Source organism: Lepisosteus platostomus, chromosome 11 (assembly GCF_059453375.1).
Source record: "Lepisosteus platostomus isolate fLepPlt1 chromosome 11, fLepPlt1.hap1, whole genome shotgun sequence".
Taxonomy (NCBI): Eukaryota; Metazoa; Chordata; class Actinopteri; order Semionotiformes; family Lepisosteidae; genus Lepisosteus; species Lepisosteus platostomus.
In genome coordinates, this window is record NC_142621.1 from 37,699,595 (window position 1) to 37,843,182 (window position 143,588).

General features: G+C 37.9%; 9 protein-coding genes across 16 annotated transcripts in view; 4 read left to right on the forward strand and 5 right to left on the reverse strand.

Moving 5' to 3' along the window:
• Positions 1-7,382: 7,382 nt before the first annotated feature.
• LOC148652605 (zinc finger transcription factor family protein 17-like) lies at positions 7,383-12,543 on the reverse strand. The gene is made up of 4 exons (XM_088599538.1): positions 12,413-12,543; positions 11,877-11,959; positions 10,545-10,693; positions 7,383-8,735 (listed from the first exon to the last, which is right to left on the reverse strand). Exons 1-4 carry the CDS (start codon positions 12,444-12,446, stop codon positions 8,129-8,131), a joined length of 873 nt encoding a protein of 290 aa, XP_088455664.1. The 5' UTR covers positions 12,447-12,543; the 3' UTR covers positions 7,383-8,128.
• A 75-nt stretch (positions 12,544-12,618) lies between these two features.
• On the forward strand, positions 12,619-18,464 carry wbp2 (WW domain binding protein 2). The gene is made up of 8 exons (XM_088599539.1): positions 12,619-12,803; positions 13,702-13,810; positions 14,582-14,717; positions 15,297-15,389; positions 15,736-15,870; positions 15,999-16,118; positions 16,446-16,519; positions 17,356-18,464. The coding sequence occupies exons 1-8, from the start codon at positions 12,745-12,747 to the stop codon at positions 17,401-17,403; spliced, it is 774 nt and encodes a 257-aa protein (XP_088455665.1). The 5' UTR covers positions 12,619-12,744; the 3' UTR covers positions 17,404-18,464.
• A 1,395-nt stretch (positions 18,465-19,859) lies between these two features.
• trim65 (tripartite motif containing 65) lies at positions 19,860-27,892 on the reverse strand. 2 transcript variants are annotated; one of them, XM_088599534.1, is made up of 7 exons: positions 27,784-27,892; positions 26,397-26,801; positions 25,627-25,722; positions 24,467-24,697; positions 23,588-23,756; positions 22,659-22,748; positions 19,860-21,609 (listed from the first exon to the last, which is right to left on the reverse strand). In XM_088599534.1, the coding sequence occupies exons 1-7, from the start codon at positions 27,802-27,804 to the stop codon at positions 21,083-21,085; spliced, it is 1,539 nt and encodes a 512-aa protein (XP_088455660.1). In that variant the 5' UTR covers positions 27,805-27,892; the 3' UTR covers positions 19,860-21,082. The 2 variants fall into 2 exon arrangements, with proteins under 2 accessions (XP_088455660.1, XP_088455661.1); XM_088599535.1 differs by lacking the exon at positions 27,784-27,892 and adding an exon at positions 27,394-27,549.
• mrpl38 (mitochondrial ribosomal protein L38) lies at positions 27,782-33,624 on the forward strand. Of its 2 annotated transcripts, none has more exons than XM_088599536.1 (9): positions 27,782-27,913; positions 28,828-29,007; positions 29,333-29,464; positions 29,970-30,178; positions 30,356-30,428; positions 30,751-30,796; positions 31,671-31,829; positions 32,652-32,788; positions 33,309-33,624. In XM_088599536.1, exons 1-9 carry the CDS (start codon positions 27,835-27,837, stop codon positions 33,443-33,445), a joined length of 1,152 nt encoding a protein of 383 aa, XP_088455662.1. In that variant the 5' UTR covers positions 27,782-27,834; the 3' UTR covers positions 33,446-33,624. The 2 variants fall into 2 exon arrangements, with proteins under 2 accessions (XP_088455662.1, XP_088455663.1); XM_088599537.1 differs by having other exon boundaries at positions 27,898-28,031.
• Positions 33,625-36,359: 2,735 nt separating this feature from the next.
• On the forward strand, positions 36,360-50,673 carry LOC148652609 (myosin heavy chain, fast skeletal muscle-like). The gene is made up of 41 exons (XM_088599566.1): positions 36,360-36,460; positions 36,814-36,858; positions 37,592-37,807; positions 37,917-38,060; positions 38,146-38,302; positions 39,022-39,049; positions 39,388-39,499; positions 39,638-39,730; positions 39,859-39,922; positions 40,022-40,120; positions 40,206-40,309; positions 40,407-40,545; positions 40,742-40,860; positions 40,937-41,086; positions 41,216-41,386; positions 41,484-41,790; positions 42,028-42,095; positions 42,219-42,306; positions 42,414-42,531; positions 42,622-42,745; positions 43,004-43,140; positions 43,361-43,616; positions 43,916-44,158; positions 44,253-44,429; positions 44,513-44,658; positions 44,744-44,834; positions 44,916-45,305; positions 45,395-45,521; positions 45,604-45,722; positions 45,809-46,005; positions 46,086-46,269; positions 46,691-46,856; positions 47,081-47,205; positions 47,309-47,617; positions 47,712-47,915; positions 48,010-48,135; positions 48,610-48,780; positions 48,868-48,972; positions 49,059-49,154; positions 49,466-49,597; positions 50,548-50,673. Exons 3-41 carry the CDS (start codon positions 37,604-37,606, stop codon positions 50,566-50,568), a joined length of 5,811 nt encoding a protein of 1,936 aa, XP_088455692.1. The 5' UTR covers positions 36,360-36,460; positions 36,814-36,858; positions 37,592-37,603; the 3' UTR covers positions 50,569-50,673.
• A 4,856-nt stretch (positions 50,674-55,529) lies between these two features.
• fdxr (ferredoxin reductase) lies at positions 55,530-84,983 on the reverse strand. Of its 3 annotated transcripts, none has more exons than XM_088599540.1 (12): positions 84,218-84,982; positions 82,561-82,658; positions 79,269-79,364; positions 73,607-73,729; positions 71,800-71,913; positions 71,346-71,447; positions 67,389-67,496; positions 66,456-66,540; positions 62,216-62,415; positions 60,257-60,428; positions 57,339-57,512; positions 55,530-56,267 (listed from the first exon to the last, which is right to left on the reverse strand). In XM_088599540.1, exons 1-12 carry the CDS (start codon positions 84,288-84,290, stop codon positions 56,137-56,139), a joined length of 1,476 nt encoding a protein of 491 aa, XP_088455666.1. In that variant the 5' UTR covers positions 84,291-84,982; the 3' UTR covers positions 55,530-56,136. The 3 variants fall into 3 exon arrangements, with proteins under 3 accessions (XP_088455666.1, XP_088455669.1, XP_088455668.1); XM_088599543.1 differs by lacking the exon at positions 84,218-84,982 and adding an exon at positions 83,773-83,995; XM_088599542.1 differs by lacking the exon at positions 79,269-79,364 and having other exon boundaries at positions 84,218-84,983.
• An 892-nt stretch (positions 84,984-85,875) lies between these two features.
• On the reverse strand, positions 85,876-97,228 carry LOC148652611 (uncharacterized). The gene is made up of 4 exons (XM_088599544.1): positions 96,978-97,228; positions 93,386-93,733; positions 88,968-89,095; positions 85,876-87,527 (listed from the first exon to the last, which is right to left on the reverse strand). The coding sequence occupies exons 1-4, from the start codon at positions 97,042-97,044 to the stop codon at positions 87,396-87,398; spliced, it is 675 nt and encodes a 224-aa protein (XP_088455670.1). The 5' UTR covers positions 97,045-97,228; the 3' UTR covers positions 85,876-87,395.
• Positions 97,229-100,316: 3,088 nt separating this feature from the next.
• Positions 100,317-109,693, reverse strand: LOC148652612 (CD276 antigen homolog). Of its 4 annotated transcripts, none has more exons than XM_088599546.1 (6): positions 109,333-109,693; positions 105,410-105,510; positions 103,805-104,131; positions 102,987-103,271; positions 101,842-102,030; positions 100,317-101,555 (listed from the first exon to the last, which is right to left on the reverse strand). In XM_088599546.1, the coding sequence occupies exons 2-6, from the start codon at positions 105,498-105,500 to the stop codon at positions 101,533-101,535; spliced, it is 915 nt and encodes a 304-aa protein (XP_088455672.1). In that variant the 5' UTR covers positions 105,501-105,510; positions 109,333-109,693; the 3' UTR covers positions 100,317-101,532. The 4 variants fall into 4 exon arrangements, with proteins under 4 accessions (XP_088455672.1, XP_088455674.1, XP_088455673.1 ...); XM_088599548.1 differs by having other exon boundaries at positions 101,866-102,030; positions 109,333-109,692; XM_088599547.1 differs by having other exon boundaries at positions 100,317-101,558; positions 101,866-102,030; positions 109,333-109,692.
• A 25,777-nt stretch (positions 109,694-135,470) lies between these two features.
• LOC148652613 (ficolin-1-like) overlaps positions 135,471-143,588 on the forward strand; it is an 8,249-nt gene continuing 131 nt past the window's right edge. The window contains exons 1-8 of the mRNA XM_088599549.1: positions 135,471-135,722; positions 137,924-138,064; positions 138,516-138,560; positions 138,905-138,940; positions 139,192-139,319; positions 140,674-140,803; positions 141,422-141,556; positions 142,867-143,588. The exon at positions 142,867-143,588 is cut by the window's right edge and continues 131 nt beyond it. Of these exons, the coding sequence (XP_088455675.1) occupies positions 135,647-135,722; positions 137,924-138,064; positions 138,516-138,560; positions 138,905-138,940; positions 139,192-139,319; positions 140,674-140,803; positions 141,422-141,556; positions 142,867-143,117 (942 nt within the window). The 5' untranslated portion in view covers positions 135,471-135,646 and the 3' untranslated portion in view covers positions 143,118-143,588. The remainder of the gene's footprint in view (positions 135,723-137,923; positions 138,065-138,515; positions 138,561-138,904; positions 138,941-139,191; positions 139,320-140,673; positions 140,804-141,421; positions 141,557-142,866) is intronic.

A 143,588-nucleotide genomic window follows, 5' to 3' on the forward strand; every position in this document is an offset into this window, starting at 1 on the left:
GGGTGTCATTGGTTTATATCTGCCAATGAAGCAAATGAGATCTAAATGTGTGCTGGGAAAAATTATTTAAAAGTTACCCTATTGGTCATAGGAAAGATGTCTGCATGCCTTAGACACCTTTGTGGAAAAGTGATGGAACATATTGTGATAATACACAGTGCACTTCAACAAACACAAAAAAGGCAACCATTTATAGTGCTGGTTAGGTCCAGTGGACATTGTAGGTTCAAATCTGGGCTTCTGTTGATTTGAATCAGTCAGCTGTAACAGGGACATTTGGAATAGTGCCAATATCTTAACTAGACAGGCCAGGTGTCACTGTTGCTGGCTAGGCTTGGAGTTGGCTGGCATATCACCTTGATGGTCACCATGGTGACTTGGAAAGTGTGCAGAGGGTTGCAAAGAGGTTGCAGATCTGTGTGTGCTATTCATTACATCATTATGTCTACCTTCCACATGTCAGGTTTGTTCAAGGACAAAGCAGAATCTTTTTGACAGATTGCACCCTGCACTTTCAAACTGGGTATAACACTTAACACACACAGCTTATGTTTCTCATTTTTTTATTAGCTGGCACCTTTATCTATGGTCTATATAGTCCATCCAACCATTCATTTTCTTACCAGGTGGATGCTGCACATTGGTGGTGGTGGAGGGGAGTCCCCATTACCTGTAAAGCACTTTGAGTGGAGTGTCCAGAAAAGCGCTATATAAGTATAAGCAATTATTATTATTATTATTATTATAACCACTTTATAGGTTGCTGGGGAGCCAGGGCCTATCCCAGAAATAATGGGTTCAAGGCAGGATATAACCTGAATAGGATGCCAATCCATCGCAGGGCACACACGGACAGAGGCACAAACACAGTCATAATTGGCCAACACCAGGGCCAATTTTCCCAGAAGCCAAATATCCTACCAATTTACTGCCAATTAACTACCAAAAAACCCATGCAAACACAAGGAGAAAATTCAAACTCCATGCAGATAGCACTGTTGGTGCAGAATTGAACCCAGGGCCCTAGCTCTGCAAAGCAGCAATACTAACCACTGCTATTATCCCTGACAATCCCTGCCCATTACACACCATTGCTTGGGTAACCCTGATCTGCAATCTCTGGACCACTTGGGATCAACCTGTGCTTGAGATTTTGATACTCTCAATATATACATATTCACTTTGGTTCCCTCTTGTATAATGTTTTTTGCAACACCACATTTTAGTCTATCTGCAAAACACAAAGCACAAGAAGGAAGAGAGTGTGCTGTGATATAATCAGGACTTTTGAAGCATCATTTATATATTTCTGTGGGATGCATTTATCTTACATCTGCCCATTTGTGTTGCTCATGAGTAATTCTGGGAACTCCGAAACTCTTGTGTGAGGCTCATATAGCAGTGGAAAAAGTGAGTGCAAAAAAACTGTTCTTCTGTGGTATAAGAGAGGCAAACAACAAAAACCGTTCCTAGTACACACTATTGCAAGATCCACTTTATGTGTATCACATCTTATTTGACTCAAAAAATAAAGATTAATCCAAGAATCAATACAAGTTCATGACAGAGCTACCGACGCTGAAGCACAGTCTAAGATCTCTGGCAAGATGTCTCTTTAATATGAAAGGAATGGTCACAAAAAGCAAAATCCACTTGAGCAGTGTGTTTTTATAGAACATTGCTTGAATCTGATCAAGCTACTTTCCACTTATCCATCAGTTATTGTTCTCTGCCTTCCAAGGTTTCATGAGATCAGCACAAATAAATGCAGGGGAAGGCGGACCTGTACACAGTCTCCTTCAGAAACAGGTCAGAGGCAACCACCATATTTTACAGTATGAGCGGCACCACACCTGCAGTGAAGTTAGGGTTAAGTAGAAGAGTTTTTTTTGTTGTTTTCCTGAAAGCGTCAAAGGGCACAACAACAAATGATTTTCCAGGTACAACAAAAAAAGGAAAGAGACACACTTCAACTGATGTCCTGAAAGGATTCTGGGTTTTAATTACACAAGGAAAACAAACAGGCATGCTAAATCTGTCTGTGTGGTGCATGTGACATACCCTGCTATTTGTCCTATGCAGGACCAACACCTGTAACACAAAAGTTTTGCCATCTAAAGATTATTTCTGCCAAATAAGATAGCCCTTTATCATAAGAAATTTAGACGACGTACGCACTTTTAAAGTCTGAAAACAGGAAACCAGTAAAGCTCTTCCAACACCCAAGTGATGTGAATAAATGATATAGTGCGGGGTAATACTAACTGTAGTACTGACTAAAGAAATTTAGGTAGCTCACTGAATTGAGACAGTATGGAGCAAGATAAAGCTTGGACAAGACCCTCACTAGAACAAACAGATTGAAAGTGGATGGAAAAAAGTATACACTAAAATTTCGGCTAAAGTCAGATTATCTCTGTTCATCTGGTTAATGCTTTATCTATGAAAATTTACAGTTAAGATGCGATTGATTTATATCAGTATCTGAAACAATACACAGTCACACAGTACAATACATAGCAGAATGACCACACTCGGGATACAAAATCAACCAAATGCAAATTACACACTAATTTATACTACATTGTCAAATCGGTGCAGGCACAGAAACAGAATGTGAAGATTGCAGTGCTACATGCACTGTGGGTACTTTACTGTACTATACTTTACTGTGGGTCCCCATACACTGGGTGAGAAGACTTTTGCATTTACACAGCTAAACTGCAGAATGCTGTACTATGGCTGCACAAAACTCTCAGTCTCTTGTCCTTTTTGAAAAGCTTTTTAAAACCATATCTTCTGAGTAGCTGCCCTTACCAGGGCAAAGTACAATATATGCAAACTTTACATTATGTGCAAGTACATAGGAAAACAAACATGCAAACACAATAAAATAAAATGATGATAAAGCTACCGTAGCTTACAGCTGGAGGGCAATGCAGATGTTGTCCAAAACAAAATGTATTCATATTAACCAGATATAGAGAGATCATACATGGTGCAGAAAATACGGTATATATAAAGTGATTAAGCGCAATTAGCAAATAACACTTAGTAGGTATAATAGATATGCTTTTATGAAGATATCTGAGTAGGGAGCTGTATCAGTGTCCAGGCAGCAAAATAGCAGGAAAAAGGGATTAATTCCACATTCAAAAACGGGAAGAAAAATGCTGTTGAACCTTCGTCAGGTGTCAGCCATTGTGTTTTATCTTCCTTCCCACTCGTGGTTACTCACAGAATTATCACTGAAATGACCAAATCTGTTTGTAGCAGGCACACTAACATTTCTTACACAGGCTACTTCATGATACGGATGACTATTTGCCATCTACAGAGTTGATGAACAGGGAATCTGCTGTGAAAGTTACAGGCTAGGAGTGTGTGTGGCCACCGTGGGAAGCAATATTAGGGATGTATCTTTAACACCAGGTTGCACTTGAGTGTATCAGTCATGAATGATCAATTAATCAATAAGATGACAAAAATAATTAAATCAATATCCAAAATTCATATACTCTATTGATCTGAAACCATTCATGCATAAATAGAATTATGTTTCTTTTGATTCTCAGCACAGTATATCTGATTTTCATGAGAGAGTGGGATCATAAGGGAAGTGGTATTTCCCAAAATAGCATTCTTTCTCAGACACAACAGTTCAGTGCTCAATTGTGTGTGATCTGCTACCAACCTCCTCTGACGAGTGGGTCTTCTCTGTCCTGGTGCTTAAGAGCTGTCTGTCTGCTGGATTCAGTTCCAACTGGGCTTTTAATTACCGAGGCTTGTTGAATTGCTCACTGAACTACTTTCCTAACTGCTGACTTGTTTACATTATAATGGCCTAAAAAAGAAACTTTTAATTAACAAATCAACCTTCGCATTACCTGCACTGTACTAAGTTGGTATATATCTCACCTGAGGACGGTCCTACCAAGTGTTATGGAAAGTTATAGTTTCTGCATCATAGAGCTTGCCAAGAGATCCCATAGGACTCTGTGCTGGGCCCACTCCTCTCCTCTCTGGATACCTGCTCATTTTGCATCATCATACCCTCACATAGCTTCTCATATCTTTGCTCAGTTATTTCTGTACCAAACTTGATCAGTCTTTCCCACCCTCTGGCACACAGGTCTTCTCCTAGATCACAGTACATCTAGTAGACAATTCTTCCTGGATGACTAGTTAAATCTGTCCAAGACTGATCTAATTCAAATTTAAGCTATGCCTTCACTTAATTGTGAGCTGTCTATAATATACCCTAAGCACAGCTCACCTGAATTCAAGACTGCTAAGAAACCTGGTGCTGATGTAGTTCACACACTACATCTCATTCGTGATTCAGTGCTGCAGATTCCTCCTGTACAACATCCGGAGGATCAGTGCATAGCTAATTACTTACTCAACGCATCTCGTCCAGGTATGTTTCATACCAGGGCAAGACTGCAGCAGGCCATTCCCGCTCATACAGAATGCTGCAGCCTACCTAATGTTTAAGTCATACCTTTCTGACAACAGTTTGTTAGCCTTGATGATTTTAAATCAGTTAAATTGTATTGTATATCTTCAAGACATTTGCTTAGTGTTGAATGAGCAGCTTGAGGTTTTGGTGATGTATGCAGGTAGATCTGAGTATTATCATCATAACAGCAGAAGTCAACACCATATTTTCCGATAACCTAGCCTAAATGCAGCATGCAAATATTTAACATGTAAGGGTTTAAGATTGAGCCCTAAGGAATTCCAGACAGCATTTAGCAAGTGCAACATCCTAACACTCCATTAATGCAGTGGTTAGTGTTCTTTTGTTTTTGATTGATTGATACTTTACGCTAATGTTGCATATACCCTTTGCATCTTGACCAGATGCAATTGTATGTCTCTTTTAAATTAAAGCATTCCCGATTGAACGTGACCAACTCCGCAAATTCCAGACGCCTGGCCATTGACTACAATATTACCACAGGAAAGCAATTTTAAAACCTGACTTCTGGTGTAGGGTTAATGTTCATTTCAAACCTCATGAATGGAGTTCCAAAGGAGGTTAGTTGAGAAATGACTCCAATCAGAGAAAAGACTGGATCATAGTGGACTGTGACCAAAAAATCCTGTTGATCTTAAGGGCAAGAGAAATGTGCTGTTATTGCTGTGCAATGATGTTCCATGCAAATGTTTGCACTAAGTAGCACATGCAAGATTATAATCTATCGAACCAGTCTCATTATCGCCCACTATGCCTGTGTGGTTGTGTAACCTCTATTCATTAGACATGTATGGGTGAAACACCAGCTTGCAAAACTCCTGGTTTTTGCCTACTTTGATATTGCACCTTCTTCTTGTGCAGCACATTCCCACTAAAAGAGAACAAAATATCAAGCTGCTTCTGGTTTTGTACCTCATGTACACAGCATGGTGTGGTTGAAGCTTCTCAGTAAACAGAGTACTCTAGATGCTGGCTGATGAGGCAATGCCCACTGTGTGATAGAGCTGACAGATGACTGGGAAAACACAGCTTTTGATTAAAGTAATCATCCTTTTCCCCCCCACTGTCACATGAAATTCTACCATCAGAAGGAAAAAAAAAAAGACGTCCTGGTTCTCCTGCTTAAAGCAGTTTAACTTTGACCTTGGGATTCACTGTTGAGTGCACTAACCTTTCAAATGAAATGTAAAGACTTCAAGATGTAAAAGAGAAGTTTCCAAGCCACTCAAACAACAGGGGCCTTTATCCAGAGTGCAGTGTGAGTGTGATAAGGGGTGTAAGGGTAGTGTGACCTCGTGCCCTTACCCTGCTTTTTGGACTGAGGAAATGCAGTGGAAACAGAGGAGCAAAGCTGAACCACGAGTGCTATAGAGGAAGATATTTCCTGTGCCAATAAGCCAAGCTGAATATCAACTTGCAACTGTCTGTTGTTAACAGTTTAATGCCCTGTCCTGGCTGGAGGTTTCCAGTGATGCACACATATCTAGCTTCTCATACGGTCAATTCCTGCATCTTCCCTTGCAATTCAGTTAAAGGACGTGAGGTTAAGGAGAAAAAAATATTAAATATCACAGCCTACCCATTTGTTTTAAAAACAAAAAGTTGGCAAAAAGTTCACAGGTTCTAAAGCGACTCTGCAAGCACTTGCGCTTTAACTTGCACTGTAGAACTGATCAGCTCATGTCACAGATCTTGATCTACAGCCCCAACTCGCCCATATTTCAGATAGCATGCTTTGGAGAGAGATATGTGAGTAAAAAAATAAAATCCACATTCTGGCTTAGACACTTCATGCTTTTGAATCCTTCCATCAGGTCTCCAGCAAACTGGCACTAATATGGTGCCAAGGAGGACCTGGCCTTATCTACAGTAAATGTTGAAGAAATTTGAAAGTAGGTCCCCCCACATGGTGTTGGAAATGAACTTGCAAAATGTAATAAATGTAAACTCTAATAAGTGCAGCTCCCCCCCAAAATATTTTATGGTCTCACTCATCACCAAAATATCATGCTGGTCCTGCTACAGTGCCCTAACTAATGCCTGTAAGATCTGTGATAAGAGCAGCTGACATTCTCTCGAAGCAATTTTTAATCTTCTCACAACATGAAGACCAGATGTGAACACAGCCCACTGCTCTGTCCTCCTTCCTCAGCTCAGTGCTTCTGTATCCTGTCAGTTGTATGTTTCAACACCTCCCAGGGCACTTCTGCTTTTAGGGTCAGCTGAGAGCAGGAGGCAGGGCCCAGTCACAAGTTTGTAGTTGAAAGAGCAGACAGTCAAGCGCAGTCACTGCTCCAGAGCAGGCTGCCCGCACAATTCCAGCAGCACTCCAGGTGAATCTAGACTACGGATCTGAACAAGCTCCTTTCTTGGATGAGCCACTTGGTTATTCCATCTATCCATCTTTTAAAAGTTTCTTCCAAGTCACGGTCATAGGGGAGCCAGAACCTATAACAACAAGTAATAGGCAAAAGGCGGGATACACTCTGGAAGGGACGCCAGTCCATCGTTGGGAACACACACGGACACGCACACACTCAGACCTATGGCCAAGTTTCCTAGGAGCCACTTATTAATCCAGTATTTTTTTTGAGCACCGGAAGGAAACCCACATGAACACCGGGAGAATAAACAAACTCCACACAGACAGCAGATAGCACCCCAGGTCTGGAATTGAACCCTGGGTCCCAATACTGCGAGACAGCAATGCGATTCTGTTAGCTGCTCAGTTATCCCAATACTGCTCAATTTAAAGTGTGAATAACTTCAAGACATGTTATTCTAACCTGGCCTGAGAAAATGCATACAGAAGCACAACCCTTTTAAGCCACAATTAAATTCCATTTCTGAAAACCCAGGCATACTGAAAAAAACATTGTTAATGAATATCCAACACAAATTTACAACAAATTTAAGTTTAATCTGTAGTATTTTCTGCACCTATTTCTAAACGAAAATGTACAAAATGTACATTGGTGTCCTCTTGTGGTCAAACATTAATTTGGGTCTTTGCTTCTGTGATACTGTATCAATGTTCTCATGGCTGTCACTTCTTCTAATGATGCAGAGCTTCAGATGGTCACTTGGGCAAAGTGAATGAAAAAAGATTTCCTGTGCCTAATAATTTTAACGTCTTTAACAATGACCATTTTTATAGCTTTTTTAATTCTCAATGCCTATGTACTTTAAATGTAAAGCTTTAAACCAGTTTTAAACAGCACAGTTGGGACCAAGAGTTTCACAATACACCAATCTATACACCCCCAGGATTTCCTTCTCCTGGCAACTACCACAGAAGAATGTGTCTTTATAAACAGTGCTGTTATGTTTCCAAAACACCTTTTCAAATAAGTCCATTCTATAACACTTGCTTCAGAATAATACATTAAACTTTAAGAGTTCTGTAAATGCAAGAAACCATTTTGTATTAACGCAACCTCTGCAAGTGCAGTTGTTTTCCAGGTCCTTATGCCAATACTTGAGCTTTCCACCCACTTCACCAGAGCTTTTGCCCTTGTGTTCAGTGTTACACCCACAGGCTAATATCTCCTAAAAGATTTGCTTTGGATTTAGTCTCTACAGCCCAGGAGGACTGAAGTACTGCTGTGAATTCCAGCTTAGTGCGCCTAAAACAGGTTTTGCTCCTCAGGTTGCTTCTTTGTTGGAATCTGCTTTGAGGAGGCCATCGTGACCATTTGTCTTATTCAATAAAGCCTCTCCCATGGCTATAGCACTGGTCAAGTGATCACAGAGCGCATTAAGCGCCTCAGTGGATATGTCTTCCTTTGTCATGTCCACAATGATCTGAACTTGCTGCAGGATTTTTTCACGGATTCTCTCTCTTTCGTGAGCGCTGTGAGTGGCGTCTATCTTGCTAGGTTTGATTAAATGCGACGTGTGTCCCAAACAGCACTCAACACTCACTGTTCCATCAGCCCTCTTTACAGACACTTTCATGTAGGCGCTACACCGGCCGCCAATTTTGCAAGATCCCCGTAATTTCCTTAGCTGTTCACCTTCTCCTTTTGCTTTGTAGTGGCCTGATCGATTGCAGTGAAACCACTGGATCTTCGCTTCCTGTGTGTGTTTCAAGCCCTTCACGGACTTCACAAATGAGGCACTGTCATTGGCTTCCACATTGGCCTTCCACTGAAGAAAATCCTCATAGTCAGGAAAGCTCTTGATTTCAACTTTAAGTGCCTTTTGGTGAGTCTCATTCAGGTGGCGAATCAGCTCCTGTTGCCCGCTGCACCTAAGACAGTGGAGTAAACTGATGTGAGACCAAGGTTACAAGTCTATCATAGGAAACATTGTGGCTGTACAATGTAGATTTTGCATGAATCATAAACGGACAGACAGAAGTCATGTCACTGACGTCACTACCAAAGCTATGGGGGAGATGACAGTATTTTCATAAGCACAAAAGCTATATCTGCTGATCTTCAGTAATCTATAAGGTATAATAGTACATGTAAAGGGACCAAGATGACTTGCTGCACACAGTTTACCACTCTATGCATATAGCTAGAAGGTGCATGAATCTCTTGTGTAAGTTATCTTATCTAATGGAGACAATATTATCCTCCAATAAAAGAAGCAGTGTGGGGCAGTGGTTAGGATGCTGGACTTAAACTAAAAGGTTTTGGGTTTGAACTTCAAGAGGGGACAGCAATTCTTAATGAAGGTAACTTCATTCAGATTGCTTCAATAAGTATTAAATACCCAAATAATAAATACCCAGCTGTATAAATGTTAAGCAGCTTTAGATAAAATCCAAATAATTTTAATAACAGAGGACCAGAGAAGCTTATGTTTCTGCAGCATTGTGGCAGCTCCTTCTGTTTATGTGAAAATACTATTGTTTTGACTCCAAATTTACAAGAAACAGGGACTAAAGATGTGAAGACATGTAATCTTAAATATGGTGAAAAATTAAAACCTGGATTTTGATATTATTGAAAATAAAAAAACACAAACACAAAACATGTACTGTAAATGAAATTACATTCTCTTCCTAAATCACTTCTTGAAATACATAATATTCCAGCAGTTTTCCATGAGCATGCCCTCACCCTTTTCAATTTCTTTAATTCCACATATACTTTAATAGACACTACAATCAGACAATTGCTACTGGGTTGATTCGAATATAATTATTTTTTTACACGTGTAAAGTTTTTCTTCCCAAAGGATCCGAAAGTGGTTTTGAGGGAGGGGACTCGAATTATCCAAACCTGAACTGTAGCACCCACCTGGGTCATACCAATACAAGGCAGTTCATATGGGGAAATGAGAAACTGCTCATTTAATTGACATGAGAAGAGCCAGAATGTACAAACCCCAGAACCACATTAACACCACCTGCTCTGAAAGACCATGGAACATGAAATGGCCAAGAAATAAAGATTTCGGTTTAACGTCTCATCAAACAGACATCACCTCCTACAGCAATGCTTTGGAAATTCCAATTCAGAGAGAAGAACACCACCTAATGGTTAACAACACCAACTGCAACAGCAACCTGCTGTTCTCTGGGGGTTTTCTATCCCAGTTCTGACAAGCCCAAGTGAGGTGGGAGAGATTATGCATGGATTTCCATGCCATGTGTGGCCAAGCAATCAAAGTCACTTCAATTTTGCTATCAAGTAAAAATCATTGCTTTTTTTAATTAAATATGAGATTTAATTAAAGAATTGCTTCCTCACCCATGAAATACGGTTTTACATTTTCTCCTGTGTACTGCTCATTAATTAATACCAAGTCTTGAAGCTGTTCTCTGCCTTCCCGAAATGACCACGTCTATTAAGACCATTCTGCAAGCCAGTCTGTACTGCTGCAGCTGAAACGTGTTTCTAAATTACTCATAAAAATAAATTCGGATTGAAACAAAACACACAATACACAAATTTCCAAATTCAGCAGTAACAATATTTCAAGTTTCTTGCAAAAGCTCATCATGTAACTCAAAGCACTGGATGGCCCTTGAGCAGTTATTTGTCTTTCAAGTGTTTTTTGTTTCCCCCCACAAACCTCTCACATTTTTGAGTCTTAGAAACTCCACCTGTAATTGCTGCACTCTAGACATGCGATAGCACTCTTCTTCTCCCCATGAGCCCTGTCAGGGTGCTTCCGAAGCTTGTGTTTATAGAGGCAGTTGCGTGAACTCAGACAGACATGGCAGTAAGGACACAGGTATTCTTTCTTCACTCCCTGAAATGAAATCACAGTACAATGTTACATGCGCATGCGTTGTGTGGCCAATTCCTTCCACGCCACAGCCAGTCTTGGACGATACAGGGCATGCAAGGGCCTCTGCACCCTGGACCTTATCCTTCAGGTACCACCTGTCATCTGAGATATTGTGAGGCAAGTTTATTGCACATTAGATACATACAACCTGCCATGGAATATGGGTGCATTCCTAATGCTTCAAAAGTGAAGAATACATAATGCCACATGGGGAAAGTTCCAAATAAGCTGATAATGGGTGCATTTAATGTTACAGGGAGATAAGAACTTGCCAAACACCTGAAAAACCTCTTAAATACTCTACAGTGGTTTACCCACTTTGGCAGAATCCTATATGATTGGTTACAGTTTTAAAATCTTGCTGCCCACTACAGAAAATCTGAATGACTTTCTTGGATTACAGCAATTCACATTTTGTTCAAAGGCATCACCGTCTAATGGGAATTCTCAATGTGCTAAGAATGAATTGAGATGTGCATACTTTTAAAAATTAATGTACTATTGCCAATCATCTAATTTCTAACTGGTTTTCCACTGCAGGGTTGCCAGAGCCTGAGCAGGGCACAGCCTGGAGGGGACACTGGTTCATCACAGGGCACATAGAGACAAAAATGCACACAATCACACCAGGGCCAATGGTTCCAGAACCAATTAATCTACCAATATGTTTTCGGACTGTGGAACCAAACCAGATCAACAGGAGAAATCCCATGCGAACATACAAACTCAACGCAGACAGCAACCCAGGTCCAGAACTGAACCCAGGGGCCCAATGCTGCAAGGCAGTAATGCTAACCAATGCAGCATCGTTCTGCCATATTGGCAATTATGTGCATTTTTTTGTATTAACAGTCATTTAAGATGGTTCAAAGTAGCTCCATGACTGCTAAGAAATTTATGCTCCAATGTCAATAAAAGCTGGAGATCAACATTTCATTAGGATTTGACATTTTTTGTTGAAGTGAATGACAACATACAGATATCAGATGATCAAGACTGGAGCTGTGCTCATTAAATGTGTATAAATGAAATAACCCCCATACTAAGTCACTGGTGAGAAGTAATTTTAAAAACTGGATTAGAGCAGTCCACAATATCCTAAATTGAATGAGGTGATTAATGGAAAGAGATGATAGAGGCTTACCTGTGCTTTCTGAAAGGAAGCAGGCTTGGAAATCTCTGAGCCCGTGGATGCAACCAGAACAGCAGACCCAGAGGTCCTCGAGTCTGAGGATGAAGAGGAATTAAAGGAGCTACACATGAAGACACCACATAAACCACACCACACATGAAGGCGTCAATATATCGGCTAGAGTAAAAAATAGCGAATACATCCTCAGAGATTTTCTTCAGTGATTAAACGTTTTGTACTAATCTACAATTCATTCCGCTTGCCTCGACTTTAAGTCGTATTGTAGCAAAATTTCTAGCTTCTAGTGTGCTTTTATTATTTTCAACTACGAATCTCCCTCTTTCTTGGAGCTGTCAGACATTTAGAGACAATTTCAACCCTTGTTGAAGGAAAGCAGTGGTAATACAGTAAATGCATTGACTGACGTAATACAAACATACAATTCTAATATTTCTATTCTAAGAGGGCAGCTTTACTATGCAAGGACCCTCCAGGACTGCAAAACTTTGTTTTCTTTAATCCAGAAGTCCATGAATTATGCAACGCACCTTCCTGCAATCCACCCAAAACAAATTGCAACATGTTGTAACCACAGTGTACCACTCTCTAACCCTTTGAAACGAAGCGGTTTATCATTTGCGGAACGTAAACCAGCCCGAGTGATGACGTCAACAGTTAAAACCACGGATGCCAATCGGTACTGGGGTAATGCGCAAGTCAGTTGCGCCAGCGCAGCAGCAACCGGAAGTATTGTTGTTGCGTCAAATTCGTCAGTGCTGCAGTAGTCCAGAGAGCGATCGAAAGTGGGACAGACACCTGAAAAGCCTAGAGAGGAGTTACACAAAATAGTGATCGCCGATATTAATGACAAGGCAGCGCCATGGCGCTAAACAAGAACAATTCAGACTCTGGGGGGGTGATCATCAACAACAGCGAGAGGTAACGGTGGAATGGATTTAATAGTTTAAAATAGATCCGTGAAGTGATGGTTTCAAACTACAGACCTGTTATTTGTTTTTACCTATCCTGTGTTGTCGCTAGCATTTTTTTGCAGCTTGTTTTTTAATAAAAGTCTTCCTAGCATATTAAGGAATTGTCCGTAACACAATGACAGTGTAGGTAAGTGCGGTTTAACATTGACTGGTTTAGCTGTAAATTCAGTTTCTTCCTCTGCCGGCGCCAGAATGTTTATCACTGCTGTTAATTATCTTACTAGGTTCAGTTGTCCAAAACACAGGGGCCTTCCGTCGTGTGCCAGATGGGGAATCTTTCATTTTAAAGACCGAGTTTCGGGTTTTGCTGGAATGTTCTCTTACGGTTCAGCTTGGGTTAAACCCATTGTATTAATCTCCTTAGATCCTACGGAGACCGCTGGCAGGTAGACGGTTTCTCACGGTCGAACTTTGTTCGTCAGAATGGTGGCATACATTTTCGGTCATTTGACAGGCATTCGCCACCAGGTTTTGTCATGAATACGCTTAAGGAGGATGACGTGATGTATATAACACGCCAGAAACAATACTTCCAAATGAGAAGAACTAGTTTGCTAGCTTCTCCGTGTTATCCCACCAAAAAAGCGCTCTATCCGTTAACCAGTTGACCATATCTTTATGAACCGTATAATATTACCATCGCGTTGCGCATTTAGATGTTCCGTAACAAACAATGTGTGTAGCAGACATTTTAAAGAATGGACAGTTTAACAATATGGTTTTACTGAGGTGTTCGCAGTACATACCTACTGTTATTGCTGTCAGGAAAAAAAACTGCTATGCAGGCAAAATACTGCCTTCATAATTTTGAATCTGCTCTTCTGCTGTTTTCCCTTGGTTCACAGTGTCCTGATGACCTATGACCATGTGGAGCTGTCCTTCACTGACGCAGAAACATTGCCAGAGCCTTTTAGGAAGAGCAAAAAGGGAAGCATCTATCTGACCCCATACCGGGTGAGAGAGAGACTGTTAATCTCAGTAATCAATAATCACCATGGTGTTATAGCATTACAACTAATCACTCTTATAAGCATCCATTGAAGTGATGCAGAACTTTTTACAGGAGCTGTGAATACTGTTTTAGGGACACATACTGCGTCTTCACGATTACTTTCCCCTTGCAAATTTTCATAGTGGTTGCCTAAAATAGTTCCTTTCTCCTAACACTGCCTTCGGCCAGTGAGGGAGTGAAAAATCAAGAGTGGCAGTCCATTGGCGTGACTATAGAATCTGTAGCCTCATTGGTAAATCAGTAGCTGAGTGAAGCAGTGCCCTTCTTCGACCATTGCTAACTCTGCACACCGACAGGAAAACCAAAAGCTTCAAGGCATAGTGTGACGAAGGGGCTTGGGAAAGTGTATTATTGTTCATAAAACAACTGCACGACTTTCTTACATTCCTTTTAGAATCCGACTTTTGTTCCCCCCCCCCCCCCACAGAATCATTATTCTGCATAATCTTACAGAAGCAGTTAGATAGTGGTAGATCACAGGACTCCCTGAGTCATTGTTTCAAGGAAAGCCAAGAGCGTGTAAGGCAACTTAATCCCCTTACTTGGGAAACCCCAGTCACAGTCAGCTAGTGACATGAGCTTGAACTTGTCTCATCCTGATCATAGCGCCCAACCTGTGCTCTTGGTTGAGCAACACCTACAACCTCTGGGATGGAGTGGCCTCATTAAAAATGCAAGAATACAGACTAATACTGAATGCTGGTGTGTCATAGGTGATCTTCCTGACCAAAGGCAGGGATCCCATGCAGTCCTTCATGATGCCGTTTTATCTGATGAAGGGCTGTGAGGTGAAACAGCCAGTCCTGGGGGCCAACTACATCAAGGGCATTGTGAGCTCTGAGTCCGAAGGTAAGATGCTTGGGGAGGGCTCAGTCTGTAGGCTGTCTTGGCGTTTGGCTGGACAGGAGAACCTCTAAAGTGTGAGCTACATCAGCAAGGCGCATTTCTTTGACATGCATGTCTGCCGTTGCATGCTGGTCCCTTTCTGCACTGGACTAGCAGGTTTCAGAGCCAGATTCATGATTGAAGTTAAAACAATTAGGAACACATTTCAGCTGTAACCTCCATTGGTCTTTTGATGCCACCATATTATAAAAAATATGATCCCGCACTCACTTTCATACCCAAGAAAATGCTGAACACAAAGACACAAAGTATGTTTCAAACTTCTCGATACAAAGGGTCTTCTCATGACAACATCATCACGGGTATACATGTGCGTGACCAACAAATAGTTTTCAACAAGATAGCTAATTGATTCACTTCAGAAATATTTTTAAATGGTTGCTAACAATTCTAATGGAATAAAACATGGCCTGATCTATAACAAATTACTGTCCAGTGCTGTACACAGAGCTAAAATGGGGATCAGCAATTTGCAATGCAAAAGAGAATATGATCTCTGAATAGACTGTATCTCTCCTGCAGGAGGCTGGGAGGGTTCTTGCAACTTCAGACTGACCTTCAGTTCAGGGGGGGCCATTGAGTTTGGGCAGTACATGCTACAGGTGGCATCACAAGGTAGGAGATTTTTCCTTTACCTTTGGAACTCTGTCTGTGTCTGAGGTGCTGTTTCACCCCTGTTTGAGTCAGTCCAGTCTGTCTCTTTGTCACTTTTATTGAGCTTGCTAGGGGCTGTTGTGTTGATGATGCTATTTCCCCCTCCCCCAGGTGAACCTGTGGGGTGTGACCGTGAAGTACTCTTACGCCATATGCTGTCTCATCTTGGATTGAGCTATTATGTATCAATGATGCTGTCTTGCCTCTGGCTGAGCCTTTCCAGTATGTCTGCGAAGCTATCTCACCCTTGATTAAGCCTTGTGGGTTGTCGGTGTTGACACTGCTGTCTCTCCACTGTTCTTCTCAGCTTCTAGAGGTCAGCCTGTGAGTGGTGCCTTTGGGTGCCCATACATGCCCAATGGAGCCTACTCCTATCCCCCACCCCCCGCCAATGGAATGTATGCTGGACCCCCACCAGGTTACGTCTATCCCCCTCCTCCAGGTCAGTGCCCACACCCCTGTCTCTGTGGTCAGGTTGCATGTTTTTTAAATTTAGATTTCTCACGCAGACATTTTGATGTCTTTGTTTTGATGTTTGCAGTCAGAGTTTTTGTCTCTTTTCTTCCTCAGCTGGATTTTACCCTGGGCCCCCAACTTTTGACAGTGCTGCTAGTTACATGCCTCCTCCCCCCTATTCTGGACCAATGGAACAGCCCCCTCAAGACCCAGGCCTGCCCAACACTCCAGCAGGTAGTGGGAGAGAACACTCTTTTCAGTAGTAAGGGACAAGAGCATGAGCGAGTTTACTGGTCCATATTGAGCTGCACTCTTCAGGTGCAAAGGCCAGTACTGCAGCATGTTGACCTTGCCCGTGCCGTGTGTTTCCAGAATTAAGAAGCTGTCTTTTCTAAATGTTGGCATCTGCCAGCTTATTTTAAGAACCTGTTTAGTTAAGTACCTGCATAGTGTTTCCTGCTTAGCTTTTGAGACCACTTTATGATGCTCAGAGTATTGGCACTTGCCAATTTGCTTCACATTGCCTGAAATTAATACCCAGTTTCCGTTTCACTAACACAGCACAAGCAAAAGCTGCAGAGGCAGCAGCCAGCACCAGCTACTCATCTCCTGGCCCTCCTGTCTACATGCCCGAGGTGAGCACCAGGTTTCACCTGCAGACCATTTCTGATCTGAGACACTAACTCAGGAATGGGAATCCTAAAATAGCTGAGCTGCATACCTGACTACCAAACTACTGTAGATCCTACTGTGTGACAACAGTGTGTTGAAAGCATTGCAGCAAGTGCATATTTTTATCAAGTCTTATTTGAAAAAACATACTTGTTTAAAAATTTAATTAGAAAGAATGCATAACTTCATTCAGCATTCTCAAGTTGATTTGTGACTCGCAAAATACGGTGCGAGCACGATACTTCACACAATCTAGAATATGGTGACTTGGCTATAGGGAGCTGCAGTGTACGTTATGGGCATCAATGATTTACTTAAGACCTTCTCTGTTATTTTCTACTGTTATGACTTCTACTTTTATTAATACGGCTTAGTCTGCGTGATAAAAAGCCAAGCTTTCTGTTTAAAAAAACTTTCATATCAAAGTCATATCAAAATCTTTTTAAAACCTAATCACAACTCATGAGCAGTCAGCGTGTTGTAGCAGCGTATCAAATGTACCAGTCAAATCTAATTAACTTATTATTGTCAGATGTTTAACATTAACATCACTTGGTCTTCTCTACATATCCAAAAGGCTACTTTTTGTTCTACAGAGGATGGGCCTGCCAGGAGTGACTGTTTAGCCCCATTGCTCAAAACATTAAAGTTTAAAATGTAGTAGAAGAATGGTTCAAAGCAGTGTATATCATCCTCACAGCAGCTCCATAAATGTCTGATAATCTCAAGGCACCTGGATCCACTGGTGCTGAATAGTGAATGATATGACAGTGACTTATTAGATGTTTTGTGTTTGCAGGACAAACCTCCTCCCTACTCCCCACCAGAGGACAAGAAATCCAAGTAAAAGAAGCAGATGGTGGGACTCAGTGATCACTCTTCCCATTCTCCCCTATCCTGTCTGGATGACAGGCACCCCAAACCCTCCCCTGCAAACCCTGGACCCATGATAGAACTGGAGCATGTGCTTGTAGTATTAATGCTGCACGAACAAACTCTTTTACTACATTTAGGACTTTGTCCATTACACTCCCATTTATACATCACCTGATAATCCTGCTGTCTCCACCCCAGAGATGAATAATTTTAATCCACATTTGATTGGCAATCACACTGCTCTTTGGACCTTCATATAGTGTGACTTCAAGCAGTGAATTTAATAAACTACAGCTTTCCAGGGTTTCAGTGGGATGACCTGTCTCCGTATGATGAACTGCACATTAAAAGGCATATAACTGTTATAATCAGAAAATACTAAATACAAGTTAATAACTAAAAACCATAGGAAGACGTGGAAGAAGTCGGGCAGTTGCATGAATGGATACAATTACCTGCTTTTTATACTCCTGTCATTCCTTAAAAATTAAAGACGGTGAGAGGACCGATTTGAACATGGGTACAATTGTAAGCATTCTCTCATGTTTTAATGAAGAAACTTAAATCCGTTAAAAAATGTTGAAAGGCACAGTTAGATTACGGTGAAGGGTCTTGGCTTGGGTTCTAGAACTCTCATCTTTTTTCGAAGCAAAAAAGAGTATCTTAGTAATATATACATTAACTTTGTAATATCCTAAACAGCTCATTCCTAGTAATCAACCATTCTGTTCTTGCAGTATTAACAGATGGTACGATGAAGGCACTTTCCAGTGCAGCACCTTACTTTTCATTCATTACCTGTGGCTTCTCCTGTGGCACAAAGCAGATTGCTGTTTTTCTTTGCAAAGCTTGCACTTCTAAATGGCTATGCATTATGTGCCCCCTCCTCCCTGTGTGTATAAAGGTGAAAGTTTATTTAAAAATCTTACTAATTTATTCATTAATTTATTAAGTTGAAAAGGCATGGTTACTTATGTGTAACTCTTCTAAACTGTGAATTAACTCAGTTTTAATAAATTGAATTTGTGTGAACAGACTCTTTTGCAGTTTTCTTTAATAGTGGGAGTAATACATTCAGGGCTGAGCTTGGGTAGGTATCAATTATGTTCAGTAACTTTGATTAATTAGATTTTGGGAAGACACTTAACTGGCCAAAATATTTGGAACCCTTACTCTACAACTACCTTGAAGCACCCATTTTACATACAGTATGTCTCTGAGAGATTTCCAGCCAAATTTGATCCTATTCCTGTACATGAATGGTTTCAGTTGAGGTTCTGATAAGAATGAGAGCAGCAAGTTTCACTGGTTTTTGACCTGGGAAGAAGATACAAATCTGTTCACATAATGCATGGGATCCCTAAATATTTGGTTCATTTAGCTCTGACAGATACAGTTCATTCAACTCATTCAAGCCTCCACCCAGAATGCAGGATGAATCCTCAGAAATGAAGGTTGCTGGTTTAAATCTATCTGGCTATACCTTGAAGCTGTTACCAAAAGTCCAAGAATGTATAGAAGGAAGACAGATTGCTCATGAGATCCCAAATTCAGATACAGCAGCTGTCCCCGTCATTGGACTTGAACCCTCAGGCACTGTGCCTTTATGGCACAGACAGTCTCTGCAAGACCGTCTCTAGGACTGTACTTAAAGAATGAGACAGGTTTGAGTGTTCTCTCTAGGAACGGTCTCCTACTAGTTTCCATTTCTTTTCGTAATGCAATTTTATTTTAGAATCTTCAGTAATTTACATTCTTTACAATACATAAAAAATGAACCAAGCATTTGAGTATGTTCATAGAATACACACAATCCTATAATTTCTAAACCAAGAATGTAAGCCAGTAAACTTTCAAGACACCTTCAATATAATACTATAAAGCATTCAAATATGTGCAAATGTGCAAACTGTGCAAATACTGTGTAAACAAACAGCTGTAATTTAGAAGTAGCATTAAAATGTTTTAGTTCTGTAAATGTAATATGCCACAAGAAAGCATGTATAATCTGTAATAGCGGACATTCAACAATTTGAATGAATGCATTTTTTCTGAACCACTATAAAAAGAGTGAGAAATACCCTGTTTTTACTGGAGCAAGGAAGTGCTGGAAATAGTTAATAGTACTAAAGAACTCAGAAAATCATGAAATAAGATTCTTAATTTTACTTGCTTGAGAATTGCTTGATATTTTTCACTATACTTAAAGAACATATGACATTAATTCTATCAGTCCCATTCTGATTCATGACATGAATATGTTTCAAGCTTTTCTATCAGTTCTTCAGAGTTTGTAAACAGCTTGCCAATGTGGCCCAGACTGTAAGGACACACTGGAAGCAGATAGTTGCTTTACCAAGAGAATTTATACTTGTTCGAAGGTAGCTATAGTTTTAAAGAAGGAGGATTCACTAGACACTTTCTAGGTAGGTTATTGTATTTATGTAAAGGTTTATTCCATGCTGAAAAGAGAAGAAAAGAAATACAATATCCTGTTTTATAGCTCTGTACACAACTCTCCATCTGTCAGCTCAATCTCCATTCTCCTTATTATATGAGTGACCACAATATATACTGTATGTAGCAACACCAAATGTGATTCCATTATCCACTTTGTGGATCCCAACACACCCCCTCCCATTTTAGCATACTGGTAACATTGATTAGCAGTATGGGAAGCAACAGATGACAGGATTTAATCTGAGACGTATAGCCAAGCAATTGCTTCTTCATCGTCAGCTAAAATACATCACTATAAATTTATAAAAATAAAAATACTGATATATTCTACTTATATCATTACAAAACATCTCAAGGTGCTTTCCAGGTAGGAGAGTGCTCACTTGTTTTGCCACTGAAATGCATCCCCCTCTCGGGTGGCAGGACACTCGCTAAAAGTGGGAACAGAGAAATTACACTTGCCTGAGGTATGCAATGGGGTTTACCTAGGATGCCTGGGTTGGCACGCATTCTTGAACACTCACAAGCACAAGCTCGTCTCCATACAAGGATTTTCATTTAATATTTCACTCAAAATGGCACAGTATCCCTGCCACTACCTGAAATACACTCACTCAGGTAATGGTCCACTGATGCAACAAAAAATTCACATTTGTAGATGTCATATTCAAACAGCTGTTTTACCTTCTGAGCTTAGACAATTTCAAGTGTGATGGTTGTATATGTGCTGGCTGAAATATAGTAACTTTTACTACAGGAAATTTGTACGTCCCAAATTTAAGTCCAGCATCAAGGTAGGCACATATGTCAGCTATTTAATTCTGACCTTCATTTTTCTTACAATTAGCAAAGAGAAATAACCCTTCTATTTTTGATTAAATAGTGCACATTTTAAACAGGATTTAAAAAGATGAACAGCAAAAGAACAGAATGCATAAAAACAAGAAATTACATCAAGACACAAGCCATATTAAACCGAGCACGGCTAACAGAAATATTCCAAATGCGACACAACAACAAGCACCCAGCTTGTTTTAATCTTGTGTAAAAACAGTGGTACATCCAGTGGCCTGATGCAGAAGGTCATATACAGAACAGTCATTGGAAGTTGATTGGAAGTAGTGAGAGTTACATTAACACTGCAAGCCTTGATACAAGAAAATGGCCAATGACAAGAGCTGTTCCTGCAGTCAAGGCATGCACAGTGTGACACTCACACCTTCGCCAATCCAGAAGGCTGGGTACAGCTCCTGGGAGAAGGCATTGTAGAAGGTATGCAGGATGGTCTGCCCATCCCCATAGTAGGTGAGTGTACCAGCATGGCAGTTCAGCAGGAGACCGATCCTCCTATAATGGGGCCTGATCTGGACTGGCTCCTTCCTGCCTGCATGCCAGGCACAAAGTTCTTTCTCAGACAGATGAAGGCTCCAGGAAAACTCATTCAATCCCAGGATCAAGTCCTTGCCTTTCCCCTTCCTGGGTATCGAATCATAAGCCACCCCTATGTAGGCCCAGGGTTTGGTTATCTCTACCTCCCAGTAGTGCTGCCCCCCCGACAACCCCTCAGTGCACAACACCTGCCAGACGTTCTCAAAACGGGCTTTATTGGGGGGGTAGTTCTGTGGGTCTGAAGTCTTGTGCTTTGCCTGGCGGTTGTCCTTAGACAGCCAGATGTTGGCATTGGCTGTGTCAGGGTTGAACGAGAGCTTCCTGTAATCTGTTGTGGGAGGAAGATACAGAGAAGATTACTGCATGGAAATCCCTCAGAAAGCATGAGTGTAGAGAATGCAGTGTGCCTGTCACAGTACCTGTTCTGCTTCTCTGTGCTCTATATTATAGTCTGACATAAATTCCACATACAATTTCAATCCAAGCTCCAACTAAGGAAGACACCTCAGTTTTTCACTCATTGATTGAATCATTGATTCAAGCAAGATATAAAACATGTTATTTCCTACTTGTTACAGTGTCAATGATTGAACTGATACACCAAATACATCTATGATTTCTTTTCAAAAAGCCAACATAGCCTATTTGCTATAATACTGACACCGCACACCACCAACAACAGAACTTTTCTCCACTTGTACATGTTCCGTGATAAAAGGAATACATGGCTGTATATAAGAATCAGATATGGCAACATCAACAGTGAAGTAGAAATTCCTTGTACAGTTGGCTCCTGTGAAATCCTAACGGAGAGAATGGAACAGGAAAAGTATTGTACAGAAGTCAGCATCGGAGAGAGACAAATTTAACAGTATTTCAGGATATAAAAAAACAACTGCTGGATTCTGCTGGAGTTAGACAAGTTCTGTCAATCAGTACCACTATTTGTCAAGAACACAAACAAAATATAAAAAAATAAATGGTCAATATATAATATATTACTTTTCTGAAATTATACTTTCTGTTCTGCACAAAGAGAAAATTAAGCAATGAATCTTGTCACTGTCACGTACTACTAGCCCGTTTCTGATTCAGTGTTTTAAAGCACCAGGTCAGTTTCAGACTGAAGTCCAGTTGAAAACAGCATGAGGAAATCCAACAGGAGAAGCATTAGGAGATAAACCTGTTTAGACACAAACCTCATTTGGTTGTACATTAAAATAATACAGTGATAAGTGCTTTTTTATTCACCGCAGAAAGCAATATGAAAGTTGTTTCAAGCAAATTTATTTTGCCACGTCAGAATTAGTGCCATGTGGCAGTTTGACCAACAGTGCAAGATAAGATACTGACTATAATTTTCTGAAAACCACCCACTTGCACGGAAGCCTTCTCTAACAGGTGAACAGCTTGAGTCAATGGGATCTGGAATACTAGCCACCACAATCTGCTTATCTTCTGGAGAACCTGATGGTATGGAGACAAAAGAGAAAAAGATGGATTGATATTTGGGTTTAAAAGTCCTACTGTTGTGAAGTTTGAGTACAAATAGATATTTGTCATATGGGACCAATTTATGAGAAAAGAAGCACTAAGCTAAGCACTAAGTACAAGCAACACATAACTGCACAATAACTGCACTCCCGCCCAAATAGGGAAATGTGCCTGTGGCATTTTGTGAGGGACAACGGCATTGCTGTTACTGATTCCACACCTACTGACAATGTACAGAAAAACCTAGTCCATAATACCAAGTAATAGTAGCCTGTTGCGTGATCGATAAATTTAGGTTAACTGCAAATCAAAACTTTTCAAATCATAATGGGACTATGCTACCCATGGGTAGCAACCTGATCCCTGGTTTAGTAGTTTCTTTGCTCCACTAAACAGCTGACTGCCTCCTTTTAAATAACAGAATACACATACAATACATGTTATACGCATTGAACAATTATTCTTAATATATCATCTTGCAGCTTTGCCTGAACTCTTTATCATGTGTTTATATTAATTTTGCATCCTCTTGAAACTTCACTCCCCCATAATGCCATTCCAGAATGCTCATTATTTAAAAAATCTATTAACAATTACAGTATATATGCTAAGATTTTATCTTTAAAAATTAAAACATGAAAGTGAATACAGGTAGAGAAGATATAATATCATAAATGAAACTATAAAAAGAAAAACATGAAAAAATAAAACTTTCAACAGAAATGGTTTAATACACATGATTAACACCCATCCACTAACAGCTGCCCATTCTCACAATAAGAAGACCCAGGCAGTTCTGCTGGTGCTCTTACCTTGGCTCTCCTGGCCACTGGCCACACTTATTGCTTTCTCCAGATCCTCCAGCAGAAGCTTGGAGATCTTGGACAAGATGCCAGTCACCCCGGTTAATATGTCTTGAAGATCTGAGGAAACATTCAGGGGCACATTCCTAATGCCTGGCAGTGCAACAAACTGAGCCTCCTGTGGATGATTGAGAAAACAGAGATGGGTCATATTGCATACTTTGGGTGTTAACTTACAGAGGAGGCCTGTCTTAATGTACAAAATATCAGTGGTTGTTGGGCTGAAAACCTAATAGGCCAATAATGAAATGGTCAATAATGAATGGTCAATGAAAGACATCTATTTTACCAATTCTTAAATAATTAGAATATTTTACATACTGTAACTTACTTTCCTTAAACATCAAGACCCTAAGGAACAGGGAAATATTTCAATTTATAAAGCACCTTTAAATGAGGAATCCCAAAGCAAAGTCCATGTCTGATCTCAGGACCAGATAAAAAAACAACAACAACAACAACAACATTATTCTCACTATAGGGTATTACTGAATGTTAATCAACCTGACTTGCCACTTCAACCATGACCCAACATGAGCAAGCATGCTTCCCTCTGATGTCCACTGATGAGGCTCTTGCTCATCACATGCCATTAACTCCACCGCACCACATGGAAGTGTCGGTGCTGACAGGAGAAGGGATGTTGCTGCAAGCTTGAAGGTGCATCATAATTCTCTGGGACACAGCATTACCTGGTATCAACAGGATACCAAGGAGTAAGAATGGAGGCCATGCAATGCAGTGCCACTGGTCACTTCAAATGTATGGACTGCAGGCAGAAGCCACAACATTATGGTCTTGTAAAAAAAGGATCTGCAGCCTCTTTACCCGGAGAAAGTGAATATCTGGTAGAGTATGAATGGTTTCAATCTGTTTCTGGTTTTCCCTCAGCTTCTCAGCTCGTTCTTCCAGAGTGGTGAGTCTCCCCTCAGCCTCAGTCAGAACCACCTCCATCTCCTGCTGCATGAACTGCTGCACTGCCTCCTGCTTCTCCGTCATGCTCTTCAACAGCTGGCAGAACTTCACATTCACCCACTCGGATGTCTGCTGCAAGAAAACCTGGATCAGAAAAGAAGAAGAATTAGAAGGTGCCCCAGACCAGAATTAAATCCAGAAACCAAAAGCTGCATGTTAGCAGCATTAATTGTCATGCCACCATGCCGGCCTCCTATACATAGTCCATATCTTCTGTCAAGAGACTTATCATAGTGGGCATCGTAGTGTGTTAAATGCACACATCCAGCACAACTGTGACTTTTTTGATATTGTAAGTCACATGTACTGGGACACAGGGCCAAAACAGAATTCTACACCGTTTCTGCTATAAATTTTAAAGCAATTAAACAAATCAAGAATTATGCTGTAGTATTATACTTCTGAAAGCTCAGTGCTAATGAAGATCTTTGTTACTGCTATAGCAGATCCTAGGTCATGAGATGTTGTGCAGAGGGCACTGTGTGCTTTTCTGGGTATGGTGGCAGTGGTTGCAGTGGTGTTGCAGGGTTCAATTCCAGATCAAGGGCTATCTGTCTTAGAATTTGTATTTTGTGTGGGTTTCCTCCCACAGTCCAAACTATACTGGTAGGTTTATTGACTTTTGGGGACTATTGGCTTCGGTGTGAGTGTGGCTCTGTGAGCCCGCTGTTTGGTGGGACAAGCTGCGGTTTCCCCCGAGACATGTAATTGGAGGAAGTGGTTAGAAAATGAATGGATGAATGAGAATTTCACTGGATGTTAAAACAATTAGAAATATTATTTTTATTCTATTGATAGTGTTCTTTAACCTTGGTGATGTCAATGGTTGCACTTCCCTTTTGTCCTGAACCTGGACTGGCCATTGCTGTTGACCACAAGAAGTGTCTTCACAACAAGTAAGGTTCACCTGATACATGGTGCTACAAAGGACAAGCACTGTGATTTTAAATTAGGACCAGCCTAAAAAAAAGGGTTAATTACAAACTGATTGCTGATTACAACAGCAAGCATACCTTGGTCTTGGCAATGTTGTCCTTTAGTTCTTCAATGCTCTTTGTCGTGCCCTCAATGTATCTGACCAACTCTTGATTCTTTTTGCTGAGTGTTACCTGTCAAAGCAAACTGCAGTGTTAAAGTCTCATTTCTCAGCTGTCTCCTTTGCATTCCATATGGTGTCACACTCAAATGTGGTTTCAGCATAGATTCACCTAAGAACCTTATGACACTACCAGAGGCTAAGAAAGAGAGGTTAAGAAAAAAAGGAAGGGGGTCTGGCAGCTGGTTCAATCAGTAAAGGTGCTCACTCCAGGTGCAGGTTGAAGAGGGCAAGCCTAGGTTAACCTACAGCACCAATGGGACTGAAATTCTATGTGTTCACCATTAGCAGAATATAACCGGGGCAGAGCTCTGGGGTTGATTACCCAGGGCTCTTTGGCTCTCAGCAAAACAGAGACTCCTGTACCTGTAGACTTGTAGTGAAATCAGTGAATAATACCCTAAGCACAAGGAAGCTTTCAGCACACCCTATGGCTCTGAGCAGTGTGCAGGTTGGTGGAATATGTCAGCCATTCTTCAATCTCCATGTGCAATACAGGGGTATCAAGTTCACTGCTTGAGTGATTCTTGAGCTTGAATTGACAGCATCTCCACAGTATTGGATAAGGGTATTGTACCTCTATCATTTTTACTGCCAGATAGTGTGGAGACACAGCTCCCTGGGCCACAGGTATTTCCTTTTCTGTGCACTGGTACAAAGCGGTGAGAGGGATGTGGTTTTGCTAACCTCTTGCTTTTTCCTCTCATCCTGTATGAGCACGATGTCATGGGGCTTGCACTCTTGAATGGCACATTGGCAACATATGCACATGCGGTCAGTTCTGCAGTAGAGCTCAAGGGATTTATTGTGCTGCCTGCAGGTCCCCACCTCCCTCTTGCTGCATACATTGCCCAGAGCACTTTCAGCACATTCATGATTCTCCAGCAGATCGGACAAGTTCACATTTTTGTTGAGGGGGGGCTTTTCATTGAAGCTCATCCGACAAGACGGACAGCATATTCCATTCCCCCTCTCCCAATGCTTGCTGATGCAGTTGTAACAGAAGTTGTGCCCGCAAGGGATGGTGACAGGGACTTTGAAGGGCTCGAGACAGATGGCACAAGACAGATTCCCATGGTCCATTTCTGTCACCTAAAGATATAAAAATGAATTGATATCGCCACAGTAAAAAACAATCTTGTTTTTGAAATTACTTTAACTCACAAAAAATACAGTAGTAAGCAGACTGCAGTGAGTGTAGCTTTTCCTCCCACTACACTGAAGACACGCACAGCTATCACAAAATTAGCACCACTTCATATTTAAATTGTTGATTCCATGTGGATTAAGGTGCCAACATTACTCACATAGAAAGCCTGAAATTTAGAATAGCCCTGCTGGACAACAGACAAGCAAAGGGGTGCCCAGGTTTAGAAAGATTTTATTACAACCTTTATAACATATAACATTAGCAAAGTATCGATGGGTTTAATTAGAGCATAATACCCCCAGCGTGAAAGAAAGCAGTATCAAAAGGGTGGTATGCCAGGCAAAGGCAGATCCTGTTATCGAGAGTAGGGAAACCCTGTTCCTTTTTTCAGTTTCGGGCGAAAAACCAAACCCAAAGTTTTCGAAAACCATTTACAAATTCAACCACTAAACAATTAAATACGAATAATGCACATTTTTTGAATGAGCAATAATAAAACGTTATGGAAGGTAAACGTCAGATTTAGAGACTTACCTCTGGATTTCAACAAACCAAGTACTTTATGCCAATACTGTATCTTTTTTTAAAAATGTCAACACCACTTCTCTTCCGCAATGTTTTCCGGAAACACGTTCTTCTTTACATACACAATATGGTAACTGTGTAAAATGCTTGTGACCTCACGCATACTGCAAAAACGCAGCCCAATCTGTGTGCGGATAGTGCACGGTTTTGGAAAGTGAGGCATATATTCTTTTTTTTAACGATATCACAATATTTCTTAAACAAATATAATCCTAAGAAATTAACGACCCTCTGGCACGTTTAAATAAAAAAAAAACTGCTTTTACGGACTTTGATTAATTGGTATGCTTTTGAAAATGTTTTGAAAAGCTGCTTGCTGTTAGACTGCTGCAATCTTACCGGCAGGCGCAGAAATCCCATAAGTCTCCACTGCCTTATGCTAAGGGCAACATGGCGGCGCGCATGGTGTGTGGAGTTGTGCTGCGGACAGGGACGGATTTGGGCGTCTTCCGAAGATTAGGAACGTCAGGTAAATCGTGGTTTAAGCTCTGAAACAGCACCTTAGACAGCTTTCGAGTCGTCCGACTTCAAGGGTTGTGAACTGCATATATCGATGGCTTCCAGCGCGGTTACGGTATCACTCTAATGTAAGTTTTTGCTGTCACTGAATTCGTCATAATGGCATCTTTAGTTGTAGTACAGCAAGAATTAGAGCTGCCCTACATTCAAATTGGTCTTTTAAATTTTCCCGAGAAATGAGAATGGAGGCAATATAGTGTATGTAAATACAGAGGTGTGTGTTGTGCATTGAGGTTTGTCTAAGTATGTAGGTCTGTCTACTCTATTTTATGCTTCGTCCTAAAATATTTTTAATAGAAACTCACATCCATATAGCATATGTAAAACAAGGAAAGCAAGTTCAAAAAGGTAAATGCATTAAAGTAATAAAAAGACTAAACCCAGCACTAACTAGAGGTGCAAAGCAAAAACGAAATAGTATGACCAGTGTACAGAAATTCTGGATATAAAAATGGCTCATGTATAAAGTAGGTTTCTTTTGTTGGAAGGGCTTGTTTTATAGTCACTTGTTGTATTTGCGTTTTACCCACATATTTAATTTAATATATTAATGCAAAGGCCATCATTTAAACAGTTATGTCTTTCTTATTTCTGGTGGCTCCATGGTAATATGGACATCTAGACTTTTTTGTCTTTATTACAGAATCTGTAGTGTAGACCAGAGTTGATTTGTCTCACCTGGAGAGAATGTACAGTAGATAGTTTTGTTTACTCACTTCTTTTTCTCTGAGAATGCTCACAAAAGAAATGAGATGAAGTGTTCTTGGAGAGCCAGGTGCCAGAAGACACTTCTGTGTGGATGAAGCTGAATCACTCCTGCATGGTGTGCATCGTCTAACTTGGATATTTTGCCTGAAAATTCAGCTGCTGCGTGCCGGCGAGCAGCTCCACTGGGACCCATGCCCAACGAAGACATTGATGCCCGAAACCTGGAGTCTCTGGAGAAGTACCGCAGTTACACACGTTACCTGAAGGTGGCGGAAGTGGAGAGCAGGAAACCCCACTGGTGGAAAACCTACAGACAGTATGTCGTGCAGGAGGAGGGTGAGGAGGCTTCTCAATGGGAAGGAGGGCAAAGGTGTCTGGCAAGGTGTCCGAGTAGGGTTTTGTAAAAAAAAAAAAGTCGAGTCGGAGCGTACCCCAATTTCTGTAGTGTAGAACAGCCAGAGAGTACTGGAGTACATCCCTGGATGGGATGGGTGTGTTTCCCATTTCTATACCTCACGGGAGTCTGTACTTTTAAGACTAGCTGAAGGTCTGAGTACATGTCATGGGAATGCATCAAGCTGTATTAGTTTGTGTTCTTTAGGATGTGCATATTTCATTTTTAAGAGATGTGAATAAGCATGCTGTTGTTTTCCTCCTGAAGGTGCTGAGAAGATTGACATTGGCCTGCCTCGTCTGCAACTGTCTCGAAGCCAAGAGGTGAAGGAGAGGAGGAAATTGTGCAGAGAGAACCGCAGAAGCAGCGAACTAGAGAGGGTGACACGCCTGCAGACCTGTATGTAGTGAGTGTGTTGTGTTGGTTTAGTGGGCACATTTGTGGGATTAGTGAATGTTTTATTACAAAATCATATGATACTCAGGATTCTAAAGTCTTTCCTTTGTAATTCTTGTTACTAACATAGTTCCATGCACACAACTGTAATATATTCTGTAATATATATATATATTCTTGCACCCAAATATATTCTTGTGATGAACCTTTATGCATGAAAGAGGGGGAGTGGGAAAAATCACAGCATGTACAAGATGTTGTAATGCTCAGCAGCCTTGGAAAGTGTAGTGATGTGATGTGTCCAGACCAGTCCTCTACTGTGTAGTCAGGATGGGGGCTACTTCAGACACTTGTTAAATACTGGTGTAACCTAAGTGCATAAAAGGGTTGCCTCTAGAGTTATACCAATGATTCAGTTAGGAAAATACAGGGAGAGTGCTACCAAAGGTTTATATGTAAGGTATCTCTCATGAGGCCTATATGCATGTCTGTTGGTCTTGTCTTCCAGTGCGAATACCTCTGGATGAGGTGAAGGCAGAGTGGGAGAGGACAAACGGTCCCTATGATGTTCAGAGAGTATCTGAGTACTATGGCATATATCGGGATCTCTTCCCTCATGCCACCTTTGTGCCAAGGGTGGTGTTGCGTGTCGTATATGGCAAAGAGGGGGAGCACAGTTCACCAGTGCATTGTGGGAATGTGCTAACTCCCAGCGAGGTATGTTCTTTTTTCATTATATGTAAACCTGGGCTTTTGTACAAAATCTCAAAATATCTGTCCACTCTGCTTTCTCTTTGTACTGAGAAAGACAGGGCTTGTGGACGCTTTCAGTTTTTTTCCTGGTTTGTGCCAACAACATATTAACCTGTCTTTGACCCCCTTGTTTGCTTTCAGGCAGCCAGTGCTCCTCACGTGACATTTGGAGCAGAGGATGGCTCCCTGTGGACGCTGCTTCTTACCAGCCCGGGTGAGTTTCAGGGGAACCTCAGTGATGAGGTGTGTAAGTAATTGACTCTTACTCAGAGCTTCACCCAAAACATTATTTGATGAGGCCGGTTTAATGTGAGGAGTTAAAATATCAATTATGTATTTAAGAGTTTACATCAGCATCTGCTAATTTAATGTTAGTTTAGTTTATTAATGAACCTGTATTGCTCTGAGGATCTTTTGTGAATCTTTTGTGTGTTCTTTTATTGCAAAACAGTGTATTTAATACATTCTTGTATCTGTAGACTTAATAAAATCTCTGTTTGTGTACAGATATAAATTTATTCTCATACTTTTCACAGATGAACACCTTAGAGACAATGAGTCCGAATATGTTCACTGGCTCGTGTGAGTACTTTTTTTCTTTGACTGCCACAAGGTGGCAGAGTTTGGTGCCGTTCAGTTCAGTTTATTGTCATTGCTCAGTTTATTGTCATTATTTCATTGCTCAAGTGCAATGAAATGCTTATTTACATGTATGCTCCAATACAGAGAAATTAAGGAAACACCAAAAACATAAACGGAACGAGTTAAATAACATACAAAAAAAACATCACTGTGAGCCAGTGGTAGGGGTAGAGTTCAGTAATCTGACGGGAGGAAACTCTCTCTGAATCTGGAACACTTTGTCGTAAAATATTCACTGCTTGCCTTGGTCTTGTCCTTACACTTTTTGATTTCCATAAATCATATCAAGAGAATTCCAAATGGTTTCTGTTAAAATGTCTCTTTAAACCTGTTAACTGTCCAATATGTTTCAGTGCTTAGTAATATAAATCCAGTTTTTACCGGCTAAAAATTAACTAGACTGCTGAAAGTCAATTACATATCATAATTAGTATTCTGATCGCTTCCAGTTTGTCTTAATATAACAAAACAAAAAATGTGGACTTGTTTCTCCATTTGACTAGATAGATAATTGGATGTTATATTTGTTTTGGTATTAAATGGTTTTGAAAGGCTGGCGTGAACTATTGGTAATTCCAAATTGGGTGGGTATGTACTAAACAATCTCAATTCCAAATAAAAAAAAAATCCAGTATATAATACTGTGAATTTTAACTCTATATCTCTGAGCTTAACCCTGAATTGTCAGCTTTAATTAAGCCAAAAAATGGAGCCTTGGTAACTGCAAGAGTCTCTAGACAGACTATGTAGTCAACATGTATCTTTTTTTTCTCCCCCATTTTGCCATTGAAAATATTTGTTTCCTGTATTCCAGAGGTAATATTCCTGGGAATATGGTCCATTCTGGAGAGGAAGTTTGTCATTATTTCCCACCTTTCCCAGCCAAAGGCACAGGATTCCACAGGTTTGTCTTCATTCTGTTCAAGCAGGAAGGGCCTATCAATTTCAAGGAAGATTACAGACAGTCTCCCTGGTGAGTAGGAGGAAAATGTTTGTGCACACTGCCTGCTGACAGATGAGTGCTGAGTAACCATTCCATTGTGATTTGGGTAACCAAGGACACTTGCTGGGATAATAATAATTGCTTACACTTATATAGTGCTTTTCTGGACACACCACTCAAAGCACTTTACAGGTAATGGGGACTCCTCTCCACCACCACCAATGTGCAACCCCACCTGGATGATGCGACAGCAACCATAGTGCAACGGAACGCTCATCAGCTATCAGTGGGGAGGAGAACAGAGTAATGAACCCAATTCATAGATGAGGATTATTAGGAGGTCATGATTGGTAATGGCCAATGGGAAATTTGGCCAGGACGCCGGGGTTAGACCCCTACTCTTTTCGAGAAACGCCCTGGGATTTTTAATGACCACAAGGGCATTAGGACCCACATAGACCACAGGGTGAGCGCCCTCTGCTGGCCCCACTAACACCTCTTCCAGCAGCAACCTTAGTTTTTCCCAGGAGGTCTCCCATCTAGGTACTGACCAGGCTCACACCTGCTTAGCTTCAGTGGGTTTCCAGTTGTGAGTTGCAGGGTGATATAGCTTCTGGCCAAATAAAAAAGACAAGGACTAGAATTTATTTTTGTTAGAATTGTGGAGGTGGGATTTCTTGGTATCTTGGGCAACTACAGTAGTTAGGACTTAAAAGTTAAGTTTTTTAAGAAGGATGTTATTCTATTAAATTAAGGAGCCCATCCAATGTGCTGTGCCAGTCCTGGCTGCTGTACTTGTAAAATTGAGGAATTAACAGGGCGCTTGATAACCAAGTCCTATTTTTTCTCTAGTCACAGTTTAACAATGAGGACGTTCAGAACTTTGGATTTCTACAGAAAGCATCAGGATGCAATGACTCCAGCTGGGCTGGCCTTCTTCCAGTGCCAGTGGGATGACTCCGTCACACACACTTTCCACGAGATGCTCAGTGAGTTTGGCATCTCTGATTTCCATTGAGCAGATGAGCCTGATTGATACTCCCATTCCTAAGCCATAATAAGGTTAAATGTCAAACATTTTGGCTGTGGCATGTACGCACAGTAAAGCAAGCAATTTCAGGACCTTCTAACAATTACCTGCACCCAAAACCATCCTTAATCATACCAGAGTTCTGTTGAAAATGCTAGAATGAAAATGTTTAAATGGCATTGGGTGTCATTGCTGCCTTCTAAATAATTTTCAGGGCAGGCTATACTAAAATTGCCAAAGGCTCCCCATAACAATTTGTGTTACCCTTCCAAAACTGCCTTTAAGCACCAAATTCTGGTTTTGTGACTCTTCTTTCATTTCATTCCGGTACCAGAGTCCTGCCATAATGGTTCGGTATGGATTGTAGTCGGTCTTGGGTTCTGTAAAAATACATTATTATACCTTATTTTGCATTAACAGTTACAGAGTGTAACTATGCATTGTATCTAATTTTACATATCTGTGCCTTTTCTCCTCAGGTATGAAGGAACCTGTGTTTGAGTATGACAGACCACCTGTGTATCATCCTCCACAGAAAAAGTACCCTCATGGTCAACCCCTCAGATACCTGGACAGATACAGAGACAGCCAGGAACCCAGCTATGGCATCTACTGATCTGATTTGAACGGCTTCTGCTGCATGTAATGAACTGGGTGACCTCTGCCAAGCCTACCAAAAGCCTGGCAAGGCTGTGAAGACATTAACCAAGAGTTCCTGAGGCTGGAGACAGATTTTCTACTGAGACTCCTTTTTTGTTTGTTGTTTATTGTTAAGATAAAATAGTCCCAAACACAGTCCTGGATTAATCTTTCATTAATCATGGTACCATCATGTTCATATGGTAAAATCAGTGGATGTTAATGAAAAAGGACAGCAGATTTAATCAGCTGCCACATTAATACTGTTTTTTGTGTGAAAAGGCTTGGTATTATGTATTTGAACTTACTACCAAGTACAAACTAAGGTGAACCATGAAAACAAAACTTTTATCTTCTGGTGCAAGAGTTCTTTCCATGCTTAAATGGTGCATCTTGTTATCCTTAATATTCAGGCTGGTACTGCTATATTTGTTATAGGGGGAAGGAGAATTCAAGTCAAGCAAACTGAGTTGGTCAGGGAAAATGAGGTCTGGGAATAGTTCGGTAGTGATTCAGGTACAGACATACAGCTGAATGGTGTTTGAGACATGGGAATATGTATTCTATTAACGTGCCGTTTTCCAAGATTCTCATATCTGATGTTATGAATAACAGAAATCATTATCATTGTAATTATTAATAATTTTCACCTTTCAATAATACCACACTTGTAAAACTTTTTTTAGATTAATGATCCCGGGGCCAAGAGATAATTGAAATGAATATTGTACGCAATGACCTTCAAAAGTATCAGTAGAAACTGTGTGCAAGAGAAGGTATCTTTCCCACCCCTTTTGTAAACCTAATGCTTAAGGGTATGTTCACAGCTGCAGTGTGTTTTATTAGTTTGGAATGCTATTATGACCTTAAGGTTAGTAAACCTTTTCACATTTGGTTTTTGCCATTCAATTACTTCACAACACTGCTGCTTTTTTTCCCCCCCACAGCAACCCAGCATCTCTAGGAAAAGGACAGATATTTATAAAATCATTCAAACATGATCTCTGATGTACCCCAACAGCAGATTTGGAATTGTTTTTCATAATTACTTCTCAAGATTTGTCCAAGACTAAGGAAACAAATAACATTCAATACTATCAGTTGTGTTTACAATCTTTTCTTGTGATTGTAAGAGCATGCTTTCTAGAAAACATGGAAGCTAAGAAGGCTAGAAGTCTGTTTCTTTCCTTGACCTTCAGGAGGCAAGAACAGTTTCTTTCCAAAAATTTTCATTGCAAGAGTCATTTGACATCGTATACCAGTGACATTTACAGGCTCCCCCACAACCAACTGAAGGTCTTCTTGAGTGTCAGGAAACATCTGCCATATGAAAGAAGAGAGATCAGGATCTGCTGGGATAAAATTAACTGGTTGGACCGAATGATACCATTTTCAATGTGCTAAGCGTTCCTTTTTTATTCATGTTGTAAGGCCAGAACTTTAACTCCTTATTATTTTATCCCATTTACATTGTTTTAATCGGAACACAATTTTATACGCATTTTGCAGAACCTTTGACAGATGGCTGCCAGTATCGTTTTGTATTTTTGACATTATTAATAAGGGTGTCAAAATCAGTGATGTAATCCTTTTCTGGATTTAACATTTAAATTTAAAAATACAGTGAATTTATCTTTATGCTTAATGCCATGGAATGGAAAATAAAGTCCAATCCTTTAATATTTATGGAAATACATTAGTGCAAGCAGCTGTTAATAGTGTTTAAGAACGTGTTCTTGTACAGCACTTGGCAAAAAGCAATAGTACGCTGTAGCCCATTACTTTAGCATACTAAAGTAAAATAATGCATCACTGTATTATAGAAATATGTCAATATACAAACAATATAACTAGTATGTAATATAGCACATCACTATCACATTACTGTGGTGTACTATAATATATCATCACTGCAATGCATTAATGAAGTGTAGTACAGTAAAATAACATCACTGTCTACACGATTAGTGTACTACAGCAATATTGTACATCACTGAATTGCTACAATGTATTATAGTAACAGCACACCACACATAATACATTATTATAGTATACTGTACTCCAATCATATACAGTAACACATCACTGCAGCACATTACTATAGTGTTCTATAATGTACTACATCACTGCACCACATTATTATACTTTTCTATAATATAACATCACTGCATCACATTTTTACAGTGCACTATAATATGGCACATTACTGCATTGCATTATTATAGTGTACTGTAGCACATCACTGTAACATTATTATAGTGTAATTTAGCACATGAAAGCATCAAATTACTGTAGTAATATAAAATACCACTGCTTCACAGTATTTGTACTATAGTAAGCATTTTAGGAAACCTACTTTTCATGCAGTAGATCAAACTATAGTTTTGTGATAGTTGTAAACCACCACAAAGAAGTACAATATAGGAAAACATGGAATAAAAGTCTTTAATGTTCATTTAAAAATAAACAGTAAGAAATGGACACTCATTTTAACCTTTTTCAAGTTACTCAAGCCATATAAAGAGATCTTCATGTGATTTGAAAAGATGAACCTTTTTATACCAGATACAGTATATAGTGTAAAATGCAAAGGAATAATTACAAAAACGAGGATGTAGATGAGTAAACAGCAAGCAGTCCAGCTCTCATCTGTTTCAGAGAATACTGACAGCAGTTTATGGACATTAATTATGGATTTGGCGTTATTGCTACTGGTCTCATTTCTATAAACATACATGCAATCATTACAAACTATTTTTAAACTCCTGTGGCACAACATCAATACCAACTGTAACCACCCAGATTACAACATCATAAAATCAAGCTTAACTTATTTTAGGGAGACAAAATGGAGATTGACCTCATTAGTGAGACATCAGAACAAAATCTCATGACCAAATAGAGTAGACAAGTATTTGCTGGGCTGGCAAAAACCTTTTAATAAAAGCAGCACTGGAGAGTTTATTCCACCAGTGATCGACAGCTTCAAGTGGTAGGTTGTTTAAGTTTAAATACTGATCACATTCAAGGTACTGAAGATAGGTCCCTGCAGGACTAATTTCACTATGATTAAGAATCTTAATCAGACAAGTTTACAAAAACACATTCATCACATTCTATTTGGATAAAAACAGAATAATTCCATTAAAATCTTTTAGATATTGTTGGGCAGAATTTTTTTTTTAAAAGTCTGTTCTAAAAAATAAGTTCTAAAATTTTAAAAACATTCAGAATGCACAGAAGTCTGTATTTTATGTCCTTTGTATACATTTTAAACCTAGACTAAAGTTTCCCCAAACTAGCACATTAAAATGAAAAACAATGTTTTGTCTTCTCTTTTTCTAGTGTCAAGAGTTGCTTTACCATCTGATTCCTGCACTTGGAGACAAGGTAAGGATTCTTCATGACAAAATAGATCTATAGAAGCACACTTGCGCCTTACAGTGAGAAACAAAATGAATTCACCTTTTGAAGTCAATGCAGAGTGACTAATGGGTTATAAAGCATTTTCTTTGTTATCTATAGGGATAGTGAATATGGAAAATGGAATTCTAAAACACAAAATTTAGTTCTAACAAAATAATACAAAAACATTTATTTTCGGACCCAGCTCACTTCTACAGCCTAATCCTCTTTCCAAACACTCTCAGCTGCAGACAGTAGGTGAATTAAATGCCTTGAGAGCAGCAAGACTAGTGGAAAAATGGATAGCTTTCTATGATTAATTCTCAAAAAGCCTGAATGAGATTTTAGAGCAGCCCTTTATACAGTATGTTGTGATGCTGCTGATCATGGTTGAAGAAAATGTTGGAAATCATTCTCAGTTGCTGTGTGCACATTAATGAGGGAGACAGCTAACGTTAGTCTATGTATGACATGGTTCCCCATACTCTCTAATGATATTCAGAAATTATTATAATTGGGCTACAGCTTACTGGGACAATGTCTGCTGGTGAATGTCCTCCGATTTCAAGGGTTATAAAAAACGATAGAGTGCAAGATAAACCATCCTGCCTGGCATAATTTTAAACAGGTTCCAGCATCCATAAATATGTTTCCCTTAAATGTTTTCAGTCACACTGTAACTTGAGGAGACTTTTTATGTTGTATTGTTTTTCTCCAGCAAACCGCCATCATGAGTACCGATGCGGAAATGGCGGTGTTTGGCCCAGCCGCCATATTCCTCCGGAAGCCAGAGAGGGAGAGAATTGAGGCACAAAACAGACCCTTTGATGCCAAAACTGCCGTGTTCGTGTCTGAACCAAAGGAGCTGTTCGTCAAAGGCGTCCTCCAGAGTAAGGAAGGGGGCAAAGCCACTGTCAAAACTGAGGGTGGGCAGGTAAGTAACACCTCTGAAGTGCTATTTCACAAATAATAAGACAAATAAAACACATATCTGACTACAGCCATGAACATGAGCCTATTTATCTCTGAAATTTTGCTTACAGACTCTAACAGTAAAGGAGGATGAAGTCTTCCCAATGAACCCTCCCAAATTCGATAAAATTGAGGACATGGCAATGATGACCCATCTCAATGAACCCTCTGTGCTGTATAACCTCAAAGAGCGTTATGCAGCCTGGATGATTTATGTAAGTGTTTGAATAGGTCTCAAAGTAATTTCCATTCATTAATAATGAATAACTTGTGGTTTAATGTTGACTCCCACTATTTCAGACCTACTCTGGGCTGTTCTGTGCGACTGTGAACCCCTACAAGTGGCTCCCAGTGTACAACCCTGAGGTGGTGGCAGCCTACAGAGGCAAAAAGCGTGTAGAGGCTCCGCCACACATCTTCTCTGTCTCTGATAACTCCTATCAGAACATGCTCACAGGTATGAATCCTGTCTCATCATGATATTGTACTAGTTTTTCAATAAGGACCCTCAAAGAAAAATTGCAGAAATTAAACACTATACATTGTGTCAAATATTAAAAAAATATTTACTTTAACCACATTTTGCCTCATCTGATATAATGGGATTATATTGCAAAACATTACTATTTGTGTAGGGTTTCCAAGATTTATACAGATACCTGGAGTATTTTGGTATCCTTTCAGTGCATCACAAAGTTCTAGGATGACAACTGGTTTATTGCATTACTGCAACAAAGTTAGCTCACTGGGATTTGGGATAGAGAAACCAAATGACATTACGACATTATTGTTATTACTTGTATGCAATTACTTCATAACTGCAATTACAATTACAAATGCAATTACTTTGTAAAATTACTTGTATGCAAGACAGCGTTGATTGGATGTACAGTGATAACATTACTGCTGTAACACTTACTTTTCGACTGCACCTATTGAACTAGAAAAGAAAACCCTCATCTATTAAGATACGGAAATGTAGTTAAAGGAAGGCTCCAGTGTAAATATGAGAATATATTCTAGACAAGTTAAAAGTCTTGTATAATCTGGAACAACCCTATCTTTAATGAAGTTTCCAAAAATGAAAGAAATGCTATTTTGTTTATTTATATCAGGTGCAACACAACTTGTTAACATCTGCATTCATGTTTAATCTTTATTTCATTCTGTTTGCAGATCGTGAGAACCAGTCTATCTTAATCACGTACGTACTATTGATTTTAAATAAAGCAAACCAATGCATCTAAATGTCTATTCACATGATAAGTCTTTAGGTTTTAATAAGATAAAATCAAACCGAATATTGCACATACTGTATGGGGGGGGGAGACAAAATTTGAAAATTTATTAGCCTTGTTACTAGAATTTCTGGTGTAGGCTCAAACATGTTCATTTAAATCACAGTAAAATTTCCAAATTTAATTTAGCCAAATTCAAATTACCTTAAATCACAGCCTTTCAGAAATCCAGCAACAGAGTGTAAAAATTTTAACAAAATTCACTGGTCTGCTTAGATCTTATTTTCCTTTTCTTACCCCTCAGTGGAGAATCTGGTGCTGGAAAGACTGTCAACACGAAACGTGTCATCCAGTATTTTGCGACAATCGCAGCTGCTGGTGACAGGAAAAAAGAGCAAACTCCAGGCAAAATTCAGGTAGGAAGTGTTCACAATATTCCTCGATGGGCTCATAGGTATTTGGATAGGTTACTTCTTACCTCAACCTGTTAATATTTGTCAGCTCAGTTCCATTCAGCCTTCTGTTCTTAACACCCTTTTAACTCTCCTCTGTAGGGAACCTTGGAGGATCAAATCATTTCAGCCAACCCTCTGCTGGAGGCTTTTGGAAATGCCAAGACAGTGAGGAATGACAACTCCTCTCGCTTTGTGAGTTAGTCTTCTATTAGTCTCACACGGTGCTGGTATACAGTATACAGTATGTTGTCTATGCTGGAAATGTTTTAGTTGTCTAATTTGAATTATTCTGTTTTAATTAAATTTGTTGTGTATTCAAGGGGAAGTTCATCAGAATTCATTTTGGAACCACAGGAAAACTGGCTTCAGCAGATATTGAAACATGTAAGTTTGCGTCAATATGCCTATGTAAGTTTCTCAATATTTAAATTCAGCTGATAGTATAGACGGTCTGATTGATTACTTTTTAACCAATTTCAACAGATTTACTGGAAAAATCCAGAGTAACATTCCAGCTGTCAGCTGAAAGAAGCTACCACATCTTTTATCAAATTATGACCAACCACAAACCAGAACTCATAGGTAGGAAAATAAGATTTATTAATTTGTAGAATTCTATTTTGATTGCAAATTTAATACATTAATGCAACAATCATATTTCTTACAGAGGCATTGCTTATCACCACCAACCCCTATGACTTTCCTATGGTGAGCCACGGGGAAATTACTGTCGCCAGCATTAATGATGTTGAGGAGCTGATAGCCACGGATGTGAGCTGAATTGATTTCATTCATTTATAAAAACACTCAGATGTTATTTTAATGCAACAGTATTGGTATAATTTATTCAAGTGTTTCTGTGATTCAGAGTGCCATTGATATCCTGGGGTTCACTTCAGAGGAGAAGATGAGCATCTACAAGCTGACAGGAGCTGTGATGCACCATGGCAACATGAAGTTCAAGCAGAAGCAACGAGAGGAGCAGGCCGAGCCTGATGGCACTGAGGGTGAATAAGAAAGATGATTTAGCAAACATTTTGAAAAAAAATTAAAATGGTATGATGAGTGTTTTGTTTTCATGGACCAAAAATGTAAGTTTTGTTAAACCAGCAAATAACCCTAGTATTACATATAAAGAAAACTTTTGGTGCATGATTGAAAAGACTGATGTAATTATAAGCTTATTTTTGTTTTCTGCATTAGTGGCTGACAAAATTGCTTATCTCATCGGCCTGAACTCATCAGACCTGCTCAAAGCCCTGTGCTACCCCAGAGTGAAAGTGGGGAATGAGTTTGTGACCAAGGGACAGACTGTTCAACAGGTATAATTTTAACTTCAGTGCATGCCATCATATTCAATAGTTGTAATTTAATTCTTATAATGTAATCATTTATTAGGTCAACAATTCAGTTGGTGCCCTGGGTAAGTCTATCTATGAGAAGATGTTCTTGTGGATGGTTGTCCGCATTAACCAGATGTTGGACACCAAGCAGTCAAGACAGTTCTTCGTTGGTGTCCTGGATATTGCAGGGTTTGAGATATTTGAAGTGAGTAGAAAGGCTTTTTTATGTCTTACAAAATGTTTCTCTTTTCCTATATCTTACTTCACATTGCTTGCTTCAATGATAATTTATTTCCTTTTGCTAGTTCACTCATCATCTTTTGTTCTTTTACAGTTCAACAGCTTTGAACAGCTGTGCATCAACTTCACCAATGAGAAGCTGCAACAGTTCTTCAATCACCACATGTTTGTACTGGAACAAGAAGAGTACAAGAAAGAAGGAATTGAGTGGGAGTTCATTGACTTTGGCATGGACTTGGCTGCCTGCATTGAGCTCATTGAGAAGGTAATCAGTTACATTTAAATATGTATATATGTTTAAAACAGTTGTACATACATGTCTTTTCCATCACCTGTTCATTTTCACATTAATTATCCAACAGCCAATGGGAATCTTCTCCATTCTTGAAGAAGAGTGTATGTTCCCCAAGGCCACAGACACAACCTTCAAGAATAAGCTACATGATCAACATCTAGGCAAATCCACCTGCTTCCAAAAACCCAGGCCTTCCAAAGGGAAGACTGAAGCCCACTTCTCCCTGGTGCACTACGCAGGCACAGTGGACTACAACATCAGTGGCTGGCTGGACAAGAACAAGGATCCTCTGAATGAATCTGTTGTGCAGCTGTACCAGAAGTCAAGTCTTAAACTTCTTGCTCATCTGTATGCCTCTTACACATCTGGAGATGGTATGTCTTCCACTAATTTAACATAAAAAATAACTTAGTATTGTATTTGTCTGATGTTTTCACATTAACTTCTGAGATAGAGAAAACATGTTTCTGTGAACAAATTGAATTTAGTAAATTAAATTTAATAGCGTAGATTGCATATTCGGATTTTACTGTACATGATGTTACACGTCACAGATTAATTCATGCAGTTTACACAGATCCTTACTGAGATTTCTGTTCTTTGATTTGAAGACTCTGGTGGTGGAAAGAGGGGAAAGAAAAAGGGTGCTTCTTTCCAGACTGTCTCTGCACTCTTTAGGGTAGGTACATTGGCTTCTAAGACCTACTGTAATTACATAATTCTTTGACAGCCAGAATCTACTTATTAGTCTGTTCTGCGCTTTAAAATAAAGATTGTAAAAATAAAATATCTCATGCCACAGGAGAACTTAAACAAGCTGATGTCCACCTTGAGGAGCACCCATCCTCACTTTGTGCGCTGCCTTATTCCCAATGAAACAAAGACTCCAGGTATTAAGCTCAGAATGTTAGGAACTTTTGCAATTTATAAGTGTTTGTACTTTCTGTTTTAAAAAGGTGTAGCATGTGTTTCTAAAAACAACAAATTCTTTCTTTAGGTCTTATGGAGAACTTCCTGGTTATCCACCAGCTGAGGTGTAATGGTGTACTGGAAGGTATCAGAATTTGCAGGAAGGGATTCCCAAGTAGAATCCTGTATGGAGACTTCAAGCAAAGGTAAAAACTTTACTTCTTAGAATGATAAGCATTTTTTACAGCTGTATAATATTCTGAAACTGTTTAATTTGGTCACTACGTCTCCCGCAGATACAAACTATTAAATGCCAGTGCAATCCCAGAAGGTCAGTTCATTGACAGCAAGAAAGCTTCAGAGAAGCTCTTGGGATCAATTGATGTCGATCACACTCAGTATAAATTTGGACACACCAAGGTTGGTACTTGAAAGCAGACTATTGAAAAACTGTTGAAATTCACAAATGAAAGAATAAATAATATGATTTTTTGGGGAATTTGGTTAACTATTATTTGCCTAAGAAAGTTCTAACTGTACTCCTATTAATTAGTCAAAAAAGAAGACCATAAATTAAGTTGAAATTAGTTCACAAGTGGCAGCCGTGGTGCACTTTACTGCAGTATTGCACAAGGTCTTCATTGAACCATCGTCATTATTTCTTTACTTATTTAACAGGTGTTCTTCAAAGCTGGTCTGCTGGGTACTCTAGAGGAGATGAGAGATGAGATGCTAGCCAAGCTTATCACTTCTATTCAGGCTGTCAGCCGTGGCTATGTAATGAGAGTGGAGTTTCAAAAAATGATGGAAAGGAGGTAATATAGAAATTGATGGAAACATTTAAATTAACAGTTTACCACTGCAGAACAATTTTGAAAAAGAAAAGGGACACTGTAGAAAAAATTATACAGTGTGATTGATTCACAAGTTCAAATGTAGGAAACATAACATGTTATTTTAATCTGGCATTGACGAACCATACTTTATATACTGTATTATGATATCAGTTACCTATCATCACTACCCCTCATGCAGGGAGTCCATTTTCACCATCCAGTACAACATCCGCTCATTCATGAATGTGAAACACTGGCCATGGATGAAGCTGTACTTCAAGATCAAGCCTCTTCTGAAGAGTGCAGAGAATGAGAAGGAGATGGCCAACATGAAGGAAGAGTTTACCAAGTGCAAGGAAGACCTGGCCAAATCAGAAGCCAGAAGAAAGGAGCTTGAGGAGAAGATGGTTACACTTTTACAAGAAAAGAATGACCTGCAGTTACAAATGCAGTCTGTTAGTACAATTTTATTATTGTGGTATCCTTAATTCTTTGCAAGAGATACATTGGGGTTAAAAAGCAATCTGATTAGACTGAGTTTTACAGATGTCAATGTTTTATCAGCGTACTTGTTATGGTACTCTCTGAAAACATATTTGAAAGTAATATACATCACGATAAATAATATTTTTATTCTGTTCATTCTTACATAATTTGAAAGCTTTAAGAAAATCATTTTGCTTTTAGTCTTATTTCATTGTCTTATCTATCCCTGTCCACTGTAAATGCCTAACGGTCACTAATGTATAAACAGGAAATGGAGAGTCTCTCAGATGCTGAAGAAAGGTGCGAGCAGCTGATCAAAAACAAGATCCAGCTTGAGGCCAAAGTGAAGGAGATAACAGAGAGACTGGAGGATGAAGAGGAAAGTAATGCTGAGCTGACAGCCAAGAAGAGAAAACTGGAGGATGAGTGCTCTGAGCTGAAGAAAGACATTGATGACTTAGAGCTCACCTTGGCCAAAGTCGAGAAGGAGAAACATGCCACAGAGAACAAGGTTTACTTTTAAAATGTCTAAACCACGATATAGTTTTAAAATATCTCAGTGTCACTTCAGCATAAAGAAATGCTAAACCCTTTAACTCCTCTAGGTTAAAAACCTGATTGAAGAGATGGCCGCACAGGATGAGGCCATTGCCAAGCTAACTAAGGAGAAGAAAGGCCTCCAAGAGGCTCATCAACAGACACTTGATGATCTGCAGGCAGAGGAGGACAAAGTCAACACTCTGACTAAAGCCAAGGCAAAGCTTGAACAACAAGTTGATGATGTATGTGGCAGATCCAAACTACACATACTATCTGTATTTTCAAACAGCTTGAACTAAAGTTAATAATGTGTCAATTGTTCTAGCTTGAAGGTTCACTGGAGCAAGAAAAGAAACTCCGAATGGACCTGGAGAGAGCCAAGAGGAAGCTGGAAGGTGATCTGAAACTTGCTCAGGAATCCATAATGGATTTGGAAAATGACAGACAGCAGTCTGAGGAGAAGATAAAGAAGTAAAAAGCATTTACCTGAAAGATAAATTTTCTTTGTCTTATATAACTAAATTTGAAAATGTAAACATTTCTTTAATGTTTGCAGGAAGGACTTCGAATTAAGCCAGCTCCTCAGCAAGATTGAAGATGAACAAGTATTGGGTACCCAGCTGCAGAAGAAAATTAAGGAACTTCAGGTAATGTTTCAATATAAAATTTATACTCTGATAAATTACTTGGATTCTGTGATTTAATCTTTATTTAATTTTTTATTTCAGGCTCGTATTGAAGAACTGGAGGAAGAGATTGAGGCTGAACGTGCTGCTCGGGCCAAGGTTGAAAAGCAAAGGTCTGATCTCTCCAGGGAACTTGAAGAGATCAGTGAAAGACTTGAAGAAGCTGGAGGTGTAACTTCTGTTCAAATTGAGATGAACAAAAAACGTGAAGCTGAGTTCCTGAAGCTCCGCCGTGACCTTGAAGAGGCCACTCTGCAGCATGATGCCACAGCAGCAGCTCTCCGCAAGAAGCAGGCTGACAGTGTGGCAGAATTAGGGGAGCAGATTGACAACCTGCAGAGAGTCAAACAGAAGCTGGAGAAGGAGAAGAGCGAGTACAAAATGGAAATTGATGACCTCTCCAGCAACATGGAAGCAGTTGCCAAATCCAAGGTACAGTACACACATGGTGTGTCTTTTCTTCTTTAAGGACTTAATCTGTATTTTCCTGAAAAAGCTTGACATTTCCTCCTTAATGACAGGCCAATTTGGAGAAGATGTGCCGCACCCTGGAGGACCAACTCAGCGAGATGAAGACTAAATATGAGGAGAATATACGGCAGATGAATGACACTAATGCTAAAAATGCAAGACTTCAGATAGAAAATGGTGTGTACTAAATTTATTTTAAGTTATAAATATTTTGTAAAATGAAGGACTGATCATCCATTTGGTGTTATTATTTCTTAAGGTGAATATTCCCGTCAGTTGGAAGAGAAAGAAGTTCTGGTTTCCCAGCTCACAAGAGGCAAACAGGCCTTCATTCAGCAAACTGAGGAGATGAAGAGGCAGCTGGAGGAAGAAGTAAAAGTAAGTTTTTTGTTGGTATAAAGGAGACTTATATAAATAAAAGAACAAATATGAATCTGATTTATTAAATACTATTACACCTCAAGGCCAAGAACGCCCTGGCTCATGGTCTTCAGTCTGCCCGCCATGACTGCGACCTGCTCCGGGAGCAATATGAGGAGGAGCAGGAGGCCAAGGCTGAGCTGCAGCGCTCATTGTCCAAGGCCAACAGTGAAGTGGCTCAGTGGAGGACAAAATACGAGACTGACGCCATCCAGCGCACTGAGGAGCTTGAAGAGGCCAAGTAAGATAGATTTGCTGTGTTTATACTGATTACTATTATCAAAATATAATTCCTTCCCTGATCATGATCACTTTCCACAGGAAAAAGCTTGCCCAGCGCCTCCAAGATGCTGAGGAACAAATTGAGGCAGTGAACTCCAAGTGTGCCTCACTGGAAAAAACCAAGCAGAGACTTCAGGGTGAAGTGGAAGACTTTATGATCGATGTGGAGAGAGCAAATGCTCTAGCAGCTGCCCTTGATAAGAAACAGAGAAACTTTGACAAGGTATTGTTCCAAGTTTTTGCTGTGTTGTACATATACTAAAATTGTAAAGGAACACCTTTTAGCAATGTTTTAAAGAAAGCACAACTTGGTTTTATACATATACAGTAGCTTACAATTGTAATCTGTCCCTACCAAAATAATAGAAAGTGGTATATTTCGTTTACATGACCCATTCTGTGGAAAATAGTGGAAATAGTCATGCCTATAATATGTACCATGATGCATTAAATAACTACTTTCTTGGGACATTAGAGTAGCAGCAGACCAGGTCTTTTGTGTTATGTTTTTTCTCTTTTTGTCTTGCAGCGTCTAGTCTTTCTCCATTATGCTTAAGCATGTGAAAACATTTTTCAGTTAGACTTCCAAAACAATTTAGTTGTTAAGGAAGGATTACATGCACAATTCTTTGTACACACTTCAGGTTTTGGCGGAATGGAAGCAGAAGTTTGAGGAAAGCCAGGCTGAGCTGGAAGCTGCTCAGAAAGAGACTCGCTCTCTCAGCACTGAGCTCTTCAAAATGAAGAATTCCTATGAAGAGGCTCTGGACCATCTTGAGACCCTGAAACGGGAGAACAAGAACTTGCAGCGTATGTTTTGGAAGATAAAGTAGTCAGAATAACATGATTAATATGGCTGTTTAATCATTTTTCTTCACATCTGACTGCTTTTATGGAACTTAATCAGATACTAAATTTTAATTCCTTTAGGTGTGCTATTAAGATGCTTTAAGCTCCACATTGTTTAAGTAATCAGGGTAAGGTGCTTAATCTAAAATAAAAACTGCATTTTATCACTGGCTTTATTATTCCAGAGGAGATCTCAGACCTGACAGAACAGATTGGTGCAACTGGAAAGATAATTCATGAGCTGGAGAAGGCAAAGAAACAGGCAGAGACTGAGAAGATGGAAATCCAGGCTGCTCTGGAGGAAGCTGAGGTATATTTAATTACATGTAGAAAACTGGAATATTTAAAATGTAAAAAGCTGTTATATTTAATCTGTGTATAACTATAATGAATTAATGCATATTGGCAAACAGGCAGCATTAGAACATGAGGAGTCCAAGATTCTTCGTATCCAGCTTGAATTAACCCAGGTGAAATCTGAAGTGGACAGAAAGATTGCAGAAAAGGATGAAGAAATAGATCAGATGAAAAGAAACCACCAGAGGATTGTGGACACCATGCAGTCTGCCCTTGATGCAGAAATAAGGAGCAGAAATGATGCCCTAAGAATTAAGAAGAAGATGGAAGGAGATCTCAATGAGATGGAAATTCAGCTGAGCCATTCCAACCGCCAGGCTGCTGAAGCCCAGAAACAACTGAGGAATGTCCAAGGACAACTCAAGGTACTGAAGAAACTATCAATGTACTCTGAGCCATAAAGATTCACATCCTTTTATTTATCCTCTGATGGTTCTGGTGGCTTTCTGCATTTACCAGGATGCCCAGCTGCACCTGGATGATGCCCTTAGAGGACAGGAGGACCTGAAGGAACAGGTTGCCATGGTGGAGCGCAGGAACAACCTGATGCAGGCTGAGATTGAGGAACTGAGGGTTTCCCTGGAACAGACTGAGAGAGGCCGCAAAGTGGCTGAGCAGGAACTGCTTGATGTCAACGAGCGTGTCCAGCTGCTGCACTCCCAGGTTGGTAACTGACTTTTCCTATTCTTTTTTACAATTGATTTTATTTTTAATTTAAATATATTGCTTAACAGCTAAAATCCTTGAATTCTTCCAGAACACTAGCCTGATCAACAACAAGAAGAAGCTTGAGAGTGACATTGTTCAGCTTCAAGGGGAAGTTGATGATGCCATTCAGGAAGCAAGAAATGCAGAAGAGAAGGCCAAGAAAGCGATCACTGATGTGGGTCACATTATGTGCATTACAATTTTAACTACTTACTGAAACATGCATATAACCTGATATAAAGCCAGACCGCATTCCCACAGCAACAAATATCTATCCATCCATTTTCTAGCCATTTTATCCAAGAAGATTTTATCCTGGATGGGACACCAGCCCATTGTAGGACATACATAGACACAAACACAGACACAAATGTACACACTAACACCCTGGCCAATTTTCCCAAAATCCAGTTAACTTACCAGCATGTATTTGGAGTGTGAGAAAACCAGAACACTCAGAGGAAACCCACATGAACATGAGGAAAACATACAAACTCCATGCAGGTAGCACCCTGGGAATTGAACCCAGGGCCCCAGCTCTACAAGGCAGCAATACTAACCACTGCGCCACATGATACCCAACAAAAAACATCTTCTTTCTAAATGAAAGGCATATAATTACTTTGACATTCATGTGAATACATTTCAGGCTGCCATGATGGCAGAGGAGCTGAAGAAGGAGCAGGACACCAGCGCTCACCTGGAGAGAATGAAGAAGAACCTGGACATCACAGTGAAGGACCTGCAGCACCGTCTGGATGAGGCTGAGCAGCTGGCAATGAAAGGTGGAAAGAAACAGCTCCAGAAGCTGGAGGCCAGGGTAATGTTCCATTCACAAAAACTATTCCATTACTATTTTTAAAGATGTACCATAAAATATAAGAACTAACAAAAATTGTGTTTTTAGGTCAGAGAGCTGGAGAATGAGCTGGATGCAGAGCAAAAACGTTGTGCTGAAGCCATTAAGGGTGTCCGTAAATATGAGAGAAGAGTCAAGGAGCTCACTTATCAGGTAACAAAAGAGGTTTTACAGTACATCTTGATCATAAACAAACATGTATATTAACTGTAGGTCTTAATCACTTCTATTCTCTACAGTCTGAAGAGGACAGGAAGAATGTGAACCGACTCCAGGATCTGGTGGACAAGCTGCAACTGAAAGTGAAGGCTTACAAGAGACAGTCTGAAGAAGCTGTAAGTACTACCGTGTAAAAACCTTTACTACTTTATCTCAGACAGCCACTTTTAAATAATTCCTTCAATGTTGAGTTAAAGCTGTAAAACATCTAGAATTCAGCACTTTTGTTTCCTATTGTTTTCTGCAATGTAGTACTCAGTTTTTCCTTTGCAAGTCACTACTAAAATGACAACGTTTTGCAAGATGGTTTTGATAGAGAATTACATGACTTCATTTTAGAAGCATATGGAAGGAAACTACAAACTAAAACTGAACATTTATGGAAAACCAATTAAGAATATATTGCTTTGTGCTTTATTACTTTCAGGAGGAACAGGCCAATACCCATCTGTCCAAATTTAGAAAGGTGCAGCATGAGCTGGAAGAAGCTGAGGAGCGTGCTGACATCGCCGAGTCCCAGGTCAACAAGCTGAGGGCAAAGAGTCGCGAAATCGTCAAGGTATTTACAACAGCAGCTTATGTCACAACTGAATGTATGTGGTTTTGACATGGCTTATCTATTCTTTTATCCAGCATGAATCACAAAGAGCCGCGTGTTGTTTATATATTATTCAGTTTTGTACTATCTATCTAACTGCTAGGGAAGCCACTAAATCTCTGTCCATCCTTTTTCTAACTGCTTATCCAATTAAGAGTCCCAGAGGATCTATCCCAGCAAGCAATGGGTACACCATAGATGGGACACCTCTCCATCACAGGGCACAGCCACAGACATGCGCACACTCACACTGAGGCCAATTTTCCCAGAAGCCAATTAACCTACCAGTATGTGTTTGGACTGTGAGAGGAAACTGGAGCAGCCAGAGGAAACCCATGCGAACAGGGGAGAACATACAAACTCCACGCAGCTAGCAGCCCAGGAATTGAATTCAGGATCCCAGTGCTGGGAGGCAGCAAATTAACCTACTGTGCTACTGTGTCACCCAATAAATCTGTATCCTAAAGAGAAAACGCATTGCCAATGCAATTAAATAAACTGAAACTAACTTGCAACTATAATGAAATCCATAAATTCTTACCATTAATCTTCTTCACATGACTACTTAAAAATAAAAAAAGCAGACAAATCTGCAGCATTTTATTTAACAAAGTCTTCACCAAATCATTGTAAATTCAAGACCTGAAGTGTCCATGTATTATGGTATGGTAAGTATGACTAGATATTCTAGCTTGATATCAGACAAAAACGGTTTTTCATTACTCCCAGTCATTATCAAGTAATTTCTGAAACACCACACCACTTTAAATGAGCCTCAGCCTTTTAATGCCATCTGTGAACTTTCTTTAACACATTACAAAAATTCATAAGAAATGATAATGTACAGAGCTGTCTATTACTGTTGTGAAAATGTGTTAATTGTTTGTTTTTCCTTTCTGTCTTTTTTTAAGAGCAAGGAGGCTGAAGAGTAAGGGAAGGTGACCAGGTGGTGGAAATTCCCACAATGTGAATTTCCCTGAGACCTGTCCTTCTGCTATGAACAGTAGTTGCATGAATAAAGAATTGCTTATGCTGCATTTCTCATTGGCTTGGTTGCATTTTTATTATTTTCAACATTATCCTTAACAAAGCATAAAAGGGTTCTTGTCAAACACCCATGTACACCAACCTAGATTCATAACAATCTGATGTAGAGGTGTTAGCCTGGCATCCTGTCCAAATTTCCCATTGGCCTTTACCAACCATGGGCTCCTAATAATTCCCATCTATGAATTGGCTTCATCACTCTGTTCTTCTCCCTACTGAGATCTGGTGTGTGGGGAGCATACTGGTGCACTATGGCTGCTGTCACATCATCCAGGTGGATGCTGCTCATTGGTGGTGGTGGAGTGCCGTCCCCATTAATGTAAAGCACTTTGAGTGGAATGTCCAGAAAAGCGCTATATAAGTGTAAGGAATTATTATGATGTTCAAATCAATTAAAACCTATCAAAAGGTGTTTGTGTACCATACTGTTAGCCAGTATAAATCTGAAAAGATACTGTACTTTTTTGCCAGTCGATTGTAATCAGTGCTCTGTTCTTCGCCACACGTTGCAATTTTCAATCTAGTATTACAATCTCTCCTCTGTCTCAAATTGTACACTTTCTTCATATAATTGATGCATTAAATGTTTTGCATTTCATTCTCCAGGGTCAAAAAAGTATCCTTAGCAACATGATGAAGGATGTTTTCAACAGGGTAATGACCCTAAACATACAGCCAAACTAAACCTAACTACGGCAGAAATATTTTTTGAGAACTATTTACTTGTGTTACTTTGTATCCATAAAACAAAAAAAAATCTCAGATTCTAGCTTCCTTTACCACGATTTCTATATATAATGAGGTATGTTTGATATCCTTGATCAGATTCCTCTTCTCTTTGAAGAAACAGGTCCAGAAAAGCTTTCTTAATTTTAACCAGGTTAACCTTTCAGACTATACAGCTGATGGGACATCCTGTAGTTCAAGAACTATTCAACAGAATATCTGGGTTTAATGAAAGAATCTTCCTGTACCTGAGGGATACAGATCAACAGAATGTTTTTTGTTAGATTTAAATACACAGTTGAGTATTTTCTCTTCTTGCATGTTCTGTCACATCCAGCAGAGGGAGGCATAAAGACACTTCCAAGCCTGACAAATATTCAGATCAAATGCAGGACAAAGTAGCTAAAGATACAGTACATCACATTTTAAGTGAAGGATTTTGTTTTTTAACGACAGTGTTTTCAAAGCATGCAAAACTTTGTGTGCAAGTATCACCATTAAAGCAAACCCAAAGGGATCAGTTGGATGAATAAAGACCCTAAGCACATACTGTATCTGAAAACTAAAGTACACTGATCTAACAACTATTAAATAATGGCATATGCAAAAGAATTGACAAATCCTGTCCAAAGTGGGAATAGCCAGTCACAGGGTATGGACCATAATTCTTTATCTGTAAAGCAACAGATAGCAGACCAGGCCTATTTTTTTTTGGCGTACTGCAGTAATGGAAAATGAGCTTATCTTATGCAGGTGAGGTAATAAGAAGCATGATTGTACAAGCTTGTCCCTGGTGCTTTACCAGAGGCACCAAGACACTTGGCTAATGTGTTACTTCAGAACAGAGACTGAAGAGCATAGAGGTTTCCCAGGTCTGAACCCTACTGAGCATGTGCAGGGTACTGTTGGAATGCAGTTCACTGCTGTCAACTACCTATGACGCATGCACGGCTTTTTCCTGTATTTGTGGTTCCATTTTTTTACACAAAGGCCTGTGATTGTCTACTGAGTAAGTGGGATGACATATTACAGATGTAACAAATTACCAAGAAAAGTTTTAAACGACTAAACAAGTTATTAATTTCATGTACCATTAGGGTTTTCTTTTTGCTTTAATTCTGGAAAAACTCTTTGGATTGAATCACAAGAATTGAACTCACAAACTCCGGGTGGTAAGACAAAAATCCTAACCACTTCCCTATTACATGCTTGTTTTAGGGAGAATGAGACTAATAGGTGTTATTCTCAGTGCATGAACTGCCATATTATTATAAGTATGTTCTAATATTTTGATAGAAATTGAAAAGGAAAAACAGATGTTTTTGACATGGACTGGACTCCCCTGTACCCCAGACATAGCTGGCAGTGAAAAAGCAGATTACAATCTTAAAAGTGCTTTAAGGGCCCTCATAGGTTAGGCTACATGACTTGGGAATTGTATCCAAGTTATCACAATCTTATTCTTCATAAAGAATGATCTTCTGTTTCTTTATGTTGAAAAGTCCTAAATTTAATTTCCACAATTCTGCATTTGTGTTTGAAAAATTCTACATTCTTCAGTCAGTTAATTTTTTTTTTACCAGAGCAGAAACATGAATTCTCTCCTTTCTCACATTGTGTCTTGCTTTTTCAAATGGCATATACAGTAGTCTGGATTGAGATTATCTGAATATCTAGATCACAGGGGTCTGGAATATCATTTGCTCTCTAAACCCCCCAAAAATGACAACCATCAAAAGCTACAGTCATGGAAGGAAGGAAACGTTTCAGATTTTATTCTGAACTGTCCCACATCATGTAATAGAAGAACATTTCATGTGAAGAAGAAAAAAAGATCAGTTCCAACACTTAATTTCCTGTTGGACTGGTTATACTTTTCCATTCAAGACATGATTAAAGACTGCGGTGAGAATGATTGAAAACGGGGATAAAAATCACATACTTTAAAAACTGAATCTGAATACTTTTTCCCTTCATATGGTGGTGCAAATACTTCATGTTTATTGTATGAAGTATTTGCACCACTTATTAAAACTGGTTTGTAGATTATGCATATCCCCTGCTGCAGCCATAAGACATTCCCCTGTTATGAAGAGTCTGTCAGAAATGGGGAAAAGCACGTACAGGCATGATCAAATATCCTTATACTGTACATATAGTGCCTACCACATAAAACACCATAAATGAGTTAATTGTTGTTGTTTAAAATTTTTATTAATGCACGTATGTAGTTTAATAAGCAATATTTATTAAACTAATCAGTGTAAACAGTGTAAAACATCAATTCAGAAGTCCAGTCAATTTGTCTAAACATGCAGACAGCCAGTGGGATATACCCACTATAAACCTGATCTCTTCATATTTGAGAAGCTTATCAAGTAAAGGCTTGGTTGGTACCTGCATGAAGGACAGGCATTCTTCATTTGAAGTGCCAGGTTTCTCTCTACAGTTATCAGTTAAGGCATCTCGCAGGTCACTGGTTGAGCTCACGAATGTGTTATTTTTGTGCCAAATCATCCAAGGCATTATGTTATCCCAGCCGAACACATTCATTATTGTGCATTATTTCTTTATCATATAATAACATAGAATGGTCCCATATATTTATTTGCTCACATGCAAAGATATCTATGGATTCCACACATAAAAATCATATCAATAAGCCAGGTCTTGGAACTGTGGAAATCACAACAATTCTTGAAGTTAAGAAGAGCAGAAGTTTTCTTTAGCTGCAACATGGTTAAAAAATACATGTTAAGGGTGAAAGTAAAACAACCAGCTTCCTCTGGGTAGAATGGGAGATCAGCCTGAATCTGTGCCAAGCTGGATGTGGAAATTCCAGATCCAAATCAAAGACTTCATGGCTGAGGTATTTGCATAATTGTATTCTCTATGCTTCATTGCAAAGAAAACAGTGATATGAAAGGGAATTTCCAAATGAAATGGAGTTAAAGCTGGGCACATGATAGTTTGAGGGGATTCACAATGATTTTTCCCCTGAAAGGCATTTCAGACATACGGTATAAAGAATGTTTAGAAATCCTGCTATTAGAATATTCCCTTCCTTTACTTTCTCTTTCAATCTGTGCCTTATTAATATTTCTATATCTAAACCACATCAGATTATGTGGCCAGAGCTTATTCTGGTTTCCATGATGTGAAGCAGACTAGGAGAACCCATGACTTCGCCCATCACAGGGATCACCCCCCAGCAACGCTGCACCCCACTTATACAACTGGGTGAACTGGAGTACTGGGATACCTGAAAGTACCTCACTTAATGTACAACAGCAGCACATGCAGTGCAGACTCAAACTCACAACCCATCCCTATATTCAAACTCCTTGTTATCAGTTTGCTTCCTTAAAATACTCAGAAGACTATCTATATTTGAGATTAACAAACTACTTCCAATAAACAGTGACTGAAATAAACTAGTTTAAAAAATGCAACAGGATAGCAATATATTCTATACATGTGCAGGTTTTTCATAGGCTCATCACCATTTTAAGTGATATCTGACAGATAATATTTTGCAGAGATTCATTTAAACCTGTGTCTAACCATCTCCATGGGTGTGTCTTTTTTCTTACAAGCACTGTGCTCAGAAAAAAGGGATTAATGACATATTAATGTGAGTCTTTGTTTCAGAATATTGTCTACTTCAATCAAATACTAGAAAACACATAGTTTCACTGCAATTAGTGCATAAATGTGTATATAATCCATCATGCATGTTTGTTTAGTAGCCCTACAATGTATTTTACCTGATAAACCTTAGAGGTTACCATAGTTAAAGTGTGCTTCTAAATGTCTATAGTAGGAATACTCATTTTTGTTTTTATTTTTTCTCTTATATTCCATGGAAATGAAGTGGTACATGATATTTGAATGCAAACCATCACATATACAGTACTGTTACAGAATGGTGGGAATAGTTTTGGACACTGAATAACCGATACTGGATGGACAAAGTTTTACAAACTAGAGATTCACAAACTTTTAGTGATTATGTTTAGGCAATACTATGAAATATTACTTGGATTAAAAAACAACAACTTAGGTACCCAATTCCAACATAATGACAGTTAGTCCTTATTTAATAATAGGTAAATTAAATACGTTTTCATATGTTGTTTCATGGTTCTTGTTGACTCAAGGTTTTCCACCTCACATTCCACATGCATAAGCTTCTGAATGGGAATGTCTAGAAGTCAGTGCTAGGTTACAAACATTGGCAGAATCACTAAAACAAATGTTATACTAAGACAAGCCAAAGTCTCAGCTGTTTTCATGTAACAGTTACGTTGTATACCAGTTCTTTTCTTTGGAAACCTTTTCACATTCAAAAGAAACATTTAGACTTAGTTTTGAGCAATATCTCTTAAATTAGCATCCTCAAAGACATTTTGTGACTTATTTTTGTTGTGCTTACCAAGAAACAAACATTTGGCAAGGTGGTAAAACATTTTTTTTAAACAAAGCCCAGAAATGTGCCGTTTCACTGAATGTCTTTAGCTATTGTAAGTATTGTGGTGTTTAATCCAGAAAATGGTAGGACTGGCCAAAGAACTCAACTGAATGACCTCTAGCTTACATTAGGATCTGTATCGGCAGTCTCAGTCTCTTGAGAAACAATGCAGACTTCAACAGAGTCTCTGGGCTGGACTCTGACTCCAGTGTCAACAGTTGTGTAGGGTAGGGTGGTCTTCTCCAGCAGGAATACCTCATGCCCTGGCTAGTTTCAGCATCTCTGCAACATCCAACAGTTTCTCTCGGGGCTTGCCAGCTTCCTTCCCCTTCATTATCTCTGCAGCATCTATCTTTTCCCATCCTGTGAATGACACTGGAGACACATCTGAAATCGGGATTCACCTAACTTAGTAAAACAGTGGAAGAAACCTCCAAGGATTAAACTACTGTGTGGTGTTGCAGAAATCTGTACGTCTTGTTTCCATTAATCCATTTAATTAACTTGTCTATTATCCTCTCTCCAGTTAATCCCCACTTCCACTGTTTTTGCCACAGAAGCAGCTGAGATGGACAGTGTGGTCAAAGTGTACAAGGAGAGTGTTTTCACTGTAGCTCAGATATAATATTCTGCTGGTGCAGTTGAATCATCTCTTGTACCAAGCAAGGATAAAACAGTACTGGCTGGACGTGTAAATGTCGAAATTCTTTAAAAAACCCAGTTACAGTACATAGAATGAAGCAAGACAGGAAACTAAAGCAATCCTGAATCTAAAAAAATAATTGAAACCATAGGCAGTTAGAAAGCTTGTAAGCAATTACATTTTTAAAAAGTTGAATCTCATTGTATGAGAGGTGAAAGGTCATCTCTGCGATCTCTGGAGTTAGTTACCTACACCATTTTTAAACAGTGGCAGAAATCTAAGTGCAAAATGATATTCTAAAAGCCCTGTGTTTGATACTATTACCAGATCAAAATAGGTGAAGAAAGGAAAGAAAAAGACTAGAACTGCCAGCAGTTCTGAAGGTTTTCAAGCAAGTACCATGGTTATGAAATATTGAAGCAATGTGGCAGTAAGATTGCTATTGAATATGTTATTTTCAAAGACAGAATTTTACCAGAACAATAATAATTATTTGCAAGTAAAGAATGTGTCATACTTAAATCATAGGAAACAGAGTTTTCCGGCTTCTGCTAATTTTCTGGATAAGCATGGCAGGGCCGTTAAAAAAATATAATTATGTGGCATTACACTTTGGGTTTTGCTGAAAAGAAATAACAGTAACTTTTAAATGAGAGCACAAAATTAATATTCTTTTACCAACTAAAATTTTACCATCCCTAAGCCATACATTAAATCTAATGTTCAATGTTATGGAAATCACATTGAGTCTTACAAAGTTTATTATAATGCAGTTTTTAAAGTTTTTAAAGATACATAATGCTTCTGTGTAATACCTTGCTGCTCCAACACGGCTTTTACAGACACGTAACCAGGCTTGGCACTGGTGGTGTCCAGCTGCCCAGACTCTAAGTCCTGCAACACAGAGCGCGCCGTGTCAAAGCTGTCATTCATGGTGGTGGCGATCACACCTGTAGGGCCCCTCTTCACCCAACCGCTGCAGTAAAGACCTTGAGGAGAAATTTTCAAGTTGTTAGAAGCAATGTGGGGTGACCACAAATCCTATTAAACACACAGACCCGAGAAAACGTTTACACTCTGTTAGCCAATCTATCTTCCTCATGCTTAAGGAGACACCATTTATATTATATTACAGGTTTTTGTCCTGATCTCTCCTGTAACCGTCCTTCATGGCCTGATTTCTCTCCAGCACTGTTCTACAGTATACTGTATCTCCCAAAGATTGCATCAGGAAAGACAGAAATAAACACAGCACTGTAAAAATGAAAATGGCCCATCCACATCTAATCCACGACCTCAAACAAGAACACAAATGTAATATAAAATAACTGAAACACAGCTGCCTTAGATATTTGAACGATGATATAGAAAAAAACAATTTTGGTCAAAGTTCAACTTTGCTGAAAATAATTAATTTAACAAAACAATCAGTGGCACTTGCTGACTTCTGTCCTCTTAGGCAAACAGATAATAATCATCTAATCCACTCCCCTTATCCAGCAACATCTCTCGGGAGTTTTAACGGGAACTGTCTTGAAAGCTTGATCTTGTGAGACCACAGTACACCATGCAAAGATTATCCTACCCTGTGTTTGAGGGAAAGAGTAACTAAATTAACTAAATTCAGATTCCTAGAGTGAAGTAGAGCTGGGATGCCAGTAGGTGACATACTTTCCTCTGGGCCAAAAAAAAAAACACCTATTACTGAAACCACAGGTATAGACGATACTGCCTTATAGGAAATTTCATGCATGAGTAATATACTAAGGTACACAATATTTGGCATCTTGAGTGGTCTCTTGGAAATATTCAAGACAATAAGTATAAGCACCAACCACAGTGCCCTGTCTTAAATTCTAGTTGTTTCTCATATGGTCCACCTACATGTACAGTGCCTTGCGAAAGTATTCGGCCCCCTTGAACTTTTCAACCTTTTGCCACATTTCAGGCTTCAAACATAAAGATATAAATTTTTTATTTTATGAGAAGAATCACCAACAAGTGGGACACAATTGTGAAGTGGAACAAAATCTATTGGATTTTTGAAACTTTTTTAACTAATAAAAAAATGAAAAGTGGGGCGTGCAAAATTATTCGGCCCCCTTGCGTTAATACTTTGTAGAGCCACCTTTTGCTGCGATTACAGCTGCAAGTCGCTTGGGGTATGTCTCTATCAGTTTTGCACATCGAGAGACTGAAATTCTTGCCCATTCTTCCTTGCAAAACAGCTCGAGCTCAGTGAGGTTGGATGGAGAGCGTTTGTGAACAGCAGTTTTCAGCTCTTTCCACAGATTCTCGATTGGATTCAGGTCTGGACTTTGACTTGGCCATTCAAACACCTGGATACGTTTATTTGTGAACCATTCCTTTGTAGATTTTGCTGTATGTTTGGGATCATTGTCTTGTTGGAAGATAAATCTCCGTCCCAGTTTCAGGTCTTTTGCAGACTCCAACAGGTTTTCATCCAGAATGGTCCTGTATTTGGCTGCATCCATCTTCCCCTCAATTTTAACCATCTTCCCTGTCCCTGCTGAAGAAAAGCAGGCCCAAACCATGATGCTGCCACCACCATGTTTGACAGTGGGGATGGTGTGTTGAGGGTGATGAGCTGTGTTGCTTTTACGCCAAACATATCGTTTTGCATTGTGGCCAAAAAGTTCGATTTTGGTTTCATCTGACCAGAGCACCTTCTTCCACATGTTTGGGGTGTCTCCCAGGTGGCTTGTGGCAAACTTTAGACGAGACTTCTTATGGATATCTTTGAGAAATGGCTTTCTTCTTGCCACTCTTCCATAAAGGCCAGATTTGTGCAGTGTAAGACTGATTGTTGTCCTATGGACAGACTCTCCCACCTCAGCTGTAGTTCTCTGCAGTTCATCCAGAGTGATCATGGGCCTCTTGGCTGCATCTCTGATCAGTCTTCTCCTTGTCTGAGCTGAAAGTTTAGAGGGACGGCCAGGTCTTGGTAGATTTGCAGTGGTCTGATACTCCTTCCATTTCAAGATGATCGCTTGCACAGTGCTCCTTGGGATGTTTGAAGCTTGGGAAATCTTTTTGTATCCAAATCCGGCTTTAAACTTCTCCACAACAGTATTACAGACCTGCCTGGTGTGTTCCTTGGTCTTCATGATGCTCTCTGCGCTTTCAACAGAACCTTGAGACTATCACAGAGCAGGTGCATTTATACAGAGACTTGATTACACACAGGTGGATTCTATTTATCACCATCAGTCATTTAGGACAACATTGGATCATTCAGAGATCCTCGCTGAACTTCTGGAGTGAGTTTGCTGCACTGAAAGTAAAGGGGCCGAATAATTTTGCACGCCCCACTTTTCATTTTTTTATTAGTTAAAAAAGTTTCAAAAATCCAATAGATTTCGTTCCACTTCACAATTGTGTCCCACTTGTTGGTGATTCTTCACATAAAATAAAAAATTTATATCTTTATGTTTGAAGCCTGAAATGTGGCAAAAGGTTGAAAAGTTCAAGGGGGCCGAATACTTTCGCAAGGCACTGTAAATCTCTCCCAACTTAAATGAGGTCTAATCTATCACTATTCTGCCTTATCAAACCAGAAGTTTGCATGGTATGCAAAGAAGATAGAAAGGCTAGGCAACCCTCATTTTCAAACACCAGGTTCCAGCAGGTTTTAGAAAAACCTTTCAGATAAAATCTGAGAAACACCTGGAGAACATACTGTAGGTGATTTGACTTCCTTGCCCTCCCTCACCTGGTGCCTGGTTCACTCTCCCCATTGTGTTGGGTATCACTGCCTGCTTGTAGTCAAAGGGCACAGCTGGGTCAATAGGAAGGCTCTGGTAACCAATGCTGTTGATAATTAGGCCACAGTTCACATCTTCCCGCCCTTCTGTGGGTATTACCCTGGCACTGTCTCCTGAGCCCTGTAGAGAGGAAAAAAGAACAATGAGGAATGAGCCAAGGGAGGATGTTTTCAAGTCTTCCTGAGCTGAATAATATTCTTCTGATCTACTCGACTGCAGCATTTCACTATAGCCACTTCCTAACCCCCACATGGATCCTGTTAATGACCAATGAAATAAAGAACCTGGCTGCAACCCTCCTTTCAAAATGAGTTTTCTCAACCAGACATACACAGACTGCTTATTTTTGAGTTGCATTTAATCCTTTAATTTAAAGCTAAAGTTACATTTGCTGCTTGTTATATACTTAAGGCAAACACTTTGAGACTTTGAAAAGATGAAGTGCCTGTTGGATCACAAACTTAGAATGTAACTTGTAACTTATTGTCGTCTCACAAACAAATAGTAAACACGTGAAAATATCCTAATTCTGCTTTCCTTGCACAATTACGTATACATGACTAAAACAATCTTCAAGTTTTCAGATACATATAATTCACACAATGAAATGAATCCATGAAATGCTCAAGTCTAATGTAGTCTAGTGCCTGGCTCTTGCTTGCAAACTTTCGCTTTTTCAGTGCACTGCAGGTTCTTTTATCCTTGCACATTAATTTCCTGCTGAACTTCCGTTTAAAAAAAATGGACTCTACTATGCAAAAGCTCAGGCACACTCAGCCATTTAACAATCTCTAATCCACATTAATCTAAATCTTCTAAAACTGGATCACAACAACTTAACTGTGCATGGAGTGATGCAGCTATTCCTTCACATTTACCAATCAAATCTAAGTGACCCATTGTCGGTTGTTCCTCATTATTTTTGTGGCAGAAGGCACTCCTAAACAACATTACAGGAATTATTTAAAAGAGTAAGAGGACTGACATTTTACGACTTTATTAAAGTAATATTAAAATAAATTAATACTATAAAATCTCTTATGTAATGCTATTCTCACTTGACAAAACTATTCGTACATTTTGTGTAACAGAAAGGAAGATTTTGTAGAACAAAAACTGTGGCTACCATTTGGAAAACTTTGAAATAAAATATCAATAGCTACACTCCTGTTAGCTGTTTTTATATACAGTATCCAGTGTTAATTTTCAATCATTGACAATAAGGTAGCCGAAGTTCCTTAATTGCTGATCAATCAGCTCAGAATTTCTCCTGAAGTATCAGAATATAAAATCAGTTATAAAATAATTAACTGTCTGATTCTCTGAGTCTTCAGTGACCTCCTGCCATTTGACACAATCACATAAATTTGGTATACTGTACGTTTAATTCACTTAAACATGCACATGTATACCTGTGAAAAATAACAAAACACGTTACAGAAAGTAACTTCACCTTCTAACCTTTTAATCTGAACCTTGAATGCCTTGTGAAATTGACATTTTTACTGGTGTTTAAAAAAGTTTTGACTGTCCCATTTGGTATAACAAATCCTCTGTTGAGATTACCACGTGTAAAACTGATGAAAATACAGAATTAGTGCACAAAGTTCTATTGTTATACTGCATAAAATGTGGATTATGTAGTTCTTCAAGGTTATGATGCAACTCAATGTTTACCCGTTTTTGAATGAAATGAATGTATTCGCATGTCATTGTCCAATTCATGCAGGAGGTTTCCTGGTTTCTTCAACATTGACACATTTACATAAAACCCAGACCTAACTCTCACCCAGTCTGCAACCTGCATATGAAAACAGAGACTTTCATATATGCACCTAAGCTGCTACTTGCTGAGTGTGCAATGCAGCTTAGCTGCTCTTGTTATAGCCAGATAACACTGATCTCACCTCCAGCCTGTTGACAGCCAGGCGGATGCCTACTGCTCTTGCACCATTCGCCTTGGCCAGGATCTCCACAGGGCTGCGCAGGAACTTGAACCCCCAGCAACGGGAGGCCGCGGCCTGTCTATCTGCCTCCTTCCCCACAGGCTTCTCCATGGCTGCCTTCAGCAACAGTTCACTCAGTCTCTTTCTGGGCCTGGGCAAGTCTGCAGGAAAAACAGGAGAGTCAGAAGCCCATCCAGAATTAAGACCAAGATTTAGCCGGCAGCCATCTCACCCTGCAACTCACAATTGACAACCCACTGAAGCTAAGCAGGTGTGAGCCTGGTTAGTACATGGATGTGGGACATCCTGGGAAAAACTAAGGTGACTGCTGGAAGAAGTGTTAATGGGGCCAGTGGGGGGCGCTCACCCTGCAGTCTGTGTGGGTCCTAATGCCCCAGTAGAGTGACGGGGACATTTTACTGTATATTGCCATTATTATCCCTTGAAGCTAGATCTCTTCCTTTCTTAGAAAATACACAAGACAAGTTTCTGTCAGCACTTGAGAGACCTCACAAAAAACAAGGTTGTGGATTTGGTGCTGATGGGCCAGTAGCTGAAATTATCCCTCTTCACCAGTGTTTCCCATTCCTGGTCCTGGAGCATCCCTGCATCTTCTAATGTTCATTCCAACTGAGCTCTCAATCAATTAAGGTTATGAAGCCCTTAATTGAACCAATTAAATAGATTTTAAATTTCAGCACTTAGGACTCTGTTTGTCATGTTTAAAAATTAAGCAAGTGCCGCAGGAGCCCATTGGTTAAACTCAAACTAGTCATTGGAACTATAAACCTGACAGAAGAGCTCAAGTCCAGCATTTTGCACAGGTTTCATGATGATTTCTAACACCAAATAACTGTAAGAACCTAAATAGTTTTAAAACTACAGATAACTAAAGTTCAACCTTAGGTTTTAATGTGCTAAACTAAGAGAGCTCATTTGAAACACAAACTAAAAGATACATTGGCAACTCTATGACTAGGAGTAGGAAACACTGATCTATACCAAATATTATGAATTAAAGTTTGGTATAAATCAGTGAATTAAGTTAAGATCTCAAAAACTATATGGCAAATGAAAGACAGTTAACTAAAGTGATGTTTTGTGCATTTACTGGGACAATTATTAATTGTAGCAGTAAGTCACAAATTATTCTTTGATGGCTATCAGAAAACCGACCTTGCAGGATAACTCAGCAACGCACACACACAGATACTTATACACAACAATACATTTATTAATATATAAAATGTGCATATAAACATAACAGATCTTAAGACTGAGGGTTAGCAGAATACAAAAGGTATATATTCAATAACGAAGAGTAACAAACCAAGAGGGACATACATTCAATATACCATTCATTTATACCATTTTGTAAATGAACTTTGATTTGAACTTCTACACTAGATACTCAAAGGCAAGAACATCACTCATAGGAATTAAATTGATATCAACTGGGGTTGAGGTAACAATTGAATTCTCGAGCTGTAATGCAGAATATTGAAGACTCATCCAATCTGTGTGAATTCAGATCTCCCGCGGACACAAGGGAACAGCGACAGGCTGTTGCTGTGTCCAATCAGACACAGTGGGAGAAGGAGGGAGAGATTTCTGCTGCGATGCGCTGGCAGTGGGCTCTCTGAAGACCGGCTAGTTACAGTAGTTCTGGCTTAACTAGCAGATTGTGCACATGGAAAGTGACTGCGTGTCCAAGCAAGTCACACTCTTTAGACGGAAAGAAGACTGGTTCGTTCCTAATGTAGTGCTAGTCCTGAATCCTGAGATTCAGCTGTTGACAGTTCCGACCGTAGTTCACTCGTTGATCAGGCGAGGGTTTGCGGTAGGGTACTGGCGGTTCACGAGGCTTGCTGCTGGGCTAACCTCGGGCAGATCCTTTGGTTACGTGTGGGCAACCTCCGTTCTCGACTCTTAGAACAGAGTAAAGTCCTGGCACTCGGACACACTGGCTGTCAGGTGATTCTCCGAGCTGAATCTGAGAACGCCCTGGAGGAGCCCTTTTCTGGGCCCTGTGCTGCCTGTTTTATCTGGAGGAACTTCGGTCGTTCATTGGTTGAATGTTCCGCGGGCATTCGAGACCCACTTGGGGTTACCCTGCCCTACCTGTTCCTGATTGGCTGATCGAGGTGGAGGATGGGTAACCATGCTCTCTGACATTAGGGTTGTAAACAACCTGGGATGAGACTCTCCCTTGGAATCTCCCAGACAGTAAGGCGCCAGAGATGACCATTTATTAGAGTGGCTGGAGAATCTCAGCCTTGGGAGTTGTTCCTTACCAGGAAACTCTATCAGGAAACTCTATAAGGAAACCTCTATCAGGAAACCTTAAATCTGAACCAAATGGAATGGCCTCTCTGTTTCCAGCACCACTGAGATGAGGGAGAGGGGGACTGGCAAGGGAGCACCAAACTTACTGCCTGTATTATTAATAAGCCCCTACAGTGACATGGGTAAAACCAAAAACACAGACTGTGAAGTTTAGCAGATCTAAAGTCACCATCAGACTCCACTGCAAAATAAGATCTTGATGGCATTTAAACTTAATGAGTATAGTGACACAATAAAGGTAAAATAAATTAAGGCTAAAATTTAAACCTTAGAGTCAATTTAAATAAGTAAGTTTAGAAGCAAGATTTAAAAACAGCAGACATACTTACTAATATTTCTTGAATATTGTGTAAAAAATACCTTACTGGCATACAACAGCTTACTATGGAATTTTTGTAGAAACATTGGTTTTAACATACCATTTTTCTTCCAGGTTAACTTGCCAAATACCACTTTCTTTCTGCTTTCTGGTGCCAGATTAGTCAGTTGGCAGGCGATTTGGGCTCTTATCCATGTGAGTGGAATTAATATCTCAACCTGTACAGTACTATGTATATGAACCAAGCTTTTACATTTGCCCTAGTTTTCATAAATATTTTTTAAATATTTCCTAACTACTGAAATTCAATGTAATTTGAACCTCAGCAATAATAGGCTTGAATTTTCACTCTGACCAAATACTTTATCAACAGCACTACTCTTCCAGCAATTGTTACCATTTCTGATAAGCCCATCATGATAACTTTCATCACTTTATTGTGTTTTTTCCTTTACAAATTCAAACAGAAGAGAAACTTGAAAGTAACCAAGAACAGCTGCACATTCCTTGCAAGCAGATCAAAGAAAAGTTGATGTAGAAACACAGTAAAATACTGGCTCAGGAAAAGATTTTCCAATCATATGGGAAACCTTGTCAACAAAAAACACGAGTAAAAAATGTACAGACATTCCTTTATCACTTCAGAGGTGTTGTGTTTGAACTTGCATTTCCCAAGCAATCTATTAACATCTGAATTTGAATATGATCATCTACAAACAGTATTTTCATTTCATACTATGCTTGGCACTTCTGATCAAAAAGGGAAAAACTGAATTTTGTAATGACTAAGTTCAAAACTGCACAAAGCCACATACAGCTAAACCTGTCCTGTTATTGTCATCTATCACAAAATCAGGAATAAAAATAAAAATAATGGTGTCCTGTCCAGGGTGTATCTTGTATCGTTGCTTGCCGGAACAGGCTCTGGCTCCCCTGTGACTGTGAACTGGATGAAGCAGTTATAAAATGAATGGATGAGGTTCCAGACATTTTAATCATGCATATTTGAGGTTATGGCTATCTGGAATGCCCATCAGAAATGCCCATCTGCAAGAAACCGTTCCACTTACATTTAAGTTACTTACTTTAAAGTACTCTGACATTTAAAGGTAAAACTGTCACTATCAGTACAACCCACAAGTAGCAGAAATACAATCTAGCAATTGACAATAAAAACAACTGCTGTTGACTTTGTTACATGTCACAACAGGAAATTTAGAACAGGAAAAATGCTTTCTGAGCTTTAAGTAAATCTGTATGTGTTTCTCCTTCGGCGAAAAATGAAAGTGAGAACTAACACCGATGACACAAGCCAGGTGTTAATGTTTCCGTTTGCTTGCATAAGCAGGGCAGCCCCCTCACCCACAGCCTGGTGTGTACGTGAGGATATCTAGGGCATAAGTAAGTCTAAGACACTAATCTATAGGCATTGTGCCTATAACATAACCCAAAAGTTGGGGTAAGAGGTTACGCACTGGGATAGCATCTCTTTACCATACTATCGTGTTGATCACATGCTTAACATTTTTGTCGCACCTTCAATGACATCTTTGAGCCCTTCGAAATCTGCAGGATCCAGCTGTGGTTTGGAGCCTGGCAACTTGATCATCTCTCTGAGTTCCTGAATAAAACAGTTCCGATTCATTAGTCTATGAGCGAGTGGAAAGATAAAAAACTCAGACATGCAGGCATAGTAAAATTTCTTAACTGTATGTCATTGTAATTCGCACAATAATTTCACGCAAACAATGGCTCTGCTATTAAAACACACACAAATTACTCTGAATATAACATTAAAATGAATTAAGAGATTTTCAGATCCTATCAGGGATCTCCATGCTATGATTTAGTCGTCTTTACAATACCCGAGGTACATAAAAGTAACGAAAAACCAACAGGATATACATTTCAGTGTGTAGACTCTACATCAGTTAGAGTATCCTTCAAAGAGTGGAATATAAATTGAGTTACTTTGAGAAAAAACACTGGTTGCTACAAATATTAATTGAGCATATGGACCTTATGTTTGGGGGTATCTCTAGTAAACATGATGAGATGAAAAACAGCACTGGTTCATGTGAGGCTCTTTTTTTCCTCCAATTATACAATTGAGCTAATATTCAGTAATTACATCTGGTAACAAGCCTGAGCTGAACCATGTTTCTGCTGTGTAGGAATCCACTGAAGCAAATACTAATCCTGTAGTACGGGGCTTTAATCCATTTTTGAACAAGGAGCTGTGGGTTGTAATAAAAATCAGCACTGGAGACACAGAAATCCAATGAATTTTAATACCTCACGAGCCCGAAATATGTGGTACGTGTCTGATCCAACAGTAAATCGTTAGCCCATAACAGCCAAAATTTAGCTTTGTCAAAATAACCTAAACCGATTCCTTGAAATCTGGTGAGAAATCCCTTTTATGTGCTAAAGGTTGTTGCACAGCAACAATGTAACAGCCCAGCTTACCTTGATTGTGCAGGCTACCTGTAGGGGGCCCCTTCTTCCCACAATCAGCACCCTCTGTATTTTACTGGCTGCAATTGCCTCCAGGGAGCTCTCTGTGATGTCAGTTTTCTGCACAGAGATCACACTGTCAGTCAGTGGAGGAGAGATGCCTTAAACCCAGGAAAAAAAAAAAGTATGGTGATCTGATGAAGTGACAGCTATCCTACAGGGCAACAGTAGGCTCGTTTATCACAGTTGCAAAATAACTGAAATAGAAACACAAGGGACTTCAACAAATGTGTATAGTCATTAATATAAAAATATTAATAATTAACAAATGAAACAATTAGACTCTAAAAAGATCATAATAAATTGAGAAGACCATGGTCAGCGTGTCAGATTGTTAAAAAAGATATAAACAAAAGTTATATTCCTCTAACTGATGAAAAAACATTTTCAGCTCTCTCCTTCACTTCTGTATAGATCTGAAGGAAGTTCAATTTTACTCTTTTTCTACTTTTCAGTGAAAAATTTAATTCTAGTTTTTATTTATGAAGATGTGACCTTATTTTCTTCTCTAAAGCAAAAGTAAAGCCAATCGTCTGCTCAAGTTAAAAAAAAAACTTTGAAAGAAAGTACATTTGACGTTTTATTCAGGCAATTCTTGTACTTCTACTACGGTTTCTGTATGATAAAACAAGTCTGTCTAATAATGTCTTAATGTGACAATGTGTAACTGCAGAAAAGGACTACAAGGCCTTCACCCCTTCTCAGTTTCCTCTGCCAGCACTTGGGCAGATGGTATCAGTAGGTGGATGGACCACTAAGCGCTTTACATTAGTAAAACAGAATTTGAAAGAATATCTTGCTTGTGATACAAGTCTTCCATTCTTATATGGCTGTGATATCAGATACATCATACATCAAAAGCATATTTACACACCCACATAGAATGTTGCATTGCACAATGTATGGTTGGCCTCTAGGCAAAGGCAGTTTATGGCGGTTTTATGGGGAATTTCTCAAGTTTTAAAAGGAAACCAGACAGCTGCTGCAGATAAATCATATCAGGAGTAACTCTGATAAACGAAGGTGCACAGAATTCCTCACAGGTCATTTCCCAAAACATCCTGTGTGCTGCTTTTAATGGTTTTCCATGACACTACAGAGATTTCACATCACGTCTTACAACAAATTATCTGTCATCCATCTTAGGTTAATAATTTAATTGTCTGATCAGGCTGGAACAAAAGTTCAGGAAATGAGGGCCCTGCTGTAACCTAACAGGAAACTAACTGTTGTCCTGCTATGCAAAACTGACAATCTTAATGAGAATACCCATAAAATAAGTCTCATGTCAACCAACAGGTTCTTACAACAAAGATTTATTCATAAAAAAGCAGACAAGCATTACAGAATGTACAGCGTTATGGCATAATCAACTAAGATAAAAACATCATCCTTGTAAATAAAAAGTGACCTTGGTTACCAATAGTTTACAAAGCACAATTACAATCTAGATCAGAGGTCAAAGGCCTTTCAGAAAGGGCCTGCCAAGAGTTAGCGCCTGCAACTTGTTTTTTTAAAAGTCAATAGTCTTATATTTAGATATAAAATTAATAATTTATACCCACAATACACATTAATATTCTTATCATTTAGTGTCATCCCTGTCTTGCTTTCCCTTGAGTTCTCCTATATCTGGCTCATAACTTGACATTTTAACCTCACAGTGCTCAGTTGTTAATTATTAAAGAACTGGGATCGCATGTGAAAATACTGAAGTATGTTGATCCAAATGTTGAGAGCAGTGAAAATGCCACTTTCTTCAAAGTCAAATTTCAATGGCAGGGACTTCCAACAGGTCATGACAGACACTGTGATCCCAAACCTAAGTTCCATAAGCCTGAGCAATGTAATTCAATTAGCTGCATTTCAAAATCCTCAACAGCCATCCCCAGAAACACTGAAAAAACCATAGGTATCAAAGCAGTCTGGTTTAATCAGATACGAATATGTTGGACCAAAATGTTACAAAATCCTGAAATCTCATATAAAATTCTGTTGCCAGTTCTCACATGTACAGGGTACACGCCAAAATCACACAATGGAACAAATCCATATTCACCTCCCCAAAAGGGCTGAAATGAGCAAACATCTAATTTTGCTTTCTTTGTGATCACCATTTCGTGATATATGTTTGACTTTACACTTGAGTGTGAAAAATGTTATCAGTGGTGTGGATTGGGAGCTTTTCTGTGAAAAAATAGGCAAGCCTTGATAAAAATAATGCAGCAAATAAACCAAATGAATGTTTTTTTCTCCACCAAAGATCTTTCACTGGGAAGCATGATATAGAGAATTACAGAATAGCCAAGCATAGTTTCTATATTTTACTTAATTTCTTATTATATGTCTACTTATTAGACATTTATTTTACATTCTGTTAAAAACTCTCTTTGCGTACAAATAATGGCATGCATGCTGTAGATTGCTGACCTCTGATCTAGACGATAATCTCACAAGGAAATGAGAGTTGACCTATAAAGAGCTGATGTAATTATAGGTATATAAAGATAATAGGAATACTTTTACTTAATGGTCTGGACATGGTCCTTTTGACAAATGGCATGTTCAATAAAGCGCATCAATCTATACAAATCACTAGATAGTAATAAAGATGTCAGTGCTTTCTATCATGAGTGCTGGACAGACTGTAACATCAAAGTCATGTCCTGTGATACATTTGGTCCTTTCAGGATGAGAATGTATAATTCATCTCCTAAAACCAAAGGAGCACGGAACTTAGAAACTGTCCAAAAATGTTGTGCAAAATGTAAGTTTCTGGAAGAAGACAATTACATTAAAGCATTTGGGGATCCTCACCAATAAGAAAAGACATTTTGTATTATAATAATTATCTTATAAAAGTTCTTAAATATGTAAGATTTCCTAAAGACCTCAAGGTCACATTTTTAGGGAAATATATAGTACTGTACCACACTTAAATGTTGCCTTAGAGAACCAAACAAACTTCATGAACTGATTTTAATTCTTGCCACCTCACATTATTTCAGACTTCATTGCCACTGAGCTGGTGAAACCTGATTGTATCAGCTGAAAGCATTTCAGTTTCAAGTACAGCACTATATGTTCAGGAACATGTAACAAAATAGCTCTTTAGACCTTAGTGCAATAAAAATATAATAATTAACACATTCCTTTTTAATAGCCATTTGCTCTTATCGTTGAACATAACCTTTAACCGAGTTTCACTGAGTGTCTGAAGTCTCCAGTCTTCATCAGCATTATTAAATCTTGAAAGATTATGAATTGCTGGGTACTACGGAATGGGAGTTTATTGATAATCAAAATGTAACAGCAGTACTGCAATCTTTGTTTTTAAAACAGCTGTTTATTACATATTGTAGGTCCACTTGAGAAGTATTTTACACAGAAAATCCCTAGTGACCGTAATTTGTAATATTCTAACTGCTTATTGTTTGAAAGATATAGTACTACTTATTCATCTCCATTTTTAAATAAGGTGTGTATAATTGTTTTTCATTGTTTACAATTTGATAAGGTTTTAGTTTTGAGTTGAAGCAGCAGTTAAATGTAGGAGTATCTTCAGTATGCCATTACTCAAAACTGCATGTAATGCTTTTTAATTGGAATCTGCTCTTTCTCTTATTAAGATGTACCAATTTGATAATATCAATTTATAAGTTACTTGGTTCAGTAACTTATAAATTGACTGTTCACTGTTAATCACTGTTAGGGGCTGTGCATGAATTCCTGTAGATGTAGACTTACAGAACCATCTTCCATTTTTCACACATGATACACACATCATCTACAAATATCTTGTTCTCTCATTGAGAATTTCACTGAACAATTCCCCTGCTGATACACCCCGACTGGCTGTTGGGAGTCCCAGTAAGAGGTCTGTTCGGGCATTAAAAGAAAAAGTGTCACCTTGAGAAGCTCCACGGGAGACAGCAGTATCCGAGCCACATCCAGAGCTACGTTTCCTTGCCCCAGAATTACGGCTGTCTCACTGCTGAGGTCAGGCTCCAGCTGAAAAGACCCACAAAAAATCACCAACAAAGATAAGGCTCAAGGATGAAAGGTCTTTCCAGCACTGACAAATCTAGAGGTCTTTCTGTCAAGGCTGAGGAAAAAAAATGTGACTTAAATTTTAAATGCCTGCAGGTTAAGAAGCAAACTAACTCAGTCTAAAACCAAACATATTGAGGAAAGATTAAAGCACTCACTTAGTATAGAAAACAGTAGTGTACATTATTAGTAATTAATAGACCTATACCTAAGGCTACACCTTACACATCTGGTACACATTTTGGTACACAAGTTTTACAGGGAGATAAATTGTTTAAAACAATGATTGGAGCAAGTATTGAACCAGACTCACTGATTTATTTTCGGGTAGCCCATTGTACCAGCCCACAAAATCCTTAGCAGAGTAAACCCCAGGCAGGCCTTCTCCTGGTATCCCCAGACTCCTGTTTCCTTCAGCTCCATAGCTCTGTGGGGACACATACAGTCACGAGCACCAGCACACTAAAAGAACAGAGGCTTACTTTTCTGACCACCTTATCCACATATTATGAAAAAAAGGAGGACACTTAAATAAAAAAATGCTTTCAGAGAAATTAATTTCTACACAACTTAGTACAGAAAGACTGAGTGGACCTCTTGAGCACTAGGTATGACTATCCCTTTTCTCTAATTTATTTTTGAAAAATACACACATATTTTCTAGACGCTTCTTGCAATTCAGGGTCAAGTGGGAGCTGAAGCCTATCCCAGCAAGCAACGGGGACAAGGTGGGATACACCCTGGGCAAGATGCCTGTCCATTACAGGGCAGACAGACACAAACACAGACACACACACTCACACCAGGTCCAGCTCTCCCAGAAGCTAAGTAACCTACCAGTATGTTTTTGGACTTTGGGAAGAAACCTGAGCACCTGGAGGAAACCCAAGTGAACACAGGGAGACCATAATTATTAAATTATAAAAAACAATTTCCTTAAAATTGTTAAATATGTCAGATGTATTCTAAGTCAGATGTATTCTTTATCCATCCAACTGTATTTGAAGTGTGATTTTACAATTTTGTCAGTGCTGTATTTTAATTTTTTTGTTGTTGACTTTTTATAAGCATCAGCACTATCGGCATGCTATGGTGACCCTCTATCCTCCTACCATACACTAAAAAGTTGCTGCTTTATCAAACTAAACTGCTTTCACTGGCTGAAAAATTGAATGAAATAAAACCCTCTGTCGATTCACACAGCAGCACTAACATTATAAAGTTCTATGTCTAAAACATACTATCACAGAGCCAAAGCAGCAGTCATGTCGACTGGGCGAAACTGGGTTGGGTTACGTGGGAAAACATTTTATGACAGTCTGCAGCATGGCAAATGGGAATGTCACAAAATGGGAGATTCACTTAACAAGATAGTTACAGAAGACCAAGGAAGGCGAAGGAGAGCAGTGAGTAGTGCAAGTGGGTGGCCTGATGTCAAGAATTTGGTAAGAACCACCAATCACACATGCATGTGTGTGAGAGTTTGGATTTCTCTGTGCAGGCAGAGAGGATTCAAATGTTCAGTGCAGTATCTGTAAAAGCAAGATTAAATCCCCTCACAGAACTACCACTTTGCCTTAACATCTAAAAATGGACAGCAGTCAACCATGTTTCTGAACAGGGCACAGTTGAACAGAGTGGAGTTCAGATAGGAAGAGACTTGGTACGTAATATAATTGTTTGTTAACAAAATATGTTCTGCACTGGCAGATTGTCTCTAACAATCAATTTCATGTACGTAGGAAAATGGTAGTTCATTTTTTGTGCCTTAGACAGAAAGAGGTGAAACAACAGAGAAAGTGTAGGCTTGATCAAAAAATTATATTGTGAAAGAATCAAAACACTATGAAATAAGTCATTGTTGACTGATTTCAGTTGCACAGCTGTGAATTAAATCCTTTGTAGGCTGCAATATACAATGCTAGGCACAAAATAAAAAATAATAGTACAGCAGCTTTACATGTTTCAGATGCAAATATACTAAAAATAAAGCAAACCAGTTTTAAAAAATGTAGCATAGTACTAGCTTGCATAAATATCTGCAGATCATAAGACAAATGGACCAAACAGCAATGTAATGAGTCACCTCCTTTTTCCCCATGGAATGAAAATGGACTCACCAGTATGACAGCATGATATGCCCGTTTCAGCAAGTCCACTGTGATATCAGAGCCCACGGTCACATTCCCATAGAAACTGCAGCGCTCATGATGGGCTGTCTGAGTGAAGGTGTTGATCACATTCTGTACGACAAAGTGTAGAAAATGGGTTAATGGGTTGCAGAAAAAAGCATAAAACCCTGGCAAATAATTTTGCCAAAAGTGACAAATGTCACAGATTTCTTTCCAAGATCAGTTCAGTACTTACAGTTAGTCGGGTGCTGTAGAAAATGACAAAACAAAACAAACTGCGATAAACACAAACAATGGTTTCCAAACACTTTTCCATGCTTTTAAGCACAAAACCACAGCTAACCAATGCTTTTATCATTTAAACAGAAGACAATTTGACTAGTAAAATATGTCGTGATACCGATTAAAAAACCACCCACTTTTTCCTCTGCACAAGGCCACAGAACAAGCAATGGAGAAACTGCACAATAATTACTGGTAACAGGAAGATATGGCTCACTATGGATTCCCTACCAGATTTCATTACTCTAGCTAGAGGTTAGCTATGCAAAACTGCAAGTAGTTACAGTTACTAATTAATTTCAAAGAATGCAAATGACTACAGTTACAATTTTTGGAAATGAATGGAAGTGGTGTGAAGCTTTTCCTCTTAAGGCACACAAGTCCTGCTGATTCATATCTTCCTCTGCAAGAGCTACCATTTTAATGTAAAACAGTGAATTTGCAACACTTCCTTCTTGTATTTGTATCACATTAAAAAAAACTGCTTAATTTACAGAACTTCATATTCCTCAAACAAAATGTGATCTGTTAATATTTCCCTTCAGTACCCGTCTAAACAGAGCTACTATAGTTCCATACTACTGAAAAAATAATATTTGGGGTATAATAAGACTTCATTTTTTGGCAAATAATCAGTTTGTGGCATAACCTGGACCAGATATCTATAGGATGTTTAGCATATCCTGCAATGTATGCAGCATTTGGCTACATAAACAAATCAGCATTGCTGGAAATCGATTATACCTGGTTTTTAACCTTTGCAAAAACTCTGGGATTACAAAACATTTACAAATTCATATTTGCTACAGAAATGACTTATTGAGATATCTGGGCAACATTTAACAGATTCTCTTAGTGATTAATTTATGACCAGCTGAGGTTCTACAGAACATTAGCAAAACCACCTAACCAGAAAGATCTGTAAGTTAACCAGTAACGTTCTTAAAATAGGAGTTGAAAAATCCTTTATAAATAAATAAAACAGCATTAAGCAGAGATCAAGCATTCATATACAGTGCCGTGAAAATGTATTTGCTCTATTATTGCATATTTGTCACACTGGATGTTTTCAAAATAAGTGAGGTTTATATCGAGCAGGTCTGGCTGTAATCAAGCCTGGCTGTGTTCAATCAGCTGGCTCTAAATTATCTCTTAAATTGGGTTGATTTAACTAGGGGGGCAAATACTATTTCACAAAGTGCCGTATGGTGTTGGATAACTTTGTTCATTAAATAAATGAAATAAGCAAAAAAAAAGGTGTTATTTGTTCACTCAGCTTCCCTTTATCTAATATTAGATTTTGGTTAACAACCAGAAAACAGTGTTAAACATTTGCATTAACAGAGGAAATCAGTAAGGGGGCAAATACTTTTTCAGGGCACTGTATAATGCTTGGTACTTTGTGTAACAAGGCCACGGTATTGCTGTCTCGGCTTATTTGTATTTTTTTTACTTTTAAATAGGGTGGCATGGAGGCATAGCTGTAAGCATTGCTGTTTCGAAGCGTTGGAGGCCTGGTTTTGCATAGGTTTCCTCGGGGTGCCCTGGTTTCCTCCCATAGCCCAAAGACATGCTTTTAGGCTAAATTATTTCCAGGAAAATTGACCCCGTGTGAGTGCGTGTTGTGTCTGTACAGTATGTGTCACGGTGTTTCCTGCCCGTTGCTTGCCAGGAGAAGCTCCGGCTCCCCTGCGACCCTGAATTGGAATAAAGCAGTTAGCTAATCATAACTTTTTAAACATCTTGATTTCAGCACCAGTTGAACAGCTAGTTTGATCATTTATTTTAATCCTGTTACTAAAGCCATCATTGCTTCAGATTAGTATTTTCAGATGTGCAAGATTTACAGAAAGAGGATTTGCACATTCCTTTATTTATGGAACAAGTGAAGGTTTATTCCATGCTGAAAAGAGAAGAAAAGAAATGCAACGTTTTGGCTGTGGGGCCTTCTCGTTGTGTTTTTTTCTTTTCGGCATGGAATAAATCTTTACTTGCTCCTATGCAGGCTACGCATGCTGACACAGCGGCCTGCTTGAATTCATTTATAACTGGTTTCACAGAATCCTCTTTATTCTAATCTGTACCGAGTGTTAAATTTGTCAGATAAAAAAACAAAAGCAAAACATTAGAAAATAATCCAAGTATTTGGATCAGGTCCTGTGACAACAGATGTGCTTTGTGATTTTGCAACATCCTTATTTCTTTTATACAGGGAAAAAATAACAATCCCCTCTGTGATTTAGCACTTTAAACTTTAGAATGTTACACCAGAAACTCAGTCCTATTCCTGTTTCTGCCATATCTTATCCAAAATGGACAAAAGTAAAAGAACAGAATGTGACAATTTTAATACCCAAATGACGTGCTGTAAAGCATCTGCAGATTTCAGAGATGAGTTCTGCGGGAACGCAACACTTTAGAGAGAAATGACAGATGGTATGAGTTATGTTTAATCTTACAGCATAACAATGGTAACATTGGCTAATTTTCCCTCTGCTGACTCAAACAATGTTAAGAAACTAGACATATTTAGAATGAAAGGTACTTACTATAGAAGACCTTTCTAAAAAACACTACACTCTTCTGAGTAAGTGCCGATGAGGCAAAGAGCTGGCATTTAACCAATGGTAAGAGGCATTTAAACACTCAGGTAGACTAACAAACAGGTGACAGGTAACAAAAAGCGTGTGAGAGGGAAACAAAAAGATTACACAACATGTTACTTTTCTATTGTTTGAATGCAAAACATCAGTGCATTTAAAAGTTTATTATTCTAAAAATTGTTAAACTGACCAAGATTCTTATTTTCTTAAAAACATTTTCATGTTTTTCATGTTTCATGTTTTTCATTTCCCAAATGTATTCCTGACCATTGATCTTGTATATTATAAACAATACCACATGCATCAAGAATGCACTGTGCTGTAATGTCCTGTGGGGTATAGTATTTCTACCAACATGGATTATTATGACACAGCTATATTAACATTTTTGGACCAGCTAATGACTAGATAAGATAAGATCACTTTACTGGCCATATACATTTTCTTGTATTAGGAATTTGTCTTTTTCGCATACCCCAACTTGCTCTCCATGAGACACACAGACAGGGAGAGAAGCTTGGGGTCAGAGTGCTGGGTCAGCCATTCATACGGCGCCCCTGGAGCAGTTGGGGTTAAGGGCCTTGCTCAGGGCCCCAACGTAGGATTCCTCTGCCGACTATGCGGGATACGAACTGGCAACCTTCCAGCCTTAGCCACAGAGACACCGCACCGTCACTATAGAAGGATGTCTCGCTCAAGTCAACTGCTTAGTGGCTCCACTATGCTTAGAGATCTATGCAGTTAACAGACTATAGGTTAGGTTGGGGGGTTCTGTAGAGTGTCCTCTACAACTATGCACCAATAAGAATTTTGTCACAAAAGCAGAACTGGGGCACTGAGGTGGCCCAAGTTGTTTATAACAGAAGCTAGGAACAGAAATCTGGTACCAACCACAGCTCTAGAGCCCTATATACTGAACCTCTTCCCTTGAAGAAACATCTATAAAAGACACCAAATCAAGGTAATGAAATAGCAAGCTAAGAAGTGAGTGGTTGTCTCAACTAACAACAAGTTAGTATTTCAGGTGTCTGGTCAACTTTGGGTCAGGGTAGCTTTGGACTGTAGCAGGCCTGGACTCAGGGAGTTTCTGTCTTTGTTAATGCTTGTAAATACTAGTTTATATTTTTTATGCTCTTAAATGTAACTTTGTCTTTTATAATTTGTGTCTGTTCATTGTGCCACCATTTCACTTCCAGGAAAACTAACCACGCCATATCAAACTAACCACGCCATATTGCCGATGCAGGTATTTTACATTTGTGTCAGTTACTATTCGTTCACTAATTCAACAACTATGTGCATACCCTTATTTTTATATTATACATATTAAATATTATATATTTATCCTTCATGTTTTCTTATTTCCTGAATTTATTGTCAAAACCTATGTCCTTAGTGTTTTACAAATGAAGGCCTTTAATCAGCCTTGAAACTGATAAGGGTGTTTATTCAGCCTTCCCGTCTCTATCATGTTGAAACATTTCAGAAATATTCCAATATTAAAAAAATATATTCCTGTTCCTTTCAAGGAAAAATCTATAAATTTAAAGCACATGTCCAATCTATCCAAGATGAATTCAGTATATTGTCCTGGGAATTTGATAAAATGTTGATATAAATACCAGAAAAGGGAAGTTGCATTACTATAGGTATAGGACAACTCAACATACAGTACAGAATCTAATCAAAGTTTAAGATTCTAATAGTTTGCTAGCCAGTTACTGTCTTCAAATTGCAATTAATTTCTTTAATTGAAATTAAAGCAACAAGAAAAAAACTTTTATTTTATTCTAGTTGGATTCCTACAAAATCTACTTACTGTAGCTTGAAGTAAGTTTTTAACATTTAGTAGCATTCATATTTAATAAATTAAGGTCAATGCCCCACGTGGAAATACAGGTTTTCATATGAAAAATGGTAAGCTCCAATTTGACAATAACTCCTTAACCACACAGTCAAACCTGTTCTGCAAAGTGAAACGCAGAGGAGTGCTATTTGGCTATTTCATCATTGTTCCAAAGCTTCCAGCTATGACTTAAAACATAACATGTGTGGTGCTTAAGAAGGGGAATTCACTAACCTTATCCCTAGACTTCTGTTCAAGAGATTTGGGTTTTTTTTTGTTTTAAATGGAAAAAAAAACACATCTTAATGATTAAATGCATTAAAAACACCAGCTTTCTGCACAGTTTCTTTCAAGTTAATCATGAATGCGTGACTCTCTAAATGTGGAACAGTTATGATAATTTCTATTTTTTTCGTTTAGATCTATAGATGAGTGCAATCTTCAATTTTAAATCTTTAAAGGAGCAGCTGATGTCATTAGTTCCAACGTTTTTTTTTTAATTGTTAGTAATCTAACGAATGTATATTTGGAAAAAACTGTGAGTGTAGTCTTTTACCTTGGAAATAAAATACTGTATATACTACACCTGACCCAGAGCAGCACTGAAAAGATTAATAAAAAAAGTACAAAACAGTAATATATTAAACTTTCACACAAAATTTCACACCACAGAAAATTAAGTTTTCAGACCTTCAGCATTCAGGACTGTGGCTGTTGAAAATGAAGCTGCATTTGTGTTTTCATCTACTACTATGTGGAATGAAGTCTTTAGGTTTAAATAGTCAATGACTATATTGTTGAAACCAAAATAAGATGCTGCTTAAATTCAAGACACAGGTTGCAGATTTCTGTCTCTGCTCGTCATCAACAAACCACACTAATGCACCTGCCGGACTGACAGAGAGGTGGACAGACTGACCTTTACTTCAGGATGGTCAGGTGCCACTCCAAAGCGCACAAGACCAAATGGTACAGGCAGCTTCTCATAAATATCCACTTGGAGGCTCTGGTGATTCTGCAGCATAAGGAGGATATTACATCAATATAGTCTGCTTTTTCCCAAAAAATTATTTATTCTAGTAGTTCTTCTGGTATAGAAATATATTTAAAAATATAGAAATATATTTGCTTCTAAGCAAAACCTTCTTTTGCAACCTACATTAGATATAGAATCTTGCTGCTCAGCTCTGCAAAAATCCTTAGGGAAATTATTACAGTTCTGCCTTTCTTGCTTTTGGTATTATCAATATTAAAACAATAATTATGGAAGTAATAAATTGCCAACATTGACAAAAAGCCAGGGCAACTCCTGGAGGACTGGTGTGTCTACAGGTTTTCATTTCAACTCAGGTTTTAATTAACTCAACCAACTGGTTTTTGGCTTACGAGGATCAATATAAGAGCTCCTTCCAGTTCTCCGGGTACTGCTATTTAAAGCAGACCTTGAATACCTGCAAAAACACCACCCCTCCAACACTGGTAGTGCAGTATACCACTGCACAGTAGATAGCACACTCTGCAGATGTTTGGTAATGGTCTTCATTAAAAAACAGAATAAACTGATCTCCCATCTGAAGTCAATCTGACACAGGATCTGGCCCAATTTCATCCCTCCTGTGCGTGGGGCTGAGTAAGAATGGCAAAATACCTAATATACAATTAAAATCTGTTGGTATAAAATTACTTTAATAAGAGAATTATCCACCAATCATGAAACAAACTAGGCAGTTAAAAATCAAATCAATACAGAAATCAAATATCCGGTCTGGTCAAAAATCTGCTGTACAAGCAAATTTATGAACATTAACTATTATACACCTACCACTGTCAGGGAGTACTGAGCATAATATGGCATGTGTTTTCTTTGCATCTTGGTGGTGGTGGTAAGGTTGTAAACTAAGTGGCAGACTTCAAAAGGAGAAATATTTACAATAAATGACATGAAACGCAAAGACACAAGTACTATTACAGATATCTATAGAAGTTTCTTCATTGAGCCATCGAGTGTCAGGTAGGTGGAGTATTAGTTCTCAGTGTCAATTCTCAATACATAGCCCGGTAACTGTCACCATGGCTGTCCTGTTGCCAAATGATGATCTTCACCTCCTAGAGCTGCCTTCCTCCTCAGTGCAGCAAAATGAAGTTCTCTGAGGTTAGTGAAGACAACAAGGTTCAAGAGGCTTTGTAGGAATGGCCCCAGCACTAACATTATCTTACTACAAGGACATCCACGTACCATTAGAATGGAACACTTTTGAAACATAATTGGTGGACAATGCTCTATTTATTGATTTATTATGAAGATTATAAATAATTTTGTTGTGTTTTCCACATTTCTATTTTTGTTGACTAACAGCAACTTGGTTTTTCCACTACTCCTTGAGCTTCACATTTAGCTGATACATCTTACACTTTCATTCTTATGCAAAAGAACAAACAAAGGTTAATTCCACGCTGAAAAGAAGAAACACTATTTTGGCTGTTTATTTTTCTGTGGTTGTGCATAAAAATAATCTAAAGAGTTTTAGTTTTGCACCTACTAAGCCTGTTTTGGAAAATACCATTTTCATGTCTTTCTCCGAACTGGCTTGTGTGTTTACAGGTTATGGTACAGTTTCCTATTGTTTTTTTCTGTAGCTTTCCAAGCTTCTAATGAAGGGGCTGGTTTTGGAGAATCAGCCATAGGAAACAACACATTTAAAAAAAATTCTAATAGTACTTCTGAAATGACTTTAATCAAAAAAGAGAGGTGCAGTGTAGGATTCAAGAATGTGGTTTCAGAGATAAAAGCTTTAATAAACTTGCGTAAGGAAACGCTAACTGAAGAGTTCCTGTAACATTAAACCAGTGAGAAGCTTTACAGCGCTTCATGTGTGCATTTCACACGTAATGAGTAAGTACTGTTCCTGTTGAGGTGAGATTAGCTGAGTCCAGCAAAACAGCAACCCACAAGAAGCAAAAAAAATTGAAATTACCACTTTCTGTACATTTCTGAAGCCTCTGGGATAGTGTAATGATCATATCTAAAACAGAAGAGCTTTTGTACCTGCACTGGTTGATATCACATAAATGTGCTGCTACTTCCTGTCTGAGGTGTCTGTTCTGCAGCACCAGGTCAAATATGTATTTTTAACTTGAGAAGAAAGTCTCAAAGGTCACAGCAAACAAGCTTTTTTCTAGAGCTCACATCAATTATAAAACAAAAAAGAGCCTGTATCATATATTTAAAGCAGCAAAGGATAGTTGTAGTTCATATAGTTGTGATAGGTGATGCGGGTAGTTTTCAAGTATTTGTACAAAAACACTTAAATAAGCCACTCATAAGATTCTTGCAGTACATGTAGCACTTGTTTTTTGCAACAGATTTGGTCAGGAGTGCATGATATTAAAAAATCTGAAAATCTAGAAGAGATCATTTCTTCAAAAGAATGCAGCACTGACCTCAGATGTACCGTGGAGCACGGTGAAGGATTTTAAAACTAATTTTACTGTATGTCAACTGGTAGAAAAATGGCTGCTCTAAATTGTTTCTTAATGGACAAGTCACATTTTTTAAATAAAAGCAGATGTTTAAAAATATAACCCCATGCTACTGGAGAATGGTTACCTTGTAAAAGCACCAGTAAATGAAGGCTGAAAAAAAGATAAAGACAGAATTCTACAAACTATATGAACTGTAAGATTAAAAATGAAATCTATCAAATGAAAAATCTAATCAATAATAATTAATGACAACTATATAGCATTTATCATTCCAAAAGATCTCAAAGTGCTTTCCACATATAGGAGAGGACACATTTTATCCAACACTGAAATGCACCTGCAAAACAACTTTATAAAAAAAAAACTACCTGTGTAATTTACTTTCTGACTTGTTATTTAGTGTTTAATCAATTACTAGAAAACTAATAAAGCCCCCACAGCACAGCAGTTAAAAACATTTCAGGTTTTACAACCTGCATACTTGGGGTCAGAATCTAATGAAAAAGACTACACAATGCCATATTTTCAATACCATCTTATCTTTACACCTATGTGTATTATCATTTTTTCAAAGTTGTCCAAAACGTAGACTGCATGAGACATATTGGCATGTAAAGCCTGAAATATACTACTATATGCTGGTAGTTTTCTTATCTAAAATCAGTGGTTCACTTCACTGTTATGTGACATATAACAGCACATAAAACTGTCACCATGGTAACACTCACCTTGAGCAGGTGCTGCGCAGTGTAAAATCCGGCAGGCCCACTGCCCACTATACAAACCTTGGGCTGATGAGCAGCTGTGGAGGCCACACTTCGAGTACCTAGATAACCGAGAGAACAAACAGAAACAATTCTCGTATTTCCATAAATCTTAAGTATCCTCTTCCAGAAACAATCCTTGGTCTCATTCAAAATAAAACGAGCCACTCTGTCCTTTGGAGGGCAGGGCGAGGTGAAGGTGGAAGCAATGCAGTGTGTAGTATGTGAAGATCCCACTGCAAGTGTTTGGGGGACACCTTTCCAATGAAGCTGCAAAGCTGTACACAACCTTGCAATAATCAGTGGTAGAGTACAACAACCTAGTTCACCCCATAAGTGTTGAATTGGGATCATACGGGGCAAACATGAAGGCCGCACAGTGGAAGGAGGACTGGGAGCAAGATGTTATCTCCCAAGCACTGGGAAGCAAGACTATCCTGCGCAACAGGACAATTGCTTCAATGTGACGATTGAAACTCATAAGAAGTATTACCTGCACCACACACCATCATCCCTCCTCTACCACACTGATCTTGTTCAAAAATATCTGTGCACACAATTTTCCCAGACATTGACAGACAAGGAATCAGCCATCAACAAAGCTGAAACTAACACTCGATTCATCAGAGAAAGAGAGAAAATGAACAGGCTCGGACTGGCAAGTGAGGATGCCCTATTTCACCAGCAGGCTGGGTTTCAAGCCAAAAAATGCCCGCATATTGATAATCAATTATGGGTCAGTTCGCTCGTGCAGTCTTGATTTAGGCGGACTCATCAAATTGCAAAATTTGTATACTTATTGAGAGTGTGCTCAAAACGGATTCCAACACGGTTTCTCCCAGTACCTTCAAGATTCACCCTTTCATTACCGGATCCATGAACATGCACTCTTGTCACTTCCACTTCATAAACCCAAATCTCAACTGTGTCAAAGCAACCACTAATACCGCAACATTAAATATTTAAATGGCTCATGGTACCGCGAAACGTATTCTTACGTTGTCGTTCCAATACAAGGCTTTTAGAGGTGATCCCTCCCAATTCATTCTATCGTTAATCTCGCTGACAACGTCTAAAAAGATCTACAAAACAGCCACAGTCAACATGTTTACTGCTTTTGCAATCGTGGCCTTATAAAATTAAAAAATGCAATGACAAACTCGTGGAAAGCATAACCTTGTGGATAAACCTTGAAGAGCCTGGGAGAGTGGAGGCACACATTATTTGGAGAGAGTCGAAACCGGTGATTAGTTAAAATCATTTGTTCCCAGCTGAGAGGAAAAATGAAAAAAAAAAAGAATTGCACTTTCTCCAGTATTACTAAACGTAATTTCAACCTAATAACATCAATAATCAGATGTCTGAGACCTAATGTTGCACAATTCACACTGAAGTCCTGCTTCAAATACTTGATCTTCTCATGTTATTTCTTCCTGCAACGTCACTAATTACACGGTATAAAACGAAAGTAAAACGACATTCATCAGTTAATTTAAACATACTGTATTGATTCAGTTTTTCACGTCTCTATACAGGACTACAGGCTTCCAGTAAACGATTAAACTAAACTTTTTATAAAGGATGTTTAAAAAACAAATCGACTCATGAATTTGACACTTACTGTGAAAACGGGACCTTATTCCATGAATAAATTCACACGCCTTCAGGAACGATACTCTTCTGCAAGTATTCATACTGGACTCCCAATGATGCACTGTTCTTTATTATTTATAATGTGAAAAGTCTCTTTTTTATCGGTAAACTTGAAGAAAACCCTTAATACACGTCCGCTGTTTTAGCTGGTGCATTCCAGTTCAAAGACTGCAAAAAATGGATTTCGTGAATCAAAACACAAATCTTCTAACGTTAATCTTCTTTCAAAAATCCACCTTTGTACTTCGGCATTAGTTCGCTGCGGTCCGGACAGCAGTCCACTGTTCAGTACGGTAAATCTCAATGACTTGTTTAATTTAGTTAAAAAGCATTGGCATTGCATGTTATGCTTACACCTCCTATGAACGGAAAGGTAGCATATTCTTGTTAAAAGAAAAGCTGTCAGTGCAATTTATTGTGCTAATACATTGTTAAAAAATGAGGAACTGTTTAATAACATTTTAATTTAACATTTGGCTGTATTCAAGACTAAGGTGCAATACTATTTACATGGGAAAATGCTAAATTGTTCTCGAGATATTATGCATCCTATTCGCAATTTCTTTTTAAATCAAATAAATTAGAATTCATCTGACATCCCAAGACACAAAATGCAAACTTTGTGTGAATAAAGACCACTCTAGCTACACTACACACGTTACTTCCTACAAGATAATTTGTCCCCAACAACAAGCCAAACATTAACAATGGTTCCGCTTTCCTACAGTATTTCGATGTCTGCGAGGAAAGGACTCACATTTTCTTTCTCTCCCACCCCCACTTTTTTTTTTCTCTCCTCCTCCTCCTATTTCACCAGACGAATACTACTAGGTTATTTAAACACGGCAACACTGTAGCGTGTTTAACATAAATTATAGTTGTGCGCGTGTGTTCTCTTTTTATGTAGCCACTTTTAAAATGTTAGTATTATATACATTGTATTATACAAAATAAAAAACTATATAAATACCAAAATATAATTCAAGATTTGCTATCAAAAAGTCTGTAATGGTGGTAATTTCTACCAGTTGTTTTTCACCTGAAGTGCGTGTAAAATATTTACTTTAAATAATCAGCTTCTTTTACAAACAAGCAGCTAGTTAGATTCCATAAAAATAGTACATCAGAACAAAACAGACTGCAGCTTGTTTGGTCAAAAGTAATGTACGGTATTTTCGAACTACTGTAATTAATTCCCTTTTAAAACAGAAAAATAAATCTCAAGAGGTCCCAGTGCTGACATTACAATGAATGTCAAGCTTAAATTTTAAACAGTATGGCCTATTAAGAACGTTTTTTTCTTGAGTCTGTATTACATTTAAATAAGCAAATTTATTTTTGAATACATTTCATTATGTTTTCAGTAACTGGTGACACTTCCTCGAGCAGCACCAGGGGAGGTCCAGCACCAGGGAAATATGCAAAGTGTGTATTTTGTTTTATTTCTTTAAAATGACAACTTGTTACATTTAGAGCTTTGCAGTTTTCTGAAATTCTGTGTAAAATAATTATTTATAGCTTAATGTAATTGAGGTTTCAGGTATTTAACCAATGCAGTAATCTTTAAATTTAAAAGAAATCAAAGAGGAAACAGTGAAGTCAATCAAAGACACAGAACCTTTGCCATTCACTTAAATGAGTTTTTTAATACAACAGAATTAACAGCTATGAAAGAATATTGCACATTGACGTAAGATACTACATTTGTAATTATCTTTCAAAAGAATTGATTTGGATTACTTTAGAATATTAAAAAACAAAAAAATGAGGTAATAATTTAACAATATAAAGCACTTGGCATAAAGAAACATTGTTGTATAGAACACAGCAAGATGTACCTAACAGTACTAAGTAAAAGTGGCCGAACATCCCACAGTAGTCTATCAAGAGGCTGTGCGTGTAGCTTCCAGGATTGTATCAAGGCTCATAATAGATGCTAACTTGGTAAATTGCAGTTTTGCCATATTCCATATTGAAATATGTTATGATTAATTGATTTGTATATTTTTTCACATTTTCAGTGATTTAATTTGACATCTATGTCTTAAATATTAGACTAAATCCATATATCTGAGTTTTGTATTTTTTGCACATCAGTATATTTGAAGCTACTGTACAGTAGCATGTCTGTAAATCTGCTAGTTTAATGTATTGAACAATATCAGCACCATGGATACAGTGAAGAAGCTTCTGTCATTAAACAGAGGTGGTATCACAGGAACAACTTTCTTTCCATGTCTGTTTTGGGCATTAACAAGCTTTGAAATTTAACTAAATTCCAATGTTCCAAATGCTAGTTAACTGGTTAAACGAGGTCCGTTTATTGATTTAATTCTGAACAATTACCAATCAGCTATTTTTAAAGGAAAATTTCACAACTGAATCCGACATTGTAAACTTACATATAAGTTTAATTCTGTAGGCTATTTGTTATATTAAGTTTCTTTATTTACAGATTTCTGATATAATACATTATCTACAGTAGGAATTCCATATTGAAAGGCTCTCAGCAATTATGAAACCAGCTTTTAAGTTTCATTTTCACTTGTTGTTTCTGTTGTGAACACAATAATATATTATTGGAAATGAAATTGTACAGTATAAACAAGAAGCAACTCACTGTGAAACTATTGCCCATTAAAAAAAATCTGTTTTTGCTCATAATAAAAATCTAGACTGAAAAAATTAAGGCATGGGAGTTGTGCATTTGTGCAATGTTGTGTATTTTGTGTTCTGTAATGTCAGATATTTAAGCCATAACCAATAATTTAATAAGAGTTTTAGAACCTAAGATTTATAGCACAAATGCCACAATATAGCAATATTTTAAAATATTTCTTAGAGCCATAAAAACAATAGCAAATGGGGTAATGGGGGGAAAATGGTTTTGCTGACATTTTGATGTTCAAGAATTCTTTGATGTGAATTTATTTATATTTTTCTACTTTTTGACAGATCTTTTGTAAGTCTCATTTTGAAGCTTAAATCTTCATTAACCTAATTTTAGTTTAGACCCCGATACAGCAGATACTGTACAAAGCTGTGCTTTGATTGGCCTCTTTTTTGTATTTAACATTTGTATTGCTTAGTCCTGTTCTTTAAATTTCTGCAGTTGTGTATATCACTTTAGGTAAGATGCAGTTAATTTAAATCACATCGCAGTATCCAGGTAGTTTAATTGGAACATCAGTAAAATTATTTGTGTACTCCGTCCCTTTTGTATACTTTATGTACTGGTTTCTTTGGTGAGTTCTTGCAGGTTTGTAAGTGTCCCTTTTCTGTAAATCAGAAAGAAAGAAATGTTAAAGACAATCAAATTATTTTGTTTTACTGCAAATATATCAGAAGCGATCTGGGTTTGGAATGTCGGAGCCTCACAGCCAAAAATAAAAATCAACCCAAAAGTAGTTCTGAAGATGAAGCTCTGGGAAAGAAGAGAAAGGGCATTTCAAATATTAACCTCTTAAAACATGATTTAACCTGGATATCATGCAAAAAAAGAAACCTATTGGAAGACTTGTTCATTACAAGATAAAGGACCCACGCCTTTTCATTGTTAGTCTGTATTTTGTTTACTGTAAATGAAGTCACTGCTGAAAAAATAAAAGCAGTCAGAAACTAGATAGTGTTGGATCAAATGTCAATAAGAAAAGAAATTAACCTGCCATTACATTACCAAAAGCTGGTTTTCCTATTACCTGGCAGATTGAAAACAAAGAAAATGGAGTGCTAGGTTTTTCTAATTTTCTCATTAACACGTTTTCAGCAGGTTTCTCACTTCAGTTGACATCTGCATATTAAAACATGTGAGAAGGGAAGTGTAATTGGAAATCTCCTTAGTTCAGTATCTTCCCTCACCTACCCCCAGCAGACCACTTTCCTGTATTGAGGGGAATTTAAAAAAATACAATATTGTATTAAAGTCGACGTTTTGATACTAGAGAACATGTTTTTAAATTTTGTTTGGTTTAACGTTCCCTGGATTGACCAAAATTAGTAAAACGTTTAGGATTTTCAACATTAATTAAGAATTAATAATAAATAACAACCTATAGTCCTGTAACCCATGTAGAATACAGAGAGAAAGTACAGTTCTTCATTTTTTCTTGGTATTAGGCCTTCCTGAACAAATCACACAAACTACTGTACATGCTCCGACGCATAGGTATAGTATATGGTTATCAAAGCAGAGACGAGTTTAGACAAAAGCAATACAGAATAAAATCCAACCACCATCATAACATCACTATTACAATATTAAATAGCAAATGGCAGACATATATATCGTTTAAATCTACTTTCTTAAATTAAAATGCCATTTTACAGACAATAGCAATAGCCCGTCTCTGCACCCATAGTAAAGACTAATGACATGGGCATTATTCCATTAAAGGTATTTCATAACCTTGAATTATTTTTATGTGTGTATTGTTCTCTCCTATTCTAGAACATGACCATAACTCCCTGAGCAAAGATCACAATGGATTATCTAGTTCAGCTCACTGGAGTTTATCTGTGTTGTTTCTTCATTCTTTTAATTATGCACAGCCTTCAGATGTCTTGACATGCGAGATACCACATAAAATCAGATTCTTTTTAATGTTATTATTATATTATATTTATCACAACAAAGGGTCCCGGAGCTTAATATTTCAAACACGTGGGCACATTGGAAACACACCCATGTGGGATGCAAACACTATTATAATTTAACTTACCCCTGTGCACCACCAGATAAAGGTGCATGTAAAGACAGTAATTACAAGGACAGCCATAGACACACTGATGATGAATAAAATCTGATTGATGTTTTTTCTTCTGTGGCACTCTTCCATTGGGTCTTTTTCTACAAGGAGACAGCAGGAAGGTGTTAAATGTAACCATGTTTAAAAGTTCATGCCTGAAGTAGCTAACCAAGTACATGGCTTGTAACACTTACTCTTGTACTCCTGAACAGTCTATTTATTGTACTCTTCACACCCTATTTTTTGCTTGTATAGATATTGCTTTTCTGTATCTCCTTGACTCGTGATTTACACAGTGCAGTGCAAGCATTACTTTTTCATTCTGTTCTCTTTTCTTGGAACTTAACACAAATTTATTTTCTATACTATTCAACTTTGCACTTAAGTTGATTCTGTTCAATATTTAATTGACTAGATAATCTTCCACCAATCAGACATCTGTTTTCTAACTACTGTGTAATACAGGATCACCAGAGCCTATTCTGGTAAGCAACAGGTGCAAGGCAGAATACACCCTAGGGAGATTACCAATCCATTACAGAGCAGACAGACGCAGACACAAGCACACACACTAACTACAGGGCCAATTTTTCCAGAAGCCAATTAACCTAGCCAATTACCTGTCTTTGGTCTGAGGGAGAAAACCAGAGCACCCAGAGCAAATCATGCAAAGATGGGGAGAACATAGAAACTCCACACAGACAACAACTCAGTAATCAAATCCCAGGGCCCAGAACTGCAAGGCAGCAATGCTAACCACTGTGCCACCATGCTGCTTAAATAATTTTGGATAAAGTAATAATATAATAATGCTGATAATACTATATACTACTGCCACCATGACTACTACTGCTACTCCTATTAATATAAACATACCTTTCATATCCTTTCACAATGTTAGAGTTTTTTATGTAAGTTAATTTCACAGTGTTAGTTAATTTCTGTAATTAAAAGCTTTACTTATGTACAAGTCATATGCAATAACAGACATCAGCATTGACGTTTCCTGTCAGCAAAAATCAGCAAATGTCTTTTCTCACTTCCACTTCCTCTCTATTAAAAGCCAAAACGTCATTACTTTATCTAGTTCACAGTTTCCGAATACTGGCCTTTGTGGACAAGTCTGTCTCCTAATTATGGAGGGTAACTGTACCCATAATTAAACAATTTTGAATTGCCCGGACACAGCTGAAAGTTATATTCAGTCACATACCATTTACAATAACCTTTAAATACAATATATAATATCTATTGAGCTTAAATATTTGTGAGTAATGTCAGATTCAGGCACTTGCAGAAATTAAATCAAAGCAAATCGGGCTCTGAGACTAGTGATTAGCGGTTTACGTCTCCTCAGAGAAACATGGAGCAAAGAGCACAGCTGAAATGTTAAGTAAAAATGCATCTCACTTTAATTTGAACTTCACTAAATAATAAACTGGCAAAAGTAATTTAAAAAGGATATTTGAAAGCCTTAAACACAGAAATCTGTTAATTCTCAGCAAGACAACTAGTTACTAGGAAAAGAAAATTAGGAACTTGGTAGAGTTCCCCTAAAGGGTTCAATAAGCTTCAGTAATTCTTCTTCTGATGTAGGTTAAAACTCCTCAACAGAGCATGCAATTAATAAGTGATGTACAACAGCTGTCAGTGAGGCAGTCTTCCTTTTGAAACCTCTGAAACATATCAAAACGCGGTCACTATCAAAACCTCGGCTCTACAATTTATGCTTGTGAAGAAGAAAACTACTGTGGTGTGGTGGTACACCACACAAGACCCAGTAGCACTGACTGGGTTTGCAGGCAAAACTAGAAGTTACGCCTGGCTTGAACAAGGAGTCAGACCACTGGTTCTCAATCCTGACCTTCAGGGGACCACTATGTCTGCTAGGTTTTGTTCCAACTGACCCCTAAATTACTGGTGCTTATTAATGATGGCAATCCACCTGCCTGCTTGTTTAGGCTTATTTTCTTCACACAAGTCTTGGTTTCACTAATACACTATCTAAAGTATATTTCCAACCACTTCAGCACACAGTACTTTATGCTGTCTTCCCTCAAATTCTTCAATTAAATGTGCTTCCTTATTTCTGGTTAAAAGAAATAACACAATCAGTTACTGATATACAGACACAGGAATGATATTGTGTCTAGCATCCTCAGAATGAGTGTTTATTTTTCGTTTTGTTTATTTATTAAGTGGAATTGATTCCGTTTTAGCTGACAAACCTAAATAAGGGTATTATGCATGTCTGTGGCGACTTGCTGTTATTGGGATTAGAAGGATGTGGAAAACAATTTAGAATGCTTGGGTTGCATTCTTGTGGGCATATGTTGTTTGTAAAAATAACAGTAAGCTGAGGTTTGCACTCACCTCTGGTTCATGTCTGATTCTTGAACTTGAATAAACAAGATTTCCCACAAGAGAACACAACAGAAGGGTGCTCTGAAACTCAGTAGCAGGCATAGGGTTGATTCCATTTCCAAATCTCATAATTTTTTAACAGTGCAAAACAAATGTAAAAAGTTGTCTCAAAAAGAAAATCTAAAATAATTTCCCTGTTATTAAAATAAGGCTGGAACAAAAACCAGAAGATACAGTATTCCTCCAAAACTACGGGGTGACTTAAAATCATACTCAAATCTAATGGCAGGGCAGAATGACACCAGCGCTCCTGTAAGAGCAGAGCACCAGACTAGAACACTCAGCCCCTGTCCTCAGTGAGACCAGACACTTGAACCCTGATGGTACAAGATATACGCTAAAACCACCTGAGTCAGTCAAAGAAGCACATAGTGAAATTAAAATAATGACCAAACAATGAAACAGGTCAGTAGTATATGACTTTGATGCCTGCAGCTTAGCTTCTGGTGAACATTTAAACACATCTCACAGCTCACAGACACATGGGTTATACTATAATTTCAGTCTCATAAGAAACCTATACTACGGTGACCACTTTTAAAAGCAATTACATTTCATGATAGTGTTGCTTTCTGTTTACATACTGTACAAAACCGATTCCTGTGGGGCGATCTATGTCTATTACTAGTCTAAAGTCTATTACTTTAGGGTCTTCAGTTGTATCATTAACAACTGCTTTATTTCTCTTCACTGAAAGAGAAACATCCAGACTCAAACTGTACTTATTTCATCAATGTCTTTCAGATGACTGGCTGAGGACAGTAGTAGGTGTTGCGTGTCAAGTAGAAGATTACCCATAAATCCATTCATGCATCTTTTAACAGCTTTATCCGAATCAGGGCCGTGGGAGAGCCAGAGCCTTTCCCAGGAAGCAATGGGCACAAGGCAGGGCACACCCAGGACGGGATGCCACTCTATCACAGGGCACATATAGACAAAAACACACACTAACAGTGTTAGTAACACCAGGACCAATTTTTCCAGAACCCAATGAACCTGTCAGTATGTTTTTGGATTTTGGGAGAAAACCAGAGCACCCAGAAGAAACGTATGGGAACACGGGCAGAACAGATGAAATACCCAGATGAACAGGGGGAACACATATAAATTCCAAGCAGATAGCACCCCCGGAACAGAACTGGGCCACAGTGCTGTGAGGCAGCGATGCTAACCACTGCACCAGCATGCTGTTCAGAACTCTAAGCAGAGTGTTTCTGCTAGATGAGCACCAGAGTTGAATCCCTCCTGCAACCATCCCTTGATGTGGTCAAGTTGCTTGTGTCTGCTTAATATGTAATCTACTAAGCACAATTGTTTAGCATGGTTTTTGAGATTGTGTCATTTGTGTGTTCTATGTCAGATGAAATCAAGATTACCATGGTGGCTTTCAAAGCTGCTTCATGCAGCTGAGCAGAACGTGATGAGATAAGACAAAACTGATAAGAAAGGCTGCAAAGCAGAGGAGGCTGTTCAGTCCGTCTTGCTCATTTGAAGAAATGCAGAAAGACAGCAATACAGAAATGGAAAAGGGAATTAAATTCAAGTAGTTTTGTTCACAAAACCTTAAGAAATAAGCAACTATTTTTTAAGGTGACAAAATTAGAGCATGTGCTGCACTGGAGAAGAAAGTAATAAAGATATTGTAAACTAAAAATATTTTTCAGAAACGCACACTTATAGTTCTACAATGATGTAGCAGGTCCTCCTAGCAGGCATGTAAACTCATTTCCTACATGGTAGTCTTGGCTTTTGCTCTTGCTTGATCTTTCATATAGCTTTGTTAATCTTAACTCAGGATAAATTGGACTAATTTCATTCTTTGATGGACAGGTTTTTAATCTAAAAATCTAAAAAATAATGAGTGCTTTTAAATGAGATACATAATTTGTGGAATGTACTGTATATTAGGATGTAAGTCTGACGCACTTATCCAAATGCACTAGCATTTCTTCCTTCTGTGACTGTACCTTTCACAATTATCATTGTGCCGTTGCTGTCGTAGTGTATCATCTGGGCTTTCTCCATGTCCAGTTTGCTCCAGGTGCAGTAGTATGCGTCACTGTCCCTGACTGTCAGCTGGGAGATAAGGAACACAAAATCGCAACACTGGCCTTTCACAGACAGCCGGTGTTGATACTGATTAACTACAGTGCTTGTCATGTTTGAAAGAAACACGTAGAGGACATCCATTTCTTTGGCATAGCGACGCCTCAGATACAGGCCATCCATTTCCTTCAAAGATGTTGCACATCGGATTTCGGCTGAGGAATTTTCCTTTTGGGATATTAGACCTGGCATTTGGGAGACAATGGGTCCTACAGAGAAAACAAACATCAATATGGAATAGGTTAGCATGCAGTCTAAAAACTGGAAATACTCTTGCTGCTAAAACTAGTAATCAGAAGTAATCAGAAGACATCTGTATTCTCATTCTATACAACAGATGTTGGTACAGTATATCCCAAAGTCAATAAAAATAATTTTAGCAAAAATAGATTTTGTTTATTGTCTTTGCTTACCAAAGCACTGTGTTTGTGCAAACATTTTGTTGACAATTTTTTATAATACGAGTAGCCATTAAAACCTTTAAGATAGTTACCTGTATGAAGCACAGCATTTTGAATCTGTTAAACTTTTAAGATTTTTTACTAATTCAATAAATTTTAATGAGTGTTATTAATATTATTGCTGTACTATTACTGTGCTCAAAATACTAAAGTACAGTATTACAACATTACTACAGCTGCTTTTTTAAAATATATATTTATAAAAGAAATTCAATCACTAAAAACATCATATAAGCCCAAATACTGTATATAGAAACTAGTGTAAATCTTTCCTAAGTACAGCCTTAACTTTGAGTTGTCCTGCAAAAAGTTTAGTTCACAAAACAGGAAACAGAATTAAAACATAGTCCTGGTATGCAGGATATTCAGAAAGGTGTGATGAGTCTGAGCAAGCTGTAGAGCAGAGGCTCACAAGTCTGACTAACCACACAATTAACCCCCAGGTATCACGACAGGAAGTGTGCCTTGTTGCTGAAGACAGCCGGGGACTCAGGTATCAGTGCTGTTTGTCAGTTTCCTGAACTCTAAATTCCTTGTCCTTGTTTCTCTGCTCTTAAAACCACTGACACTTTCCATTAACCCAGTTTATTTTTCCTTAGAGTTTCAACAAATAGGATTACCACCTTTAATTCAAAACATTTGTGTTGTACACTGTGAATGACTGGGCATCTATTCCTTGCCAGGATTTTCTGCGAGACGTTTTAGTTACATGACAGCATTGAAATGCTTATGTGTTATTTTCTTAGTGGAAATGAATGCATATTAAAAAATAATAAATCTGCAATGATAAAATTTTATCTGTTAATACATTAATAAACTGCCCATGAAATACCTATAGGATTTAAATCTTCTGTACCTTTATAGAGATCAGCAGATAAACGAACAGATACTGTATAAGTTTTCAGGATATTTCTTCTGCTTTACAGTAATTACTGTCAGCTGTTTGTTTCATTCATAACTAATAACGGAATAAGAATATGATGCATATGCTGGATATGCTGCAGAATTAGGTCATTCTGTGCAGTGACACACTGTTTTAATAAAGTATTTCTCGGAACATAGAGTAAAGCTATTTAAAAAACTAAAGAAACGGAAGGAGAAGTGCCACATTAGTAAGTTTAGCTGTGGTTTTTAGATATTCAGCGAATTGTGTCTGCAAATTGACGTAAGTGAAACATCTTTTGTTGCTCCACATTAAAGTCTTAGTAATTTTTAACATTTAGGAATATATCCCACGAATAGAACAGCTGCAATTTTTTTCTTACAAAACAGTTGTCACATTACTAGGAATTTCGCTATACTTGTGTATTTGACACAATACCTGTGTATTTGACTAATTCCTAATTTTTAAAAATGTTTTTTTTATGGCAAAATGCATGAAAGAAGTACTTCAGTTCCCTTTGCCTTCGAATTCTTTGTTGTACTGTATGTAAGCTTTCAATTACTTCATCAAACCTTTCCCACCCTGTCACAGTATTCTTTCCACTCCTGGTCAGCCTAGGTTGCATTGGGCAGACTCAGCCCTGCTACCATTCCCATTTGTTATTTGTAAAAAATAACAATATATGTATATTTGTACAAAAATACAGGGAGAAGTCTGCCCTGAGCTTGAACACAATCTTTCATGCTATATCCATTCCACTTGTGCATGGTTGCTCACCTTAGTTGTATGACTAAGATTTTTGATGTTGTGGACCAACCTCTTCTGATGGTTTTGGACTCAATGTGAACTCCCTGGCAAAGTTCAGAATTCATTCCTAAACTGTGTATGAAAAGTTAAAACCAGGCAGTTGTTTTATAACCGCTTCCAGTTATTAAGGGAGTTCCACTAAGTTCTGTCTTGATCTTTTTTTTTATTTGAGCTGCTCCCTGAAACAAGGCATCGGACTTATTGCCTTAAACATTAGTTCAGATGCCCATATTCCCCATCATGGACCATGGGGAAATTTAATGTTGCCATTTTAAATAAAACTGCATGTGGAAGAAGAATTGATTGACTGGGCCTTTCTCCATACAAGACAATAACTTTCTTATTTAAAATCAATTTAATAATAATAACTGAAATGCAATTATCTGTGACATTTTACTTTGGCACTGTCAGTGGCTGGAACAATCTGCAGATTGAGCATCATACAGTTCTGAGCTTGATCTAAGTTGTGTGACTAAGACTTGAAACGTACACTGTTGTCCACCGTCACTTCCTGTTTTCTTATGTCCCGTCCTGTTGTGGTATTATTTTTTGAATTAATTGTTCTTTCCTTTCTTTCATGACTTTCTGTGCAACCCAGGTGTGAGCCTCTTAGCCAGATCTATATAGTTCATTAAGAAATGAATGCTTTTTTGTCAAACATTTACACAGAAGCAGCAGTTAAAAGTCAGTGTCTGGTATGGTGTGTTTCCATGCATGTTTAATGGAATGCATATTCATTTCATTTTTTAAAATGAAGGCTATTTTCACTGAAAGAAGAAGCAGACATCAAAGCTAAAAAGGATCAGCTCTGCTTGCATGAGCTTGTACCCAGTTCAGAGCTTTGTTCGTGGTTGGCAATGACCTTGTACATGCTTTTACATTCTGCACCCAGGTTGAAAGGGTCTTTTTTCAGTCTATTTGCTCTTTAGCTGTTTCAGATTATGAGGTGAAGAGAGATCAAATTTGAACATATTTCTTGCCTATTAAACATTACAGGTTACACCAAAGCACAACATTTTGGTTAACTTTATTTTCTCTAGATTTCCTCAGTTATCTTTTGCCCATTGCACCATATGCAGCAATGGATCTTAAAAAGTCGAAGATCAAACAGTGGTGCTGTTGTTTTCATACTAGACAGACAGGAGTTTTGTCAATACCTATTGAAAGCTGTTTCAATGCAATCATGACCACAGCTGTAACAGTACGGTTCTACAGGTATTTTAGCTATAGTAGGCTCAGAAATGTCAATTTAGTTGTCTTGTATATGCCACGCAAAATTACATTTAAGGAGACAGTACTAACCTTCTTGACACTGTGCTGTGAGTAAGGTGATGAAAAACATCCACAGGACAGTCATCATTCTTTTCATCTTGAAGATGTCTCTGTCACCTTGGTTGCAAATCAACTACCACAGATCAGTTCACATAAGCTCTTTAAGTGTGACAGAGGCTGCTTTGAATAAAAAAAAGAGTGTAATGAAAGAAAACAAGGTGGGTGGTATGGTGTGAGAGCCCTTAAACTCTCAGGAAGTAGAGTCTCTGTTCTCCCGTGATGTCTTTGCTTGAGGTTTTTTTTGCTCATGCAGATCTGGTGCTTGTAAGCACTTAGAGATTCTCCACAATGGTGTCAATTCAGATGTCAGATTCAGTCCCTGGAGATATGAAGTATCTGCTGGTTTTGAGTCAGGCCAAATTCTTTTTGGCCTAATTCTAATTGGTTTAACCTTATTTTTTTAGATTTTAACCACACGAAAATTACAGCATTTACCATAAGCTTAAGTATGAATGCAATTCGATGAATTAATCCTTTAATAATTTCCTGGCCTGGATATGTCTCTTGCCTTAAACAAACAGCTAATAGCATACCCAACTAACTTCTCATACTATCCATCCATCAGTTTTTTAAGCACTTCATTTAATTCAGGGTTGTGAGGCAGCCAGAGCCTATCCTGGCAAGCAACAAACACAAGGCAGGATACACCCTGGATGGGATGCCAGTCTATCACAGGGCACACATAGATACTAAAACATGCACACACTCACATTAAAGCTAAGATTCCCAGGAGCCAGATAACTTACCAGTTTTTGGATTGTGGGAGGAAACCGGAGTACCCAGAGGAAACCTATGCGAATACAGGCAGAACACACAAACTGTACACAGATAGTACCACAAATCTGTAATTGGACCCAGTGCCCCAGTGACGCAAAGCAACAATGCTAACCACTGTACTGCACACAGCTTTTCATACTAATTGAATTCTGAAAAATTTTGGTCATTTCTTTTTAAATTACAGGACCTATGATGCTAAAAACTCAAAACAGCTTGTGGCTACCCTGCGAAAAATTAGGCAATTAAGTTGAAAAACATTACCTATTGAATACCCTCTTGGCAGAGCGTGTCGGAAGCTAATGCTGTCAAGTTGGAAATGAAGTGAGGTCAATATCTAAATCTCATTACAGAGGTAATCAATCTGTACTATTCTGTAATATTTTATTAATGCTTTTTAATCTCTGATACCCTTAAAAGACCAGAAGGCTTAATATTCTTTGACATGACTCTTTAGTATCATCCTGACACTTCTATGGGTTATTATAATAATTGTATAATGCTCAAGAGAAATTAAAAGAAGAGCACAGGAACCACTAACTTAGAACATAGGAAAAGACAGAATGAAGGGAAACTATTCCTGTGTCTAACTTGTTTGAGTATTAGTAGGTAGTTCTGAAAATATGTATCCTACTTTTGGATAAATTTGATGACTTTTGGATGTGACTCTCTAGTTTGAACCAGACACACATAATTCTTTGTGTAATTCTGAAGTTGTACATTAGGTAGACACTGTGAAGAGATTTAGGATTTTGAAACACTGTACAGTATATCTTGTATATATGACTGTCCTCCTTGTTCTCAACACTAAACAAATTCAGCAAAATTCACAGACTTTTCTATTCATTGGCTTTAATAATCAATTCAGCACAGTCAGCCATTATAGGTTATCTGCCAAAACTGTGCTGACGTCAACATGTTCTTTTTCTGTGATGAACAGTTATTTAAGAGTTTTGGCACCTTTTATGGGCATTCTGTGTTCCATTGCACAGTCTGTGGTTTTTGTCAGAAAATCACTCACCTTTTTGACACCTCCAAAAATAATCTTATCACTAGTGGTACTCATTACTCAATAATACAACATTATCTGATCATATGACTCCTTGATAACTGTCTCTCACAAATGTGGTTCCTAAGTAGAATTTCTTAAAAATTAAGAAATATTGCCAGTATGGTTTTAGAATTTACTGCAGTGAGGTGAGGTTAGCAATTCAAGGCTATTTATGTATAAAATGTTCAGAGATGTTTTTTTACATGACTTTAAGTGGTTTCACTGAAAACAGCTTTTGTAACTAGGACCTGCAATAAGTGATAATTTCAACTCTCCTACCATGAGAAATTATAAATCCTTTTATGGAAGCTTCCTTCTCCTACAAATACAAATCCACCTAGTAGTGGGCTTTCAAATTTGGATTTAGTATATATGCAAGAGGGCGGCTTACTGTAGTGGTGCAGAGGTTAGCTTTGCTTTGTCCTGGGGTCCTGGGATCAATTCTGAACCTGGACCTGTCCTGCTTGGAGTTTGTATGTTCTCCCTGTGATGGCAGGACATTTCCTATTCCCTATTTCCTAAGTGAAATTTGCATTTCCGAAGTGTGCTCTGGGTTTCGTCCACATTCCAAAGACACTCTGGGATGTTATAGTTCAAGTAGGTAGCTGCGTCAGCAAGCGTAGGCTGTAAAGAAACAAGTAAAGGTTTATTTAATAAATATTTTATTTCAGAGAAGAAAAGAAACTCAACGTTTTGGCTGTGGAGCCTTCTTCGGAAGCCCCTTTACTTGAATAAACCTTTACTTGTTCCATTGCATACTGGGATGTTAGTTGACTTCTGTAAAAGCTGACCCTGCAGTGAGTGTGTGTGTCCGGTCCATGGTCCTCTATGGCCCTGGATTAGATAAAGTGGTTAAAAGATGGATCGAAGGATGGAAGAGTTGATAGCAATATCAATATAAATGAGATCAGCGACAGTATAAATAGCATAATGTTTTTACTGTGCTACACTTGCTTGATGTTCCTATTAGAAGCTGTATTTATCTGTTGCCAAGCAAGCAGAAGAAAGCGCTCTAGAGTTTGTGTGCTGTCACAAAAACAAAGCTGAATGTGGAAGAAGAAATGCACTTACTGCTAATAGTTCAATTAAACAATTACAAAAGCTGGTGCAATGAAAACAAATCAACTTTCCTGTACAATAATAATAATAATAATAATAATAATAATAATAATAATAATAATAATAATAATAATAATAATAATAATAATAATAATAATAACACTGAGTAGAGTATTGGACCTAAGAAGTTGCAGGATAGTCTCTCACTCTCACCTTATTGGTATTTACAGAATTAATGAAATTATCGATTTGAAAGAAGTCACAAATATCAGAAATATTACAATTACCACCAATATTATACGTAATATGTTAGCATCTAGCCCATTTGTTTAATTTTATTCCTACTGCACTTTTTTGGGCATCTCTACTGCCCTCTTCAGATTAAACAGACTAAAACAATAATTCAAAGGACAATGAACAGTCAATCTGTTTGCATATTTTTAATTTTCCATTTTACTTTATAAAAATATTAAAGTCAAAGTTTAAAGCCACACACAGCAACATTAATCATGATTGTTTGATACTTCTACAAAATCATCAAAAATAAAAGTACAGTTTGAGAGGCCTTTCACCTGAAGAAGGCTCCACGGCCGAAACGTTGTGTTTTCCTTCTTCTTTTTTTCAGCATGGCATAAACCTATTTCTTGTTCCTATACGGTGTTAATGTAACACAACTAATTTTTTAAGCAAAGAGATGTTGCAAAAGGCAAGCAAATGCACCTTGAGTGCTAACAAACTGTCAAAACTGTATAGCCAGTTCTTTTTCTTTGGGCAGAAATCAGAAAATCAGAAATCAAGCTCAAACAAATGTATTAATTTAACAAACAGAAAAGCTGAAACCATTTTAGGATGTAGTTTAACTACTCTAGTTGAATCAAAGGATGCTGTATATTCATTTAAGTCTATAGGAATTATCTATTACTTCCTGAACAATAAATCATTATGTATTAAAGATTAGGCAGTGATAATTACCAAGACTAAATTAAAAAAGAGAGAAACAAGTTTACACACATTCATTCTGTAGCTAAATTATGACTGATCACTGATTTATGATTTTTGAAGACAGTCAAAAAATTGTTTTTGACAAAAGTCCAAGACAGATATGTCAGGAGAGCTGTGTGAGAAGCCAGGCATCACTGCTATAATAACACCCTGGTAGTGTGTCTCATTGTCTTCTGATGCATTTGAACTTGATGGACATGGTTAATTGGGTCACAACTGATGATACCTTGACAGAATCCACAACTGACCTTATATGATTAAACCCTTTCTGATTGTCACATGCTGAACATTTGTACGATGTTTTTCCAAAGATATACAGTAGTAATGGTACTGGTAACTTCTGCAGTACAGAACTTCACAGTGCCCCAGCAATTTTATAACATGGCTCCAATGTGGAAGCTCTTGCGATATTAAATTAAAAATCCAAATTGATTTGGATGGTCTTGCATCTCTTTAATCGACATTATACAACAGATAAGAACAAAATGAAAAAATGAAAAGGAGATTAAAAAACATTAAAAAGAAGATGCTAATCTCAAAAGTGAACCATCTGTTAACCTGTGATGTCCAGTTTCTAGGATCTAGGTGCTCCATTCAAGATCCTCCAACAATCTTGTTGTTTAGCATTTGTGTTAATGATCATCCAGTGATAACATTTAGTCCTGCTGAATGAATGAAAAGCATGAAAGGGAAATTAGAATTACTGTTATTGTCACCTTCTGGTTGAACTGCTTTTCTTCATTAACTATATAAATTAGTTAATTTATTCTTCAAATGGTAAGCTTATTTTCCCTATATTTAAGAAAAAAATGTATTCTTTTTCTAATGACATACAGTATGAAATACAGTACATGTACTGTATAGATGTGGTATATCCCAGTGGCCCTGATTCCCTCATCAATCATGGTTAAATATATTTTCTTTAAAAAAGGAAAACTTTAGACTTGCTTTCAACACAGCTATACACTGCACCTCCATCAGTATTGTGCTGAATTCTTTTGAAGATCTTATACAGCAAGAAACTGGCAGATGTTGCAAGTGAGGATACAGTCAGGATCAGCGGCCATCTTGTGCGGTCTGGTTTTGGTACTGCGGTAAATTCCAGTCTTTCTTTTGAATCACCAGAACCTGGCAATACTGTTTCAGAAAAATACAATAAAACCAAAACAATTTTCAGTTACAGTATCTTAACATGAGAATAGCTGTGTCTTCTTTATTGTTTAACATAAAATAATCTTCCCAACAGTAGTTTCTGTAAAGACTGCGAGGAGTCATAGCAATACTGTAATTCTCTAGCATTATGAATAACTAGTATTATGCAATACAAAAATGTTCAGTTACCCCATACACTTGATAGTAAAACATTTGTTCCCAAGTGAAAAAAATGACAGGAAATGTCCATTTGTTCTGTATAAAACTCCATATATTTATTTTTGCTCTATTGAGCAAATCAGATATCTTAACAAAATAGATTTTACAGAGCTTAATAATAATTCTGTCAGTTATATTTTCACCACATGCATTCATTTTTAGATTCCTTTATGAGTTCATAGCTAGTTGTTCATCATTAACACCATGATAAGGTTCAGGAGGAGTATTGTCTTTGATGACTCTGCATAGCATTTACGGAGAACAATTTCAATAATGCTTACAAAATTACAGATCAGATCAGGTTCTCACATGATTGTGTTAAAAGCAGAAATGCCTCATCTCTGCAATGTGATTCTGGCTAGTGAGAAATTGCAAATCAGAAAAAGTCAGAAGTAACTATTACTAACTCAACTGTTTATAGCAATATACATAACACTGGCTTGCATCTCTGTTTGTAAGTGACTATGCTGTTTGTTATCTGTTTTGAAATCTACTTTTAAAAATCCTTAACTTTCAAGGTCTGTTTTTGCTGTGGATAAATAAAGAACAAGATCAACTATGCACCACACATACAGTATGTAACATCTTATGCTGGTTACTGCAGTTGTATACCATTGCGTTTCTGTAGTTAAATTCAGAATTTTAGCAGCTTTGGGTATAATTTTTACTATTTAAATGTTTTGATCTCTGTATATCACATTGGTAAGGATGGGGGAGCTCACCAGAAGTTAATACAGCTGTTCCTTCAGTCACTCCTTGTTTTATCACAGAGCAGGTGTAATTGTGGATAAGCTCCCTGCTGATAGTCAAGGTGTTGTTCAGGAAGTAGCGGCCGTCAGAGGCCTGTGTGACTTGAAGGTCTGATCCTTCAGTCACAACAGTGCCCCTCTCATCAGACCACTGGATCTGCCCCTTGGGGTAACCTCCTTCAGAGATACAGGACACAGAGCTAATAGCGACCCCGCTATCAGCCCAAGGGTGTACTATTACAGGTGTGCTGTAGGGAGCTGCCATGAAAAATGAAATGCAGTAGAATTAGCTGTCACCTTAGTGAAATCCTCATTGTCTTCATATCTGTAGCAACCTTAAACTAGCAGGCATTCCCAAATACTTTGATCCACAGAACAGAACATATTCAGAATGGAGAAATAAAACGAATGTTTTATGACGGTCAAATTTATCCTTCCTTTGTGTTGAATTGTGGAACTGATTTTTTTTGCTGAAATCTTTCCAAATGAAACAGTAATGCATTGACACTCAAAGGCTTGCAGTCATGCAGGCAGGAGTGTCAGTTTTAACCTGTCACACCAGTATGGTTTCTTTTCCTAATTTAAAGGACAAGTTCTAACTTTTCTTGACATACATTTTGCATCTAAATCATATTAAAATAATTCATCATACTGTATGCAACTATTTCCTCAGAACATCTCTCCACAAATGTAGAAAAAAACGTTTTCAATGGCCTGAATCCAGGGTTTCCTGTTAATTCTTAATATTTCAGGGTAACTAGTGTGGTAAATGAAATGATAACCATATTTACCTTGGAGTTTTAATTTCACAACTGTATTATCATAACCCCCATCTGTTACTACCATACATTTATAATTGCCCTCGTCCTGGGATTTTGCTCTTTTTATCAGTAGGGATACATCCTTCCTCTTGCTATCCCAGGGCTGGTGGAATAATCGGACACGACTATCCATTTCCACAACGTACGACTGTGTAATGTTTAAAATCATCAGGGCCTCACGCATCCACAGCAGTTTTGTGACAACAATGTCATCTCTCACACTTTTTAGAGTGCAGTTAATTACAGTGTCATCATTGTATTCTCCAGTAGAATCAGCACAGATGAGCTCCAATAACTCTAAAATTCAGGAAACAAAAAAAGGAATATGATTTTATGCAAACAGCCATACAGATGCTTGGATTTTAAAGGTAAAAAAGTTTTATTATATTTTAAACAAACACCTACAGTACACTTGTCTCAGGTACCTATACTGTAGATATCCTTTTTTCTTAATAACACCTCTATTGCAAGGATTCTATATTAATTATATTTTTGAGATGAAAGGTTATGTCACAGGCTCTTACGGGGCTTAGCATTAATTGAAACACAGATATTTAATATTTACAGTAATTGTAAGTAGTAATTTGTTATTTTACTATAAAGCATTTTTGCTTTGATTAATATTATTCAATGAACAGATCCAAAATGACAGAAATCCCTTTCTCTGTGGTTTTATCATTTTTAGCTGTCAAAACGCTGGTCCCCATTACATGTAGACCTACAATAGGTTTTTGTGAGATGAAGGCTGCTAAACAAAATGTTCTGAAAATGCAGGAGGACACATATTAACATAATATACTGCATACATATTAATATAAATAATAATATTTAATATTGTTCTGAATGCCATGCAGGTGATACCTATACAAGTCTACTCAACTTTAACCAAACCTGCATAAATTCTGCAGAATCTGCTGATGTCTTACAGATATACAGTAAGCCTATATACAGCACACATATTTGAAATAGCTCAAGCTGATATGTCCTCAGTTGTAATCACCAGGACAGGACACCGGAAAGTCATAGGACACACATTCCAATGCTGGGGACAATTAAGAGAGTTAATTAAGCATGCATTTAGCAATGTGGGAGAAATGTGGTCACAGGAGGAGTATGCAAATTGGTAAAAGAAACAGATGGATAATAACTCAGAAAGTAATGCTGAAACAAATTAGAAAATAAAATATTTTTACTGGAAGCTGTTTCAAGACAGCTCATCTTGGTTTTATGGTTTTGGTTTCATAACAAACTGTTCTAGTATATGGTATGTTCTAGGGGTTCTACTGTGTGTCCAAGCTCTGATGTACAGTACCAACTTTAGAACCTTACTGTTACTTCCATAGCCTGGATTTATGATACACTGACAAGGTCAACTATTCATTGAAAGATGCCACAATCGATTATAAACATTTGCCAATAAATACATAGAAATAATTTTATTCAAAAAGATGCTCATAAAATCAAATATTCAAATATTGAACTAATACTTCAGCAATAACAGTGAGACATACTGTACAGACCATTGTTCTTACTCAGAGACAGGACAGAATTAGAATATTGTACTGGAACACTCACTTCCTGAAGAGGATGATTGGGGTAATACACACAAAAACAGGGAAGCAAAGAAGAAAAAAGACTTCATCTTGTCAGCAGATTCAGTCATCATCTTTCCTGTTCTGAAAGAATAAATACAGAAATATAACTATATACACTTATAAACCAGGTGGAAATTCCTTACATACATTCCTGTTTTTTAACCTCTAAAATTAGAAGGTAAGCCAAATTTCCAGAGTTCATTAGGTTTGATAAAATAATAACTCAGGGTCACAAAGTGCTGCGATAGTTAGAACTTATGCCTGACAGCTCTTGGTTACTGAGTTTCAAAATGGCCTTGCCTCTGTATGATGTTTACATGCTCTACACTGCAAAATGCAGTACATGCTTTCTAGCTTTATTAGTCCTTTAGATTGCCCCATTGGAGACTATGCCCTACGACTGGCCAGTGTACTGTACAGGATGTACTGTATCCTGCTTTGCTCTCATCTTCTGCTGGGTTAGATTGTGACTATGGCTTACTGTGACCCTGTAATGGATTAAGTGGTTATTGAAAACAGATGGATAATAACTCAGAAACTAATAATCAGAAAATGAAACGTGCCTAATGGAAGCTTTTTTTCTTAACAAGACAGGTCAAGCAGGTTTTGAGTAGGAAGATGTGCTCTAGTAAGATCTTAAGATAAACAAAACTGTTGAGACAGTTTAGAGACTCCAATTAAACTAGCCAGCACATCTTTGTGAGGCTGGATAATTTCCCCCCAAAACCCAGCAATTTCCACAGTGATGGCAGCACAAATTCCACACTGAAGGCAGCCCCATCCAGAAGCACAATCAGGATCACTCTCCCATGCTGAAGAGGCGGTGTTATGGGACATTTTCAAGTGGAATTAATGTGGACAGGCTTTCACTATCTGCAAGATTCTTGAAATCCTTCCAGGGAAAATCCAGTCAAACTACAATATTACATTTGATGTTGCAAATTCTAGAACCAAAATAGTTAACGATATGTGATGTTTGAGTCCCAGTGCTAGGTGTAGCTTGCCCTCTCTTAGCTATGATTACAAATGTCATTTCAGTCATAGTCTCTTAAAACTGTTTTCCGTAGTCAACAATTTCAGAAACAATCTGTTTCAGGTAAACAAAAGAAGTCCTGTTCTGTCCTGTCAGTCCTCAGCTAATGCATAATTAAGTTAAAATTGATTATTAATTACACAGAATTTAATCTTCAACAAACTATGATTATAATAAACATTCTTAGTTTTTTCAATGACCCAAATGTTTAAACTCCAGACATATCCAAGGATACATGGTAGCCTACTAATTTATTTAGTAACTTTTACAAAAACAACCTTGTTATTATCGCTTAAAAGCACTTAATGGTTATAAACCTAAGTTGACTTATTCAGAAGAACTAAATTTGGTCCTCTCTATACATAAGGGAAAGACATAAGGGAAAGACAAGTCCAGGACCACATCTTAAAAAAGTGTGTACTACATTTTTGGACTACATACAATATTAATATTATTTGCATTTTCATACTAGTGTCCACTTTTTTTGTTTACCTGGACTATGACCAACGTAAAGGATCATTGCAATAGACTGAAATGTTCATCCTGTTTATTTTAGATTTAATTTCCAATGTGTGTCCATGACAGCATCATTACAATTGCCAGTCTTTTTTCTCAGGTCAGTTTCCTAGCATTTGTGTATATCTGATAACTAAATAAACTCAGATTTTGTACAGTGAGTGCCAAGAAACAAAAATCAACAATTCAGATTTAATATCTTTGCAAATACAATTTACATACTAAATAAGACTCTTTATAAATATTAGAGTTCAAATTGAAAGTTTGGTAGTAGGACAAATTGCAGTTCCCAGCAATCCCCAGCTGTTTAGGGGTAAACATGCTTTAAAACCATGATTTCCCAGCATTAATCACACTAACAAGCCTCCATTATGCCACCACCAAAACAGCAATCCGCTGTTTTTTTAAGGTGTTCTAACTTGGTTCATATAGCCAGGCAATGTTTCCTCATACCAAGACAATAAATTAATAAATAAGAAGTGCTCTTTCTTTATCCATCATGATCTTTAGCAAACATGCTATTGAGGCTTTATGGTATCTTCTAAGTTAGGCTAGTTGCAATGAACCTTAGCATACAGTACTTCAGTTAAGTACTGTAACAGAAGAGACTTCACAAGCTAGAGTGTATTTGAGCCAGATTTATTGCCCTATGTGATGAAAGGAGATGGTGTACAGTATAAAACATTATAAAACATAAACTCTTTTGGAAAAGACAGAAAGTGGTGGCAAGAAATTCAATTTCGCAGTACAAAGTCTACATTATTCGACAGAGCATAATAAAGTACTTTAACCCAAGATAACGGCCTGTAAAACAGTGAAATATATTATATAATACCCAGTTGGCATTCCCCATGCACAGGTGTTTTCCCAGGAATGTCTTGGAACATCTATCTCTATGTGCTTAATTCAGTGTATTGTCCATTGTTACATATACCAAATACTGAATCGATAGCTGTTCTTCACGGGTACTGGAAAGAAGGGCAGGGATGAAGAGAAATATTGAATTGAATGGCTCAAAATATTTATTGTTAGAATCCTATATCTACATCTTATAAGTAAATTGATCATTTAAGTAGTGGAAGAATGATTGTGCTCAAAAGTAGCTTATACAAACGTACTAAGTAAATTATACTCCCGTTCTGTTATTGAAAGCTGGTTATTCCTAGTGAGGGTTGTGGCAGAGCCTATCCAGAAATCATAAGATACAAAGAGGAATGTCACCCTGGACACCCTGGACAGGAAACCAGTTCATCACAGGATACAGTACATACAGGAGCAATTTAGAGACACCAATAAACTAAGCCAGCAAGTGCTTGGGAGACGGGAAGAAATTGAAACACACAGGAAAAATCCACAATGTCTCAAGGTGAACATGCATACTCCACACAGAAGGTATGTCCACACAGTATGGACCCCTCAGCACTAATTCCCACACCACTGTGCGGCCCAACAACACTGTAAAACTGAAAATAAAAGGCAGCAATTTAAGTATTTACAAGGCTCAGCTGTCTTCAGTACTGTTACAACTCTCTTGACATCTATTCTTTCACACATGCTCTTGAAAATGAAAGAGTATATAATCGAATTAACAAGAAAGCTTAAGCTTAAATTTAAAAATTAAATTTCCTGGTTTCATTTTAGAGGCTTCACAATGAATGGTTGGGTGATTGTTAGTTTTGTATCAGATATTGTATATTTTTGCATATGTATATTTAATGCCTTATTATTCATTTAAATGTCTGCAACAATCTTCAGTTGTATTTAATCATTATTTATATCAGTTTTAATAATAGATTATAAAAAAATATTTTTATGGTTACTTGGTAAGTCGAATTGTAGAATACAATTTTAATGAATTGTTACTAGAATTTAATATAGTTCTGAAAACCTACTGTACGTATCTGTAGGATCATGATTAGAAAATAACTACAATGGTTTTTTGGTCTGACAATGTCTTTTGATGTCAAAATTGTCATAAATTGTATTTTGGAGATATCATAACATATTGGTATTCCAAAGCTAAAGTACAGAAGCACAGTTAAAGAGGAAACTTTGGGGATCTAGGAATTTTCATCATCATCAACAACAACAACCCTTCACCAGGGGGTTCCAGTACTGTATATTGAACCAAAAGGCATTAGTTCTAAACTTTATAAGTGGAAAGCTACATCATGAAATTAAAAAAGTAGCACATGATTGTATTAGCCTCATTTCTTTAACTCCATTTAACCTTTGTGCTGTGGAAAGGGGATTTGTTCTGCACACCGTTTTATACACTGTTAATTACAGTCTAAGTTAATTGAATACTGGTATTTGCGCTCACTTGGTAAGACTTAGAGAAATTGCCTACTTACCATAGTACGTCCAGAAATTTATGAGTGAAACAAAACAGCTTTTTTTACACAGAAAAACAAAGAAATCTAAGTCTGTTTAGTCCATTCCGTGCTCATAGTGTTTTGTTGTAGTGCAGCGACTTTCACTACGGTACTGTAAATAAAGAAGTTTCACTTTGACTCAACAAATGACACAGACGAAACAGACGTCAATTAAATGAGATCCAAAGCACTACAGTGGCCGAATTGGTCGGCTTTTGTTGGACTGGGAAATTCCAGGCGTCGCCCAAATGGCATACCAAATTAATCAAATAAGGTTATAATAATAAAAATTATTAAAAAGGTTAATATAATTAAAATTCAACCCCCCAACACACACATCCACACACACACACAAGCAAAACTGACTTTTTATTTGTCTGTCACGTACTGTATTACTTCGTGCTGAACGAGTTGACGGGTAACTGGGCATTGATTAAACATGCTGCAGGCTACATTTGCACCATGAATGAAAACTCTCACAGACTTCCTCAGTTCATGCTACTGTAGATCATACACAAATGTTTGGTTTATTTTTTAGTCTCAGCAACATACAGTATTTACAGTAGCCATTGTACTGTATTTCTGTGCACCCAGCGGATTGCTGTGTAATTTTCTATTTGATTGAGCAGCGTACAGTAGGTGTAACAGAATAATGTGCGGTACATTGAAATGAGATAATATTTAACGACCGATTTAGATCAGTCATTGTAGAAAGAGGAAACAACGAGACTGCCTCTTTCCTTTTTCTCTTCACATTTTTTTCTTTTTCGGTCCGTACTGCACCTAACCCTGGCCGCCCAGGAGGTCTAAATGGATCTGCATTCATTAATTTGTCGAGTTTATGTGCTTTACTCGACACTGGGAACAGGAGAATTCCAACAAATAATCAATTTTGTAAAATGCAAAAATCAAAATTGTTAGGAACACAATGTCTTTGGCATCATTTCTGTGACCAGTTCAGGTTCCACAACTTCAGACAAACTGACAGTTAAAGGAATGTTAAGTATTAAATGTGAACTGTATTTTCTAATAAAGAGCAAAATTCGAATGGAGAGAGCATAAAAATATAGTGATAAAGTTTATCTTCCCCTATAATTAAATGCTTTCTCAAAATTGTATCGAAATATGCATGTAGACATTTAATGTAATAAAACTGGCCTTAAACAATGCCATCAAAAATTATATTTCTAAGCATGGCAAACAGTACTGTATATCCACAAGGCCTCTCCAATGCATATACAGTACATACTGTTCCTGGTCTCCAGTCTCTATCATATAAAGTACTAATACCTTTTTTTTTCTTGCTTCACCGAACTTTCACATCGTTAAGTTTGTGAGCTTATCTAGACACTCACACATAATTATGTTAATTATGTTAAAAGAAGAGCTATTACTGTAGATACTGTAGCTACAAAACTGAAAGCTGACTTGAGATAACTCCATAGTTATCTCAAGTCAGCTTTCAGTTTTGTAGCTATCTAATGTTGCTGTCCTGGTACCAAAATAGAATACGAACCATAAATGTATAGAGAGCTTTGCAAAAGTATTCAGACCCTTGCACAATTATCACATTTTGGTGCTTTAAACCTGGGCGTTATGACACTTTGATGTAGCAATGAATATGTTATATACACAACATACTCCACACATTCAAAGCACAAAACAAAAAGATTAGATAATTAATATGAAAGAATGATTGAAAAGATTATCTCTGTAAGGTCATCAGACAGGTAATGAATTTCAAGGAAAGGATTCAGCAATGAAGACCAAGGAGCTTTCAAAACAACTTGGCACAGATTTTCTACATGTTGTAGACCGACACAGATCACAGGACACAGGAGAAAGATAGAAAACAATTTCTAAGACACTTAATATCTATGAGCATAGTGAAGTAAATCATTAAGAAGTAGAAGACATCCAAACACTGTCTAGATAAGGCAGTCAGTTCAAATGGATTAACCAGGAAATGAGTAAACAGTGACTTTGAAAGAGCTTCTGAGTTCAGTGGCCGAGAAGGGAGAATATGTGCAGAAGTAAAAAAACCTCTGATCACTCCACAAAGCTGGCCTGTACTGCAGTGTGGAAAACTCATTTTAACTGCCACATGGATTTTGCCACAAAGTATTTAAGCAACACTGCAATGATGTGGTAAAAATATATGTGGTCTGACAAGAAAAAATCGGAACATTTGGGGATAAATGCAAAATATAATATCTGATGCAAACACACAACAGCACATCATGCAGTCAACACCATCCCTACTGTCAGGAAGAAGGGGCGGCATTACTGTATGTTATACTGTAGCTCTGGTTCTCATTAGCAGGGTCTGGAAAGCTTGTCAAGACTGAAGGGAATACAGATGGAGCAAAGTTCAGGCACATCAGACCTAAAACTGGGACAAAAATTCCCCTTTCAGGAGGATAATGAGTTTTTGGTTGTGGACAATCCACCAGACCAAAGCTACACTGGAGTGTCTTACAAATAAGAAAGTAATGTCCTTCAGGTCCAGTTAAAGTCCTGATTTGAATTAAGAATTAAGTATAATGAATGTGTGGAAAACTTGAAAGCTACTGTCCATAAGTGATCTCCAAGGAACTTGAGAGAGCTTGGCAAAAATTGCGCTGAGCCAGTGTGCAAATTGGTTGAGACTTACCCAAACAGACTTGTAGCTGTAATTACTAAGAAAGGTTCTTCTGGCACAAATATTATTCAATCAGAATATTTCTTCTTCTTCTCTTTAGTTATGCTGACATTTACTGCAACTTATAATTCCATTAGAAGTTTTAAGTTTTAACATTCAGGTTTATTAAAAATCGTAAGTTAAAAAACGTTTGCATCATTGTGTTACTGCACATTTCATTGAATGTTGAATTAAAAAAATAATCAGCACATTTCTGACGAAAGCATTGGAAAATATACTGTATTAGTTCTGGCATTTTTACAACTGACTATATCGTAACTATTCTCTAACTTTTTCTTTTTGTGTATTTATCTGATAGGATCTTTTTCCAGCTTGCTTGGCTTTGCACATTTCACACAGTATGTAGTTCAGGATGTTGCAATTGCTATAGTGCTAGTCAACACTGTCCTTGTATAAACTAAAAACACATCCACATTGTAAGGCCTCCTATCATCAGAGTGTTCATGTCATACAATCAGACACAAGCATCCTCTAATTCCCACAAATGCAGACTCATTAATCAATCATCCAATCAGTCACCACCGCACCAGAGTACTTAAGGACTCTTTCCAAACATCTCAGCGCTCAGTATTGAGTTTCCCACTGAGACTCCTGGCTTTAGAGTTTCCTTGCTACCTGTCTGCTGTTTGCTTCCTGATCCTCTGGGTTACTGACTACTGTTTACTACAACTACAACTTCAGATACTCCCTTGGGATAAGTACACCCAGCTTTTGCTGAAAATCTGTTCCTCTGTTTAAACCATTCACCGCATAGGGTCCAACCAAAATTTTGGCTTTTGCAACGTTACAGTTCACCCAATAAAAGCATCCTGTTGAAACTTTATGGAGGTGTTAACAAACATTTGGAAGGGATGATACAGTATCTCCCAAGGTCTTATTCACTTCTTCTGCTTCCACTCCTAATTCTTCTCAGAGACACTTCCCATGAAAAAGTATGAATACCAAAGTAACCCCCTCTTTCTTGCATCATTCTGCATCCCTCCTTAACCTCCTGGGGTGTTTCTTGAAAAGTCTAGGGGTGTAACCCTGGCGTCCTGACCAAATTTCCCATTGGCCTTTATCAATCATGGCCTCCTAATAATTCCCATCTATGAATCTCTGTTCTCCTCCCCAGTAATAGCTGATGTATGGTGAGCATTCTGGTGCACTATGGCTGCTGGCACATCATCCAGTTGGATTCTGCACATCGGTGGTGGTGGAGGGAAGTCCCCATTACCTGTAAAGCACTTTGAGTGGAGTGTCCAGAAAAGTGCTATATACAGTGCCTTGCAAAAGTATTCACCCCCCTCACATTTTATTGTGTTACAGCATGGAACCATGATGTATTTAACTGAGACTTTTTGCCACTCATCAACAAAAAGTACTTATGCATTCAATTATTTTCCGTTTTTTATTTTTAATTTATTTAGTAAAATGTGTGGATTTTTTTTCACTTTAACATTATAGAGTACTTTGTGAATACAGTTCAGAATGCTATTTCGTTTTCTGCCCATGCACAACATGAGTTTTATATTGAATCCTGTATGACAGTAATAGAATGAAATTAAAATGTTATTTATTTAATTAATAAGTATGGTATACAAATTGCTATGTGAGTGGAATGCACATGTGTTGAATGCTGTAAAGATTGTCCTGAAGAGGTGTTTTTTATAGGAGGTAACATCATTCACCCACCCCCACCCATCAAGATTAGCCCTCATAACTCTCTGTGAGAAACAACAGCAACAAACAACAGTACAGATTAGGGGTGGATGATGTAATTTAATGCAGTACCAGGAGGATCAGTACTACAGTAGGACCACTGCTTCTGATTTGCTCTAGATTCTGGTTTAGCTTGTAGAACTAATCAAGATTTCAGATTATATCAAATTAGTAGGATTACCAAACTATCTGGAAGCAGCAAAAGAAATTAGAAAAGGTAAAATCCTAGACTGTGCTAACATCTGACAGATGACATTTAATGCACTGTAGGTAGGAAAAAAATGAAATATTATCACAAAAATGGAAAGACAGAGCTAGAAGAGGCTACTTATGAAAAAAGACTTAGGTGTTTAACATCAATTATATCTTGACAAAGGTGGGAAGCAATTCAAAAGGCAAAAATGTTAGCATACAGTACATTGATACAATTTTAGAAGTTAAATCAAGATATGTTATGTTTAAGTAGAATAACTTACTGCTAAGGTCTTATTTAGAATAATGTGTAGAATTCTGGTCACCACATTAGAGAAAATATATTGTTGCTCTGGAATCAGTCCAGAGAAGACCAAATGAATACTTTCTGGGGCTTCAAGAAATGTCTGGCATTGACAGGCTGAAGGAACATAACCATACATATCTATATATTATAGTCTTGAACTGAGTAAAAGAATTCAGAACTCTATAAGGCATTGATAAAGTCACTCATGTGCAACAGTATGTGGCACATATTTAAAATTGAGAGCAGGGGGCTCCACTTTACCTAAAGGATTTTGGCAGTATGGAGCAAGCTACAGTATCTAGCCATGTTGTTGAAGCTTATATCATGTTTCCTTTCAGGAAATGGCTCAATGACATGCTTGGAGAAATTATTTACTAACTAGCAAGATGGGCTGAATAGTTTCCTCTTGTGTGTAACAACAGCGCAATGGAACAATAACTTTGTTTTCAGATGTCATTGACTCTTCAAAAGAAATACATAAAGCTTCAAAATAAATTATTTAATTATATTTTATTCAGTTTTGTTGCATTTTTTTTTCTGGTTGAAATCTCTGGGTGAGGGAGAGCACTTTGTGTATGAGAACAAAAACTCAAAGGTTTTATTGGAATTTTACCAAACTGATACATTAGAATGAAGAATAGATGAGGGCACTGACATGCGAATCAGGTAAGATTATCCCCTTCTGTTTTGGTGTGATTAAACTATAAATACAGTCTTTACTTGTAAGTATGGCTCAACCCAAAGCAGAGAAGTGATATGTGCATCCAAATCGGACATTAGTCTCATGTCCGGAAGCCAATTTGAGCTAGTGTTCCACGATAAGCCTTTGACTTTGAAAGTTCTGAGTGTAATTTAAAGAAGCGAACTCAAAGTAAGACATTATAATAATAATAATTAATAATTGCTTATACTGATATAGTGCTTTTCTTCGCACTCCACTCAAAGCGCTTTACAGGTAGTGCAACCACCTGCATCCACCTTATAGTAGAAATTCAGGCTTAGAGCGGAAAGTACTCTTTATTTCCAGCACAGCAGCAAAGACACCAGCACACAAATACACCGTCACCGGGCTATAACACACTCAGGTCACTAGGGGTACAGGTACTATAGGGTGATTCAGTGGGAACAAGTATAAAAGGCTATAAACCAGCGATAACTATTTACATGGCAGCCCAACAGCCAACAATAATGTGCAACCGCAACAGATGGTCAACCCGCGCTGGCCGGAAGCCCTCAGTCCCCCCTTTGGGTCCTCCTCCCATCCTGCCCTTCGCCCAGCATCTCAGCCGGGCCCTCTTCGGCCGCAACGCCAGGCGAGGGCACCACAATGTTCAAAAGTAAGAACAAAACGGTATGAACATTAAGTGCAACGGTCGAGCCACACTCGCATATCAAAACGTAAATAGCGTAACCACGCATTCATGACAACTAGTGATGCGCGGGTTGACTCGGGTTAAAAAAAAGATTTAAGATCGGGTTGGGCGGGTGCGGGTAAAAAAAAGCAGACCTGTGCATCACTAACGACAATAGACTGCTTCATGGGGGCAAGGACGTCGCCGCCAAACTGACCGTCTCGTTTTCCATGTGTGACATCGTTTCATTCGTGGTGCATAAAATAAAAACTGAAGCGATAAGCGCTGATGGGGAGAATGAAGAGGCGAGGTTGTCCGCCATAATGTTTTAAGTTTCATTAAAACACAAAGGCAAATGAAGGGTATAGCCAAGGAGAATGAATGGAAACTTTGCCCTTTCAGCGGACCTCAAGCCAGCCAAGCCGACTAGGCTGGTGCTCGCCCCAGTATTGACACACACAGTCCCCTTAACGGCTGGTGAAACCCCAAAACCTAGCATCAACACACAAGTCCCTCCTCCCACTTTTAACAGCTTACAATTCTTAACAGTGCTCATAGGGGGAGCACTCCTGACTTAAACAGGTCCCTCATTGAGACCATTTAGTCTAAAAGTTTTGAAAATGTAGAAAGTCTAAACAGACCACTAATAAGACAGCTAGAAATCCATAACATAGTACTATTATATTGTAACGCATACGGCCTCCATTGCTTGTGAGAGCCGGCTTACCAGCCCGGTGACGTCATCGCTCTTCCCTATGTATAGCAGGGACCACAGCCGCTGGGCTGATGGGAGATTTCCCTTTGGCTCAAGAGGCTCGGTCCCTGTTGAGTGATGCCAGAGGCCTGGGTTCGAATCCCTGACGGTCGGGGGCTGACCTGAGGTGGCAGCAGCGAGGGTGCCCACATGAACCCTGGAGTGTTACAATATCATTACATAAGAAATCAAGTGGCACACACAACACTATATTCATTTAATGAACGTGATGTTTATAAACATTATGACGTTTTATGCAAGATGTACAGTATGAACCTTTATCAAATCTAAGCATTGTTAAATATTTCAAAATATAACCAACTCAGAAATGCAATTGGCAAAATCTTTTCTTCACATTCAAAATTTGGGTTTTTTATGACAGTATTTCCCTGAGAATAATATTACAGTAATTACATGTTCTTCTTTTACTATACTGTATGTGCCATTGAGTTCTCAGATGAATGGTTTAGTCACCAGAACGAGTGTGTTGACGGAGGTATATTGTGGATCTGAATGTTGGCCCACTGTGGGTCTATTTTGTAGAAATATGGCTAATCTAGTTTTTTTATCTACTGGGAGTGCCAATTGTCAAAAAACAATCATTAGAAAACCAACACTGGGATAAAATCCTTTTGTAAGTGAGTCTTCAAGAATACATACTGTATGTCAAGAAGAATAATGTGCTAAATCATCTTACAATCTGATCACAAAAGGCTCAGCTTTGAGTTAAAGAACACATATTGTATAGGTAAATATGTTTTATTGGTTATCTTATCTCTTTGGAGCTTACTCACAGTGTTGCCCATATTATTTTTTATGGATGGATAATTTGTGGGAAAGTATTGCATTTTCATGGGTCATGCTTTGCATTTTAATTTATTATGTTTAAAACTTTCCTAAAACTATTCAATATAAGGCAATTCAAATTTTGGGAACTAAAATAAATATTTCTAAAGCAATAGAGGTTGTGTCCTTTCTACTATATTATTCATACAATGTAATTCTGCTGCAGTGTAAGTGTAATTTGTATTTTATCATTAGTGATGTATTTTACATTTATATCCACACATAAAAAATATAAGACAAATAAACTTCAAAGAAGATGAGTCCACTGAAGATACTGAATAACATTAGTAATAAATGTTACAATGATTGCACTCACTCCACTCCACTCCCCCAGTTCTCTTGAATACAGCAGCAAGGAATTCTTCATTAAAAAAATAGGATGAATTAAACAGCATATGCAGTAGGTATCAATCAAGAGAACACATGCAACATATTATCCATTGGGGTATGCACAGTACTTTACATGGTTTAATCATTATTTAATATTATATGACCCTGTATGATTTGGCCTTGGTCTTAAAGGGTAAAGATGCTTTGCAAATAACTATTATCAGTGGCCATTGATAATCAAGCCCTAAGCAGAAAAGCTAAGATCAAGAGTGTACTGGAACCCCCATCATTTACAGTAGTAAAACAATCAGCATGAGTAAAACTAATTTTTGGCTTATTAAAATAATAGAAAAAACAGTTATCTTTTGGTTGTGGACCGCAAACATGGTGAAATGTTCCTGTGACCGATCAAAGGTTAGGAAAAAGAGAAACTTTGAGGGCAATAAATCAAGGCCAGATGAGGCTGCTCCATTTGGCAGATCAAGAAGTTGACATAGCTTTAATATTTTAAGTCATTTTAAACACTTGCGCTCCATCTTTAAACAGTAAAACTGATAATGAAGTGTTGGGATAAAGACAATATCCCAGTAAAGGAATACATTCTTAATTGTGTTAATGATGATGATTCCTCTTCCTGCAGTCTTACTTTGCTCATGCTTTTTCTTGTTGGCCAAAATTAGGGACGATTTTCAGTTAGAGAATTGCACTACACTGTAATGCATTGTTTAGCACTACTATGGAAGGTATTCTTGTGTTTTCTCCTGACCTGGTGCCAGGTCCTCTCATTGTGATTTAGGTACTGTAAATTCATAAATTACTGCTGAATAAAAACATTATTGTACAACTACACATACTGTGCTGCGAGGTAGCAATGCTAAACACTGCTCCAGTGTACCGCACAAAAATAACACTCCTAAATACATTTTCTTGTTGGTTGGTGCTATTTCTAGTGAAATATCCTGAAACCACAATGTAAATTGCTCCAGTGAAGCAGAACATGGTTCACATTTTATTCAATATTAAATTAAATTAGCTGCTGTACCGCAGTAATTTCTAAATCTGGGTTTAGGTCCCCATCTAGTGGTTGATTGAGCAGTGACAGATGGGCTCTAACAAATCATTTGTGTCTTGTGAGTTTCACACTTCAATATTGGGTTCTGCTTGTGAACACTCTTATGTTAGAAAAGCTTGAGACAAAGCTTTATCTTTTGATTCATAACTGTAATCACAACCACTTCTCAAGGAATTAAGCTGCTGCCATAATAAAATTTAGTATAATAATTCATCATGTTTCTCTGTAGAATGCATTTACTTTTATTGGGTTTTGATTTTCTTATTATCGTCACTGTGAGGGGGGATGTCTGTTCCGTTACATTAAGCTTCAAAATTCATTATAATGTTCTGATTATCTGCTCCAAGCCTTTCTATCAATCAGATATTTTAGATGATAAAACACAGTTTTCTGCAAACAGAGAGTTTGTGGTGAACTAATTTTTTTCTGAAAGTACCAACTCCGATCCATGCAATGCAACTTCCTCTCAAATTATTTATTATACGTTTAAAATTGTCAATCAGCTGGAATGAGGTCATTAGTGGAGTGCCACATGGATTAGTTCTAGGACTGCTAATTCTAGAGCTCTTTTTTCACGTCATCGATTCTTCAGCAGAAAGACATAAAGAGAGCCTTAGAGTAAATGCTTCTACTTCTTCATCTATTGAGAGTAAATGCTAAAAACCAAATAGCTAAACAGCCTTGGAGTAAATGCTTATACTGCTTCATCAATTTCGTCAATCTTTATTTTCTTGACTTTCTTTGCCTGAAACCACACTGGTTGAAGGATAGCACCTTGTCAAATGCTTTTACAGGAACTTAGCTTCACAACATCAGAGAATGTAGTCAAGTTGAAAGCACTAATATGCAAATGATTACTCCACCCACATTGTGTAACTTTCTTGGCAAATAAGCATTTTCATGGCACTTGGCTACACCTCCACTCACCTGTCACTTAGCAGTGGTTGTTTTTGGATACCAATTATACAAGAGACTTGAACCACCTGGAGGCAGTTAACAATTATACCTGCTTCAGGAGGTTCATGATATTTAAGGGCTACTCTGACCGTATTCTTTGGCTCTGGAGCCGCCCAACCTGAAGTCTCTAGCTTCTGTGTTTCCTTGTCTTTATTTCATTTGGATTCCCTGTTCCTGTTATGCTTCTGTGTTTACTCAACTTGGATCCAGCTTTTTTAATTTCAACAACACCTTTGTGTTACTTCACCCGACCCAGCACCATGGGGTTGGCAAAAGGGGGCATTGCCCCCTCAACTGAACTGTCCTGCCCGTTCAGTTTTGAACAAAAGGATTTTTGAACACTTTCGCTTACTTAGCTTGTGCCCTGAAAAATAGTTGTACTTTGTCAATGGTCAGATAACTACACTAACCCCGAATTCACAGTTACTACAGTACATTGGACTGTTTGAGCTGCAGGAGGGCTATCTGCCCAGGAACGAAACATATTACATAGTGTTTACGTTATTTTGGGTGTCAACATTATTATGATTTTGTTTATAATAATAATAATAATAATTAATAATAATTGCTAACACTTATAAAGCGCTTTTCTGGACACTCCACTCAAAGCACTTTACAGGTAATGGGGACTCCCCTCCACCACCACCAATGTGCAGCATCCACCTCAAGGTTTTTTTTGTTGTTGTTGATTTGTGTGTGACAATTCAAAAGGGATGCACATGACAGTATTTTTGAAGGCAGCCATAGTGCACCAGAACGCTCACCACACATCAGCTATCAGTGGGGAGGAGAGCAGAGTAATATAGCCAATTCATAGAGAGGGATTATTAGGAGGCCATGATTGGTAAGGACCAATGGGAAATGTGGCCAGGACGCCGGGGTTACACCCCTACTCTTTTCGAGAAACGCCCTGGGATTTTTAATGACCACAGAGAGTCAGGACCTTGGTTTTATGTCTCATCCGAAGGACGGCACCTGTTTACAGTATAGTGTCCCTGTCACTATGCTGGGGCATTAGAACCCACATGGACTGCAGGGTGAGCACCCCCTGCTGGCCCCACTAACACCTCTTCCAGCAGCAACCTTCATTTTTCCAGGAGGTCTCCCAGGTACTGACCAGGCTCACACCCGCTTAGCTTCAGTGGGTTGCCAGTTGTGAGTTGCCAGCAGCCATATCACCCTGTTTGCTCAGGTGGAGCGATTCCTTGCAGTGCTGTAGTTTATCCTTATACTTACAATCGTTATATAACAAGGACTGTAGTTATAGAAGTTTGTGCTTTCTATTGGTTTTACAACTATTTTTTCTTAACGATTCAGAACCTCGTTACCGTCGATGTATCTGCAAAAATGAATGCATATGGGATTTTGTCGCTCAAGGCAATAATAATCACGAGAGTGCTGATGAACATGAAACTGTACTTCATCGCTAAAAATACCAGTTTGCTCGACGTTATCTTCTACCATGAAGCACTAGTAGTTGCATGGGTAGTTGCAATGGCTCCGTTTCAACCGAAATTTCATAGCCCTGCTGCCGGCCCGGTGCTTCACCCTAACTCTGTCTCTTGAATTCTCTTTATGCTTTGTACAATCTACAAGAACTTAACTTTGGTTCTGACCTTGATTCTGAACTGCGTTGAATGTTTCTCTTGCCTGCCTGCACCATGCTTATCTGTGTGTGGCTTCACCACCGTACATGTTCAATGCTACCTGTTTCCCTAGCCAGCTGACTCCCCCCCTACACAAGGGTTCACAGATCTGCCGCTTCAGTCCACCTTAAACAGCAGATTATTACATCTTATGTTAGAGAAGTGACCCAAGAAATTCAGTTGCATTGTTGTGTTTGGTGGGGAAATTATGATATTTTCTGAAATAGGGTCTTGGTTGCTACTAGTTCGATGTCATTGTTCTTCCAGGGGGTAGTAACTGTAAGGGGAACTATATGAACAGTTGGTACACAGTGAGTACAGAGGGAGGCAAAGCCCTCCAGGTGTTCTGTGACATGGAGAAAGATGGGGTGGCTGGCTTGTGAGTGAGCTCATCTTAATTCTAAGAGTTAGAACATTTCTAGACAGATATATCAATTTAACAATATATTGTTTGTTCATTATAATAAAAAAAAGTTTATGCACATACTGTATACAAAGGTTATTTAAATTTATGTGGTGAAAGATGTCACAATGCTCTCACACACCGATGAATCTCACACCCACTTTGGGATGATAATGTTAATAGGTTTAACAACATGAACAAATCTACCTTATTGGAACAAAATGTATCACAATATAAATGGTAAGTTAATAGAAAAATAACAGCAAATATTTTCCATTAAACATTCTTGTTTTAGGAGCTGCCCTGCATGAAGGTGTATAGAACTATATATTTTTAGGAACTCTGTTTGTTGTGCCTTAATATTATGTTTTATCAAGCTTTGAAACAAATGGTCATTCATATTAGATTCCTTCTTTCTCTAAAATATATTTTAATCTAACATATTTTCATGTATTTTTTCCTTTTCTTCTTTTACTGTATTTATTTTGTTACTAAGATTGCCATCCGCCCGTATTTGTGCATGCAGCTTACTTCCACCCTAATTCCTATTTTCCTTATAAAAATTTCATACAGTATATAATACTTCTATTTGTAATATTGATCTTCAGCATTTTAAATTTGAGGGTGTCCACAATTTGAAAGAACAAAGTCTGTGATGGCCCAGGGAGTAGTGTAATGCAAGAATATTATTTTCCCAAACCCTTATTGCCCTTCATTCCAACTTTCCATTGCAGAGGATGAAGATAAACTGTAGGATTTTATTAATCCTTTGTAAAGGACTTGAAGGACTTTTTTGAAGAGATCTTTTATATCAAACCTTTTTGGAATGCATATCCAGTAATACCCTTTCTGTTGTACAGCCTGTCATGCTAGCCTATTAAAAGAGCACCAAACGATGGATGATCATCCACTATTAAGGGCCAAACCACTACTGGTGTCTGAGACAGATACCGAGAGAGTGAAAATGAAAGAAGAATACTGCTGACATACTGTAGCTAAAAGCAGAATTTGTAAGAGAGCCTGTGAGAAAAAAATTAAACACCCTGAAGTGAGTGGAAAATGAAAGTGAAACAACGACACTATGGGAGTCTGCGAAAGGCGTCTTAATATCAGTGAACAAGCACTATATTGTTATCATAATTAAAGAAGTCCAGTGTAACTATCAGGTAAACTACGTTAAAAAGGAATTGCATTTTTAACTAGGAGATTGGTTGTGAAAATAATTCAGATGCCAGAAATAAACAGCAGTTACATTTGCAAGGGATTCTGTTTTTGTCTTTTCTTCTGTAGAGGGAACCCTAGCTTCTAGACATCTAGCTATCTACACAGGGATGTTTTTCAGTTTAGACAGTTGCTCCACCCACAAGCTAGGGCTTTATTTTCCTACTGGTGTTTTTTGTTTTTTTTCAAGAAAGCATTTTCTGTTTGGTCTTGAACTTGCGTCTGTCTGTCTTGCACTCCGCCTTTTCAAGGCCCAAAATGTGTTTAAACCCCCCTGTAACATCACAAATGTCACCTATGTTTTGTACTGTATATTTACAGTACGTGTCAGCTTACTTTGTCAGTAAGGAGAGGAGTTAATGGGCCTTGAAGATCTTTCCAAGAATTTCTGTTTACATGACATACTGTATAATAAGAACATATTGATTCTTGGGAAGAAACCGGATCTAAACTGGTGAAAAGCAAACCGATATCCTGTATTTTTTACAGTTCTAGACAGACATCGATTTACATCAGTACAATATGGACTTCAATGTTCAGGGAAAATGTCATTTTAATGCATATTACCTGCTGACCACACTGTTTAATTTTTTTCTGAAAGTACCAACTCCGATCCATGCAATGCAACTTCCTCTCAAATTATTTATTATACGTTTAAAATTGTCAATCAGCTGGAATGAGGTCATTAGTGGAGTGCCACATGGATTAGTTCTAGGACTGCTAATTCTAGAACTCTTTTTTCACGTCATCGATTCTTCAGCAGAAAGACATAAAGAGAGCCTTAGAGTAAATGCTTCTACTTCTTCATCTATTGAGAGTAAATGCTAAAAACCAAATAGCTAAACACCCTTGGAGTAAATGCTTATACTGCTTCATCAGTTTCGTCAATCTTTATTTTCTTGACTTTCTTTGCCTGAAACCACACTGGTTGAAGGATAGCACCTTGTCAAATGCTTTTACAGGAACTTAGCTTCACAACATCAGAGAATGTAGTCAAGTTGAAAGCACTAATATGCAAATGATTAGTCCACCCACATTGTGTAACTTTCTTGGCAAATAAGCATTTTCATGGCACTTGGCTACACCTCCACTCACCTGTCACTTAGCAGTGGTTGTTTTTGGATACCAATTATACAAGAGACTTGAACCACCTGGAGGCAGTTAACAATTATACCTGCTTCAGGAGGTTCATGATATTTAAGGGCTACTCTGACCGTATTCTTTGGCTCTGGAGCCGCCCAACCTGAAGTCTCTAGCTTCTGTGTTTCCTTGTCTTTATTTCATTTGGATTCCCTGTTCCTGTTATGCTTCTGTGTTTACTCAACTTGGATCCAGCTTTTTTAATTTCAACAACACCTTTGTGTTACTTCACCCGACCCAGCACCATGGGGTTGGCAAAAGGGGGCATTGCCCCCTCAACTGAACTGTCCTGCCCGTTCAGTTTTGAACAAAAGGATTTTTGAACACTTTCGCTTACTTAGCTTGTGCCCTGAAAAATAGTTGTACTTTGTCAATGGTCAGATAACTACACTAACCCCGAATTCACAGTTACTACAGTACATTGGACTGTTTGATCTGCAGGAGGGCTATCTGCCCAGGAACGAAACATATTACATAGTGTTTACGTTATTTTGGGTGTCAACATTATTATGATTTTGTTTATAATAATAATAATAATTAATAATAATTGCTAACACTTATAAAGCGCTTTTCTGGACACTCCACTCAAAGCACTTTACAGGTAATGGGGACTCCCCTCCACCACCACCAATGTGCAGCATCCACCTCAAGGTTTTTTTTGTTGTTGTTGATTTGTGTGTGACAATTCAAAAGGGATGCACATGACAGTATTTTTGACGGCAGCCATAGTGCACCAGAACGCTCACCACACATCAGCTATCAGTGGGGAGGAGAGCAGAGTAATATAGCCAATTCATAGAGAGGGATTATTAGGAGGCCATGATTGGTAAGGACCAATGGGAAATGTGGCCAGGACGCCGGGGTTACACCCCTACTCTTTTCGAGAAACGCCCTGGGATTTTTAATGACCACAGAGAGTCAGGACCTTGGTTTTATGTCTCATCCGAAGGACGGCACCTGTTTACAGTATAGTGTCCCTGTCACTATGCTGGGGCATTAGAACCCACATGGACTGCAGGGTGAGCACCCCCTGCTGGCCCCACTAACACCTCTTCCAGCAGCAACCTTAGTTTTTCCCAGGAGGTCTCCCAGGTACTGACCAGGCTCACACCCGCTTAGCTTCAGTGGGTTGCCAGTTGTGAGTTGCCAGCAGCCATATCACCCTGTTTGCTCAGGTGGAGCGATTCCTTGCAGTGCTGTAGTTTATCCTTATACTTACAATCGTTATATAACTAGGACTGTAGTTATAGAAGTTTGTGCTTTCTATTGGTTTTACAACTATTTTTTCTTAACGATTCAGAACCTCGTTACCGTCGATGTATCTGTAAAAACGAATGCATATGGGATTTTGTCGCTCAAGGCAATAATAATCACGAGAGTGCTGATGAACATGAAACTGTACTTCATCGCTAAAAATACCAGTTTGCTCGACGTTATCTTCTACCATGAAGCACTAGTAGTTGCATGGGTAGTTGCAATGGCTCCGTTTCAACCGAAATTTCATAGCCCTGACGCCGGCCCGGTGCTTCACCCTAACTCTGTCTCTTGAATTCTCTTTATGCTTTGTACAGTCTACAAGAACTTAACTTTGGTTCTGACCTTGATTCTGAACTGCGTTGAATGTTTCTCTTGCCTGCCTGCACCATGCTTATCTGTGTGTGGCTTCACCACCGTACATGTTCAATGCTACCTGTTTCCCTAGCCAGCTGACTCCCCCCCCTACACAAGGGTTCACAGATCTGCCGCTTCAGTCCACCTTAAACAGCAGATTATTACATCTTATGTTAGAGAAGTGACCCAAGAAATTCAGTTGCATTGTTGTGTTTGGTGGGGAAATTATGATATTTTCTGAAATAGGGTCTTGGTTGCTACTAGTTCGATGTCATTGTTCTTCCAGGGGGTAGTAACTGTAAGGGGAACTATATGAACAGTTGGTACACAGTGAGTACAGAGGGAGGCAAAGCCCTCCAGGTGTTCTGTGACATGGAGAAAGATGGGGTGGCTGGTTTGTGAGTGAGCTCATCTTAATTCTAAGAGTTAGAACATTTCTAGACAGATATATCAATTTAACAATATATTGTTTGTTCATTATAATAAAAAAAAGTTTATGCACATACTGTATACAAAGGTTATTTAAATTTATGTGGTGAAAGATGTCACAATGCTCTCACACACCGATGAATCTCACACCCACTTTGGGATGATAATGTTAATAGGTTTAACAACATGAACAAATCTACCTTATTGGAACAAAATGTATCACAATATAAATGGTAAGTTAATAGAAAAATAACAGCAAATATTTTCCATTAAACATTCTTGTTTTAGGAGCTGCCCTGCATGAAGGTGTATAGAACTATATATTTTTAGGAACTCTGTTTGTTGTGCCTTAATATTATGTTTTATCAAGCTTTGAAACAAATGGTCATTCATATTAGATTCCTTCTTTCTCTAAAATATATTTTAATCTAACATATTTTCATGTATTTTTTCCTTTTCTTCTTTTACTGTATTTATTTTGTTACTAAGATTGCCATCCGCCCGTATTTGTGCATGCAGCTTACTTCCACCCTAATTCCTATTTTCCTTATAAAAATTTCATACAGTATATAATACTTCTATTTGTAATATTGATCTTCAGCATTTTAAATTTGACGGTGTCCACAATTTGAAAGAACAAAGTCTGTGATGGCCCAGGGAGTAGTGTAATGCAAGAATATTATTTTCCCAAACCCTTATTGCCCTTCATTCCAACTTTCCATTGCAGAGGATGAAGATAAACTGTAGGATTTTATTAATCCTTTGTAAAGGACTTGAAGGACTTTTTTGAAGAGATCTTTTATATCAAACCTTTTTGGAATGCATATCCAGTAATACCCTTTCTGTTGTACAGCCTGTCATGCTAGCCTATTAAAAGAGCACCAAACGATGGATGATCATCCACTATTAAGGGCCAAACCACTACTGGTGTCTGAGACAGATACCGAGAGAGTGAAAATGAAAGAAGAATACTGCTGACATACTGTAGCTAAAAGCAGAATTTGTAAGAGAGCCTGTGAGAAAAAAATTAAACACCCTGAAGTGAGTGGAAAATGAAAGTGAAACAACGACACTATGGGAGTCTGCGAAAGGCGTCTTAATATCAGTGAACAAGCACTATATTGTTATCATAATTAAAGAAGTCCAGTGTAACTATCAGGTAAACTACGTTAAAAAGGAATTGCATTTTTAACTAGGAGATTGGTTGTGAAATAAACAGCAGTTACATTTGCAAGGGATTCTGTTTTTGTCTTTTCTTCTGTAGAGGGAACCCTAGCTTCTAGACATCTAGCTATCTACACAGGGATGTTTTTCAGTTTAGACAGTTGCTCCACCCACAAGCTAGGGCTTTATTTTCCTACTGGTGTTTTTTGTTTTTTTTCAAGAAAGCATTTTCTGTTTGGTCTTGAACTTGCGTGTGTCTGTCTTGCACTCCGCCTTTTCAAGGCCCAAAATGTGTTTAAACCCCCCTGTAACATCACAAATGTCACCTATGTTTTGTACTGTATATTTACAGTACGTGTCAGCTTACTTTGTCAGTAAGGAGAGGAGTTAATGGGCCTTGAAGATCTTTCCAAGAATTTCTGTTTACATGACATACTGTATAATAAGAACATATTGATTCTTGGGAAGAAACCGGATCTAAACTGGTGAAAAGCAAACCGATATCCTGTATTTTTTACAGTTCTAGACAGACATCGATTTACATCAGTACAATATGGACTTCAATGTTCAGGGAAAATGTCATTTTAATGCATATTACCTGCTGACCACACTGTTTAATTTTTTTCTGAAAGTACCAACTCCGATCCATGCAATGCAACTTCCTCTCAAATTATTTATTATACGTTTAAAATTGTCAATCAGCTGGAATGAGGTCATTAGTGGAGTGCCACATGGATTAGTTCTAGGACTGCTAATTCTAGAACTCTTTTTTCACGTCATCGATTCTTCAGCAGAAAGACATAAAGAGAGCCTTAGAGTAAATGCTTCTACTTCTTCATCTATTGAGAGTAAATGCTAAAAACCAAATAGCTAAACACCCTTGGAGTAAATGCTTATACTGCTTCATCAGTTTCGTCAATCTTTATTTTCTTGACTTTCTTTGCCTGAAACCACACTGGTTGAAGGATAGCACCTTGTCAAATGCTTTTACAGGAACTTAGCTTCACAACATCAGAGAATGTAGTCAAGTTGAAAGCACTAATATGCAAATGATTAGTCCACCCACATTGTGTAACTTTCTTGGCAAATAAGCATTTTCATGGCACTTGGCTACACCTCCACTCACCTGTCACTTAGCAGTGGTTGTTTTTGGATACCAATTATACAAGAGACTTGAACCACCTGGAGGCAGTTAACAATTATACCTGCTTCAGGAGGTTCATGATATTTAAGGGCTACTCTGACCGTATTCTTTGGCTCTGGAGCCGCCCAACCTGAAGTCTCTAGCTTCTGTGTTTCCTTGTCTTTATTTCATTTGGATTCCCTGTTCCTGTTATGCTTCTGTGTTTACTCAACTTGGATCCAGCTTTTTGAATTTCAACAACACCTTTGTGTTACTTCACCCGACCCAGCACCATGGGGTTGGCAAAAGGGGGCATTGCCCCCTCAACTGAACTGTCCTGCCTGTTCAGTTTTGAACAAAAGGATTTTTGAACACTTTCGCTTACTTAGCTTGTGCCCTGAAAAATAGTTGTACTTTGTCAATGGTCAGATAACTACACTAACCCCGAATTCACAGTTACTACAGTACATTGGACTGTTTGATCTGCAGGAGGGCTATCTGCCCAGGAACGAAACATATTACATAGTGTTTACGTTATTTTGGGTGTCAACATTATTTTAATTTTTTTTAATAATAATAATAATTAATAATAATTGCTAACACTTATAAAGCGCTTTTCTGGACACTCCACTCAAAGCACTTTACAGGTAATGGGGACTCCCCTCCACCACCACCAATGTGCAGCATCCACCTCAAGGTTTTTTTTGTTGTTGTTGATTTGTGTGTGACAATTCAAAAGGGATGCACATGATAGTATTTTTGACGGCAGCCATAGTGCACCAGAACGCTCACCACACATCAGCTATCAGTGGGGAGGAGAGCAGAGTAATATAGCCAATTCATAGAGAGGGATTATTAGGAGGCCATGATTGGTAAGGACCAATGGGAAATGTGGCCAGGACGCCGGGGTTACACCCCTACTCTTTTCGAGAAACGCCCTGGGATTTTTAATGACCACAGAGAGTCAGGACCTTGGTTTTATGTCTCATCCGAAGGACAGCACCTGTTTACAGTATAGTGTCCCTGTCACTATGCTGGGGCATTAGAACCCACATGGACTGCAGGGTGAGCACCCCCTGCTGGCCCCACTAACACCTCTTCCAGCAGCAACCTTAGTTTTTCCCAGGAGGTCTCCCAGGTACTGACCAGGCTCACACCCGCTTAGCTTCAGTGGGTTGCCAGTTGTGAGTTGCCAGCAGCCATATCACCCTGTTTGCTCAGGTGGAGCGATTCCTTGCAGTGCTGTAGTTTATCCTTATACTTACAATCGTTATATAACTAGGACTGTAGTTATAGAAGTTTGTGCTTTCTATTGGTTTTACAACTATTTTTTCTTAACGATTCAGAACCTCGTTACCGTCGATGTATCTGTAAAAATGAATGCATATGGGATTTTGTCGCTCAAGGCAATAATAATCACGAGAGTGCTGATGAACATGAAACTGTACTTCATCGCTAAAAATACCAGTTTGCTCGACGTTATCTTCTACCATGAAGCACTAGTAGTTGCATGGGTAGTTGCAATGCCTCCGTTTCAACCGAAATTTCATAGCCCTGACGCCGGCCCGGTGCTTCACCCTAACTCTGTCTCTTGAATTCTCTTTATGCTTTGTACAGTCTACAAGAACTTAACTTTGGTTCTGACCTTGATTCTGAACTGCGTTGAATGTTTCTCTTGCCTGCCTGCACCATGCTTATCTGTGTGTGGCTTCACCACCGTACATGTTCAATGCTACCTGTTTCCCTAGCCAGCTGACTCCCCCCCCTACACAAGGGTTCACAGATCTGCCGCTTCAGTCCACCTTAAACAGCAGATTATTACATCTTATGTTAGAGAAGTGACCCAAGAAATTCAGTTGCATTGTTGTGTTTGGTGGGGAAATTATGATATTTTCTGAAATAGGGTCTTGGTTGCTACTAGTTCGATGTCATTGTTCTTCCAGGGGGTAGTAACTGTAAGGGGAACTATATGAACAGTTGGTACACAGTGAGTACAGAGGGAGGCAAAGCCCTCGAGGTGTTCTGTGACATGGAGAAAGATGGGGTGGCTGGCTTGTGAGTGAGCTCATCTTAATTCTAAGAGTTAGAACATTTCTAGACAGATATATCAATTTAACAATATATTGTTTGTTCATTATAATAAAAAAAAGTTTATGCACATAATGTATACAAAGGTTATTTAAATTTATGTGGTGAAAGATGTCACAATGCTCTCACACACCGATGAATCTCACACCCACTTTGGGATGATAATGTTAATAGGTTTAACAACATGAACAAATCTACCTTATTGGAACAAAATGTATCACAATATAAATGGTAAGTTAATAGAAAAATTACAGGAAATATTTTCCATTAAACATTCTTGTTTTAGGAGCTGCCCTACATGAAGGTGTATAGAACTATATATTTTTAGGAACTCTGTTTGTTGTGCCTTAATATTATGTTTTATCAAGCTTTGAAACAAATGGTCATTCATATTAGATTCCTTCTTTCTCTAAAATATATTTTAATCTAACATATTTTCATGTATTTTTTTCCTTTTCTTCTTTTACTGTATTTATTTTGTTACTAAGATTGCCACCCGCCCGTATTTGTGCATGCAGCTTACTTCCACCCTAATTCCTATTTTCCTTATAAAAATTTCATACAGTATATAACACTTCTATTTGTAATATTGATCTTCATCAGGCACTTTTTATGGAATCCATTGACTCCATTAACATCTTATTTTTTATTTCCAAAAAATAATTTAAACCAAATTCTCCAGGGTCATCTTAGCTTAAAATGTTTCACAATCTTCTAGGTTAGGGTAAAGGACAGTAAGAAAAATACCTTTACTGAACATCATAATAATTCCTTCGAAAGGGGAATGGTTGGATTTGCACATTTCTACCAACACTGGAATGCAGCTTATGATATTAATGCCCTGAATGCCTCAGCAGAGTCTTCTAGTCTAGCACTGTTTTTTCTTTCTAACTTATTTTTTATGACAGAGACTATTTCGTATCTTCTAATTTACACAAGAAATTATTTCATGATTAGTTCTTTTGAAACCGTATTCCCGCTCTTTCCTTGGTCTCAGATGTTCTCTGCTGAAGGTGTATTCTTGCAAATAAATTAAGCAAGTGAAATCGTTCAGTATTCTTTATTTAATTGTTTCCTTTTCAAACAACTTTTAATATCTGAAAGAAGTATCATGGAAAATAAGAGTTTTTATAAAAAAAGGTATATTTGTTTTTTAATGGAGATCGTGCTATAATGTGTAGACTGTACAACTCTGGTTGTTTATTCTTTAATATTATTCATGACATTGTCTTTATAAATGTTCTGCAAAGTAGGGAAGATCTTCATTCAAAAAATTAACATGGGAGCAGTGAGAAGGAATAAGGTTAGTAGCAGAAAGAGATGTCATTATTGGGGATTGAAAGACATAAGGATTGATTTTAATAACAAATTCATTTTACATTATACTAAATTTATTACTTTTAACATGCTTTAACTATGGAGGGCTGAAAGAGAAATATCAGAAAGAAATGGGAGAATATAATCTACAAAAGATTACATTTTGTGACACTAGAGTATCAGTGGGGGTAGTGTTGACAAGTTATTGAGCAAACACTAATCGCCTCAGTTCCACAGCTCTGTTCAACAACTCTGAGCAGTGAGACATGATGAGATGTCACTGATTCAGTCTAAGCACAATTTCTGGAGTCCTATTCATATTAATAAATGAGTAAAAAAAGCCAAAGCATTCTAGATCATGCCAGTTTTAACAAATTTCTTGTTAATCTAATAAAAAAATATTCCTGAATAATGGCACAAATCGCATTTATAGACAAACTATTGTGCAAAAGCATGAGAGAAATAGTCTATGCTTACCCATTGAAATTTTGTAGAAGTAATTTCATTCATTTTCTGAAGTTTTGTTTTGTCTGTCTTGTGTTAAAGGGAACTTCTAATTAAGGATGTAGACAAAATATGACTTCTTTAAAATTCTGGGAGAATAGCAGTCACCTTCTGGGAAATTTCGTGGGCGATACTGCAGGTACAGTAAGTTCACACTTTTTATCCGTACACTGACCTCCTAGGATGTACTGTAATTCATGTCTTTCATGATCAATTCAAATATTAAATTATATTACAGAATTTAAAGTAAACTATCTTTGTTTACTTTAATACTTGAAATGTATCTTGGAAATAAACAGTAATGATTTGCATAACTTTCTTTACATGTAACTACATTAAATGGCTACAGCATCGCCTGAAAGGTTTTTCTTTTCCTTATAAGGTAACTAAGGTCTTACTGTGAAATTCCTTTTTTGTTTGTAAAATAACTTCTACAGTATTTAATGTATAATGTCTTTGAAATGTTTTGTAATTCATAAGTGATGCTTATATTGCTGTTAACTGTGCCACCCGGTATGCAGTTACCTGATGGTATAACAACTGTTGTATGGCCAACATTAATAGGGGACATCATGACAGTTTTTCCAATTAAATCAACTGTTACCCTATAAAAGATTCAATTATTTCTCTAAGTACAGCAATATGAAAATTAGACCAAAGTGTGAGATTGATCAAGGAGCAGCACAGTAGGAAACCTTAATTATTCTCAAGGATTTTGTCATAAGGAAATATAATTGCCAATAATACTAGCATTTAAGGGCACAACAACAGTTCATTCAACATTCAAAGTTTTTGAAATTTTCTGTGCCCATCCCCTGATCTTTGGTTTTCCACAACTTTTACCCCAGGTTTTTTTTAAAGATCCTTTGGTGCTTATGGTTGAATCTTGTGCTTTGAAATGCATTTAGGAACTTTGATTTATAAAGTACAAATTAGATTCAACTTCTAGGTAACATGTTTTATAGTTAACCAAATGTTATTTATTCATAACATTCTTCAAAGCACTTGACTGGCATGGTTTTCGCTGTATTTACATCCAATAAACTTTTCGAGAACATTTTGCACAGTGTGCAAATGAACACAGTTTTGGTAGCGCTTGTAAAACTGAAACAACCTTCAGTAAGTATGTACAGTAATACAAATCAGTATTTTCTGATTGGTGATGCCTCCTCTCCTGTGCAAAGAGGTGTTCTATATTGAATCACTAAGGTGCTGGATATCCAAAGCTTGTATTAAATTTATATTAAATAGAAAAGTAAAGGATCTTATTCAGTTTCAACTAAATATTAGTGATGAATATTTCTAAAATGGCAATATGGGTTCTGCTTGGTTCTCCTCAGGTTATATGTGAATTTTTCAAACTCCAGAGCTATTATAAATGCAATACTTGTATTGACTGTTTACAAAGGAAACAAGACAGATTCAGAACACTCTTAAATTCAGATGCTTGATGTATGTGTGGTTGATTTTCTAAAGACAAGTTCAAATTTTAACCAGTAGCTTCTGCACCGTTTACACAGTTTTTTCACACAGAGATTGGGCTGATTTACTGTACTTCAAAAAACATTCTGTCTCCAACCAGCATGGAGATGACTTTGTCTGGGGAAAGTGAAGTGAATAAAGGCCTACTAATGTAACAGATTTATTTAACTTACAGTTTATGGACCATGCAGGTTGTATCATACTATTAATTTGTTAATTTCTCTCTAGGTGCTTATTAAATTTAAGGCCATTCTAATCTTGAACGAAAACAGTATAACCAATGTTTTTAATACTTACTGTACAAACATTTGCAATTTACTTTGGCAGTGTTGGGAGGAATTAATAAGTTAATGGAGCACTCACGAAAAGAGAATTTACATGTACTGTGCTGTATACTAAGAAAATACTGAGAAAATATTGATTCTTTGTAAGAAACAGGATCTAAATAAGTTAAGACATCTGGCGAATTCCCCAGCATTTTACCAACTTTGTTTAACATCAAATAACAATGTGCTCAGCTACAGTATGTATCTATTGATTCATGTGACTTTTCTCTGTTGTTGAATAATTATTTTTTTCAGAGTACAAACACAGTTCACTGAAATGCAAATTATTATCAAACTGTTTGTATGTACACAAAAACCATATCAGTAAAGTGTTCCTGAAAATATTATGAATAATTAAAATATATATGTTAAATATTTGGTCTTTATACTTTTATAAAGTATAAAAATCCCTACAAATAGAATAATATATGTTATGCCCTGGACACTAGTTTTTCAATCAGGTTGACCTTCCCAATCTCATGTAATTGAGCAGACTATTTAAGGCTTTTCCCCATTTATTATGTGCTCTGACATCACTAAGCTTCGCAGTACTGAGATGCCCACCTAACAATGCCTTTTCCATTCGAATCCTTAGCAAATCAGCGGGGTCATTCTATTGTACCTTCATTGTTTTTCTCTAATTATACCAACTGCTCAGGTATATTCTGGAGAAATCACTTAAAAATTGGGTTTATGAATAATTATTTTACTTATTGACTAACTGCTCGGTCAATTCCTGATTTTCACCATTTTCATAATCCCCCATTTGTTACAATATGTAAAACCATAGATTCTTAAAAGGGTGTACTGTACTTTCTTTTTCGCATCACTGTACACATTTGGAGACTAACAAAGCTGATAAAATAGGGTGGTCTATGACATGTCTGCCACCAACAAACAACACAATCAGTGACTCCCACAGCATTCGTTTGTGAAGTGTTTTTGCCAGTTTGTGTCATTAAAAGCTAAATATGGAGATATTTTTGAATCTGTCTGACATCCGTCTGCAGCTCCAGTTATGCGGCCATTGTAGCGAGTGTGGCAAACTGCACTCGCAGCATGTGCAGAGCAGAAAGAGAGGAGCCACATCACACTACAGTTTATTACATTTACATTAATGTAATTTACATTACATTACATTTATTACAAGTCTAATTTCACATGGACTGTAACAACACATGAGTATGCTATATAATGCAATATACAGCAGATATATATTTTTTTTTTATCATACCAAACCACTATCCTCTCCCAATGGCTCACTATGTCCCCGAAAATCATACACTGCTTGCAGCAGTGCTGGAAACTCCAATGCCACTATCCTTGTGCTGTTATTAGTGTAAATATTTATTCAGCTTGTCACTCTTTGTTTGTCACTCTTTTTGTGTAAACGCCCTTTGGCTGAACACAATCTGGGCGGGGGACAGCATCTCAAGTATGAGAACAAACAGTCAACAGGTTTTATTGGAATTTTAAGAACATTGAAAATTGTAAATGATAATGACACTGAAATGCAAATTAGGGAATATTATACTAATGAGTTTTGGTGTGACTTTAATATAAATATATCCTTCACTCGTGCAGTAGGTATTCATCAACCTAGAGCAGACAGAATAGGACCAGCAGAATGATGGTTCTTAGAACAGTCATCACTCTTTTCCTGTGTCAGACTGTCGTGGCTTATGAAAAAAACACCTGTCCCGGTAAGTGTGATTGATACATTTTTAGAAAGTTCACAGTTCTGTGAAGATTTTTCCCTGTAGTAATGAAATGACAGCAGTGCTTTTCTTATAAGAGCTTTTTTGTCGTTTAATGTATTGCGGGCCTCATTCAGTTAACACCAATAATGACCTCTCATTACTTTGATATAGGTGGAACAAAAAATATAGAGTGTTTTGCTTATTTTAATTAACTTAAAGTTTGCTGATATGCAGATAATATCTAGAAAGGCAGTCAATGTGTAATAAACATCCTTTTTTTCTTGGAGAGCTGCAATCTAAAATGCATTTCAGTGTACTTCCAATATAGACCGTGACCACATAAAAAGAGATATCACACATTTGCTAAAACATTGGTCAGAGTCTTTCCAGAAGATAAATGAGGGATAAATGAGAGCCTGAGCATTCAAAGCATTATGTCAGCTTTCACATTATGGACAGACCTGAAAAAATACCTAAATAAGCCAAAGTCACTTGCTTTTTGGCGTTAATTCCGATTGAAAAGTACCTCTGACTCTTGCAGGATTCTGGTCCTGCAAGGTTTGTAGTGCTATGTGAATTTAAACACCTACTGCAGTACGCATCCTTAACAGCTAACTACAATGCCTCAGACTCAATGCACATTTGCACTATGCACTTTTTATAGTACATGGAAAAAACATGGTCTACAATGTTTTTTTTTCCAGTACTACATATTTATTATTCTGTTGTGATTATTTATTATGTTTGTAATGTACTGTCTACACTGTGTGGTGTTCTCTGTTGCACTGTGTTGTCTGATGTATTGTATATGTCCCTAGAAATCAGCGCAAGAATTCCAATGTACATGTACATATGGCAATAAAATCCTCTACTACTACTCTACAGTGGAGCGCACAGTATCTCCACTAGTTCTGGCACTGCATAGCTCATGTGATTGTACTGTAGATCACAATTCTTTTCTTTTCTTTCTAAGCTCTAATGTTCTAAGCTCTAAGCTTATCCTCAGCGTCCATGTTATTTCAGCATCCAGTCCATCTTTTATTTAATTACTTTGTGACACTACAGCTCCACTTGTCATGGAGAAGGTTCCAACTATGTGCCTTCACATATCAAGTGATCTTAAGCCAACATGGAATTCAAGACCCCTTTCTTCAAAGGTAGCTTAGAAATGCCATGTGTACTAAAAGAATCAGGGTTAAGCATCTTATTTAAGGACAAGTATCTGAGTATCTGAGCTGGGAGATCATGATTGTTTGCTCACCAAAGTGAAGAAAAATATAAAATATAGCAAAATAAAATAAAAAAGGATTTATTTCAGTGCTCATGTACACCAGCATTGTTTGGGGGGGCATTTTACAGGATATACAAACAAAAAGGAGAAACAAAAGAGAAACGATATCAATATAATATTGAACAAAAAGAAAAAAGTAAATAAGGCAAACACTAATTAAAAGCATGAATAAAAAGATAAGACTTTAGTCTATAGCTAAAAATTGTAAAAGAGTTAACAGAGTTAACAATTGTAAAAGAGTGGCAGGGAGTGAGTTCTAGAGCTGAAAGAGTGCACCACACTCTGTACTTACTTGTACTTACTGTACCTCTGCAGAGCATAAAGCTATGCTCGTACATACAGTAGATAGTAATGAGTAATGTCCTAGTGCAGACAGAAGAGAGAGAAAGAGCTTTCCAGTGTTGCCTAGCAGCTTGCGTTCGGGCTCAGGCAGCTCTGCCTAAGTAGTGTCTTGCTGACTTTGGTCTTTATAACCAGTCTGTACACAGTTTGTCTTCTTGGGGTCCCCATGTTAGACAAAAGGTGAACTTAGTTCATTCCATGCTATAGCTTTGTTCAGAATATGCTCAGATAAAAAGACAAAGTGTCCAACTAATTTCATTGATGAGTCATTCTTCTAGGTTGAATGTCAGTGAGGCCCTCTTCTAGGATGAACAACATCTGATGTCACTCCATTAGCTACTTAGGGAACATCAGATCTGTAATAAATTAAATTCCAACAGATGCAGAAACCTCTTTCCATTTTTTCCACATACTTAGCTGTCTAAAATACATATAAAGTAAAATTAACTCAAAATGCATGCTGTATAACACTTTAAAATCAATGAAATATGTTAGCTCATAGCTACAATACTTTGACTACATTTGTTTATTTAATCCTTTCAAGGCTAACTTGTTATCTTCTGTGTTTCAGATGTGAAGATTATTGGCCTGAATGACAATGAGAGACTGACCCTGCTCCAGGGGTGCCCAGGAATCCCTGGAAGCCCAGGAAGCCCGGGAACAGCAGGTGCTCCTGGATCTCCAGGCTTGCAGGGACCACAAGGCCCTCCAGGTAAATCCAGACTATTCTGGATTCTTCTTCCATAATCACAAGTTGCTTTACTGTGATCACCACAATTTACCCAGATTGACACAAATCTGCTGTTTTTGACATTATTAAAGAGGATACCAAATGCTTAATTCAAATTTCTTTAAGTCTGTCTTCACAAAGCCTCTTCATACCTAATAAATGAATTGAGGTCTTCAATAGAGGACTGCAGTTCAGACCATTGGACTTTGGACTTAGCAATAGTCAAATATATTTTAAGGTCTTATAGCCATTTTTGCCATGTGCCCAAGACATTAAAATAACATTACAAATGTACAGATTCTCTGCTGTTAGTATGAAAAGGTACACGGTCTCAGAAGTATATGTATACAGTTAATCTAATCACCTCCATGCTGGTTTTAGCTGTCCATGAAGAAGTTGAATCTTCCATTTTAACTGTACTTCTACGTTGTAGGTCCTAAAGGACCACAAGGCGAGCCTGGCATGAGGGGACCCAAAGGTAAGTAAATGCTTTTCTATTATTTATGATATTATATAGGAGCCCAAGATGAGTGATGGATCCCCACCCCAACCATGGATATTGTGACAAGAACAGGCGTTGTATACTGCAAATATAATTTCTGGTTACAGTTTTACAGTACAGTTTGTCTTCCCTAAAGATCCCCCATAACTTAACCATTGAGGCCATTTTGTCACCTCTCCATCTGAACTGCTGTGTAGTGGTGCTGCTTGCATGTACTGTACAAAGGTTTACTGAGGATGAATCCACTAAGTCAGACTCAGAGCCTCAAGTATCATAACAATGAATGTGTTAGGCTTAATGTACTTCTTGTATCTTTGTAGGAGACAAAGGAGATCCCGGGGTCCAAAGTGACAAAGGTAAGTTAACAAATGTGAATTTTACCCACATAATCAAGAGTATAACCATGAACAAAATATATCATATATCATAATGATGGATGGGAAACCAAAATAAAATGACCACAGTGAACCAAAATTATTATGCATATTAATAACAGAAAAGCATCGTTTTGTGTCTTAGGTTATAGCAAAATCTCAAGAAATTTAGTTGCATTGCTGAGATTGGTGTGGAAAGAATTGCTGCCAGCGTGATGTCATCGTTCTTCCAGGCGCTCAGAACTGTAAGGAGCTGCTGGACCAGGGGAACTACATGAGTGGCTGGTACACAGTGAGGATAGCAGGAGGAAAAGCCCTCCAGGTGTTCTGTGACATGGAGACGGACGGAGGCGGCTGGCTTGTGAGTGAAATCTCACTTCTAAGAGTTAGAACATTTGAATGTGTAGCACCTCATTTCTGGGCAGATTCATTCACTAAGTAATATATTGTGTGTTCAAATAATAAAGTAATTTTTTAAGATAAATTATTACTACTTTCAAAACATACACATCAACAAATCTCAAACACATTATGAAATAATTTCATGCCCTTGCTATGTATCAGTTTCTGAACAGAAATATTTTTTTTTGTTTTAATTACACAAAAGCCTAATAGGTTTTTAATATACAGTATGTATTAAGATATCATTATAAGGAAATATAAGACTTAATAAACACATATACTGTACTTTAGGGGAACAATATGAATTAAAATATAAATATTAAAAAAAATGGAAAATAACAGGACATTTAGTTCTCTAAAAAGACTTAGAACTAAAGAAAATCAGTAGCCATGCAGCCACAAGGAGAGCATGCAAACTCCACAAAGACAGTGCCTTGCTCCAGAATTAAACCCATGACTGAAATGTGACAGCTCTGCTACACACCACATAACCAAGCTGGCGTACAACCAGATGTATAAAGTCATATTTTTAGGAAATGTGATTGTTGTCCCTTAACCTACTGCTACAGTATATGAAGCTACAGTATGAAAAACCAGTGTCCAGTCAAAATAAATTTGATTCAAATTTATTTTATGGACTATCTCTCATTGACTTCATTTTTCTTAAATATTTGTATTTGTGAATTTGAGTGGTGTAGTGGCCCAGTTGTTAGCATGGCTGCTTTGCAGCACTGGAGCCCTGGGTTCAATTCTGGACCTGGAGTGCAATCTGCACAGAGCTTGTATGTTCTCTCTGTGTTCAAGGGTTTCTCCTGTTTCCCTTGTGTGCTCCCACAGCCCAAAGACATACTAATACTAGTGTCATGTCCAGGGTGTACCCTGCTTTGTGCCTGTTGCTTGCTGGGATAGGCTCCAGCAGCCTCCTGATACCAAATTGGAAGAAGTGTTAGACAATGGGTGCATGGATTTGTACATTTAATTTACTTCCTCACTTATTCTTATATTTCTTATAAAATTCTCTTATCCAATACTATTGTTTTGAGTTTGCTGCCTTATTTATAATATAATCCAAGCCAAAATATAATCATGTTTTCACTGTCAGGCACTTATCATAGAATCCACTCACTCCATTAAAATATATTTTTTTAATCTTTACCAAATGCTCCCACTTCTGCTTTGTTTAGAATATTACTTACACTATTGTTAGGGTAAAGGATAATAAGAAAACTCCCATTTGTGTGCATAATTCTAACAATAAGTAGTAATAGAACTACGCTAATATTTCCTTTATAACCGTGGTATTGTGGTGGTAGGTGATCCAGAGGCGAATGGACGGATCTGTAGATTTCTACCGAGACTGGAATGCCTACAAGAAAGGGTTTGGTAACCAGCAAACAGAATTCTGGCTGGGGAACGACAATATTAATGCTCTGACGGCCTCAGGTGAGTCTTATACTTCAGTGGTGTTTGGTCTCTGATGTTCATTGTAATGATTTTTAATCACTGGTGTGAATATGTATCTTCTATCTTAGTTAAAAACTAAGCTCTGACACTGAATAGGAATAGTGGAAGAAAGAGATCCATACAGTAGGATTCAAAGACATAAAGACTGAATTTAATAATGAATTCAATTCATATTAAGTCTACTAATGTTATTTTGTAACTTTAGTAGTAACTTAACAAGAAATATCAGAAACAGGAGAATATCATCTGTCAAGTCATGACACCTGAGTATCAATGGGAGTAGTGTTGACATTTAGTTGAGTCCACAAATTTACAGCCCTGCTGAGCACCTCTGAACAGTGAGACATAGTAGATGTCATTGACACAGTCTCAAAACAATCATGAATTTATTAGAGTGCACAAAGTCAAACTATTGTAGAGTAGGCCAATGGTAGTTTCATCCATGTCAATGAATTCAAATCCTCTCTCTGGGGACAATATGTTTTTTTTAAGTTGTGCAAAAGCATGTAAACAATAACATACTGAATGCCCATCCACTGAATTTTTGTAGAAGTAAAACTTATAATTAATTTTCTGATTTTTTGTTTTGCATTAAAGGGAATTTCCAATTAAGGATAGATCTGAAAGATTTCGATGATATTGCTACTTTTGCCAAATACCAATCCTTCAAAATTCTGGGAGAATCAGACAAGTACAAGCTCCTTCTGGGAAATTTCATGGGTGGTACTGCAGGTAAGTTCTCACTTTGATTTGTTCACCCCCTGACTTCCTAAGAGATAATTCAAGAATAAAAACTTATTAATTATTCATTTGAAATATGTCTTGGTAATATTATGATTTTGCGTTGCTTCCTTTACACATAACTGACATTGAAAGCCTCTACACTTCACCTTCAGTTTTTCTTTTCACTTGAAATCCTTTCACTTTTCATTTTGAAATCCCTTATAAAATGACCCGGTTCAAAAGTTGTTTCTAGCACAGTTATATACTGTCATTTTTCCAAATGTTATGTAAATCATGTTTCACATTATCATCTGTTTGTTTAATAATGTAAAATAAATGTAATATATAAACTTTTGTAAATGTTTTGTGGTTGTAAAGGGATTTAGTGTAGGAGAATTAAAATTACAAAAAATGGCTTGAGAAAGTTGTTGTTTTATTTTGCTAATTGATAATAAGATGAAAAATGTTGGTTTCTAAACCTGCAATTTCATTAGGCATCATGAATGTTGCTAACCTCCCAATCAGTTTAGGAAAAAAAAATGTTTTAATTCAGCATACAGGTCATCATTGTCTTTTGCATATTCAAAAACAAAACTGCAAATGTACATGTTAACTCTTGGTGGAAAACATGACTATAACAGTAAAATAGAAAATACAGTAGCTGCTACAATACTTTAAAACATAAAGGCAGGAAAGGTTAAATGAATTGCTCATTACAGTGTTCAATTTGCTAAAATAACAAGTTAGCCTGTTGCATGGGATAAGTTTCTCTAATTCAAATGTGAAAACTGAATAATAATCAAACAGAAAAATAAGTGCAAATTCCACATTTACACAATTCACACTTGAAAATTGACCACAAAATATGATGCTTAACATGAAAAAAACTGTCAGGCAGAAATGGCAGTTTCTGGAATCACGTAAACCCCAGATATTTTTCCCAGTGGCGGAAATATTGTGTCAAAATTAATAACTTTTAACAGGTTTTTCTTTCAATAAATAGACCATTTAGTCTTAAATACATATAAAGTAAATATAGAAAAATGAAAGTAATAGCAGACCATTAATAAAACTACAAGAACGTTATTCTACCAGTACTATTATATAATTTAATAAGATCTCATATGGCATACATATTGCTAGGTTCAGTTAATGAATGTGATGTTTTTAAATATTATGCTGTTATATGTAAGATGTGTGAAGCTCACATTAAGCAGTGCTGCATTTGTTGCAAAAATATAACCAGCTAAAAAGAAGAAACATCTGATGGCTCCAGACCTTGCAATTTTTCTAAAAATGTCTTCATCTTCTCCCCACAGGAGATTCCTTGACAAGCCACAACAACCAAGCCTTTTCTACCAAAGAGCAAGACAACGATAGTTATGGTGGTGGTAACTGTGCCACTGCATATTCAGGAGCCTGGTGGTATAATGTGTGCCATGATTCCAACCTTAATGGTCTTTATCTGAAGGGACATCATGACAGTTTTGCCAATGGAATTAACTGGCACAGTGGAAAAGGATACAATTATTCCTATAAGTACAGTGGTATGAAAATAAGACCTCAGTAAGTTTGTACAAGGAAGCAGCACAGGGGGAAATTTCTGATTCTTTTCAATGATTGTCACAAGAAAATATGTTTAATAATATTTTGTTTCAGAAACTTGAAGACATATTTCTATATATATTTGTTCCTGACTGCTATACCTGAAACTCTTTGAATTTGGAACAACCATCAGTGCTCAGACCTCAATTCTGTAATTCATCCACACAAACACAATACGGTTATACTACAGTATATTTTGTAGAAATATAGCTTTAATGTAATTTTTACCTATTAGGAGTGTCATTTGACATCAGTCATTAGAAAATTAAAACTGGGAATAAAATGCTTTGGTAAGTAAACCTTCACGAATACAGTACAGTATGTACCTCAAGAAGGGTAATGTGCTAAATTATTTTACTATCGGATTATAAAAATCCCTGTTTGAGCTACACATATATACTTTACTGCACAAATATGTTCACTATTCCTTTTTGTG

Coding starts and splice junctions, on each gene's coding strand:
- LOC148652611 (XM_088599544.1), bottom strand. CDS start 97,044: ATGAAAAGAATGATGACTGTCCTGTGGATGTTTTTCATCACCTTACTC. Junction 93,734..96,977: donor CACAGCACAGTGTCAAGAAG/GTTAGTACTGTC, acceptor TTTTCTCTGTAG/GACCCATTGTCTCCCAAATG. Junction 87,528..88,967: donor TTATCTGGTGGTGCACAGGG/GTAAGTTAAATT, acceptor TCTGATTTACAG/AAAAGGGACACTTACAAACC.
- LOC148652612 (XM_088599545.1), bottom strand. CDS start 105,500: ATGATGACTGAATCTGCTGACAAGATGAAGTCTTTTTTCTTCTTTGCT. Junction 102,031..102,986: donor AACAGCTGTATTAACTTCTG/GTGAGCTCCCCC, acceptor TTTCTGAAACAG/TATTGCCAGGTTCTGGTGAT. Junction 101,559..101,841: donor AGTGTATAGCTGTGTTGAAA/GCAAGTCTAAAG, acceptor TCATTCATTCAG/CAGGACTAAATGTTATCACT.
- wbp2 (XM_088599539.1), top strand. CDS start 12,745: ATGGCGCTAAACAAGAACAATTCAGACTCTGGGGGGGTGATCATCAAC. Junction 15,390..15,735: donor GCTACAGGTGGCATCACAAG/GTAGGAGATTTT, acceptor TGTTCTTCTCAG/CTTCTAGAGGTCAGCCTGTG. Junction 15,871..15,998: donor CGTCTATCCCCCTCCTCCAG/GTCAGTGCCCAC, acceptor TTTCTTCCTCAG/CTGGATTTTACCCTGGGCCC.
- mrpl38 (XM_088599536.1), top strand. CDS start 27,835: ATGGCGGCGCGCATGGTGTGTGGAGTTGTGCTGCGGACAGGGACGGAT. Junction 30,179..30,355: donor ATGTGCTAACTCCCAGCGAG/GTATGTTCTTTT, acceptor GTTTGCTTTCAG/GCAGCCAGTGCTCCTCACGT. Junction 31,830..32,651: donor GATTACAGACAGTCTCCCTG/GTGAGTAGGAGG, acceptor TTTTTTCTCTAG/TCACAGTTTAACAATGAGGA.
- LOC148652609 (XM_088599566.1), top strand. CDS start 37,604: ATGAGTACCGATGCGGAAATGGCGGTGTTTGGCCCAGCCGCCATATTC. Junction 38,303..39,021: donor CTATCAGAACATGCTCACAG/GTATGAATCCTG, acceptor TTCTGTTTGCAG/ATCGTGAGAACCAGTCTATC. Junction 48,136..48,609: donor CCAAGAAAGCGATCACTGAT/GTGGGTCACATT, acceptor AATACATTTCAG/GCTGCCATGATGGCAGAGGA.
- LOC148652605 (XM_088599538.1), bottom strand. CDS start 12,446: ATGTTGCAATTTGTTTTGGGTGGATTGCAGGAAG. Junction 11,960..12,412: donor TTTGGGTGGATTGCAGGAAG/GTGCGTTGCATA, acceptor CTTCATCCTCAG/ACTCGAGGACCTCTGGGTCT. Junction 10,694..11,876: donor CTTCCTTTCAGAAAGCACAG/GTAAGCCTCTAT, acceptor ATTTCATTTCAG/GGAGTGAAGAAAGAATACCT.
- fdxr (XM_088599543.1), bottom strand. CDS start 83,857: ATGATTTTAACTAATCACCGGTTTCGACTCTCTCCAAATAATGTGTGC. Junction 66,541..67,388: donor AGGTAGCCTGCACAATCAAG/GTAAGCTGGGCT, acceptor TGTTTTATTCAG/GAACTCAGAGAGATGATCAA. Junction 62,416..66,455: donor GCTCAAAGATGTCATTGAAG/GTGCGACAAAAA, acceptor TTTTTCCTGCAG/ACTTGCCCAGGCCCAGAAAG.
- trim65 (XM_088599534.1), bottom strand. CDS start 27,804: ATGGGATTTCTGCGCCTGCCG. Junction 23,757..24,466: donor CAGATATTCACTTTCTCCGG/GTAAAGAGGCTG, acceptor AATCATCCACAG/GAGGCTCAGTTTGTTGCACT. Junction 21,610..22,658: donor TAGAGAAGGCTTCCGTGCAA/GTGGGTGGTTTT, acceptor CTCCCACAACAG/ATTACAGGAAGCTCTCGTTC.